The 121,896-nt window shown below is 64.6% G+C and overlaps 7 protein-coding genes and 1 long non-coding RNA gene across 23 annotated transcripts; 5 read left to right on the forward strand and 3 right to left on the reverse strand.

Moving 5' to 3' along the window:
• Nucleotides 1–30,656: 30,656 nt before the first annotated feature.
• On the forward strand, nucleotides 30,657–62,936 carry NUDCD3 (NudC domain containing 3). Its single transcript, XM_075736494.1, has 6 exons — nucleotides 30,657–30,915; nucleotides 34,066–34,364; nucleotides 49,778–49,910; nucleotides 54,605–54,748; nucleotides 61,170–61,358; nucleotides 61,755–62,936. The coding sequence occupies exons 1-6, from the start codon at nucleotides 30,718–30,720 to the stop codon at nucleotides 61,863–61,865; spliced, it is 1,074 nt and encodes a 357-aa protein (XP_075592609.1). The 5' UTR covers nucleotides 30,657–30,717; the 3' UTR covers nucleotides 61,866–62,936.
• A 1,293-nt stretch (nucleotides 62,937–64,229) lies between these two features.
• CAMK2B (calcium/calmodulin dependent protein kinase II beta) lies at nucleotides 64,230–84,839 on the forward strand. Of its 9 annotated transcripts, none has more exons than XM_075736405.1 (21): nucleotides 64,230–64,441; nucleotides 67,314–67,408; nucleotides 70,355–70,414; nucleotides 70,786–70,840; nucleotides 70,936–71,001; nucleotides 72,639–72,711; nucleotides 73,248–73,350; nucleotides 73,871–73,954; nucleotides 74,690–74,784; nucleotides 75,014–75,136; nucleotides 75,236–75,319; nucleotides 75,850–75,892; nucleotides 76,393–76,467; nucleotides 78,156–78,193; nucleotides 78,274–78,345; nucleotides 79,408–79,452; nucleotides 79,795–79,843; nucleotides 82,469–82,544; nucleotides 82,757–82,851; nucleotides 83,594–83,828; nucleotides 83,922–84,839. In XM_075736405.1, the coding sequence occupies exons 1-20, from the start codon at nucleotides 64,377–64,379 to the stop codon at nucleotides 83,824–83,826; spliced, it is 1,629 nt and encodes a 542-aa protein (XP_075592520.1). In that variant the 5' UTR covers nucleotides 64,230–64,376; the 3' UTR covers nucleotides 83,827–83,828; nucleotides 83,922–84,839. The 9 variants fall into 9 exon arrangements, with proteins under 9 accessions (XP_075592520.1, XP_075592519.1, XP_075592521.1 ...); XM_075736404.1 differs by having other exon boundaries at nucleotides 64,269–64,441; nucleotides 78,153–78,193; nucleotides 83,922–84,185; XM_075736412.1 differs by lacking the exon at nucleotides 79,408–79,452 and adding an exon at nucleotides 71,826–71,898 and having other exon boundaries at nucleotides 64,358–64,441; nucleotides 78,153–78,193; nucleotides 83,922–84,184.
• A 984-nt stretch (nucleotides 84,840–85,823) lies between these two features.
• YKT6 (YKT6 vesicular SNARE protein) lies at nucleotides 85,824–93,981 on the reverse strand. The gene is made up of 8 exons (XM_075736414.1): nucleotides 93,848–93,981; nucleotides 92,056–92,178; nucleotides 89,423–89,505; nucleotides 88,698–88,798; nucleotides 88,047–88,151; nucleotides 87,815–87,880; nucleotides 87,286–87,387; nucleotides 85,824–86,880 (listed from the first exon to the last, which is right to left on the reverse strand). Exons 2-8 carry the CDS (start codon nucleotides 92,157–92,159, stop codon nucleotides 86,845–86,847), a joined length of 597 nt encoding a protein of 198 aa, XP_075592529.1. The 5' UTR covers nucleotides 92,160–92,178; nucleotides 93,848–93,981; the 3' UTR covers nucleotides 85,824–86,844.
• On the forward strand, nucleotides 91,158–91,539 carry LOC142598268 (uncharacterized). The gene is made up of 2 exons (XR_012832555.1): nucleotides 91,158–91,225; nucleotides 91,305–91,539. It is a non-coding gene; the product is annotated as an uncharacterized LOC142598268 (long non-coding RNA).
• Nucleotides 93,982–94,386: 405 nt separating the features above from the next.
• On the forward strand, nucleotides 94,387–101,919 carry GCK (glucokinase). 5 transcript variants are annotated; one of them, XM_075736672.1, is made up of 10 exons: nucleotides 94,387–95,780; nucleotides 98,333–98,495; nucleotides 98,619–98,773; nucleotides 99,005–99,124; nucleotides 99,209–99,304; nucleotides 99,558–99,657; nucleotides 100,427–100,610; nucleotides 100,922–101,077; nucleotides 101,298–101,531; nucleotides 101,621–101,919. In XM_075736672.1, the coding sequence occupies exons 1-10, from the start codon at nucleotides 95,736–95,738 to the stop codon at nucleotides 101,763–101,765; spliced, it is 1,398 nt and encodes a 465-aa protein (XP_075592787.1). In that variant the 5' UTR covers nucleotides 94,387–95,735; the 3' UTR covers nucleotides 101,766–101,919. The 5 variants fall into 5 exon arrangements, 4 of the variants coding, with proteins under 4 accessions (XP_075592787.1, XP_075592788.1, XP_075592786.1 ...); XM_075736673.1 differs by lacking the exon at nucleotides 94,387–95,780 and adding an exon at nucleotides 95,988–97,643; XM_075736671.1 differs by lacking the exon at nucleotides 94,387–95,780 and adding an exon at nucleotides 97,664–98,065.
• Nucleotides 101,920–105,469: 3,550 nt separating this feature from the next.
• On the reverse strand, nucleotides 105,470–107,417 carry LOC142598339 (antimicrobial peptide NK-lysin-like). The gene is made up of 5 exons (XM_075736676.1): nucleotides 107,030–107,417; nucleotides 106,522–106,646; nucleotides 106,296–106,406; nucleotides 106,035–106,207; nucleotides 105,470–105,586 (listed from the first exon to the last, which is right to left on the reverse strand). The coding sequence occupies exons 1-4, from the start codon at nucleotides 107,067–107,069 to the stop codon at nucleotides 106,040–106,042; spliced, it is 444 nt and encodes a 147-aa protein (XP_075592791.1). The 5' UTR covers nucleotides 107,070–107,417; the 3' UTR covers nucleotides 105,470–105,586; nucleotides 106,035–106,039.
• A 225-nt stretch (nucleotides 107,418–107,642) lies between these two features.
• Nucleotides 107,643–114,306, forward strand: POLD2 (DNA polymerase delta 2, accessory subunit). Its single transcript, XM_075736757.1, has 11 exons — nucleotides 107,643–107,755; nucleotides 108,519–108,780; nucleotides 110,988–111,109; nucleotides 111,982–112,105; nucleotides 112,182–112,296; nucleotides 112,532–112,730; nucleotides 112,868–112,948; nucleotides 113,307–113,464; nucleotides 113,571–113,698; nucleotides 113,787–113,888; nucleotides 113,996–114,306. Exons 2-11 carry the CDS (start codon nucleotides 108,561–108,563, stop codon nucleotides 114,151–114,153), a joined length of 1,407 nt encoding a protein of 468 aa, XP_075592872.1. The 5' UTR covers nucleotides 107,643–107,755; nucleotides 108,519–108,560; the 3' UTR covers nucleotides 114,154–114,306.
• On the reverse strand, nucleotides 114,296–121,263 carry AEBP1 (AE binding protein 1). 4 transcript variants are annotated; one of them, XM_075736754.1, is made up of 21 exons: nucleotides 120,969–121,263; nucleotides 120,413–120,817; nucleotides 120,082–120,147; nucleotides 119,402–119,473; nucleotides 119,146–119,232; nucleotides 118,782–118,880; nucleotides 118,495–118,620; nucleotides 118,270–118,347; nucleotides 118,113–118,169; nucleotides 117,911–118,020; nucleotides 117,689–117,828; nucleotides 117,502–117,586; nucleotides 117,265–117,409; nucleotides 117,072–117,160; nucleotides 116,853–116,976; nucleotides 116,562–116,758; nucleotides 116,280–116,459; nucleotides 115,859–116,201; nucleotides 115,613–115,752; nucleotides 115,428–115,527; nucleotides 114,296–115,341 (listed from the first exon to the last, which is right to left on the reverse strand). In XM_075736754.1, the coding sequence occupies exons 1-21, from the start codon at nucleotides 121,210–121,212 to the stop codon at nucleotides 114,785–114,787; spliced, it is 3,444 nt and encodes a 1,147-aa protein (XP_075592869.1). In that variant the 5' UTR covers nucleotides 121,213–121,263; the 3' UTR covers nucleotides 114,296–114,784. The 4 variants fall into 4 exon arrangements, with proteins under 4 accessions (XP_075592869.1, XP_075592871.1, XP_075592868.1 ...); XM_075736756.1 differs by having other exon boundaries at nucleotides 118,495–118,584; nucleotides 120,969–121,262; XM_075736753.1 differs by having other exon boundaries at nucleotides 118,113–118,187; nucleotides 120,969–121,262.
• Between the last annotated feature and the right edge of the window lie 633 nt (nucleotides 121,264–121,896).

Below are 121,896 nucleotides of genomic sequence, written 5' to 3' on the forward strand. Positions count from 1 at the left end.
CACGGTGACTGGGAGAGCTCGCCGAGGACGGGAAGAGAGCAAATACCACTCCTATCTTTGAGGAGGACAGGAATGAAGACCTTGACACCATGTGGTTGTATCGGCAGAGGTTTGGTGAGCAAGTCTTTGGGAACAGTGCCATGAGATCAGGGCAGTGCATCACCTCCAGGATGGCATCTCCAAACCCCAGTGACCCCAAGACTTCATTGACTGGTGTCACCTGTGGAAACTGCTGTTTCTGGGGAAACAGGAAAGCTCGTATATGTATCAACATCCCTATCCATAGCTGTATCTACAGGTTATGGGCCAAGGGCTGTGGGACAGTTGTGTCCTGGGCCTGGCTGGTGCAATGGAAGTTACGGGATCTCCCCTGAAAGGCAGGAGCTCTATGCCGAGATCAAGCAACCTGGGCTGGATGACAGCCCAGCAGCCACCACCGCTTCGCTACGCCATTTGTCCCATAGAGTGGCTTGCAGAGGGACACGGGTTTGCTGTGATGGAGGCGTGAATGATGTGGGGAGAGGGGCTACCACGCAAACACAGAGCCAAAGCAGCTCAGCAGCAGCACCACTGGGATACCAAAGCACAATCGAGAAGGACAATCCCTGTGGGTCCAACCAGCACTGAGTGGGGGAACTGGGTGAAGGTGCTGGAGCGTGTCCAGAGAAGGGCAATGAAGTGGTGAAGGGTCTGGAGCACAAGTCTGATGAGGAGCGGCTGAGGGAACTGGGGTTGTTTAGCCTGGCGAAGAGGAGGCTGAGGGGAGACCTGACCGCTGTCTGCAGCTACCTGGAAGGAGGTGGTAGCCAGGTGGGGGGTCGGTCTCTTCTCCCAAGTAACAAGCGATAGGACAAGAGGAAACGGCCTCAAGTTGCACCAGGGGAGGTTTAGATTGGAGATGAGGAGAAATGTCTTCCCCGAAAGGGTTCTCAAGCACTGGGTGGTGGTGGAGTCCCCGTCCCTGGAGGGATTTCAAAGATGTGTCGATGTGGCACTTAGGGACATGGTTTAGTGGTGAACTCGGCAGTGCTGGGTTAACGTTTGGATTCAATGATCTTAAAGGTCTTTTCCAACCAAAACGATTCTGTGATTCTATGATGCCATAACCTCGGACCTGCAGCAGCTCTGCTCTTGCAGCTCCCCTCCCTGAGCAGCGGGAGCACAAGACTTAAGGCAAGCGGAGGAGAGGGAGCTGCTGGGAAACAACCCAGGAACTGCTCCAGCTGTGCCCGTTTCACCTACAAACCCACAACAGGCTGCATCCACCCCTCTGCCCAGTAAAACAATCCAGTCTGTAAATCCTGTGCTCGACGCACTGGCAGCAGTTTGCCTTTCCAAGGCTGCAGTCTCTCTGCTGGGTGCTAAGCCTCCCCCTGAAATCCTCCTGAGCACGGCGCGTTCCCACTTTGCCGTACGTTCCTGGGAGAGGAGCTGTGTGAGTCCTGGAGCCGAGGTGCCCAAATAACACCGGGGAGATGGCACAGCAGAAGGGGAACAGGGTTCTCGGTGCCGCTCAGCTGAGCTGCTTTGCATCGGTGCTCCCAGCCCCGGCGCTGGCTTTGATCTGGAGGTCCCCAAAGGTCCCCCAATGGTCAACAGCATCACGGGGCACTCCAACACCCGCTGGCCCACCCTGGACCCCCAAGTGTCCCAGAACCCCCCAGCACCCCAATGGTCACCACCCCTGCCCACCGTGGCCCCAGACAGCTCCACAGCCCCACTGCTGACCAATCCCCACCGACCCCTCTCCTCACTCAGGTCCCCTCCAGTACCCCCCTGGCCCACAGAATCCCCTGCCAGACCCTCACCATCGCTCAGACCCACCCGAGGGGTCGCTGCCCACTCTCAGACCCATTGGTTCCTCCCCTGCCCTCGTAGCCCCTGCCTTGCCCTTCGGGCGGGCTCACGTCCCCTCCAAGCTTGGGCACATCAGATACCCCAGGGACCACCTGTACTGGGTTTGTGTGGCAAGGTCTTCGTAGAGGGGGGAGCAGATGCCAGAAGCGTCCCCCATGTCCCACAGAGCCTTTTCCAGCCGGCTCAAGACGGACCTAACCCTGGCCAAGGCCGAGCCCATCAGCGATGGTGGCAGTGCCTTTGGGATAACAGAGTTAAGAAGCGGGGAGAAACCCTGCTGTGCAAGAGCAGCCGGAGAGGAGTGGGAACACGTGAGAGGAGCCGCTCTGCAGACACCCAGGGCGGTGCAGAAGGAGGGGCAGGAGGAGCTCCGGGCGCCCCAGCAGATTCCCCGGCAGCCCTGGTGAAGGCCATGGTGAGGCAGGCTGTCTGCTGCAGCCATGGAGGTTAACGGTGCAGCAGCAATGGGGGGTGAAGTTGAGCCTGGGAAGAAGGGAGGGGTGGGGGGAAGGCGTGTTGAGATTTGTTCTTGTTTTTCATTACTCTGCTCTGCTGCATTGGCAAAAAATTAATTTCCCTAAGTTGAGCCTGTTTTGCCCATGATGGTAGTGGGTAAGCGGTCTCCCTGTCCTTAGCTCATCCCACGAGCTTTTCATCGTATCTTCTCACCCTGTCCTGTTGAGGAGGGGAAGTGATCGAGCGGCTTGGTGGGCACCTGGTGTCCAGCCGAGGTCAACCCCCACACCTCGTGTTTGCTCACATCCCTTCCCCCCCCGAGCACCCGGAGCACCTCGCTTCCCCTCCACGGCTCCTCCAGCCTCCCACACGAGCTTGCAGCTCCCCTCCATTCCCCGCAGCGCCTCTTCCCACTGCCCTCCGCGTCTGCTCTCACCCTCCACTTCTCCTTTGTTCACGCTCACATCTCTTTTATTCTCCAGTCTGGAGCACCCGCACCTCCTTCCTTTCCCTCTTGGGATGCTCAAAGTCCATTCCTTCCCTCCACGCATGCTGATGTCTCCTCCGCTGGCCCCTGCCTGACCTCAGATCCTCTCCTCTTGCCCCGCGTCGGATCCCTTCCCCTCCCGGGATGATCGCTCGGGTCTCCTCCCTTCCCCTCCTGTGTGCTCACGCTTCCGCTGCCCGGCGCTCCCCTCTCCTCCGCTGCCCTCGGGGTTGCCCTCCGGGCACACGCTGAGCCCCGCGCCCCAGGTGTCCACCGTGTCCCCTTCTGGGTGCTCCCCTCCCTGCTCAAGTGTCTGGTGGGACAAGCCACGGCCACCCCCGGGGGGCTGCGGTGCCCCTGCGCTGCTGTCCACCACCCCCCCCAGATTTGCAGCATGCCCTCCTGCCCGAACCCCTGCAGATCATCGCCCTGCCGGGCACAGGCCGGTGGCTCCAGCTGGCAGCCGGCCCCAGGGGCTTTATTTGGCACTTCCGAGGGGGCTGAGGGCAGCAAGAGCAGGAGCTCCTGCACCACCACACCTCCGCTCGGCCCTGGCACCGCCAAATGTTTCCCGATGCTCTTGCAGTGCAATCTGCCCCGCAAGCCTAAGGGACAACCCGCAAGGTATCCGTCGAGAGGAGGGCGAGGTGTCCTGCCCACCTCCTGTGGGGTCTGGTTCCTGGAGGAGGAACCACTGTCCCAACGGGCAAAGTGTCTGCGTGTGGATGGTCTGCCAGAGGAAGGACGGGCTCTCTGCGGTGGAAGGGCAGAGCCAGCAGACTCCACGTTCCTCCTCCACCTTTCCCGGTGGCCTTTGTCTCCAACCTTGCCAGAACCTCTCTTGCTTATGGTGACAAGATGCTACAACGGCAGGGAAAAATTCCCTCTTGACCCTGGCTGAGACCCAGTCCCTGCCCAGGAACCAGGAGAGTCACCCCAACAGACCTGCAGGGCATCACTGGGGTGCGAAAGAGGGCAGGGAATGGCTGTGCGGAGAGCAGGAGCTAGGAGGGCAAGAGGTGTCGACACAGGCAAGGCCACCGAAGAGCCCAGGAGCCCTCTAGTGATGGTACAGCCAGGCGCACACCATTCAGCCCCAGGGCCTTTTCCCAACCAAGCCAGAATTTGCATCACCATCTCTCGCCTACTGAAGCCAGTGGACATTTTCATTTCCTCTGTTCATGCCGGTGTGCTTAGGAGACAATCCTAATGCTTCAGATAAAAGAACCCCACAAAACAACAAGCAAAACAAAACCAAACCACAACCCCCCGCCCCGACTTCCAAAACCATACAAGAGAGTGAGTGGTCATGCTAATAGAAGTACGGTAAATAAAAAGACCGCTGGCAGCTCCCTGCTGCAGTGCGGCTGCGACTAACTCCAGCCACCGGACTTGAAGAGCCTGAGTCAAGCTCCAGGGCAAGCACCACAGGCAAGGGCTGTGCAGGAGGTGATCAACCTACGCCCTCCCCACAGCCCATCGCTTCTTCTGTCTTTTGGCTTTTCTTGTCGACTCCCCCCTCATGGTCATATGGGCAGGCGAGCGTGAGGGACAAGTGCAGTGTGGAGAAGGATGGAGTCATCTGCAAGACTGAAAGGAAGAGCCCACAGTAGTTGGACGAGGATGTCTGAAGGGCTCTTTCAAGACTCCATATCGAGAGAGCTGTTTTTCTACACCTGACACCATCATTACACCAATCTGCAACATGTACCGCTTCTGCTCTCATCTGAGGCTCTCTTCTCCTCCAATGAACAGGAAGTCAAGCAAAAATGCTCAGGTTGCAAGGAAAGCCAGAGGTTTCCACCGCATGCATTTCCAGTGGTCTTGCTGGAACAGGTTACCCAGAGAGATAGTGGCATCTCCATCCTTGCAGGTGTTCAAAAGCCCTGGGCAACCAGCTCTAGGTGGCCCTGCTCGAGCAGAGGGCTCGGACCAGATGACCTCCAGAGGTCCCTCCCAACCTCAACTACCCCACGGTTCTGTGGTTCCATGTGCAGCTGGACAGGAGGAAGGCAGGTGACGTTACACAGGTGTAGTGATGCTGATGGGAAGACCATTGTAGACGGAAGAGTCAGCGAGCTGCAGGGCAGGTTTCTTGTTCTGTGCTGTGCTTAGGGATTCCACTTGTTTTCCTTTGATATGTCGGGAAGACACATCCTAGCATGTGCTCAAACACCATGGCAGCTTGGGAGCTGGTTACTTGGTCCCTTCTTTTGGAATTGCTCATAGACTCCTCAGAAACAGCGTCCTTGGGCTGACTGGACCCATGGGAGTACATCTGCAGAGAAAGGCAAAGAACTGGAGGTAAAGGTACCTCCTGCTCTGGGCAGTCACTGAGTCATGGTATAGTTGAGGTTGGAAGGGGCCTCCAGAGGCCATCTGGTCCAAGCCCCTTGCTCAAGCAGGGCCACGTAGAACCAGTTGAGCAGGACCATGTCCAGACAGCTTCTGAGTACCTCCAAGGAGGGAGACACCACAACCTCTCTGGGCAACCTGTGCGAGGCTCAGTCGCTCTAAGACTGAGAAGAGTTTCCTCATGTTCAGAGGGAACATGCTGTCTTACAGTTTGTGCCCACGGCCTCTGGTCCTGTCACTGGGCACCGCTGAGCAGAGACTGGCTCTGTCTTATTTGCACCCTCCCTTCAAGCACTTCTGGACATTGATAAGGTCCCCTTGAACCATCTCATCCGTAGGATAAACAGTCCCAACTCTCTCAGCCTTTTCTCATAGGAGAGATGCTCCAGTCCTTTCACCATCTTGGTGGCCCCTTGCTGGACTTTCTCCAGTAGCTCCATTTCTCATACTGAGGAGCCCAGAATGGGACCATTGTTGAAGGAGGAGGCCCATGCCGGATCTCCCTGCCCACGTAGAGGTCTCAGATGCCCAAAGGCCTCAGCAGTGACCTCAGGAACCTCTGCCCAGGTTACCCTGCCCCACCCCCACCTCGAGAATCTGGCTGTCCCCTCCCCTCACGGTGGATCCCGGTGCCAGGGAAGCTCTTGGTGGGCCACCCAGTCGCACCCCGTGGCTGGGATGTGTGGGGATGGAGACCGGCTTCTGTTCAGGTGCGGCCTCTCGCCTGCTTGTCTGGTGTGGAAGAAGGAACTTGATTTCTGCAGAAGCCTCCAAAGAACAGGAGGAAACGGAACGAAGCTGCGTCAGAGGAAGTTCAGAGCGGGTGTGAAGAAAAGGTTCTTCGCTGAGAGGGTGGCGAGTGACTGGAACAGGCTCTCCAGGGAAGCGGCTGCGGCACCAAGCCTGCCTCTGCAGCACAAGGGCTTTGTGCCGCAGAACTGTGCCGCCGGCTCCTTGCCTTCTCCTATGCGGAGAAAGAGGTGCTGCGGGTGCTCAGGACCCTGATGCTCTTTGCACCGTCGGAAAGGACCGGGCTGGGGGAGCCATGGCTGCTGTCGTGGTTTAGGCCCAGCCGGCAGCAGGGTACCACGCAGCCGCTCGCTCACCCCTCCCCCAGCACGATGGGGAGAAGAAGTATAACAAAAGGCTTGGGTCGAGATAAGGACAGGGAGAGATCACTCACTAATTATCATCACGAGCAAAACAGACTGAACTTAGAAAGGAGATTCATCTAATTTATTACTAAACAAAACAGAGTAGAGCAATGAGAAAATAACATCAAGTCTTAAAACACCTCCCCCCACCCCTCCCATCTTCCCGGGCTCAACTTCACTCCCGGCTTCAACCTCCAATGCCCTCAGCGGCACAGGGGGATGGGGAATGGGGGTTACGGTCAGTTCAGCACACGTTGTTTCTGCCGCTTCTTCATCCTCAGGGGGAGGACTCCTCTCAACATTCCCCTGCTCCAACATGGAGTCCCTCTCACGGGAGACAGTCTTTCACGAACTGCTCTAATGTGAGTCTCTGCCACAGGCTACAGTCCTTCACGAACTGCTCCAGCATGGTCTCTTCCATGGGGTGCAGACCTTCAGGAGCAAACTGCTGCAGCGTGGGTGCCCACAGCGTCACAAGTCTTGCCAGCAAACCTGCCCTGGCGTGGGGTCCTCTCTCCATGGGTCTACCAGTCCGGCCAGGGACTAGCTCGAGCCCGGGCTTCCCATGGGCCACAGCCTCCTTCAGGTGTCTCCACCTGCTCCAGCGTGGGGTCCTCCACGGGCTGCAGGTGGAATCTCTACACCCCCTCATCCTCCCTCCATGGGCTGCAGGGGGACAGCCTGCTTCACCATGGTCTTCACCACAGGCTGCAGGGGGATCTCTGCTCCGGCACCTGGAGCACCTCCTGCCCCTCCTTCTGCACTGACCTGGGTGTCTGCAGAGTTTCTTACATCTTCTCACTCCTCTCTCCAGCTGCAAAAGATTTATCCAACCAGGTTTTTTTTCCCCTTCTTAAATATGTTATCACAGAGGCACTGATTGGCTTGGTACTTGGCCAGGGGCGGGCCCATCTTGGAGCCAGCTGGCATTGGCTCTGTCAGACACAGTGGAAGCTTCTAGAAGCTCCTCACAGGAGCCACCCCTGTAGCCCCCACCCACTACAAAACCTTGCCACGCAAACTCAACACAGCCTGCCACCATCGGCGTAGCACTTGGGCAAGGCAGGGCCTTCCGCAAGGCCGGCCTGCTGTGGAGCTCCTTGCTTGCATGCGGTGGTCTCGGCTACAGAGGAAGCGCGGAGGAGAGGTGTCGTGGCTGAGGCCAAAGACCGCTGTAGCCTGGGTCCCATGGCCAGCGGCTTGGGGAAAAGGCGAAAGGCCAGGGCAAGTCTTGTTGCGCAAGAGCGCAGCTCTTGTTGGTGCTAAGGGAGGGCTGCTGGTGGTGAAAGAGACGCGGAGGAGAGAGTTTCCTTGAGGCAGCTCCGTGGAGCGGTGGGAAGGCTTGCTGCCTTTGTGAGGGAGGAGCTCCTTTCCTTGGCCTCGTCAGCCCCATCTTCTGCAGAAGCCACAGACAAGGATTAACGTGGCAAGGAAGCTGCTGCTCTCCGCGTGCGTCCTGGGGGATCCGCGTGCTGCCCGCGTGAGTCTTTTTGCGTGGCTTCTGAGCTCCTGCTTGGCAGGGCTGTGTTGCCGGAGCTTGCCTGCCTCTGAGGTTATTCGAGAATCCCTTCTGAAAGGAAGGGTTTCCAGCTGCCTGCGTGTGTGTTCCTTCTTATTCCTGGCTCTGCCTGTCCTCGCCTGGATTAACGTGGAAGAGGGCTTGTGCTTTAATCTCCCAACATGATCATAGACCCAGACGGGGAGATGTCAAAAAGAACTTTAAAGGAGAGCTTTGGAGTTGTGCTGTGCCGTGCCTTGTAGCCAAGAAGCCTCTCTTCAAGGCTGGTTCCAAGACCCGACGTGTACAAGTGCTGCTGGGGACCTGTCGCCATCTTTGCTGAGAGTGCAGTCCGTGAGGAGTCTCTGGAATGTCTTCTCCTTGGAGCCAGGGGGAGGAGAGGAGGGACTTGCTGGCGCAAAGGGCTCTGCGGAGCTCGGGGCTGGGAGAAGCCCTGCCGAGCAGGTGCACCGATGAGGCGTGGGCCAGAGGTGGCTCTGTACACATCTAGGCGGTGCATGAGGGAGGGACTGCCAGGGAGCCGGGGGGGCTCTAGACTGTGTCACCAGTTACCTGGCAGAGCCCTCCGAGGTGGTGAGCAGCCTGGACGTGCTGCGTCCGCAAGCTAGAGAGCTGGCAGTGACCGCCGGCCATCTATCTCTGTGGCTGGAAGGCAAGGGAAGGAGGAGCCCTTTCTTCCCGCTTGTGGCTGCTTCTTCCCAGGTTTGAGATTAAGAAACCCCCGGGAAGAAGAGTCCCGCTCTGCGGGGGAAGAGGGATCCGGGGAGAAAGAAGATAAAGACTGACTACTGAGCTGGGACCGAGCAGGTCTGCACCTCGCTTGCCTGGGTGGTGACAAACCGCTGTTGTGAAGAGCTGCCTTCTTGCGGAGTTGCAGGGAGCCCTCTTGAGAGGCGTCTCCACCATCGAAAGAGGGGTTCACCAGGCAACTTGACCAAGGCCAAGGAGGTAGAAGGGGAAGAAGACAGAACAAAGAGGCCTGTGCCCCAGCGAGGCTCCTGGGGAAGTGGATGAGGGCAATGGGATGGTCTTGTGCTCGTGTGAGCAAGAGACTTCCTTTGGGCATGCTGTCTTAATTAGGTCTGAAAGGCAACTAGTGCTTCTCAAAAGGGCTCGTGTGTTCTGGCTAGAGCGCGGGTGTAGAGCAGGGTGTTGTGAGACGCTGCTCTCGGCTTCACACCTTTTCACCTTCTTTCCAGTGAAGAGTTTACCTAGCTGTTATCCAGACCAAGGGCAGAGTTCCAGTCTGAACAAGGGGGAGACCTGAGAGAAGACATGGCTAAGGAGCAAGGGAAAGAAGGTAAAGCAATGGATGAATCCTGACGCAGGTTTGCTGGATGGAAGGCAAGGCTACGCAATGCCTTTCCACTGCTCCAAGGTGCCGTTGATTGGCTGAAGGACACCTCCCTGCTCCCTCCCATTATATCCCTCGTGTGTCTTTTGTTTGAGCCCTGTCAGAGAGAACGTAAGGCCTCCTGGGAAATGTGACTCCAGCACCTCCCATGGGGCTGGTGCTTCTGGGAGCCAGACCCCTGCATTTGCCTGCTGCTTGAGAAGCCTCTCTGGCTTTTCGGAAATCCTACTGCCCCACTCCTCCCGCCTACCTCAGGAGAAGGGAGCAGGACAGAGAGCTCCAGGAGAGACGGGAGGTGTGGGCACGGGAGTGTAGCAGTGAAGATCTGGCTGCAGCAGTAAGTGTGCGCAGTTCCTGCCACATGCTGGCGCAGTTTCGTGGCAGTGAGTCGGCACTGGGTGAAGGATCCCGACCCTGAGCCGTGGGGCTGGATAGAGCATCCTCCACTTTCTCCTGGCCTGGGAATGACCTCGGTCAGCCCCTGCCTCCAGGCACCTCTCCGCAGCTCCAAGCGAGTGCTTAGGGCTTGTCCTGAGCTGAGGACGGTGGGTACCGATGGGCCCACGGGTGTCTGGGGCTGGGGCAGGATGGGTCTCGGGGCACGAGAGCAGCTTTGTCCCTGCTGTTGCAGCCAAGCAGCCCTGCTGGCAATCCAGAGGAGGTGTTAGAGGTGGACAGAGCCTGTCGAGAAGAGCAGGAGGGGGAAGAGCAAAGCCCCCGCAGGGCCGGCAGCCAGGCTGCGTCTGGTTCCTCGGGTGCGTCTCCGAGCAGGGCTGGTGCTGTGCCCTCCTGCGCTGCCCCGCTTTCCCCAGCCAGCAGCGGGGAACGAGATGCACCTCCTGGACTGGGTGGGAAGGTGCCAGGAGCTGCTGCTGCTGCCTGGGGGAGACAAGAGAACCCCCTGCCCCAACAGCCCGGGCAGTCCCAAGGGACACACGGCACGTCGGAGCCCAGCCACGGCTGTTCCCAGTGGAACAGCCTGTGCCTGAAGCGGATTTATCTGCTGGGATCACAAAGGGAGGTGCTGCTGCAAACCCCAGGTGTCATCCCAGAGCGGTTTGTAGGGGCAGGGTCCTGGGACCTACCGGTCCTGGGGGGGGTCGGGCTGACAGTTGTAGCCGGTGTTGTGCTGCGCGGCTGCTCGCCGTTACCAGTCTCAAGTAGGACCTGCCAAGGTCTCTTGTCATCACCCCTTGGCACTTCTCCCTGTTGAACTCCTTAATTTTCAAGAGCTCCCTCCAGCCCAGAGGTTCACCTTCCTCCTTCCGCCCCCATGCTCGGGGTTCTTCCCATCTAAATAGCATCTATGCAGAAGCACGACGGGTGACCAGCCTCTTCACCTGGGGGGGGGTGTCTGTCCCATCTCTGTCTATTACCTGGAGGACTCAGGCCCCACCACTTTTCTGTAGCGCAGGTATTGTCAAAATTCAAAGCCAACCCGTTCCGTTTGTGTCCAGCACGCAGCAGGCTCGTGCCCGAGCTCAGCACTTGGGTCTCAAACATTCACAGGCTGAAATGCTCCCATCAGCTGCCGGAATGCCGACCGGCCGGCTGGATCTCCTTACTCACTCCAGCTCCCTCTCACATGATGACTGATGCTTCCAGGACATGGTTTTTCCAAACCAGGTTGGTCGATGCAGGGAGCCACAAGAGTGGGGCTGCCCCACAAGGGCGGATGAGCCCAGAGCGGAGGGTGGCCACAACAGTGCCCATGCCCTCGCCAGCAGGTATCTGAGCAGGATGGACAGAGCAAGGTTTGGGTCACAGGGTCCACCGAGGGTACCAGAAAGGGGAGGAACCAGCTCCAGGGTCTGTCCAGGGCTCCACTCAGCAGAGACAGGACTGGAGACAAGCCTGAAATCCCGGTCCAAGGCACACGCCAGGGCTGGGCACCCCAGGCTCTGCTCGGGGCTGGAGACAGCTGGAGCTCTCTGCCAGGGAACAGCGCCTTGATGGGGGACGTGCCAGGAGCCAAGGGTGACCCGGCCCGGCTGGAGCAGAGTCCCACCACATTCCAGCGCAGATTCCGAGGGCAGAGCGGGGCCAGAAACCTGGGGAACATTGGCAGCCCCAGGCAAGGCGAGGGTGGCACCTGGGGTCCCCTTGGGAGATGGGTGTGGAGGTGGAGATGGGGCAGAGAAAAGACTGGGGACGACGATTCAGAGCGGCCTCAGGTGGGGCCAGAGCCGGGCACAGATGCCGTGCTGCTCTACGCAGGGACTGGGGGCCCCAGCCCGGCGTTGACGAAAGCTCTGGGCTGTGGGGGAGGCCCCAGGCGAGGCTGGCCGGGGCCACCAAGGTTCAAGCCTCTGGGCTGAACCACCCCTTGAGAGGGACCAGCGACATAAGCTGGACCCCTCCTGCCCCGTGTGTCTCCACCGGGAGTCAGGGGTGGGTCGTGGCCCCTCAAAGGCCCCACACGTGCCTCTGGGCATGTCCCCAGAAATGGGTCCCTTTCGCTGCCAGCGATGGGGAGGGGGTGGGCACCATAGGAGGTGATGTCGCCACGTTTGTGTCTCCCACAGTCTGTCCCTCCTGGACCCCAACACTTGCTGTGGCTGCAGCATCGCTCAGAGACAGGTCAGTGTGTGGACACCAGCAAGGCAGGTGCTGCAACTGAAACTCATCCGAGCGTTTCTCCTCAACCCAGAGGAGGGAGAATTTAAAACGCAGCGCTGCTGAACACGGCAGGTCCCTTCCACAAAGAACTTCAGCCCACAAGACACCACGTTCTCCGCACTGCTTGCTTCCCAAATAGAATAAACTCAACCCAGGCAGATCTTTTCTGGATGAATTCTTTGAATGACTTACATCATTATTTCATAGAATCATACAACATCTCGACTTGGAAGGGACCCATAAAGATCATCAAGTCCAAAGTCCTGCTCCACGCAGGACTAGCTACAATTCAATCATATGATTACGACAGTCGCTCAGATGCTCCTTTCACTCCGACAGCCCTGGTGCAATAACGACTTCCCTGGGAGCCTGTTCCAGTGACCAACCACCCAACAGAACATCAACACCATCAGGACAAGAGCTACTTGTGCAGAGGAGCTCCTCCCTCACAAAGGCAGCAAGCCTTCCCACCGCTCCACGGAGCTGCCTCAAGGAAACTCTCTCCTCCGCGTCTCTTTCACCACCAGCAGCCCTCCCTTAGCACCAACAAGAGCTGCACTCTTGCGCAACAAGACTTGCCCTGGCCTTTCACCTTTTCCCCAAGCCGCTGGCCATGGGACCCAGGCTACAGCGGTCTTTGGCCTCAGCCACGACACCTCTCCTCCGCGCTTCCTCTGTAGCCGAGACCACCGCATGCAAGCAAGGAGCTCCACGGCAGGCCGGCGTTGCGGAAGGCCCTGCCTTGCCCAAGTGCTACGCCGATGGTGGCAGGCCAAGAGCAGCCAGCTCCCGAGTCCTCTGAGAGGATCTCAGAAGGCTGCCAAGGAGCCCTGGGAAAAATGTCAAACTTACCGGCAGCAGGCAGTTTAGTACAACTCCAGTGCCGGCGACGGCGAGGAGAAAGTCCTTGTAGTAGCTCATCGGGAGGATCCTCTTTCGGCTCATAAGGAAACTAATGCCCTTCAAAACAAGGTCGTAATCCTCTCCGAGCCCTGCGCCCCAGCTGAAGAGCACCATGAGGGCACTCAGGAGTTCCTTCACTAGCTTCTCTGCAAGGGTCGTCTTCAGGGACAGCGGAGGATAGTCCGGGCCACAATTTTGAGCTCCCCTGGAAAACGGCACAAGAGGAGCAAGGTCAGGTAGGCAGCAGCTCTGCAGACGGAAATACACTCTGAGGAGCTGCTCAACCATCCCGTGTCGCCCACCAGTCCGTCGCCATTCACAACTAGCAAGTCTAGGAGGGCTCGGTCTTTCCGAGCAGGCCCCCCGATGGCTTGTGACAAAAGAAGTTCTCTCCCACAAACTTCAGGAATTTCCCAGACCGCCTCCTCACAGCAGTACGCTATTCCCAGCTGGTGTCTGGCAAGTCAAAATCTGCACCATCAGGACAAGGGCTGCTCGTGCAGAGATTTCTCCTCACGGCCTATGGAAGAAGTCCGCGGTGCGGGCATCCCGGCCGGGCCATCGGCAGCAGGCACCCACTACAACAGCCCCTTTGTCTTCCATGCCCCTCAGCCTCACCCAGAGGCTCTCCACCACATCCTTGCTGCCCGTAAGGGCCGTACCCTCCAACCTCTCCCTTCCATAGAGTGCGACACCTCCACCTCGCCTGCCCTGCCTACCCCTCCTCAACAGCCTGCAGCCTCCATGCCAGCACTCCAGGCGTGACACTCGTCCCACCAAGTCCCACGAATCCCAAGCACGTGCCAGCTCTGGCAACGCAGCAAGGCCCCCCCCGAACCCTTTCCCTCCCCAGGCAGGAGGGGCTGGGGAGGCTCTTGGGGCGGGGCGGAACACGCGGACACCCCACATTCCCTCCCGGGAGACGCCAGAGAGTCCTTAGCACCCAACAGACAGAACGCAACATGGCACCGCCGCCACTGCGGCTCCCACCGCGCGGCCCCCGGGACCCCCCGGCACCCCCGCTCCTGCAGACGGTTGTCCTTCCCCAAACCTTCTACCCCCGAGGTAGGGACCCACCCCGACCCCTGCAGCCTGGGCACGCTCTTGGGGGCAAGAGCGGAGCTGACCGCCGCCCATCGCTCCTGTCTCTCCTCCAGGCTCAGCCATCCTCTGCCAACTGCCCCTCCAGCAGCAGCCCTTCCCCGCAGCCTGGGCACCCTCACTGTGGGTGGCACCCCACGGCCCCCAGGCACTACCACCAACAGGTACGGCACCCCTGCCTGCTCTGGCACCCCGGCGCCCACACCACCCCGGCCCCCTGGCACTTCTGGCCTGGGTGCTGCGTGCCCACTAAATCCAATGCCCCGACAATTGCCCAAGTACTTGGGGCCATCTCTCCCGGTTCACCTCCTGGGGGCGAGTCTCCTCCCTGCTTTGCATCCCCGGCCCCCCGGCACACCAGCTCACCCCGCGCGGAGCGCCCCGGCCACAAGCTCCCCACGTGCCCGCCACAGAGCCGGGGGACGTCGGCCATCGGGGCCGCCTCGGTGGCTGGCCCGGGAGGGTCCTCCCAGCCCAGCACGCCTCCCTCTCACCCACACAGGTCTGCAGAGGGCTCCCTGCGGCTGCTTCTTCGACCCCCGCGTCTTCCACATCCAGTGGACGGTCGCCAACGTGCCTGCCCCGGACACCTCCGTGCTCAGCCATGGCACCGCTGCTCTGCCGGGAGCTGCCCCGGGGGGCCCCGGGGGCTGCACGACCCTCCCGGCCTGGGCAGCCCCTCTGACCCCCCAGGCACAGCCCCCACACCTCGCACCCTACCACCAGCAGCAGAGAGCGCAGGCCCCAGCCCCCACACTGCTGCCCACCGACAACACTGCCGACCGGCACGTCGAGGGGCAGCCTGCCCCGATTACCACCTCTGGCACGGCCGCCCCTGCGCGGGCACACCCGGGCGCCAACGGCCCCGCGGGCCGCAAAGACCCCCCCAGCCCTTCTGCTGGCCCCCACCACCAAGCCCTTGCAGACACAGACGGAGACTTTGCAGTCTCCGAGGAGGAGCTTCTCAAAGAGGCCCTCAGGCTCTTTGGGTGCTCCCTGGATGCCCTGGGGGCAAGCCACGACGGGCCCGGCAGCAGCCCCATCACTGGGGACTCCGGGGACACCGGCGCAGAGGGGAGCGCGGTGGTCCCAGCCCCCACGGCGTTGCCGACATCCATCCCCGGCAACCACACATCCGTCGAGGGGCAGCCTGCCCAGACCGACAGCTGCGGCACGGCCACCCCTGGCGGGGCACACCCGGGCTGCAACGTCCCCCTGGGCACCCATGGCTCCCCCAGCCCAGCCCTGGGGGACCTGGCAGCACACCTGGAGGTGTCTGACAGGGAGCTTCTCCAAGAGGCCCTGAGTCTCTTGGGTTGCTCCCTGGACACGCTGGAGGCCAGCCAGGAGGATGCCGGCGGCAGCAGCCCCGTGCCTGGGGACCCCGGGGACACCGGCGCAGAGGGGAGCGCGGTGGTCCCAGACCCCACGGCGTTGCCAACGTCCATCCCCGGCAACCGGCATGAGGGACAACCTGCCCAGCTCACCCTCTGCGGCACGGCCACCCCTGCGGAGGCACACCCCAGAAGCAACATCCCCCTGGGCAGTGACGACCCCTCCTGCCCTTCTGCTGCCCCCCACGACCAAACTCTTGGGGACCTGGCAGGCGACCTCACCGGCTCCGAGGACGTGCCTCTCGAAGACACCCTCAGGCTCTTCGGATGCTCCCCGGACACGGTGGGGGTCAGCCAGGACAGCCCCAGCAGCGGCCCCGTGCCTGGGGAGCTTGGTGCCACCGGCACAGCCAGCCCCCCCTGTGACTGTGCCTCGCTCTCGCTGCCCGAGGAGCTGCTCACCCACGACGACAGCGTCCCCGACATCACCCACGCCATCCTGAGCCTCGACGAATTCTACACCGTCGCGATGGAGCCCCAGGAGCCGTGGGGGGCTGCGGGGATGGCCCTGCCACCGTCCCAGCCTGCCGCCTGCGAGAAGCGGGGCAAGAAGCGGGGGCAGAGCCCCTTGCCAAAGCCGGCCAGCAAGCGCAGGGCTCTGGCAGGCAGCACGGGGGTGGCAGGCGGGGAAGTAGAGCCCGACCGGGGATGAGGTGGAGGTGGGGGGAGTGGGGGATGGGGGAGGAGGGCGGGGGGTGTTTGGGGGAGGGGGGGGTGTTAGAGTAGCTTTCATGGGACATTTCAACTTGTCTGTTGTCAATTAAAAGCTGTTTCTCCAGAACGGCTCCCTGCCTGTGTGGGAGGGGGAGGGAGCGCGGGGGGCACCGGGAAACGGCACCCAAGAGGTGCCAAAGCCCCGCTGAGCCCCAGATCAGGGCCCGCGAGCCCCGAAGGGCGCCGAGCCCCCCCCCAGGGCCGACTCACCGCCAGCGGGGCAGGCAATGGTCGGGGGGGACGACTCTCCCCCGTCCCCTTCCCCGGGGGAAGCAGCTCTTTGGCGGGGGAGCCAGGACAGACGGGTCCCTGCAGGACTCCTTGGCCTTGGGCAAGTTGCCTGGTGAACCCCTCTTTCGATGGTGGAGACGCCTCTCAAGAGGGCTCCCTGCAACTCTGCAAGAAGGCAGCTCTTCACAACAGCGGTTTGTCACCACCCAGGCAAGCGAGGTGCAGACCTGCTCGGTCCCAGCTCAGTAGGCAGTCTTTATCTTCTTTCTCCCCGGATCCCTCTTCCCCCGCAGAGCGGGACTCTTCTTCCCGGGAGTTTCTTAATCTCAAACCTGGGAAGAAGCAGCCACAAGCGGGAAGAAAGGGCTCCTCCTTCCCTTGCCTTCCAGCCACAGAGATAGATGGCCGGCGGTCACTGCCAGCTCTCTAGCTTGCGGACGCAGCACGTCCAGGCTGCTCACCACCTCGGAGGGCTCTGCCAGGTAACTGGTGACACAGTCTAGAGCCCCCCCCGGCTCCCTGGCAGTCCCTCCCTCATGCACCGCCTAGATGTGTACAGAGCCACCTCTGGCCCACGCCTCATCGGTGCACCTGCTCGGCAGGGCTTCTCCCAGCCCCGAGCTCCGCAGAGCCCTTTGCGCCAGCAAGTCCCTCCTCTCCTCCCCCTGGCTCCAAGGAGAAGACATTCCAGAGACTCCTCACGGGCTGCACTCTCAGCAAAGATGGCGACAGGTCCCCAACAGCACTCGTACACGTCGGGTCTTGGAACCAGCCTTGAAGAGAGGCTTCTTGGCTACAAGGCACGGCACAGCACAACTCAGAAGCTCTCCTTTAAAGTTCTTTTTGACATCTCCCCGTCTGGGTCTATGATCATGTTGGGAGATTAAAGCACAAGCCCTCTTCCACGTTAATCCAGGCGAGGACAGGCAGAGCCAGGAATAAGAAGGAACACACACGCAGGCAGCTGGAAACCCTTCCTTTAAGAAGGGATTCTCGAATAACCTCAGAGGCAGGCAAGCTCCGGCAACACAGCCCTGCCAAGCAGGAGCTCAGAAGCCACGCAAAAAGACTCACGCGGGCAGCACGCGGATCCCCCAGGACGCACGCGGAGAGCAGCAGCTTCCTTGCCACGTTAATCCTTGTCTGTGGCTTCTGCAGAAGATGGGGCTGACGAGGCCAAGGAAAGGAGCTCCTCCCTCACAAAGGCAGCAAGCCTTCCCACCGCTCCACGGAGCTGCCTCAAGGAAACTCTCTCCTCCGCGTCTCTTTCACCACCAGCAGCCCTCCCTTAGCACCAACAAGAGCTGCGCTCTTGCGCAACAAGACTTGCCCTGGCCTTTCGCCTTTTCCCCAAGCCGCTGGCCATGGGACCCAGGCTACAGCGGTCTTTGGCCTCAGCCACGACACCTCTCCTCCGCGCTTCCTCTGTAGCCGAGACCACCGCATGCAAGCAAGGAGCTCCACGGCAGGCCGGCCTTGCGGAAGGCCCTGCCTTGCCCAAGTGCTACGCCGATGGTGGCAGGCCAAGAGCAGCCAGCTCCCGAGTCCTCTGAGAGGATCTCAGAAGGCTGCCAAGGAGCCCTGGGAAAAATGTCAAACTTACCGGCAGCAGGCAGTTTAGTACAACTCCAGTGCCGGCGACGGCGAGGAGAAAGTCCTTGTAGTAGCTCATCGGGAGGATCCTCTTTCGGCTCATAAGGAAACTAATGCCCTTGAAAACAAGGTCGTAATCCTCTCCGAGCCCTGCGCCCCAGCTGAAGAGCACCATGAGGGCACTCAGGAGTTCCTTCACTAGCTTCTCTGCAAGGGTCGTCTTCAGGGACAGCGGAGAATAGTCCGGGCCACAATTTTGAGCTCCCCTGGAAAACGGCACAAGAGGAGCAAGGTCAGGTAGGCAGCAGCTCTGCAGACGGAAATACACTCTGAGGAGCTGCTCAACCATCCCGTGTCGCCCACCAGTCCGTCGCCATTCACAACTAGCAAGTCTAGGAGGGCTCGGTCTTTCCGAGCAGGCCCCCCGATGGCTTGTGACAAAAGAAGTTCTCTCCCACAAACTTCAGGAATTTCCCAGACCGCCTCCTCACAGCAGTACGCGATTGCCAGCTGGTGTCTGGCAAGTCAAAATCTGCACCATCAGGACAAGGGCTGCTCGTGCAGAGATTTCTCCTCACGGCCTATGGAAGAAGTCCGCGGTGCGGGCATCCCGGCCGGGCCATCGGCAGCAGGCACCCACTACAACAGCCGCTTTGTTTTCCATGCCCCTCAGCCTCACCCAGAGGCTCTCCACCACATCCTTGCTGCCCGTAAGGGCCGTACCCTCCAACCTCTCCCTTCCATAGAGTGCGACACCTCCACCTCGCCTGCCCTGCCTACCCCTCCTCAACAGCCTGCAGCCTCCATGCCAGCACTCCAGGCGTGACACTCGTCCCACCAAGTCCCACGAATCCCAAGCACGTGCCAGCTCTGGCAACGCAGCAAGGCCCCCCCCGAACCCTTTCCCTCCCCAGGCAGGAGGGGCTGGGGAGGCTCTTGGGGCGGGGCGGAACACGCGGACACCCCACATTCCCTCCCGGGAGACGCCAGAGAGTCCTTAGCACCCAACAGACAGAACGCAACATGGCACCGCCGCCGCCGCCACTGCGGCTCCCACCGCGCGGCCCCCGGGACCCCCCGGCACCCCCGCTCCTGCAGACGGTTGTCCTTCCCCAAACCTTCTACCCCCGAGGTAGGGACCCACCCCGACCCCTGCAGCCTGGGCACGCTCTTGGGGGCAAGAGCGGAGCTGACCGCCGCCCATCGCTCCTGTCTCTCCTCCAGGCTCAGCCATCCTCTGCCAACTGCCCCTCCAGCAGCAGCCCTTCCCCGCAGCCTGGGCACCCTCACTCTGGGTGGCACCCCACGGCCCCCAGGCACTACCACCAACAGGTACGGCACCCCTGCCTGCTCTGGCACCCCGGCGCCCACACCCCCCCGGCCCCCTGGCACTTCTGGCCTGGGTGCTGCGTGCCCACTAAATCCAATTCCCCGACAATTGCCCAAGTACTTGGGGCCATCTCTCCCGGTTCACCTCCTGGGGGCGAGTCTCCTCCCTGCTTTGCATCCCCGGCCCCCCGGCACACCAGCTCACCCCGCGCGGAGCGCCCCGGCCACAAGCTCCCCACGTGCCCGCCACAGAGCCGGGGGACGTCGGCCATCGGGGCCGCCTCGGTGGCTGGCCCGGGAGGGTCCTCCCAGCCCAGCACGCCTCCCTCTCACCCACACAGGTCTGCAGAGGGCTCCCTGCGGCTGCTTCTTCGACCCCCGCGTCTTCCACATCCAGTGGACGGTCGCCAACGTGCCTGCCCCGGACACCTCCGTGCTCAGCCATGGCACCGCTGCTCTGCCGGGAGCTGCCCCGTGGGGCCCCGGGGGCTGCACGACCCTCCCGGCCTGGGCAGCCCCTCTGACCCCCCAGGCACAGCCCCCACACCTCGCACCCTACCACCAGCAGCAGAGAGCGCAGGCCCCAGCCCCCACACTGCTGCCCACCGACAACACTGCCGACCGGCACGTCGAGGGGCAGCCTGCCCCGATTACCACCTCTGGCACGGCCGCCCCTGCGCGGGCACACCCGGGCGCCAACGTCCCCGCGGGCCGCAAAGACCCCCCCAGCCCTTCTGCTGGCCCCCACCACCAAGCCCTTGCAGACACAGACGGAGACTTTGCAGTCTCCGAGGAGGAGCTTCTCAAAGAGGCCCTCAGGCTCTTTGGGTGCTCCCTCGATGCCGTGGGGGCAAGCCACGACGGGCCCGGCAGCAGCCCCATCACTGGGGACTCCGGGGACACCGGCGCAGAGGGGAGCGCGGTGGTCCCAGCCCCCACGGCGTTGCCGACATCCATCCCCGGCAACCACACATCCGTCGAGGGGCAGCCTGCCCAGACCGACAGCTGCGGCACGGCCACCCCTGGCGGGGCACACCCGGGCTGCAACGTCCCCCTGGGCACCCATGGCTCCCCCAGCCCAGCCCTGGGGGACCTGGCAGCACACCTGGAGGTGTCTGACAGGGAGCTTCTCCAAGAGGCCCTAAGTCTCTTGGGTTGCTCCCTGGACACGCTGGAGGCCAGCCAGGAGGATGCCGGCAGCGGCAGCAGCCCCGTGCCTGGGGACCCCGGGGACACCGGCGCAGAGGGGAGCGCGGTGGTCCCAGACCCCACGGCGTTGCCAACGTCCATCCCCGGCAACCGGCATGAGGGACAACCTGCCCAGCTCACCCTCTGCGGCACGGCCACCCCTGCGGAGGCACACCCCAGAAGCAACATCCCCCTGGGCAGTGACGACCCCTCCTGCCCTTCTGCTGCCCCCCACGACCAAACTCTTGGGGACCTGGCAGGCGACCTCACCGGCTCCGAGGAGGTGCCTCTCGAAGACACCCTCAGGCTCTTCGGATGCTCCCCGGACACGGTGGGGGTCAGCCAGGACAGCCCCAGCAGCGGCCCCGTGCCTGGGGAGCTTGGTGCCACCGGCACAGCCAGCCCCCCCTGTGACTGTGCCTCGCTCTCGCTGCCCGAGGAGCTGCTCACCCACGACGACAGCGTCCCCGACATCACCCACGCCATCCTGAGCCTCGACGAATTCTACACCGTCGCGATGGAGCCCCAGGAGCCGTGGGGGGCTGCGGGGATGGCCCTGCCACCGTCCCAGCCTGCCGCCTGCGAGAAGCGGGGCAAGAAGCGGGGGCAGAGCCCCTTGCCAAAGCCGGCCAGCAAGCGCAGGGCTCTGGCAGGCAGCACGGGGGTGGCAGGCGGGGAAGTAGAGCCCGACCGGGGATGAGGTGGAGGTGGGGGGAGTGGGGGATGGGGGAGGAGGGGGGGGGTGTTTGGGGAGGGGGGGAGGGGGGGGTTAGAGTAGCTTTCATGGAACATTTCAACTTGTCTGTTGTCAATTAAAAGCTGTTTCTCCAGAACGGCTCCCTGCCTGTGTTGGAGGGGGAGGGAGCGCGGGGGGCACCGGGAAACGGCACCCAAGAGGTGCCAAAGCCCCGCTGAGCCCCAGATCAGGGCCCGCGAGCCCCGAAGGGCGCCGAGCCCCCCCCCAGGGCCGACTCACCGCCAGCGGGGCAGGCAATGGTCGGGGGGGACGACTCTCCCCCGTCCCCTTCCCCGGGGGAAGCAGCTCTTTGGCGGGGGAGCCAGGACAGACGGGTCCCTGCAGGACTCCTTGGCCTTGGGCAAGTTGCCTGGTGAACCCCTCTTTCGATGGCGGAGACGCCTCTCAAGAGGGCTCCCTGCAACTCTGCAAGAAGGCAGCTCTTCACAACAGCGGTTTGTCACCACCCAGGCAAGCGAGGTGCAGACCTGCTCGGTCCCAGCTCAGTAGGCAGTCTTTATCTTCTTTCTCCCCGGATCCCTCTTCCCCCGCAGAGCGGGACTCTTCTTCCCGGGAGTTTCTTAATCTCAAACCTGGGAAGAAGCAGCCACAAGCGGGAAGAAAGGGCTCCTCCTTCCCTTGCCTTCCAGCCACAGAGATAGATGGCCGGCGGTCACTGCCAGCTCTCTAGCTTGCGGACGCAGCACGTCCAGGCTGCTCACCACCTCGGAGGGCTCTGCCAGGTAACTGGTGACACAGTCTAGAGCCCCCCCCGGCTCCCTGGCAGTCCCTCCCTCATGCACCGCCTAGATGTGTACAGAGCCACCTCTGGCCCACGCCTCATCGGTGCACCTGCTCGGCAGGGCTTCTCCCAGCCCCGAGCTCCGCAGAGCCCTTTGCGCCAGCAAGTCCCTCCTCTCCTCCCCCTGGCTCCAAGGAGAAGACATTCCAGAGACTCCTCACGGGCTGCACTCTCAGCAAAGATGGCGACATGTCCCCAACAGCACTCGTACACGTCGGGTCTTGGAACCAGCCTTGAAGAGAGGCTTCTTGGCTACAAGGCACGGCACAGCACAACTCCAAAGCTCTCCTTTAAAGTTCTTTTTGACATCTCCCCGTCTGGGTCTATGATCATGTTGGGAGATTAAAGCACAAGCCCTCTTCCACGTTAATCCAGGCGAGGACAGGCAGAGCCAGGAATAAGAAGGAACACACACGCAGGCAGCTGGAAACCCTTCCTTTCAGAAGGGATTCTCGAATAACCTCAGAGGCAGGCAAGCTCCGGCAACACAGCCCTGCCAAGCAGGAGCTCAGAAGCCACGCAAAAAGACTCACGCGGGCAGCACGCGGATCCCCCAGGACGCACGCGGAGAGCAGCAGCTTCCTTGCCACGTTAATCCTTGTCTGTGGCTTCTGCAGAAGATGGGGCTGACGAGGCCAAGGAAAGGAGCTCCTCCCTCACAAAGGCAGCAAGCCTTCCCACCGCTCCACGGAGCTGCCTCAAGGAAACTCTCTCCTCCGCGTCTCTTTCACCACCAGCAGCCCTCCCTTAGCACCAACAAGAGCTGCACTCTTGCGCAACAAGACTTGCCCTGGCCTTTCACCTTTTCCCCAAGCCGCTGGCCATGGGACCCAGGCTACAGCGGTCTTTGGCCTCAGCCACGACACCTCTCCTCCGCGCTTCCTCTGTAGCCGAGACCACCGCATGCAAGCAAGGAGCTCCACGGCAGGCCGGCGTTGCGGAAGGCCCTGCCTTGCCCAAGTGCTACGCCGATGGTGGCAGGCTGTGTTGAGTTTGCGTGGCAAGGTTTTGTAGTGGGTGGGGGCTACAGGGGTGGCTCCTGTGAGGAGCTTCTAGAAGCTTCCACTGTGTCTGACAGAGCCAATACCAGCCGGCTCCAAGATGGACCCGCCCCTGGCCAAATTCCAAGCCAATCAGCGCCTCTGTGATAACATATTTAAAAAGGGGAAAAAAAACCTGGTTGGATAAATCTTTTGCAGCTGGAGAGAGGAGTGAGAAGATGTAAGAAACTCTGCAGACACCAAGGTCAGTGCAGAAGGAGGGGCAGGAGGTGCTCCAGGTGCCGGAGCAGAGATCCCCCTGCAGCCCGTGGTGAAAACCATGGTGAAGCAGGCTGTCCCCCTGCAGCCCATGGAGGGAGGATGAGGGGGTGTAGAGATTCCACCTGCAGCCCGTGGAGGACCCCACGCCGGAGCAGGTGGAGACACCTGAAGGAGGCTGTGGCCCATGGGAAGCCCAGGCTCGAGCAAGTCCCTGGCTGGACTGGTAGACCCATGGAGAGAGGACCCCATGCCAGAGCAGGTTTGCTGACAGGACTTGTGACCCCGTGGGGGACCTACGCTGGAGCGGTCTGCACCCCGTGGGAGAGACCCACGCTGGAGCAGTTCGTGAAGGACTGTAGCCCATGGGAGAGACTCACATTGGACAAGTTCGTGAAGGACTGTCTCCCGTGAGAGGGACTCCATGTTGGAGCAGGGGAATGTTGAGAGGAGTCCTCCCCCTGAGGATGAAGAAGCGGCAGAAACAACGTGTGCTGAACTGACCGTAACCCCCATTCCCCGTCCCCCTGTGCCACTGAGGGGGGCGGAGGTTGAAGCCGGGAGTGAAGTTGAGCCCAGGAAGATGGGAGGGGTGGGGGGAGGTGTTTTAAGACTTGATGTTATTTTCTCATTGCTCTACTCTGTTTTGTTTAGTAATAAATTTGATGAATCTCCTTTCTAAGTTCAGTCTGTTTTGCTCGTGATGATAATTAGTGAGTGATCTCTCCCTGTCCTTATCTCGACCCAAGCCTTTTGTTATACTTCTTCTCCCCATCGTGCTGGGGGAGGGGTGAGTGAGCGGCTGCGTGGTACCCTGCTGCCGGCTGGGCCTAAACCACGACAGCAGCCATGGCTCCCCCAGCCCGGTCCTTTCCGACGGTGCAAAGAGCATCAGGGTCCTGAGCACCCGCAGCACCTCTTTCTCCGCATAGGAGAAGGCAAGGAGCCGGCGGCACAGTTCTGCGGCACAAAGCCCTTGTGCTGCAGAGGCAGGCTTGGTGCCGCGGCCGCTTCCCTGGAGAGCCTGTTCCAGTCATCCGCCACCCTCTCGGCGAAGAACCTTTTCCTCACGCCCACTCTGAACTTCCTCTGACGCAGCTTCGTTCCGTTTCCTCCTGTTCTTTGGAGGCTTCTGCAGAAATCAAGTTCCTTCTTCCACGCCAGACAAGCAGGCGAGAGGCCGCACCTGAACAGAAGCCGGTCTCCATCCCCACACATCCCAGCCACGGGGTGCGACTGGGTGGCCCACCAAGAGCTTCCCTGGCACCGGGATCCACCGTGAGGGGAGGGGACAGCCAGATTCTCGAGGTGGGGGTGGGGCAGGGTAACCTGGGCAGAGGTTCCTGAGGTCACTGCTGAGGCCTTTGGGCATCTGAGACCTCTACGTGGGCAGGGAGACCCAACACGGGAGTAGCGTTAAGGCCGCCTTTGCAGTGGGAGAAAAGAGCTGGCAGAGGGTGCCCCTGGCAGCGGGAGGCAGGGGAGACGCGGCCCGTGGTGGCTGTGGCCGGTTCACGCTGCGTGGCTGCTCCTGGCTGCTGGGCCCAGGCCACGCTCTCTCCCCTCACCCCCAGCTGCGGGGTGAGCGGGGGGCGGAGCGCTGGTGGAGGGAGCGCACAGCCCCGCGCTGTGGGCTAAGGCCCTGCCCGTCCCGTCAGGGAAGTGGGCAGCAGGGTGGGGAGCAGCGGAGAGGAACCGGGGGGGTGGGGGTGTCCCCAGCCTGCCCCAGGCCCGCAGAGCCACCCCTGCCTGCCGCCATGGCCGGGACCCGCCAGGCGACGCTTCTGCTGGCGGCTTCCCTTGCGCCCGGCTGGGGACAGGGCACCGCCTAGCGGTTCGGAGCGAAGGGACCGCCCCCTCCCCGGAGGTGGGAATCACGTCACTGAAACGTCATGAGGGGCTGTGCGATCGTGGCGGGGAACTATCGGGATAGCGTAGCGAGATCCCACCGGTCGCTATTGCACGGCGGTTAGAGACCGACCCGTCATCGGCACCGTCACCATGGGTTCCCACAGGGAAAGTCCCGTGTCACTGACTCGATCTCTTTCTGTGATGAGGTCACCGCCCAGGCGGTGGGTGTCATTTTTCTAGGTATCCGTGAGGCTTCGGACACCGTCTCTCCCAACGTCCCTCCCAGCATCCCTCCGGAGCGGCTGCCCGGCGGCGGGATGAGCAGCGCAGGGAGCGCTGGGTGCGGGAAGGTCCCGGGGGCTGCGTCTGGCTGGTGACGCTCCCCAGCGCTGTGCCGCGGGGCTCGTCCTGGGGCCAGCGCTGCTCCGGATTCCCATCCACCATCCGGAGTCGAACGCCCCATTAGGACTTTGCTGGCGACCCCAACCTGGGAGGTGCCGTTGACGCTTCTGAGGGACAGGAGGCCGTGCGGGGGGATCTTGACGGACTGGAGCATCGGGCGGTCGTCAACGGCGTGAAGCAGAGCGGGAGGAAACGCCGGATTGTGCGGCAGGAGGGAGTAACGCCGGACACGAGTACGAACTGGAGAGGAGCGGATGGAGAGGACCCTGTGGAACGGGCTGGGGTGCTGGTGGCCGCCAGCGCAGCATGAGCCTGCAGCATGCCCGGAGCAGCCGAGCGCTCGGGGTTGGTCTCATCTGAGGGGTGACCTCATGGCTCTCCGCAGCTCCCTGAGGAGGGGACGTGAGAGGGAGGCGCTGAGCTCTTCTCCCTGGATCCGGGGACAGGACGCCTGGGAACGGCTCGACGCTGCGCCGGGGACGTTCAGACAGGACACGAGGAGACGTTTCCTTACCCAGAGGGTGGTCAGACCCTGGAGCAGGCCGCCTGGAGAGGCGGGCGATGCCCCATGTCTGCCAGGGTTTAGGACGCGTTTGGACAATGCCCTCAATAATACATCTGAATAATACTTTTGGTCAGCCCTGGAGCAGTCAGGCAGTTGGACTAGATGGTCGTTGTAGGCCCCTTCCAGCTGACATATCCTGTCCTGTCCTAAATAGGACGTGTTTGTGGTATGAAAAATCAAACCATCGTGATCATAGAATCATAGAATCTTTAAGGTTGGAAAAGACCTCTAGGATCATCAAGTCCAACTGTCAACCCAACACCACCATGTCTACTAAACCATGTCCCGAAGCGCCACATCTACACGTTTTTTGAACACCTCCAGGGACGGTGACTCCACCACCTCTCTGGGCAGCCTGTTCCAATGCCTGACCACTCTTTTCGTGAAGACATTTCTCCTAATCTCCAATCTAAACCTCCCCTGACACAACTCGAGGCCGTTTCCTCTTGTCCCTTCGCTTGTTACTTGGGAGAAGAGACCGACCCCCCACCTGGCTACCACCTCCTTCCAGGTAGCTGCAGACAGCGGTCAGGTCTCCCCTCAGCCTCCTCTTCCCCAGGCTAAACACCCCCAGTTTCCTCAGCCGCTCCTCATCAGACTTGTGCTCCAGACCCTTCACCACTTCGTTGCCCTTCTCTGGACACGTTCCAGCACCTCAATGCCAAATGCACCGCCCAAAACTGAACCCAGCACTCGAGGTGTGACCTCACCAGTGCTGAGTACAGGGGGATGATCGCTGCCCTGGTCCTGCTGGCCACACTATTCCTGATACAAGCCAGGATGCTGTTGGCTGCCTTGGCCACCTGGGAACACTGCTGGCTCATGTTCAGTCGCTGTTGACCAACACCCCCAGGTCCTTTTTCGCCGGGCAGCTTTCCAGCCACTCTGCCCCAAGCCTGTAGCGTTGCCTGGGGTTGGTGTGACCCAAGTGCAGGACCCGGCACTGAGCCTTGTTGAACCTCATGCAGTTGGCCTTAGCCCATCGATCCAGCCTGTCCAGATCCCACTGTAGAGCCTTCCTACCCTTGAGCAGATCAACACTCCTGCCCAACTTGGTGTCATCTGCGAACTTGTTGAATGTGCACTCGATCCCCTTGTCCAGATCATTGATGAAGACATTAAACAAGACCGGTCCCAAGACAGAGCACTGGGGAACGTCGCTTATGACCGGCCGCCAGCTGGGTTTAACTCCCTTCACCACAACTCTCTGGGCTCAGCCTTCCAGCCAGTTCTTTACCCAGCCAAGAGTGCACCCGGCTAAGCCGTGATGGCCACGGGGACGGAGCCCCTCAAACACCATTTGCCCCAAACCAACCCCACAGTGGCCAACCACCATGGCAGGTACAGCAGCTCCTCCTGCTCCTCCTGGTGCTCCTGCCCCCCCAGGAAACCCCCCAACCGCCTCTGCCCTGGCTCTCACCCCATCACCCCTCTTCTCTTCCCCCAAGAGACGGTCCCTCTCTGGCTGCCCATGGCGTTGGAGGTGCCCGGTGTGACCTTCACCGCCCCGGCCCCCCACGCTCCACAACTGCCCAGCAGCACCCAGAACCCAGCAGAGACTTTCCTGGGCTTACAGGGGACAACCCGCAGCTGTAGGACCAGCAGCTGTTCACCGTGGACATCACCGACATCCATGATACGCTCGCCAGGCGTGACACCACGGATGGCAAGGACGCCGTCCCCACGTCCCCGACGTCTCCAGCAGCACCGCCTTCCTCAACCGCTCCATTCCTCAACCGAATTATGAGTTAGAGAACTTGCAGGTGAGAAACTCGTGACACAAGTGATAAATTAGTGAGTTCACGAGTTCAACGAGTCTGTGCCAAGGGGACGGAGCCCTTGGTTGTGTCTTTGTCTTCTTTCCTAATGAGCTCATAAATTGAAGCTTAATTTACAGAGTACGTTGTCCTGCAACTGTGAGATGCAAACGGACCATGACATGGGGAGATACAGGGGGAGTGGGGAGGGGGTGGCTGGGGACATGGGGGGACATGGGGGGACATGGGGGATGTGGGGAGACACAGGCGTCAGGCCAAAGAGGGGGATGGAGCCTGGGGGGAGGGGGGAGTGGGACCGGGGCGGACACTGGTGCCAGGGCGATGTGCCGGGGTGCGGGGCTCCAGCCGGGGGAGCTGCACACCTGTGAGGGCCTGAAGGAGCCTGGCACCCCCCAGATCGGGGGGGGTAAAGGTGGGTGCTGCCACACACCCCCCCATCCCTGGAAGTCATGGTGGCCCGTACCCCATCGTGGGGCTGGGGTTTCAGATGGAAACCAGATGGAGCGTGGGCTGGTGGGGTGCTGTGCCCCACGGGGACCCAAGAAGTGGCCCCGTGTCCCTCCTGGGGGGGCTGCCGGGGGGCTGAGGGTGCGCAGGGTGCTGCGGTGGGGCAGGGGTCCCACTGCCTCTTCGGGGGGGGCTGGGGGGGTCCTCCGAGTATTGCAGTGGGGGGGGGGGGGGCTGGTGCCCCTGGGGGGCTGGGGGTCCCATTGCCACCTTGGGGGGGCTGGGGGTTCCCAGGGTACTGTGGCATGGCAGAGGGGGGCCCCGGTGCCCCTGGGGTGCTGGGGGTCCCCTGGGTACTGGAGTGGGGGGGGGGGGGAGGCACGGGTGCCGTCAGGGGGCTGGGGGTTCCACTGCCACTCTTTGGGGGGCTGGGGGTGCCCTGGGTACTGCAGTGGGGTGGGGGGGTCCCACTGGTGCCACTGGGGGCCTGGGTGTGGGGGTGGTACTGGAGTGTGACATGGGACGGGGTCAGTGCTACAGGGAGGCTGGGGGTCCCACTGCCACTTCGGGGGGCCTGGGGGTCTCCTGGGTACCACAGCAGGGCCGGGGGGTCCAGTTGGTACTAGTGGGGGGCAGGGGGGTGCCACTGCCACTTTTTGGGGTCTGGGGGGTCCCCTGGGCACTGGAGGGGACAGGGGGTGCCATGGGGGGGTCTGGGGGGTCCCCTGGGCACTGGAGAGGACAGGGGGTGCCATGGGGGATCTGGGGGGTCCCCTGGGCACTGGAGAGGACAGGGGGTGCCATGGGGGGTCTGGGGGATCCCCTGGGCACTGGAGGAGACAGGGGGTGCCATGGGGGGTCTGGGGGGTCCCCTGGGCACTGGAGGAGACAGGGGGTGCCATGGGGGGGTCTGGGGGGTCCCCTGGGCACTGGAGGGGACAGGGGGTGCCATGGGGGATCTGGGGGGTCCCCTGGGCACTGGAGAGGACAGGGGGTGCCATGGGGGGTCTGGGGGATCCCCTGGGCACTGGAGGGGACAGGGGGTGCCATGGGGGATCTGGGGGGTCCCCTGGGCACTGGAGGAGACAGGGGGTGCCATGGGGGGGTCTGGGGGGTCCCCTGGGCACTGGAGAGGACAGGGGGTGCCATGGGGGGTCTGGGGGATCCCCTGGGCACTGGAGGGGACAGGGGGTGCCATGGGGGATCTGGGGGGTCCCCTGGGCACTGGAGGAGACAGGGGGTGCCATGGGGGGTCTGGGGGATCCCCTGGGCACTGGAGGGGACAGGGGGTGCCATGGGGGATCTGGGGGGTCCCCTGGGCACTGGAGGAGACAGGGGGTGCCATGGGGGATCTGGGGGTCCCCTGGGCACTGGAGAGGACAGGGGGTGCCATGGGGAATCTGGGGGGTCCCCTGGGCACTGGAGGAGACAGGGGGTGCCCTGGGGGATCTGGGGGGTCCCCTGGGCACTGGAGGAGACAGGGGGTGCCAGGGGGAGCCTGGGGGGTCCCCTGGGCACTGGAGAGGACAGGGGGTGCCATGGGAGATCTGGGGGATCCCCTATGCACTGGAGGAGACAGGGGGTGCCATGGGGGATCTGGGGGTCCCCTGGGCACTGGAGGGGACAGGGGGTGCCATGGGGGATCTGGGGGTCCCCTGGGCACTGGAGGAGACAGGGGGTGCCATGGGGGGTCTGGGGGATCCCCTAGGCACTGGAGAGGACAGGGGGTGCCATGGGGGATCTGGGGGGTCCCCTGGGCACTGGAGAAGACAGGCGGTGCCATGGGGGGTCTGGGGGGTCCCCTGGGCACTGGAGGAGACAGGGGGTGCCATGGGGGATCTGGGGGGTCCCCTGGGCACTGGAGGAGACAGGGGGTGCCATGGGGGGTCTGGGGGGTCCCCTGGGCACTGGAGAGGACAGGGGGTGCCATGGGGGGTCTGGGGGATCCCCTGGGCACTGGAGGAGACAGGGGGTGCCATGGGGGATCTGGGGGGTCCCCTGGGCACTGGAGAGGACAGGGGGTGCCATGGGGGATCTGGGGGGTCCCCTGGGCACTGGAGGAGACAGGGGGTGCCATGGGGGGTCTGGGGGGTCCCCTGGGCACTGGAGAGGACAGGGGGTGCCATGGGGGATCTGGGGGATCCCCTGGGCACTGGAGGAGACAGGCGGTGCCATGGGGGATCTGGGGGGTCCCCTGGGCACTGGAGGAGACAGGGGGTGCCATGGGGGGGTCTGGGGGGTCCCCTGGGCACTGGAGGAGACAGGCGGTGCCATGGGGGGTCTGGGGGATCCCCTGGGCACTGGAGGAGACAGGGGGTGCCATGGGGGGTCTGGGGGATCCCCTGGGCACTGGAGGAGACAGGGGGTGCCATGGGGGGTCTGGGGGATCCCCTGGGCACTGGAGGAGACAGGGGGTGCCATGGGGAGCCTGGGGGTCCCCTGGGAACCACAGCGGGGGGGGGGGGACCGTCGAGGCGGCCGGAACGTCGGGGCACGGGGCGGTTTCCGGGCGGGCCGAGGCGCGCGGCGGGAGGGCTCCGGGACAGGAAGTGCGGGGGACGGCGCGGGGCGGACCGGAAGCGCGGCCGGGCGCTGTTGCCGTGACAGCGGGCCCGGAGCCACCATGGAGGCCGCGGCCGCGCTCACCGACATGTACGACCAGGCGCTGCTGGGGATCCTGCAGCACGTCGGGAACGTGGAGGAGTTTCTGCGTGTCCTCTTCGGCTTCCTCTACCGCAAGACCGACTTCTACCGCCTTCTTCTGCGGCCCGGGGACCGCCTGGGCTTCCCGCCTGGCGCGGCGCAGGCCATGGCCCTCCAGGTACCGGCGGGGCGTCCGGGCCTGCTGCGCCCTCCCAGCCCTGAGGGCCTCCCGGGGCCGGTGGTCTTCGGCGGGCTGTGGCGGTGACGAGTCCCGGCCGTGCTGGCTGTCGGGTGGGAGGCGGAGGCCCCGGTGGTCGGTGTTGTCCCCGTGGCTGGGCCTCAGCAGCCGTGTTTGTCCCCTTCGAGCCGAGCAGACCGTGTCCCCCGGGGCTGGGCCGGATGTCTGCTAGCGGGGAGAGACCGGGAACGGGGGCCGGGCAGCACAGCAGCCCGCGGGTAGCCGACCGTGCCCGGAGGGGTGGGGAGGAGGCGGGAGAGGTGTCCTGGCAGGTCGGGGAGGCGGGGGGGGGGTGGGAAGTGTCACCCTTGTAAGAGAGCGAGGAGCTGCGGAGGCAGACAAGGACCGCGAGACTCTCATGGAAAGAGCCGCGGTGCGATACCCTGCTCGGAGTTTGGCCCCAGCTGAGGACGGCTGCCAGCGGCACCGGGCCGGGCTCGTGGTGGGGAGCTGCCCCGTGAGCCGTGGGAGCAGGGAGCCTGGAGAGTGGCCGAAGGCAGGCGGGGGTCCTGGGAGCCGTGAGAGGAGGGAGGGGGGCTGGTTTGGGGTCCACTCAGCAGGAGCTCGTGTCCAGCACTGGGCTCGCCTCGATTGTGGGTGAGAGATGGGTGAAGGCCCTGGCCTGCTGTTTTCACTGCCAGGCTGGGCTGGGTGCTGGGGCAGCATTGGAGGTCTTTGACTCAGGGCTGTTCTGGTCTGTCATTAATTTGTATTAGCAGGGAGGAAATGAGCTCATAAAAACAGGGATAAGGCTGGATTTGGGGTGTTCATGTGCTCAGACCGGGCGACTTTCCCTTCACAGGCCTTGCCAGCTGGGGGTGACGTGAGAAGGCTAGCGGGAGATCCCTGCCCCTCTCCCTGCGATGGCCCATGGCACGAGGGGTTCCTCGTCACCCTCCAGCCCCTGTGTCCCAGGGTTAGCCCCCACAGTGGGAGCGCGCTGGGCCCTGTGAACGAACAGGGAGCCCAGGGATGTCTCAGGATGCAGACGGAAGAGCGCAGAGCACAAGGCACTTGGGAGTGGGGCAGTGACAGTGAGACCTGTGGGGCTGTTTTGGGCCTGGGCACAAGGAGGGAGGCGCAGCGCTGTGGCCACAGCATTCGTTCCCCAGAAAAGCGTTGGCCAGGGCGGCCGCGCAGCAGCAGCCGCCGGGACCCGGAGCAAAGGGAGGGTGGGGGGGGGGCAGGTCGGAAGGGGCTCGTCCCCTGTCCCGGCTTGGCTGCAGCCCAGGGGAAGGACGCGGTTTTGAGGTGTCACTCTGCACGATCCGTGCGGGGCTGGCTTGAGCTCAGGCTTTGGCTGGCGGGAAGGAGCCAGGGACAGACGCTGCAGCTTCGTGCAGAGTCAAGGTAATTGCAAAGAAAGAGGCAAACGGAGCGGGGACGATGTCCAGCACTCGTCTCTCCTGCGTCCTTGTCCCACGGGCTGGCCCCCGAGTGAGGAGCGTGAGCACACACCACGGTAAAGCTGCTGCTGTCCTGCTGCGCTGGTGGGAGCCCGCCTCGCACTGCGTCCTTTGCCTTACACGTCCTGTGCCTGGAGAAGATGCAGTCGAGTGGCACCGCAAGCCAGTGAGCGGCTTAGGGTCGGTCTCCTGCTGGAAGCACTGGAGCTGGCTCTGAAATATTCCTGGGAAGCGAGGGAGGGCTGCGTTTCAGGTTTATTCGTTTTCCAGCACATCTTTACAGCGACAAATGTCCTGGCAGTTGGGTGGGAGAAGCTTCAGCTCCTTCAAGGAGCGGACGCAGGTCCTGGGTGGCCGTGCCTCCTTCAGCTGCGTCCCGCAGTTGTGGGTTTAACTTTAACCCAGCCAAAACCAGGACACACAGGCTGGAGGGTAAAAGTTAATTTTCTTCCTAGCAGCTGGTACAGTGCTGTGTTTTGGATTCAGGGTGAGAATAATGTTGATAACACACTGATGTTTTTAGTTGTTGCCAAACAGTCAAAGGCTTTTCAGCTTCTCACGCTGCCCTGCCAACGAGAAGGTGGGGGGTGCTCAGGAAGCCGGGAGGGGACACAGCCAGGACAGCTGACCCAGACCGGCCAAAGGGACATTCCGTACCATATGACGTCATGTTGTGTGTGTAACTGGGGGAGTTGGCCAGGAGGTGGTGCGGCTCAGGAACTAGCTGAGCTTTGGTTCTGGGTGGTGAGAAATTGTGCTGTGCATCACTTGTTTTGTACGTTCTATTATTGTTATTGTCTTCCTTTTCTGTCTTATTAAACTGTCTTTATCTTAACCCACGAGTTTGACCTTTTTCTTTTCGATTCTCTCCCCCATCCCACTGGGGGTGAGGAGCGAGTGAACGGCTGTGCAGTTGTTTTAGCTGCCTCCCAGGTTAAACCACGACACTGCGCTAGATGGGCACAGCTAGAAGCAGACTGCAGGGTGGGATTACACTTTCTGCTGCCGCTGGCTCGGGCAACGACTTTCTCACCTGCCACACCTCTGGGAGCGAGGAGGGATGGCTTCTCACTGAGCAAGTGCATTTTTTTTTTTGGCTTGAACTAGTCAGTTCTGGCTCAAAACTCCACATGAGGTCACTCTGCTCCTTTTCCTCTGCGGGCTAAGAGAGCTCTGAGTCCGTTTGGGCTCAGCCAGCACCAGGTAAGCTGTCGTCCAGCTTTTCCTGGGGCAGCTCGTCCCATTTGCACCACAGAGGTTTGGTCTGAGTTTTGGGCTTCCAAAGGGCCACTCAGTGAGCGCTGGAACGCAAGGCGAGGGGAGGCTGGAGGGGCAACGGCTCCCTCAAAGCCCCTTCCCAGCCTGGAGTGAGCTCATTGCTTTTCCCTGCAGTAACCAGCCCTGTTCCCAGCGGCAAAGGGATTTCAGTGATTTTAAAGTGGCACCCAGGAACTCAGGCTGAGACCTGTTTAACATGGCCATGTGAGTTTGGAAACAGTCGGCGACTGGTTTTGTTGGAGATTGAAGCAACGTGGTGTAGGGAGTGGGGGGTGCGTGCTGTCTGGAGCAGGAGGGCAGCAATCAGTGCCCCAAGCGTGCGATGCTTCTCCTCTCCTTCTCTCCCAGCTTCTCAGGCAGAGCTTGCCAGCTTGACTACCTGCTCGGTTTGCTTTTTATCTTTCAGGCATTCAAAGTCTTTGAGCGGATGGCCCGGCAGGATGACGAGAAGAGGCGCCGAGAACTGGAGGTGAAGCTAAGGAAGAAGGAGGAGGAAGAGGAGGCTGCCGAGAGAGTGAAGCTGTCCCCTGCAGCTCAGGAGGTTGAAGTAGAGACAACAGCAGAGCACGTCGCAGCGCCGGATGCCGAGGGAGCTGCGGGGATGCAGGAATCAGCCGTAGCGCAGGATGCAGCCCCCAGCCCTGTGTCAGCGGAGCCCCCGGGAGCCGCTGCCCCGGCAGAGCCCCAGCCAGCAGAACTGCCCACGTAAGGGTCTCTTGCTTTATACGTGCTCCTGGCAGGGGGGAGGAAAAACCATCGAGGTGGTGTTCGCTGTCCTGCCATCCAGCGCTTTTCGGGAGGGGTGGCCCTCCTCTGCGGGCACTCAGCCCTTTGGGAGGCTGCGAGGATTTCCCTTGCAGGCTCCTGTGACTGGAGATGTCGTGTAATTCCCCGTGGGAGGACAGGGGTGTGTTCTACGGGTGGCTTGGCGTCTCTCCCTCCGCTCTGAGCAGGGAAGGTGGCTCGTCCCTGTACACAGCCCTGCAGAGCTGGGTGGGTCCTCGCGCAGCTGGGCTGATGGTCCTGTCAGACTGTCGCAGCTCTGGGAAACCCTGGTGCCATCCTGTAACCCTTTTCTCACAGAAATTCAGTGTCAGACTCCTCTGGTGTGCTGTGAGACATCCCTGCAGCCAGGAAGGAGCTTGCACAGATATCTGCAATACCCGCGCGTTGGTCCGGGCAGGCCTGGCTGCGTGGCAGGCAGCGAGACCAGGTGCAGCATCAAACACACATGGCAAAAAATGGGTTCGGAGACCTCCGGAGGTCTCTGGCCCAACCCTTTGCTCAGAGCAGGGCCGCCTTTGAAGATCAGTCAAGTGCTGCAGAGTTGTCTCTTTAGCTGTGTTCTTTTGCCAGGCTCAGTCGCTTTCAAGCAGGGCTAAGCAGCCTTGTTTTTCACAAAAATGTCCTTGTTTCAAAGTCCTTCCAGGGTATCTGTGACTCTTCCAGCTCAGCTGTGTCCACTGAGCAGCGGGAGGTGAGCTCCAGTGGGCCGGCGTGGCTTTTGTAAACCACTTACCTGAGCGCGGGGTCCTGTGCAAAGTTTGCTCATCCTTCCCCGGGCGTCACCTTGCCCCCCAAGCCGAGACAAAGCTGCGCAGCCCTCGCTCAGGGCCTCACACGCCCTTGAGTTTCAAGCTCCTGTGTCTCCTCACTGCCTGAGTCAGTGCTTTGCCTTGCCTCGGGGAGGGACGCCACGAGCAGGCCGTGGCAAGCCACCATCTCCTCCTTCCAGATCATATGTGTGGCTTCGCTGTGGTCTGTCCCTGCTGTCCCACTGGTGAGGAGAACAGTGTGGAGCAGTGATCCCTGTCCTCCAGGCCAGGTGGAGACACATCAGCAGTGAGAGCAAGCTGCTGGAGGGAAGCGAGCTCTGCTGGGAGAGCCCCAAGTCCTGGAATGGGTGGGACAGCCGAGCCCCCTGAGGGGCAGAGAGGCTTCGGAGGTCGGACTTCGGGGGCTGTTGGCCCTTGGCATGTGGAAGGGATGGTCTGAGGACCAAAACCTTGGGGGCAGTGGAGCGATAACTGGTAGGACCATGGCAGAGTCAGAGCCTGCAGCCTCGGTTCCAGGCAGCGGTGAGGGGGAGGGCCCGAGCGTGGCAGCCCTTGGGTGGAAGGGGAAGGGTGCCGGCGGCACCTGGGCAAAGTGTCTGGCAAGTAACTTGATTCAGTGGGGAGGAGGAGAAGGACTCGTGATTAACTCGACCGGTCTGACACACATCTCGTAGGATAAAAATAAGCCAGAAGCCAAAAATGAAATCACCTGAAAAGCCATGTTCTGCTGCCTGTGCCGGAGCTGTCCTGCGAAAGAAAGATTGTCCCCAGGGCTGTCAGTCTGACACCTCTCCCAGCGCAAAATTAAGGAGCCAAAAAAAGCCCTGTTAGAGCTGGCAGGTCTCTGCGGCTGGGCTGTGGGGCCACGGCACTGACCTGTGTGTTTCCAGCCCAGCTTTATCCTAAATGGAAAGGAGAGGGAGAGACTCGAGCCTACCGCGAGCAGGAGGGAGCTGCGGCTGGCCTGAGTGCCGGCTGCTTGTGCCCCCTTGCAGTCCGTGTTTGTTGCGTTCTGTCACATGAAATTTCAACTCGGGCCTTTTGTTGTGGGGACAGCAGCTGTTTCAAGTGGTATTTAGCTGTCTGAAAACAGATGTCAAGGCTGCGGGAAGGAAACTGGAGGGATTAGGAAGGAAGCTGAGGACCGGTGTGGGGGCAGGACGTGTCTGATGGGGAGAGTTCCTGCTGTATCTGGGGAGAGCCCAGCCCTTGCATCCTCCAGCCTTTGAGCGTCTGTCCTGGCACTGCTGGAGAATGGTCCCTGGCAGACTTCCGACACTCGGAGGCTGTTTTGCAGCCTGCAGACATGGCATTGAAAGCAAAGCCCTGCGTGGCAGCTCTCCCACCAGTCTAGCCCTGAAAAGAAGGTGCCTTCAGCTGAATACAAGTGCCCCTGCGGCTTCTGCCCTGCCTGGCGGGCTTTTCTCCCTTTCCTTTTCCTGCCTGCGCCTGCTCCAGCTGCCCCAAGCACGTTAGCGCGGTAAAATACTTGCAGCCCCCTTGGCTTCTGCCCAGTTTGGGTACACGGTGGGTGAGACCGGATGCAGGAGGACCTGTCCAGAGAGGCGGTTTCCAGGCCAGAAGAACAGGCTGTCTGCGGGCCCTTAAGTAGGGCAGAACAGCCAACAGGTTTGTCAAATGGCTGTAGTTGGTTTCTGTGCCTCTGGGGGGCACTGGAGCCCCCCAAAAGGCAGCAGGAACCAGGAGCAGGCGTCCTGGGCACCCCCCGACAGGCTATTAATAATTTAACCGGCTGCTTAATTCTGCACAGCCCCTTCTGAGCAAAACCCAGAGCCACCAGCCTGGTTACGAGGGGCGCATGAATAATGCGCGACTCCAGCAGCAAGAATGCAGAAAAAGCTTAAACGAAAATATTTTTCCATCTCCCTTCGTTTCCCCCCACCTCCCCCCACTGCAAGTGAAGAAAACCGCTGCCACCAAAATCTATATAAAAACTCGCTCATTCTGTCAACCTGACTGCTCCATAAATGTAGGGCAGGTACCATCCCAGATCTGCCAGCTCTCATCAGAGCCTCGCTATGCGTGCGGGTGCTGGGGTGCTGTTCGTGAGCATCTAGCGAAGCGCAGCGAGATGGTAGCAGCTTTTTCGGGGTCGATCCGGAAGGGGAGAGCGGAATCAAGCCTGCTTTTGCAGGTGCGGAGGATTGCCTGCCGGCGAGGAGGGTAGCAGGGCTCCAGGACTCGGCCAGGTCTTCCTGCACCCCTCACCTTCCCCACCTGTGAAACGCAGGTGATGCAGTTCCTCTTCCATGCAAAAGCTGCCCTGTCAACATGCTGAGGACTAGGGTGTCTTCGGGGTGACCCACGTGCCAGGAGCTGTGCTGAGGGGGACCAGAGGTGTCCTTCGTGCCGCTGGAGAAGCCAACTCCTCAGCCTGGCTTGCAGCTGCCCTGGCATCTTTGCCATCCTTCCCTGGCCGTCGTGGCTCTCGTGCTCTCCCCACCTCGCCGAGAGGGCAGAGGGGAGCGTGCCCCCCTTGCCTTGCACCCCCCACCACGGGGCTGTGCATCCCAGGAGCGCGCGGCCAGGGCTGGTGTTGCAGCTGCACATCTCACGCAGGCCCCGGCTCTTCCCCCATCTGCTCCCAGAAGCCATCCCCGCCTGAGCTCAGCTCCTAATTTTGAACACCTCCGCCGCCCAGCACCCTCCCCTTCCCCCAGCTTGGATTTCATCCTGCATATATTTGCCACACAGCATTTAAAATAGAGCCCGGCAGCCCACGTGTGGCACTGCGCAGCCCGGCCTGGGCTTGTGCTTTCCGACTGGCTGCCGGCTCCCCTCTGCTCCTTTCTTTCTCTGACTATGAGTGGGGTGAAGCTCTCCTCCGCCTGTCCCGTGAGCCCCATCCCAGGGGTTGCTCTGTGTGCGGGCAAGAGGTGGTGGCAGGAGGTTGGGAGCGGCAGCTCTGGAAGCCTGTGCGTGATGGTGAATGCCTCACCTTCATATATTTCTCCATCCAGCCTTTGCGCCTCTCCTGGGTGCTCCGGCCAGGCGTGCTCAGGACTGGGCTGTTGGGGTGCTCTGTCAGAGACCGTCTTGGATTTTGGGAGAACCACCCCCTGGAAAGACCAGTTTGTCAGGCTGGGGAGGTCTCCTAGAGAAGGATCTTTAGGGGTGGAGAGATGTTGAAGGGTTCCCCTAAAAGATGATGGTTCCCCCCAGGTGACTCCAGCCTGGCTTTTGCCTCCCCCCGGGCAGGGGGGGGGTTGCAGGAGCCGCTGGTCCCTCTGCACCCCCGCCTGTGTAGGGCCACGGCTTGGGTCAGAGCAGGCTGGCATGGAGCTGCAGCACCCACGCGCCCCAGGTCAGGCTGCCTTGCTGTGCACGGTGCACCCAGGGCTTGAAACAGGACCAGCGGGGCATGGAGCACTGGTGAGTGCCGGGTGGGCTGAGGAGGACATGCAGGGCCTCGTCCCTGGGGAAGGTTTGCGGCTGCTGCTGGGGGACCTGGCACAGCAACTCGGGGTGCTGAGCCAGAGCAGAACAAAATCCTGGGGCCTCCATGGCCTGACTGTTCATCTCCTGCGGCATGGAGAGGGAAGAAGAGGGGACTGTGGTGAGCAGGGTCTGTTGGCAGCTCCACCGCCGCCTTGGTCAGGCCACGAAGGAGAGCCTGTCGATCTCTTGCCATGTGTGACCTGGGGAAGAGACTCCCTGTGCATGCAGCGTGGTTGTGCCGGGGAAGAGGACGAACAGGCAGCGGCGTGACCTGCGCCTGGTCCTGGCTCTTGCTGGCAGAGCCCCGGCCACCCTGACCACCCTGTCCAGGTGAGCTCTGCCTTGGGGCCGGCTGCACGCTGTTCTGCTGTCCCCGTAAGTGGGTGGCGGGGCTTGGCAGTGACCTACAAAAATCACGTGTGTACTTTCTGGCTCGCTGTCCCTAGTGAGAGGCAGAACAAAATTGAACTGAAATGTGTTAATCTGGTGAGCTGACTCCTCTGACGCTCCGGCTCTCTCCCAAGAGCTGCTGCTTCCATTCCCGAAGCCCAGCCTGGGGTTAACCCTTTGCGGGGCACGCTCAGGAACATCCTCGAGATGACACAGCAATGGTCTGGGAAATTTCCATGAGGCTCCTGTGTGAATCTAATTCAACTTAGCAACGGCTTGGCTTTGCCGGAAGCCCAGATGGATATTTTTTTTGTTGCGAGGTGCTTGCAGGATGGGCTTTCTGGCGTGGCTTCATTCTCCTCAGGGTGCCAGGGAGGGGAATTTCACTGCTTGTCACCCTCAGCGGAGGAGCAGGGCTGCAGAGAGGAGGTATCGCTGCATGCTGCTGGCTTTGAGGCCAGTTTTCTTTGACTCTGAGGTGGCCTTATCCCAAGCTTTCTTCTCTCAAGCCTTTTCCAGGAGAACAGGCAGGGGAAGGGAGTGGAGCCCATGGATGCTCCTGTTTAGCAGACGCTGTCTGGGACCATCCAGACCAGAAGCCAGTTAAACTGGTTTCCTTCCCCGATGTCCCTGTGGGATTTCCTGGTGATCTCACCACAGGGTCCGTGCTGTTCTTCCAGCCTGACCCAGAAAGACGGAGCTGATCCTGATCCATATTTAAGGGAGAGTCTGTCCTGGTTCTGATTCCTTTCGCGTGCATGAGCTGCGCAGAGGTGCCGCAAGGCACCCGGGGCTGCGTGCGAGGAATTCCCCCGGCACGGCCGAGGCCCGGCACGAGCGGGAGCCAGACAGACCTCTGGAGAACAGCGTGACCTGGTACAGCCGAGCTCCATCTGGCCCCATATCCTGTCTCCAACAGCGGCAGACGCTTGGGGAAGAGGAGAAGAACAGAACGAGCGTGCAGTGATACTTCCTCAGTGTTTTCCCCCTGCCGCCGGCAAACTGTGGCTCAGTGGTTTTCTGAGCCATAGCGAGCACTTGGTCTTTTGTGTCTCTTGATGAATTATTTTTTTTTCCTTTTGTCTCTGAATTTCATCCCTCGCACACCTGGGGTTTCTGTAGTAGCATCCTGCAGCAGGTCCACTGCTGTGTGTGGCTTTCCAACCCCTCCATGCAAGTGGAGAGGCACCAAGCGCTTCCCCATCACCCTTCTCCACGCTGGGTGGGGTTTTCCCATCATGTTCTCTTCCCCCTTCAGCCTGATTTTTAGTCTGAAGGGTCCTCATTTGCTTGGTTGTTTCTCACTTAACCATCCTCATGCTCGTCCTGGTCCTACACGATCCTCCATTGCTCCTTGCTGATGCTGGGGCGGCGAGGGCCGTCCCTGTGCTCTGTGTATGTGTGAACCCATCAGGGTCCTCCACTTCCTACCCCGTGTCTTTGCTCCTGGGCTGTCCCACTCTTCCAGTGAGGCCAAGAAACCTTCTTCCAGCCACATGGTTCCCCCCCACACTCAAGGGGCATCGCTCAAACCCTTTTCTTCCCCTCCCAGCGCTCCCCAGCTGGGAGCTGCAGCCTGTGCTGGCTGGGAGCTTCACGAAAGCCTCATCGCTCCAAAGCCCCGTGTTGGCCAGACCTCCCTCCTCCAATGCGCCCAGGAGAGGAAAGACAGCGTGTCCTCGGCTCGTCGTGTAACGCAAAGGCTGTTTCGCTCTTGGGAGCTGCAGCGCTGGACTGGCGGCGCTGTCGTATTTGGTTTCTAGGAGGGATGTGTCCAGGTTATACTGGGGGAAGCGGGGAAACTTCTCTTTAAGTCCTCCCTGGCAGCTGAGTCTATCTTCTTGCAATGGAGAGAGGCCGTGGCTTCCTGCTGGGAGAATTATTTTAATACATAAGCCTTCTCCCATAGCAGTGGAAACTCAACTGCTCAGGAAGCATCTTTTCAAAGAGCTGATATGCTTGAGCTGAGGATGAGATCCCCCCAGCCCTGTCTGGTGCAGCTCTCAACTGTACTGAGCCTTTTGCAGCTGAGGAGGAATCATTTGGGGCCCAATTTTCCAGCACTTTCATGAGGAATTGGACTCCTCCGGTTGGGTTGCTGAGATCAGCAGCGGAGTGCCAGTTCCCCTGTCACGCACTGAATCGCTTAGGGCTTTGGTTGCCCTACCAGGGTACTGAGCTCCAAAATTAGGTCCTGGGACCAAAAATAACTAAATTAAAACCTATAAATTTTTCTCTTAACAAGCAGAAGATCCCAGGGCTGGAGGCCGAGGGACAGTGTGTGCCTGATTCTTATTTAAAAAAGCAATATCTGTTTGCTTGTTTTAATATTGTGTTGTTCACCAAAAGGAGCGACCCAATGCGGAAAACTACCTCAAGCGTGCAGGTCTGGCATGGCCCCATTGTGCCATCGGGTGTCGGGAGAGATCGGGCCAGGTCATGTCGGTGGTGGGGCGGTCTGAGAGGCCACCTTGTCCCGTGCTCCCGCAGTTTGATCCCATTGGATTTCTTTGGCCTTATCCCCTTTTTCCAAGGGAGCTATAATTGAATCCAGCCTGGTTTGGCTGTGCATAGGTCTCTGGGAGGAGACCTCTGAAACCCAAGGTTGTATAAGCTCTGTGCAAACAATAAAGATCCCAGGGGACTTTTCTGAACAGTGGCGTGTCCTGCTGTCCTTGACCTAAATATCCCAGCAGTGGTGAAATCTAGCCCTCTGGTGACGACGCTCCGAAGCTCTCCTGCGAGCTGGCAGTGGCATTTAAACTCGCCTAATGTCAGTAAGTTGGCTCTGTCGAACAGCTCCGTAAATAACTCGGAAACCGAAAGGGAAGGCTAAAAGCTCCGCTGAAGAGCGCGAGCTTGGAAAAGAGCAAGAATCTCACCTGGCAGGGAGAGGGACAGGGCGTCTTGGTCCTGTGTGGTGGGACTGGTGGGATTCCAGCTGCTGTGGGTTGGGTGGATTCGCCGTTTGGCTGCTGGGCTGGGCAGTAAAGGCATCGTCTTGTGCAGGTGGTTGGGCACCTCGTGCAGCGGAGCCTTGGCCTCCTGTTCCCACAGCATCATCTGCACTTGATGATATGGGGGAAGGTGTCTTGATGCGCTCTGGTTTTGGTCATTGGTCCCATCCTGGTGGTGAGTTGGAGCTCTGAGGCTTCCCAAAGGTGAGGAGACCTTCTGTCGAGCTGATGGTGGGCACCGCAGGCTGGAGCAAGGGCTGCACGGCTCGGCCAGGGCGTGCCTGAGTTTTGGGGGTGAGGGGGAAAGCATTGGCTTCCATTTTTCAGTCTTTTCTTATTGAGAGCAGGACCACCAAGGCTGCGCCTTGCAGCCTTGGAGATGTGTGCTCAGGAGCCCCGAGGCCGGGGTAGAGGGCACCTGGGGAGCCGCCGATGAACTTCTGTCCACCTCAGGGGTGAAGGAGACCGTCCAAAACAGGATTTGGGGGTGTTCTCCCCCAGCAACCCAAACACACCTGGGCTGGAAGAAACCCTGAGGGTCAGGATGGCCCCGGGACCTGCCCTGGGCCACTGCTGTGCTCGGGACTGGAGCTTCCTGAGAGCTGGAGAGCGGTGGGGAGGATGAGAGTGGATCCGAGTGGATCCTGAGGCTTGTTGACTGCAGGTGTGAATTGAGCTGTAAGAGGGAAGGGTTTGGTATTCAGCTGGCTTAACGCTTTGTCAGAGACCTAATTAACTGAAGTGTTCTGTACAAAGGGAGCCTTTATGAAACACTGGGTGCCTCCAGGACCTCAGCGAAGGCGCTGAGAGCCCGCAGTAAGCGTTCCTCCTGCCTCGGCGCTTCTCGCGCAAAACCAAGAGACGAAGTGCAACGGTCCTGATGTTTTGATGCCAAAAGATGTTAAATCTGGAGGTGGGGGGGAGGCTCCTTCGCAGCTTGCTGGCAGAAGGAGCACAAACCTGGTATTTTCCACACACGCAATCCCTGCAGCTTTGGAAATGCAGCTTTCTGAAGAGGTTAAACATTTCGCTTCTCTACCTGTTTCGCGGCTGCTCCAGCACCCACATTGGCACCCCAAGGAGCAGAAGAGACATTTGATCCTCTTCAAATTCATCTTAAAAACTGTGGCTTTTTCCCTCTGGCTGTAATCCAGCTTGAGCTGGGGCTTGATGGAAGCTGTACAGGGTGGACAGACCTTCCCGTGGCTCGAGATGGCTTTGAGTTTTCATCTGGGGGCTGGGAGCCAGGACCTTTGGAAATCGATATTCTGGTGCGTGTGTTGGTGCCGTTGGGCAAACGTGGCCTTTACTTAGCGATGCGGAGAGGGCCCTGCCATCCGCCTGCTGCCTGCCCAGCTTGGCTGGCCCTTGCCCAGCTTCTCCCGCTTCTCTCTCTCTCTTCTCTCTTCTTCCACCCCGGTGGGCTGCGTGCAGCCCCGTCAGCGCTGGGAAGGCTGGATGCAGGTGTGGGCCAGGACGCTTCCCCAGGAGGGAGAGGGGATTTATGATCGTGTGAAGGCCTGGAGGCTGCCAGGGCTCTGATGGGACGAGGAGGCTGCCAGGGCAGGAGGATGAGGGCTGCTTGACACAGCGCTGGTTCCCAGCAGCCCCGTGCTATCCGCAGCAGCAGAGCTGAGCATATTGCAGTGGTTTCAGGGGGGTGGACAGCGAATGCTCCTCTCATCCTCCTCTACATTGTCCTCCCTGCTTGCTGGGAAACCCAGCAAGATGCCAAGCAATGCTGGTCATGAGCTGCAGGAAGATCTGAATGCTGCTGCCTTGGGCAAGGCAGGCGGTGGGGCCGTGGCATGCAGGAGGTAGGGCCCTTCTTCCACCACACCCCGGGTCCTGCCGGCGCTGGCACTAGGAGCTGCGGCAGAGGCTTCTGGCTCGGAGAAGCCCACCTCGGGGCAGGCATTTCCAATGGAGTCAGAGGGGAAAAGCCTTCGGCCACAGCCTCGCTGCAGTGCTGGGTGTCTTGCAGCGCGGCAGTCTGCCTGAGGCACTTGCATGTCAGCAGCAGCTTCTCTTCCTGAATCTGCCAGTGCCTCCTCGAGTCATTGCAGTGCCAGGGACGTGGGATCAATTATGTTGATGGATGCCAACCGCTCTAGGCTGCTGTCACGGAGCAGCAGCCTTGATCCAAACGTCTGATCACTGCAATAAATGCTGGCTGGATTGACGGCGTGCAGTGCATCTCCCTGGAAGGCCCTGCTCGCTGCATGCTTATTTGGGTTAGGCACACGGACACGTTGTGCCTGATTTTCTCTTTTCCTACTTACTCGGAACTTCATTATTACTTAATGAGATCTTTCCATTCTTGGCAACCTCTCAAGCTTGAAGAAGGTTTCATGCATCGCACAGGGCCTCTGACAGTGGTTAAAATACAGAGCTGGGGTGGGTTTTCTCTGCTGTTTGCTGGCAGGGCGACTCTGTACAACATCATTCCCCTCCGTTTTCCCCACTCTAAAGGAGGAGGGTATCGCGGAGGGGAGAGGCTTGTTTTTGCCGCTGGGTTGTGCTTGTGGGACCTGATGGCAGAGCACAGGTAGGGTAGGACTGTTAGAAATACCTCCTGCAGGAGCAGCTTTGCAGAAGGGAGCGGGTCTAGGTCTCCATTTCTGCATATGTAGGATTGGTTGCTTCGCTGCGCCGGCCCAGCTTTCTCCCCACATCATCCTCTTCGGCCTCGGACAGCTTCGGCTGTCACAGTTGTTGCTTTTCTCCACCCGCCTCCACATCTGCATCACTTAACTGGCTTGACACGTTTTCCTTAAAGCTGCCTAAATAATTCACCTTGACTAAGAGCAAACAGCAGCGCCAGCCCCGGAGGAAACTTTCTGTGAATGCCAAGTGACTGGAGGGTCTCTGCGGTACTGGCCCTCGGCAGCGGCGCTGCCAGCAAGGTGCAGACCCTCAGCTTGAGCTCCGCGGTCTGCTTGGCCGAGGAACCAGTGCTGGCTGAGGCAGGTCCCCGGTCCCTCAGCGGTGGACTCTGAGCCATTGAGCAAGCCTGACTCTGCAAAACCGAGGTATCCTGGAATTCTATCGGCTGCTTCCCGAGAGATCCTGTGTCAGAAAGCTGAGGTGCTCCAGGCTGAGAGGATTGTTTTCCTTAAGTAGTTCTGAAAATCCTTGGGATTTTTTTCTTTTCTTCTTTTCATGGAGAAAAAAGAAGTCCATTGGGATTAGGCCCATACTAACTCCTTCCTGTGACGCTTGGCCCCCCCACACCCCCTCAGCCTGCAGCATCAGGCTGTTGGACAGCTGCTCCCATGCTGCCGTATCTATTCCTCAATTTCTTTGCGTTCTCAAAACTCCTCATTGAAGAGGAGCTTGGTCAGCTGCCCTACTTCTCATCGTCTAAAACATTTAACCAAATCCTTCAGCATCTGGTTTCTGCTCTTGGCTTGTGTCTGGCGCTGCTTTTGCAGAGCTGGTGCCGGAGCTGTTGCGCTCTGATGACAGAAATGCATTCAGCCGAGTGTCCGCAGAGGAGAGGATTGCTTTGTCGCTGTTTCCGCATCACTGGGCTTATCATGCATCACCAACCCACGGAGCTGGAAATCCCGGAAAAAGAAATGCCCGGAAGTCTGTATACAGGCCCCGGCGTGCGGCTTGACCCTCGGGCATCCAGCTCTGCCTCGGCCAGCCTCGCTCGAGCGGCACCTCCTGGTGACACCACCACCTCCCCTCGGGTCCCGGCCCCTTCTCGCTGCTATCGGGGGTCTGACCCCGCACAAAGGGAACGGCTCTGATACCAGTGACGGCGCAGCCGTGCAGTGCGGCTTCTAGGAGTGGAAAACAGATCGGCTGCTTCTTGACGGTGCATTGTTAAAGGTTTCACCTCCCCCAAAATGACACATTGCGAGCAAAAATAGAACAAGACAGAACACACAGACCCACCCACACCATCCCCACCACCCGGCAGCCAAGTGCACGCGGTGCCAAAACCTTGGTTTTAAAAGCCGATGCTTTTTCACCCTCCCTCTCCTCAGCCCTGCCACCACCTGCCCCAGCCTGGCGGGCGGTTCGGCATCCCGGCGAGCTGACCGTTGCACCGGAAGCCACTGTGCTGTCACCAGTCTGCTGGGAGGATCACCATCCGACCCACGCCGTGCTGCGGATCTGGCCTCGATCTTCACCTGATGGGTCTGGGGTTGGGGACATCTCCTGGTGATGGTGTTCATGCAGGAAATTCTCTCGCCCGCTGCACGGTGGTGCTGTTGAAGCGACACGAGGGATGGCTTTGGCCCGGAGAGCCACCTCCGGTGTGGCGGCACAGCTCGGCCCAGCTTGCCGTGAGCTGGGGCTGTCTCCTGCGGACGGCGAGGGAAGCTGCTTCCCAACCGAGGAGCTGGGTCCAATTTCTTGAGTGCCGCCAGCGTGAAGGGTGGCATGTGCTAAGCACAGTTGGACCAGGCAAGGATCTGGCTGGAAAACCTCCAGGAAAGGAAGAGTTGCTCCAGGAGATGGTAGAGCTGTCAGCCATTCGTCAGAAGCGCCTAACAAGGCTGAGGCCGGTGTTCACCACCCTGAATCCTCATTTGCTCAAGAGCCAGCAGTTAAACTTGCAGGGGAATTTACTGAGGCCTTTGTGAATTCCCCCTGTGATCGTGTTCTGGGGCACAAAGTCCCCCCATTAGTTTCACATCCAAGGATTTTGAATGTTGAGAGCAGAGCTGGAGCAGAGATCGATGGTGGTGACTTGCGGGTGGAGGGGTTCGGGCTGGCTGTTAGGGAGGAGTGGAGAAGCGACGGTGCCAGTCCCTGCACCCCCAGGACGAGCAGCCATGGCTGGAGAGAGGTTTAGGCACAAGGTGAAACTTCTTCCCACTGAAGCCGGCTGAGCACGGGGATGGTTTGGCTGGGGCACACGTCACCTGGCCAGCCCAGGAGGGCTGTGAGGACAAGGCAGCAGGGCAGGGCTCATCCTGGCAAGCTGCGCGTGGAGGCAGAGATGGCGGTGAAACGTCCCTCTGTCACCTGGTGCGCTGCTCTAGTTATGGCACGGAGGGAGTGAGGACAGAGCCTTCCCACGGGGGACAGCCGGGGCTGGGAGGAAGACTGTTTTTGCTTGTTCAGTAGCAATGCTGTGCAAAGAGAAGTTTGACAGCATCATTGAGGAGCAAGTCCTGCCTCAGTTTCCCTGTGGAAGTAACCCAATTAGCACTGACTTCTCCCAGGGCCGCTGTGAAGCCACTCGTGCCCTCATGGGGCACTGAAATCATGCTTGGCGAGCTGTCAGGAGGGCTAAAACATCCAGAATGCGCCTGGCCGGGGTCTGCTCAGCCCCAACGCTTCCCTCCTGAGGACGAGGAGACATGTCAAGGACAGACCTGGTGGCTGGGTGGCAGCAAGCGGCAGGATCATACTTATCCGTGCTGCGGCTGTCCTACCCACGCTTGCCTTTGCAAACTAATGGGTTTTCTCCCATCTTTGATGCTCTGCATTGCTCTAACAAGCCTTGGCCTGAGCACAGGCTTGCTGCCTCCCCCTTTAGCCTTCCGGCTTTTCCCAGGAAAGGCCGGGAGGGGAACGGCCTGAAGAAAATAGCCATTTGCTGGTTCTTTGCTCGCTCTCAGGGACGCTTGGGATGGCGACTCCGAGACGACATGCCTTCCCTCCGGTGTGTCACTGGCAGGTTTGGCAGGAGCATGGTGAGCTCTGCCTCACAGCTCAGGTCCACGCTGATTAGAAGGAAACACTCACTTAGGAGGAAAAAACCCAGCAGATTTTAAACCCCAATCAGGTTTGTCCTCTGGTTCACTGTGCGGCCATGTACACGCTTGCCCAAGGGAGTCGTGGCAGAGGGCAGGAGCCTCACGGACCTGGGCTGTGCCTGTGCAGACCCTGCCGTGCAGGGACACGTCCTGCGAGGACACTTAACCAGCCGGGCTGCCCCGGGCAGCACCCAGATCCTCACCCTGGAGAGAAACGTCCCTCCTCTCTGCCCGTGGCTTGTGCAGGATGGTCTCTGGGACGATTGTGCCCTGAGACCGGGGCACCGGCTCTAGGTGAGGACCTGGGGACATACAAGACGATGCTCGGGGCCGCGCCACCTCGTTTGAACCCGTTTGCTTCCCGCGGGGTGAGAGCAGGACCCTGCAGACCCCAGTCGCCCGCAGTGTTCCCCCTCTCGCCCTCCTACAATCCGGGGGTGGTTGGGAACCGACAGCTGGAGCCAACCCGCGCCAGCGCCGGTTCGGCGCTGCCATGCCAACCCCGTTTCCATGGCAATGGGCACCCAATGGGCAACCGCCAGGCAAGGCCAAGATGCCCAAAGAAAGTGATGCAGTACACCCAAAATCGCCGGCCCGAGGCTGGGAGCCCGCGGCTGTTGCCAGTCCCTGGTGCTGCCCAGAGAACTGAATCAAAACCACCCCGGGGTGCGGGTGGTTGTAACGGGGCAGGTAAAACCCTATGAAACCATCAAGAAAAAAAAAAAGAAGAGTGTGTGTCTGTACACACAGCCCCTTCAACAACACCCTCCGACCGTCTTAGAGCCTAATTTAATTAAAATCGATGGATCTTACGTAATCCTCAGGGCGCCGCGCTGCTGGAAGCCACCCCCGCCTGGTGCTGGCGAGGGGCCCTCGGTGTGGGGGTGTCGGGAAGACAACGGGGCGTGGGGAGCCACGGTCCCCTGGGGCCGGCTGCCCCCCGGGGCCACTTGTCACCGGCCCCCCCTTACGTAATTCACTGCAGCCCCGTGTTTATACAGCTCCAGATCGAGGACTAGGTGCGTATCAAAACATTTTAAAATAACTCTGCCTTTTGTTAGCACCACAGCTATCTTTAGAAAAGATTTTATTTTATTTGAAAGCCCTCTCCGGGAGGTTTCGATGGAATAGATCCTCAGCCTTCCAGCAGTTTAAAGGGACATGGGTGTGACGGAGATCTCCTTTCTTGGCTGGAAACGCTGTATTGATTATTGCTTACCAATCTGATAAATCCCATCCTACCCTCACAACGGCCTCCCCATCCATCTCAAGATTTCTGCAGCTGGAAGTGGCTGTGCTTTGCTCAAAGTGTTGCTCGTGATCCACTTGTCCAGTTGTGCTCTCCCAGTGTGGTGCTGGGCCGGCTCTTCAGGTGTCCTGCTCCGCAGCTCCACCACCTCTGTGTCGGCAGCTGCCCTGGTCACAACAGTGGATTGTTTTCCCAAACACACTAAAACTGGGAGGAAGACAACCAGCTGTTTTTTCATGGTGAACCCAGGTCGCAGTGATGTGCCGCCACCTCTGCAGCCACGGCAGTGGCTCAGGAGACAGCACACACCCTCCGGCGCGTGATGGTGTCCCCTGCTCCAGCTGCAACGGGTGCGGTGGGTGCAGCAGGGAGGCAGAGGGGAAGAGGAGCTCTGTGCTCGAGCAGAGTTAGCCGGGGAAGTCCCTCGAGCCAGCCGGGTGCCAGCTCTGCACCTTTTGGGCAGCCAAATTATCGTGTCTCACCAGTTGTCCCATTAGCAGCCTGACTTCCGTTGCGGCACACTGGGGAGAGGGGCGTGCGAGTCTCCTGCAGCGGGCAGGGTGGCCGGGGTCTCTCTGCGTCCCAGGGCTGCCGACCTGAACCTTCTCCCTTCCTAGACAGGGCCAGCAGTGAGGGAGAGGCTGGGCAGCAGCCTGAAGTGTTAGGGATGCTCACAGGATGGCCAAGCAGAGGCTCTGCCCTCCCTTTCTGCTTCTCATACCCTGCTCTCTCCAGGCCCTGATCTCTCCGGCACTTAGCGTGTTGCCCTTTTCTTGTCCTCCAGGAGACAGGAGCAGTTCCAGACAAACCCCGACAGCTACAACGGAGCTGTGCGAGAGAATTATGCCTGGTCCCAAGACTACAGTGACCTGGAGATTAAAGTCCCCGTGCCCAAGCACATTGTAAAAGGCAAACAGGTAAAGTGGTGTTAATGGTGGGTCTTTCAGCATTTCCCTTTCCCCCAGGGTGCCCAGCTTTTCTGGGAAGCTGTGTTTGGAGCGGGAAGGCTCCTTGTCCTTCGTACTCGAGGAACAGGATGCAGTTGTGCCCTTTTCTCCGGTGCTGGGTGTGTGGCTGATGGGGACCAATGGTCCCAGCCTGGCCACGTCCCTGATGTGACTCAGTGTCCTGTTGCTCCAGCCCCAGCGAGGTTCCCTGGCACCGCATGGTGCACTTTCTGCGCTTTTGCTCTCTGTTTCCACAGACTGCAAACTCGCACGTGGGTTTGTGAGCCTGGCTGGGGATGGACACTCTCTCCCCGGTCACTCCCTCTGGGCTGGAGCGTCTCCTGCCTTTCATTTGCAAGTGGGAGCTGCTGGAACGGCTCCTCTGGCTCTCGGGAACTGGAGCAGGCACAGCCCATGTGGGACTTGATCTGCTCTGGGCGGAAGGGAGCTGGGGCGAGGGTGCAGGCTGAGCGCCAAGACCCTCTCCCTGGCTGCCTGTGTGGGCAAGGAGGTCTCACGTCCCCTCTCGGTTCAGGCAGGAATTTTCCTTCACTGCTTGTGGCCACAAGCAATCACGTCTGTTTTCCTTCACCATTTCTGTTTCCTCCCGGCGAGGGACTCGAGAGGCGCATGCACATGGCTGGGCTTAGTTGGACCCAGACGTTTGAACTCTCTTGTCTTTCCTGAGTGCTGCCCTCCCCATGGCTTATTCTGTATTTTTCCATTTGGGAACTCCACGCTCCCCCACCTCCCATTCTCCTCTGCTTCCAGGGCGGCTGAAATGAGCACACTTGGGTTTGTTCACCGGCTCCAGCCTACACAGCTCCTGATCATGCCAAAAGAGTGTAATTGGCAGCAGCAACCTGGACCGGAGGGGTGAGGGAGCAAACGGCTGCCACAGGGACAGCAGGGGGGCCGGGAGATGCATCTCTCCCAGTGGCTCTCTAAAACAAACCCAGGCTGTTTCTTGGAAGGATTCGGGGGCATCCAGACGGATGTTCCATCCCTCTGCATCGTATTGCGATCATGATGCCTCTCCCTGCCCAGGGAAGTGCCCTTTGTGCCAGGGGAGTTGTGTCCTTGCCAAAAAAAAAAAAGAGCATCAGGCCTTCTCTACCCCATCCTTTGCCGCCCACAGGTGCAGGGGCCTTGCAGGTGCTCAGAGGAGCTGGGATGGGACTTTTCCTCGACTCAAGACTGTGCCATCACTGCGGAAGAGCCCCTGCGTGTCAGTGGGGGTGATTATCGGGGCAGCCCCTTCCCACGCTGTTACCTGTGGCATGGCTCTGCCTGCCCTGGCCCAGGTTTCTGCCTGCGCTGCCCTCTCAGGGCAATCGATTGTTCAGATGTCAGATTTTCCTTATCTTTGTGAGGCGTCTCTTGGTATTTGGTTCGCACATCCCTCTTGGGGATCCTCTTGGCAGCTGACTTTTCATTTTAAAGCGATTATTTACATCTCTTCCAGCCTCAGGGGACTGGAAGCAGATAGGCTGGGTGACGGGCCAAAGCAGGATGGTTCAGAGCCATTTTAAAGCTCGATGGACTTCGGATGCATTGCTGATGGGTTCCTGCAAAACAGAAGCGTTCCCCTGCTTTCACCACACAGCTCCATCTTTTTAAAAAATTATCAGGTTTTTGGCTTCTGCCTGCCAAAGCAAGATTAAAAATCTCCCCTGTTTGGTCCCTGGGCTCAGAGCGCGCCCAGCTCTAATGCTGCTCAAAATCTTCCTTATGACACTTTTTTGGATTCAGGCTGTTGCTATGGCACATTTTCGCTCAGGCAAGCTTAAGGTTTCCTTGTATGGAGCTCCAAAAAAGTGTCCGTGGAGCAGGAATGGGCGATGGGGTAGGTGGGAGCATCTTCCTCTGCGGTCTCCACCTCTCTGATCTACTTACAGGCGCAACAGGGGCCCATGGATCCGAGCGCTTCCCGAGCACTTAAATAGAGATAATGACAACGAGCCTCTCTTTTTGCCTGGCTCGGAGGAGACAAGCTAGATTCCTTCATAGGTTTGTGTTTGCTTGTTTGATTTGCGTGGGCGGGTGTGGGCGTTTTAGTGTGCACAGAAATTACTGTGGTGGAAAGCCACGGCAGAGAGCCGAGATCTGGGTTTCCTCGCGAGCGCTGGGAAAGCCAGGTGGTTTAGGGGGCAGAGGTGCTCGTGGGGAGCGCGTGGTGGGGGACGGGCAGCCTCGGAGCCACCGGGGTGCCCCTGCTCACGGCTGTGCTGCCGGGACAGCGTGTTTCCCACGGGATCGCCCGTGGTTTTCCCCCAGCAGCTGCCTGGGGTCAGGTGTGGGCTGTCTGTGCCTGGTTCTGGCAAACCCCGGCTTTGCTGGCCGTGCGTGCCCCGAGCACAGCACGGCGGGATGGTTCGGGGGGTGGGGGGAGGAAGGGCAGCCCCTCAGAGAGCCCAGCCACCCTCCTCGGTGGAGTGGGGATGCCGAGCAGAGGCGATTTTTCCACCAAGGCACCCCAGAAGGAGCTGCTGCCCACATGAGCCAAACCCCACGTTCACTGGGCACCACCACATGCACACGTGAGTCCTCTCGGGCATTTCTCTCCATGCGGGGGGGGTCAGGGCTCTCTGGCGGTGCGTGCTTTGCTTCTGTCCCCTGTCACTGCTCCTGGTGGGCTGGTGTGCCAAGAGCGGCCTTTTTTGCTGGCTGCAGGTAGAAGCGGGCGTTGCGATCACTTCTCACACCGGCTGGTTGCACAGCAGAGTGGCTGGATTTAGGCTGCCCGGACTGGATCTCTTCTTTCATCTGGGTTTCTCCACTCCCTCTCCTAACACCCTGCTTGTCCCAGAGCCACCTCAAAGATGTCCCTCAGCCCCACCGGCTGTCTTGTGAGGCACCTTGGAATAAAACCCCTCTCACATTCGATTGCTCCTGTCCCCGTGGATCCCACAGCCATGATGTTGCATCTGTGCCTTCCATATCTCCAGCCTCCCTGGTCCTCCATGCCCAAAGTAGCCCCCTCAGAAGGCAACTTGGGGGTCACTTTGCTTTTTTCCCCTTGACCCCTTCTGGGCAGGCCCTGTGCTGTGCTGAGAGCCCGGCATCAGCCACCCTGTCCTTGCACCCAGGGACCAGGGCAGTCGGTGGCGGCAGAGAGCAGAGCCTCAGCCCCGCACCTCGTCCCTGCGACGAGGCCTCAGCCCTGGGCTGGAGGAAGCTGCTCCATGCTGCAGCCTCTCCAGAGATGTTTCCCATCCAGGAGGAGCTGCTTTCCCAGGGGCTGTCCCCAGCCACGTGCTGGGCGAAAGCCAGGTGTCCTCTCTGGTCTGGCAGAGCCGGAGCTCTTGTCCCTTTCCAAATCCCCTGAGACCGCGGTCCTGCTCCCAGCCGTGGGCATTGGAGCTCAGTCCCGGTGTCACCCTGCACTGTGTGTGCTGGGCCTCCTCTGCTCCTGTCGAAGCCCTGGCAGCTCCCTGTCGCACACAGCGGGTTTGGGGGCTTTATCTGGGCGCATCAATCAGATGCAGCCGTGGTGCCCTCCCTGGCTGGAGCAGCTTTGCCTGTCTCTTGCCTGCGTGGAGCTAGTGAGCCGCTGGAAATCTCCTAGGTAATGGATAATGTAATAACATTTCAAATGAGATCTGCAGAGCGGGAGGAAGATCTGGGGGAACTCTGGGAGAGAATGCAGGCAAATCTCACCGCAGTCTCCTCCTCTCAGGCCAGAGATGGGGCAGCGCCGGGGGCCATAAACCTGCCCCTTCCCAGCCAGGTCCTCCCTTAGTCCCCCTGCCTGGCTCGGGCTCTCTGCTGGCGGCAGCTCAGGGCCGAAGGGGAAAGGAGAGAGAGCATATGGTCTCTCCGGAGACTGAGGGTACTGCGTGCCGTGCAGCAAAGTCACAGTCTGCCTCTGTCTCCCCGGGGGAGAACCATGTCACCTCCGCGGCAGGTCAGAGCAGGGTTCCCCATATGGCTGCTGCGGGCGGGAGCTGGCCCCCTTCCTGGGGACGGAGCTGCCTCGTCCCCTCGCCCCCGCGGCAGGGAGAAGGGGAGCCGTGCCGCAGCATCCCTCCCGCACGCGGCCCCTCCTCGCATGCCCGACGGGAGGCCTGGGCTGAGCCCAGCACTGGCTGTGGCGGCGGAAAGAGAGCCAAGGAGCATGCTTTCAGTGCGGTGCAGCAGAAGGGGGGATGAGCCACTGCAGCCCTTCCCGGTGTAGAAATCCCCGAATTGCTCCCACTCGGTAGGGAAGCGCTCAGCCCTCAGGAAGACGCACTGCCATGCCCAGCTCATCATGGTGACAGCCGGACACCCGCTGTGCTCCTAACAGTTCGGTCGCAGCAAGTGGGTGTCCAACCTTTGAGCCCGCTATGGAGGAGGTCTGTAGCATTGCTGGTTCTCTCTGTGGGGAAACTGAGGCACAGGGCAGTCATGGTGGCAGAATCAGGTTCCTCAAATCCTTCTAGGGCTCCGTGTGCTGGGCCCTGCTGCCTTTCGTTCCCTGGAGGGATTTCCTTTCTCCTCGGAGCTGTTGCTATTTGCTCTGAAATGACAGCGGGATTCCCACCCTCCTGCTACATGCAGGTCTGAAAGCTCTTCTCTGTCTCTCATCCCCAGCAAGTGCTCTTGACCCCACACCCCAACTAGCACAGCAAAAGGGCAAGCAGGAACCTTCCTGATTATTTTCTCTCTCTCTGTGTTTCCAGGTGTCTGTGGATATCAGCAGCAGCACAATTCGTGTGGCGGTGCTGGAGGGGAGTGGCCAGCGCGTCCTCATGGAAGGGAAGCTCACCCACAAGATCAACACGGAGAGTTCCCTCTGGAGCCTGGAGCCAGGGAAGTGCGTTTTGGTAAGGCCAGTCTGCGCCAGCCGCGTCTCCGCACCTTGGTTTGCAGCTCTGCTGGGCTTCACCTGGAAAACCGGAGCAGCTGGAAGTTTGAGGCAGATCTGGACATGTCTGGCTGTCCCCATCCAATGTCCAGCTCCCTCTGCCTTTGCCTGTGTGCCGTGCCCTGCCTCCAGCTCCCGAGCTGCCCCTCTGGGTGAGCGGCAACAGGGTGCCGGCAGAGCAACACGCCCATCGGGTTGGGTGACGAGGATCCCCGAGCTCCAGGTGGAGCACAGCTGTTATCTAGAGGTGGTCACTGTCCCCTGATTCCAGCACGCAGGGCCTGCCAGCAGAGAGTGGCCGTGGCACCGCACCACAGTGCTTGTGCTGCGCACCTCTCCTTGCTGGCTTTGCCCTCCGACTTGCCTCGTCCTACCCAGCATCCCGGCAGATGCCTGTTCCCTGCCGTTCCTTTCTGTATTGCTTGGGATTTCTTGTCCTGTTTGAAGCGGTCGCTGTGGCTAACTTCTCCATTTGCCTTCAGCAGGCCCCGTGGCTTGCTGTGTGCCTGCCAGCCGAGCACCGCAAATCTTCCCTGCCGAGGTGGTTCGGCGGCTGTGGCCACCCAGCAGTGCGTCACTGGTGGGTTCCCAGCCTCGTGACTCATCTCTGCTGTGATCCAGACGCCGAGGCTGAGGGCGTGAGTTCTGCTGTCCCAGGGCTGCGTCCACAGCTGAAGCTGTCCTGGGGGTTGCATTGCCCCCCATGAGCCCGAGATCTCGAGTTTCCAAACTCCCGGGCACATTTTGGGGCCAGGATTGTGCTGGGATGGGGTTTTCCCACCTGCGGCCACCTTTGCCCTCTCCTTTTCCACCCAGAGGCTTTCCCAGACGCGTTTCAGGAGCTCTTGGAGCTGTCGTGAGCCCCACGAGGGGATGCCGGCTGCCTGGGTCAGGCAGGTGAGGCGGTTCCTGACCCTCTGCAGGCAGCACTGTCCCTGCGACGTGCTTCGAGCCTTCCGCCCTGGGTGCAGCAAACGGGCACCAAATGCCAAGCCCCTGCAGTGGGAAATCAAGTGGGACTGTGCTGCCGGAGGCAGGACGGTGCGTGGGGAGGCTGCGCGGACGGTGCGTGGGGAGGCTGCGCGGGCGCTGCCTGGCCACTGCGGATCCGTATGGACGTACCCCAGGATGACGGACCTGGTGCCAAAAGGATGAGGTCCCTGCCAGAGAAAGGAGCTTCTCCGACTCTGTTACACCATTGAAAGGATGTGAAAAAGGAGGCGGCGACATCATTAACCTGCATTTTTTAAATGTTCTTAAGCGTCTTGAAAATTAGCTGATCTGGGAAGAGAAACAATCTTAGGAAGGAGTGAACCCATTCAAGAGGAGGTGGCCCAACTGGTGGCTGCTCTGCGGCACGGATGGGAGTCCCTGGTGGGTGTTCCCAGGATCAGCAAGGGAGGCAATGTTTGTCAAATACCCGTGCGCCGAAGGAGGATGGGAACAGCGCGCGGGTGGAGCGAGACTCGGGGCCTTCTGGAGCGGCCGCAGGCGGCGCGGGGAGCGGTCCCATTACCTCCAACCCCAGTGCTGGGTCTTGCCTCGAATTAGCACGAGCGCAGGGTTGTGAGGATCTCCAGCTGGCTGCCAACATATTGGTGGTGGGATGAAATTTCGCTTGAAGAATTGTAAGGTAACTGGAGCAGAGTGAGTAACTCTCACCCAAGAGCATCTCCTTTTTCCGTGCGCAGAGTAGCCAAAAGTGGTTTGCGACTCCTCCCGATTCATTCATCAGGAGACACCCAGCCGTGTTAATGAATTGCTTTCCCGGCCGCCTTGGTTACTGCTTTGGGGCACCTCGGTGGTTCTGTCCAGAGGAAAACCTGTGCTGGCTCGTGTTTTTGTGGTCTGTGAGTCAAGGCAATCCCTGCAGGCAGAGCTCAATCCGTGCGCCGAGGAGGTGAAACCTCTCCTGCTTGGTCTCATCCCTCATGAAAGTCCCAGTTCTGTGCAGAGGGGCCGTTGAGTCCCGTGCGCTCTTGCAGGACACATCAAGGATCATCGAGATCCCTGCGCTCCCTGGGCTGCTGTTACAGCCGCCTTCCACGTCCTCAGCTTCCCCTGCCCAGCTCCCTTCTGGGACGGCCCTTCCCAGGCTCTCATTACCTGGCCTCCCTTCTCCCCCCAGCTCTTACTGTGGAAGGTTAATTTGCCTTACAACCCCTGCCAGCTCTGCTTTCCCCATCCAATCTGGTGTTCTTATCCATTTACCCTCTTCATCACACATCTGCTCACTCTCCAGCAGCCCCAGCGCTCCCCTCTTCCCAGTGCTCTGCCTTTCCCCTCCTGCTCCGCGAGTTTCTCCCTGCCGGAGCCTGGGCTGAGCACCGACGTGGTTCCCATCTCATCCTTTGGCACGCTCACGGTTTGCACAACAGCCCCGCCGCAGCAGAAACCAAGCGGGCGTCATTTCAAAGCGGAGTGCTCGGCTGATGCCCGCGATGAGTGGTGGGGGCTCTGTCCACACCTCCTCCCACTCGAGATTGTGTCCCAGGCTCATGCCCCTGCCTGCGGCGCCACGCCGAAGCCCCGGTCCCGGGTGTAATCCCTGTGCTCTCCCCTCTCTGTCGCACCCGCTCGCTTGTCAAAAGTGAGATTAAAATAACTTCGCACGAGCTGTTTTTAGAAATCTCCACTGCGTGCTGTGCACAACACGTTTTGGGATTATTTTCGTTGTTTTTTCCCCCTGTTCCCTTTCTTTTTCTCCTCCTCTCCAGCATTTGTTAGCCACACTTGTGCTTTTGTCACCAAGTCTTGCCTTGAACATCTATTACCATCTTCGGCTTGTCATCTCGTGAGCCATGAGGCCAAGTTAATCACAATCTGCGGTGCCCTCCCTCCGCACACTGCTGGAAACATCGCCTGCTGCCTCCTCCGTACCCCCTAAACATCTCCCGCTGACTTTTGGGGCAACGGCTGCTGCTGTTCCAGAAGGAAAGCAGGTGGCGAGAGGTTGTTTTTCCAAGACCTACTTATATCCCTTGGCAGCATCTCTCCAGCTCTGACAAGGTATTTAGGATCGGGGAAGAAACCTCATGCTATGACGAAGCCCAGCACCGGCAACGAAGGGTTGTGGCCTTCCTGGCAGGGTGTGGATACATGACATGACACCGTGTCCGTGCTGATGACGCCTGTCACCCTCTTCACATGTCGTGAGATGATCCCTCCTGGCTGCAGTGTCCCGTCCCTCCTGCAAGCCCATCTCCGTCTGCAGCGATCCTCTTTGCAATCCATCCTCGTGCTTTGCAGAGTGCGCCGGCGCGGGAACAGCCCCTTTCCCTCATGGCTGACGGTTCATGTTTCGGACACCGGCTTTGGGAACATGAGCATTGCGGCACGAGGATGCTGCCGGCTTTGGATTCAGCGGCAGGGGTGTCCCCATGCAAGCTTCCCTCTCCTCGGGCCGTTGTTGCAGAGGCTGTTCCTGCCCCAAAAGCCTCAAATGGGCTTTTGCCCTTTCGGCTGTGGGTGAAGGATCTCCCTAAAGCCCAGGAGGCCCTTTGGGACCCACCAGCCTAAAAAGCAAAGCCAAAGCCTGACCAAGAGCCTGGACACGCTGCAGGGACCCAGTCCTTCCTCTGGCAAATGGCCATCAGCATTTCTGGGACCCTGGAGGATCGGGCTGAGCTGTCGGCTGGGAAACTTGGAACAGCAGCTTCAAGTGGAGGCAAAGCTTTCACCTTGTCTCGAAGTGAGTAGCGTAATCAGGTCAAGATTTGTCCTTGAAAAAAAAAAAAGCCCTGTTCCCCCCCACGGAGCCCCCCTGGGTTTCCAGAGCGCTCCCCGAGGGAGCGTGCAGCCTTGCGTAGTGCTGTCGGTCAAGTGCCAGAGCCTTCCTCCGCTGGTGGGTGAGGGCTGGTGCTCACAGGGCATCACCCTGCCTGGGCTGAGCCCAGAGATCTGCCACGGTCCCTCAGCTCTCCCTTACCTCGGCCTTCCTGCACCCAGGCGCTCGGTGAGACTCCAGCCTGCGGCTCCATCACCGCAAGCTCTCGTAGCCCATGCACCCAGCTGAGTGACGGGCTGAATCAGCAGAGACCATCGGCAGAAACGTGTCTGGGAATCAACCTGAGCCCGTGCTCCCCATCCTGGAGGTTGGACCTGTCTGCGACGAGCACTCCAGCACCGCTTCGAACCGCAAAACCCCAAACTCGAGGTGATAGAGCTTTGCCCTGGCCCTTGGGCATTTTGGAGGCTCACATTGGAAAGTGGGGCTTCCACCTCGGAGCAAGTCCCAATTTTTGCGTCTCTGCCCCTGGAATAAAGGGGGTGAGCAAATTCCCCCGTGCGCACAAGGCGGGCTGCAGAGGTTAATTAATTATTGTTTGCAAAGCACTCAGCGCTGTAGCGATGCGCACCGCAGAAAAGCTGGCGAGGAAATGAATAATTCTGTCTTCCCAGCAGGGTGGGAAACAGTATGCGGTAAATAAAGCGAGGGCCACGCGTGGGGCGGGGAGGAGGAAAGGATCCCCGGGCTGGCGCTCACGGCGGCAGCTCCCCTGTCTTTCGCCGGGGGTGGCCTGCGGACAAGGCGGATTTGGGTCTTGTGGGCGTTTCCCACCTGGTCTGTGGCTCTGTGGGGGTTCCCTGGGGTCTGCTGGGGGCGGAGGGAAGGGGATTTGGTAGGGAAGGGAGAGAAGGGGTGGGTGTTCCTTCCCCTGGTGCTCTGGGGTGCAGTGGGGTGATGCCTGATAAGCCACGCAGTCCCCCGGTGCCCGTTCATCCCTCCGCTGCCAGCCTGGCTCTGGTGGGGACGTACCAGGGGGGCCTGGCTGCGTGCGCTTGGCGGCGATGTCGTGAGAGCATGGCTCACGCCAAAGCCATCGCTGGAGAAGCTCACACCTCACTGGCAGCACCGCGGGGACATTCCTCTTGTTTCAAGCCCAGAGGAGCAGCAGCGAGCCCGGAGGGTGCTCCCGCCGCAGGCTTGGGCTGGCCGGGCCTGCTGACCCACGGCTCATCTTGCCCGCCGAGGGGACGACGTTCCCCGGGGAGCTTGCCGTTCCCCCGCCTGCCCACCCAGGGTTGGGAAGCCCACGAGCAAACCCTCAGCAGCTCTTCCTCCCCTGGAAAGTGGAACTGTGCAATTAAGAGGAGAACAAGCATGCCTGTCTAGCTGGAAAAACTAACGCCTTCCCCGAGCTGGAATATTTTACCGGCTCTGCACTCCCACAAGGATTAAGCCCCAGCCACCCCCTCCCGCATTAATTGGTTCCTTTTCTTTGCACCGGAGAGAGACGCCCGGCTCCGTAACTTTAATGGCTGCCCGTGTTTTCCCCTCCAGAGCTGTTGAGCTTCCAGGGAGGTTTGAGTAAATTGTATTGTCTGCCTTTATTGATGATTTTGCAGAGAGGCCGACGAACACCATAAATCTTCCTTGCTGCTGGGATTATTGTTAAAACAATACAGGAGAAAGAAGCCCACCCCTCCTGGCAAAAAAAAAAAAAAAAAGCAAGTTGGGGTTCCCAGTGTGGGGTGCCCCACGGTCATGCCAGCGCTCGCTGGCACCCGGCACAGCCCCTCCGGCCGGCCGGCTCCGTGCAAGGCACTGCCCGTGCTCGTGGGTTGGGGAGGTCTGCGGCCACGGCCAGCAGCTTTTGCCAGCGAGGATGTCGACTGGAGGCGAGGGCATGTCCCCTCCCCTCGGGACACGGCCAACCAGCCACGGTGTCAGGGAGGCAGGTGCCGGCGGCGAGCGTGGACGGCACGGAGCAGTGGGTGACATTTTCACCTCCTTTGCCACCCATGCTCCTGCCTGCGGACTGAGCCCCGGGGGAAGCTGAGGCGAGGGCTCCTTCTGGGCTAGCGAAACACAGAATCACAGCGCTGCGATGCTGGGAGCCCCTGGCCCCGCTCTGCCCGGCAGAGCCTCTCCCTCTGGCAGGTCTCCGGGCTCTCAGCTCCTGGGTGGCTGCTGACGAGCCGGCCCAGCTCTCCAGGCCCCGTACCTGTTGCTGCTGCTGCATCAGCTCTGCGGCCTCAGGCTGGCGTTACCCACGGGCAGACCCCCACGGAGGACGCCTGTCCAGGCCTCGAGCCACGGCATGGGATGAGATTTTGGCCGTGCCAACCAGCCCAGAGGCTCGAGCTGGGTCTGCGAAGGGCCGCGGCGGGGTCATGCAAAGCCCTTGGACCACCAAGAAAGGGAGGGATGAGCCTTTCTCCCCCTCTGCGAGCCGTGGAGGGAGACCTGGGGCTCAGTCGGTGCTGAGCGGGACCTCCGCTCGTGGGCAAGCCCCAGCCGCGCTGCAGAGCGATGGCGCGGGCACAGCCAAGCTCACAGCATCACTGCCGTGGAGGTGTGGGGCGGGCAGGGTAAGACATGCTGGGGCAGGACGGGAGCTCCTCTCCCCACTCTCTGACCCGCACCTCGTCCCCAGATCAACCTGAACAAAGGAGACGAGTACTGGTGGAATGCCATCCTGGAGGGCGAGGAGCAGATCGACATCGACAAGATCAACAAGGAGCGTTCCATGGCCACGGTGGACGAGGAGGAGCACGCCGTGCTGGACCGCCTGACCTTTGACTACCACCAGAAGCTGCAGGGCAAGCCCCAGAGTCACGAGCTGGTAGGTGCCGGCCGCCCCGCGCCGCCAGCCCAGCCCTGCCCTGCCCTGCCCTGCCACGCACCCTCCGGCTCCTCCGTGGGTCCCATCTCTGGTGAAAGGAGCCGACCAAGGAGCTGCCTTCCTCTGCCCATCGCTCCGTCCCGGCCCCATGTGCCTTCCTGGGCAGACGGGAGGGTGGGTGAAGCACAGAGGGGGTTGTGTGCCCTCGGGAATCGGTGCTGCCGTCGCCCGGGGCGGAGGGGTGCTTTTGCTGAGCCCCACAACCCCCTTCGATGCGTCGGGCGGCTGCGCAGCCCTGAGGCCTGCGGGGTGAGCTCGTACCCTCGGCTGGGGTGGCGGGGAGGGCAAAGGTGTGGGGGCAGCCCCGTTCTGACGGAGCCCATGGCCTCTTCGCAGAAGGTGCACGAGATGCTGAAGAAGGGCTGGGACACCGAGGGCTCCCCCTTCCGCGGCCAGAAGTTCGACCCCTCCATGTTCAACATCTCTCCTGGTGCCGTGCAGTTTTGACGGCGGCGAAAAACAGCCGAGAAACGAAGTGGGGAGAGGAGAAACCCACCGGATGCCCGCCCGGGACCCTCGCACCCAACTCGCCGATGATACACGCTGCCAGCACCCGTCCACTGCCTTCGCCACCCAGCACCGGCACCCGGCTGGGCGGTTTGATGTGCATGCAGGGAAACCTGGCGAATGCAGATTTACATCCCGTCACCAAGGCAACCCGAGCGGCTGGGACCCTTCTCCTCTCCTCGCCTCGCGCTGGCGACGGTTCTGTTGTTTTTCAGGAATAGACGGAGCTCGTTGGGTGACATAATTATTATTTCTGGTGGCTGAGGATGCTTCTTTTCGGATTGCTGGGGGTGCAGATCCCTCCCCGCCCTGGCACAGGGCAGCTTTACCCCTCGCAGGCGGAGCTGTGCTCTCTGTAGCTCTGGGTACAGGCAGTGGGGATGGCGGGGGGCACGTGGGGAGAGAGCCTGCCCCTGCCTGCCCCTGCCTGCCCCTGCCTGCTACCCTGCCTGCTTGGCAGCCCCAGCTCCCCTCGCCGGGGTCTCCCATGGGTGCTGCGCTGCCCCAGCGCCCTGCCTGGCCGAAGGGCCCTGTCCAGTGCCAGTGGGGGGGTTTCTCCCGGGCTCACCCCCCTTCAGCTCACTGGCAGGGGGGGTCTGGGGCGTGCCGGAGCGGGCGCACCCCCTCGCTCCGGCAGAGACCCCAGCCAGCCCCGTGGTTTGCTTCCCGTTCCTCGGGGGGTTGGCGGGGAGCAGCGGGGCTGTCACCCATAGGAAGGTGGCGGGGGGGAGTCCAGGCTGCACTCGGGTCCCTGGCAGGGGGCTACAAGCGCAGCCCTTGTGGCCACCAGCCCCCTGTAACCGTGGGCAGTAGCACCAGAAACATGTGGGCTTCCCTGGAGCGGCACTTTGGGGTGTGGGAGGGGGAATGTGGGATTCTTGGGCCCCCCCAGGCGCAGCTCGGCTCTTGCAGCTTCCCACCGGCCCCCACCCTGGGACGCGTGCATTGGGGGTCCCCGGCCATCACCTTGCCCCCCCCTTCCCCTCGGTTTGCAATAAACACCTCTCTGGAGCGGGGCCTGCGGGTGATTCGGTGTCGTCCCGGGGGGGACACGTGTGCCTTGGCCCCCCAACACCCCCGCTTTAAGGTCGGAGATGGGGATGCCTGGAGACGTCCACAAGCGTCCCTCGTGTCCTCCGCCATGGGCTGCGGGGATGGGGTGCCGCCCACGTGGTGGGGGGGCTGGATTTGGGGGTCCTTTGGGGGCGGATATGGGGTCCCTGGGGGGCTGGATTTGGTGGGGTGGGCACGGGGTGCCTGGCGGCTTTGGGGGTGCCGACCTCAGGGTCTCGCCCTGCTGCTCCTCGCCCCCCTGTCCCCGTCCCCCCCATCTCCCCCGCGCCGGGCGCCGAAATTTCTCCGTGGCGATGCACAAATAGAAGCGGGCTCAGCGCAGGCCCCCACGGCCGCCCACGGTCCCCATGGCAACGGCAGCGCCAGCCGCCAGCCGCCCACCCGCGCCCCGGTGGGCACCCGCCTGCCCGCGCCCCCCGCACGCCCACCCGCTCGCCCCCGGCCCCACGGGTGACGTGTTGGGGGGGGGGACACACACCCGTGTCCAGGCCCTGGGGCTGCCGCTGGCCTTCAGGGTGGCCGCTTGTGTGTCCCCCGAAAAAGACTGTCGTCCCCCCCCCCAGGAAGCCTCTGGCATTGGGGGGCTTCAAGGTGCCCTTGGGGGAGGCGGGGGGGAGATTTTTGCCCCCCCCCCAGACCCCTCCCGGGTGTTTTGCTTGGAGGGGGGTTGGAGCCTGGAGGGGTTGTTTGGGGTGACACTGGTGGGGGGGGCATTGGTATGGGGGGCACAAGGGGGGGATGCAGTGAGGATGGCAGAGGGGGCGGCTGTGGGGTGCTTGGGGTGGGGGGTGTCCGGATGTTGGGGTCTTTTGCGGGGGAGGTGAGATTCCTGGGGGGGTGGATTTGGGGTCTGTGGGGGGGATGGATATGGGGGTGTCTGGGAGGGGGGCTGGGTATGGGGATATTGGGGGGGGACCCCGGGGAAGGGGCCTTTTGGGGGGGCGGATGTGAGTCCCCCCGACCTGGGGAGGATTTGGAACAAGGGGCTCCCGGGGGGGGGTGTCTGCTCATGGGGCCCTTGGGGAGACTCAGCGTCGGGGAAAGGGGGATCCCCGCGGGGTCCTGGGGGGTCCAGCCCGGCGAAGGGGCGGGGGGAAGGGTTGCGGATGGGGACCGGCGTGCGGGGGCGATCCGGGGGGGGTCCCCGGCGCGGGGGCAGGTCCGAGGCGGGGGGGTGCTCCGGGGAGGGGGGAGATCCCAGCCGGGGAAGGGGGGGGGGGGCGGCGGGGGCTGTCCCGGGCTGGTGCCTCCCCCGGCCGGTGCCTCCCCCGGCCCGGCAGCGCCTCCTCCCGCCCCCCCGCGCCAGGCGGAGCCGGAGCCGGAGCCGGAGCGGAGCCGGTGCCGGGGCGGCTCATTGCGGCGCGGCGCGGCGGCAGCATGGCCACCACCGTGCCCTGCACCCGCTTCACCGACGAGTACCAGCTCTACGAGGAGATCGGCAAGTAAGGGCCGCCGGCACCGGCACCGGGCACCGGGCACCGGGCACCGGGCACGGCCCCGGCCGCGGGCGGAGCGCGGGGGGCGGCGGGGGGCGGGGGGCGCTGCCCGGGGCTCCGGCCGCCGCTCGGTGCAGACGTGACGCATCCCCCCCCCGCGGGACGGGGCACCCGGGACCGGCCCCCCCACCCCCCCCCGCCGGCCCCCCCCCCGCCCGGGACCGGCCCTGCCCCGCCCCCCCCCCCCCGCTCCGGCCGCCCCCCCCCCCCCGTACTGCCCTCCCCCCGGTACTGGCCCTGCCCCCCCACAAACTACCCCCCCTTATACAGCTCCCCCCACCCCGGTCCGGTACCTGCCCCTTCCCCCCCAGCATCCCCCCCCCGGCCGCGGCCGCAGGGACCCCCGGGCCTTATAGCCCCCCCCCGGACCCCCACTTCCTCCGGGTCCCCCCCATCCCCATATACCCCCCAGTCCCTGCAGCCCCCTTGTTCCCCAAGGACCCCCCCATCCTTATGGACCCCCATCCCCTTACAGACCCCCTCGATCTTTCCTGACCCCCCCCCAGTCGTCATCCATGCCCCAGTCACCCCAGACCCCCCAGTCCCTCCAGTCCCCAGTCACCCATCCCTGTAGTCCCCCCCAGTCCTTATAGCTGCCCTTGACCCTATGGACCGCCCGTCCTTATAGACTCCCCCCGCATCTCTCCTAACCCCCCAGTCCTCATAGATCCCCTGGCACTCCCGATCCTGCCCCTGGCTCCTACAGACCCCCCCAGTCCTTATAGCCCCCCTTCCTCCTATAGACCCCCCCATCCTCACAGACCCCCCCCATCTCTCCATATCCCCTGGTCCTTATAGACCCCCATCCCTCCAGACCCCCCCAAACTCCTTACCGACACCCCCCAGCCATTATAGCCACACTGGTCCTTATAGACCTCCCAACACCCCCAGACCCCCTCAATCCTGATAGACACCCCCCCCCCGGGGCCTTGTAGCCCCCCCGGTCCCTATAGACATCCCGCACCCTCCAGACCGTCCTTGAGTCCCTACAGGCACCTGCTCCTTTTGGACCCCCCCATCCTCCGGGCCCCCCTCACCCCCCACCCCCATAGCTCCCCCAATCTCTCCAGCCCCCCCCCCATCTCTGTAGACCCCCCCATCCATATCTCCTCTCTGGTCCTTATAGACCCTCCTCATCCTCCAGCCCCCCCAACCCCTGTTCGACTCCTCTGGGCCTTATATAATTCCCCAAATCCACTACCCCCCCCTCCGGTCCTTATAGACACCAGCCCTTCTGGACCCCCCTAGTCCTTAAAGACCCTAAAGGTCCCTCCTGCCCCCCCCGGGTCCTTCCACCTCCCCAGCCCCCCCCCTGCATCCATGACCCCCCCCCGGGGCAGGTGTTGGGGGGAGCTGTGGAGGAGTTTGGTTTGGGGGGGGGCTCATTTGCCCCTAAGGCCAGGGGCAGGGGGGCAGATCCTCCCCCGATCTGCATGCAGGGTTGGGGGGGGGCTAAAACTGGGGGGGGAGGGGGAAAAGGTGGGGGCAGACCTTGTTAGGGGAGAGGGGGACCCCCCTCGTAGCAGGGGGACATTTTGGGACATTTTGCAGGGGGAGCCGTGGTCCCTTTGGGGGTACGGGGGGGACGACGTGGTGTCATCGGGGGCTATTCCCTCACCCTCCCCAATATCCAGCCCATCCTGGTTGCCATGGCAACGTGGTTCCCCCTCCCATCCCTCTCTGTCACCCACCAGCCACCGCGCGTGTCACCCCCCCCATGCTGGCATTGTCGGGGACATCTGCCCCCAGCCGGTGGGGAAACTGAGGCACAGCCGGGGGGGGGGTCCATGACAGTCGTCCCTGCCGCAGGAGCCGGCACCCACCATGTCCCCTGTCCCTGGGGCCGCGTGGGGAGGGGACGGGAGGGACAGGGGGTGCCGGGCCCTGGGGGGTTCCCCTTGTGCCCCGGCGGTGGCAGGGTCCCCACCGTTCTGGCCAGCGCGGGGCCCTCGGTGTCCCAGGCCACGGGGACCCGGTGTGATGGCAGGGGACGGCCTGGCCCCCATCCCCCCTGGCCCCACGTGTCCCCCGCGGGACCCCCGGCATGGCAGGGCCGCGGTGCTGCCACGTCCCCAGCCCAGCTCGGGGGGCCGTGCCCTGCGAGGGTCCCCTCTGTGCCCCCCCCCAGACACTGCCCTGCTCCCCCAGGCGCGGGTGCTGCTGAGCACAGGCAGAGCGGGGGCACCCACTGCCCCCGGGGACCCCGGCAGGCAGGAGACGGGCAGGGGACGGGCAGGGGACGGGCAGGAACGTTGGAGGGGGACAGGTGGTGGTGGCACTTGGAGGGGCTGCGGGTGAGCGGGTGGGCACGGCCACACTGTCCCCATCCCCCGGGGGGCCGGTGGCTGCTGGCCCCCCCTGCTCCACCGTGACCACCATCACCACCACCATCACCGCCACCACCACCGCCATCACCGTCACCACCATCACCACCGCCACCACCACCGCTGCCACCATCACCACCGCCACCACGGCCACCGCTGCCATCCGGGCCACCCGCCGTCCCCATGGCAACAGGCTGCCGGGTGCCGGATCCTTCCCACGACCCCCCCTGTGATGCCGGCCACTGGCCCCCCACTACGTGCTCGCCGCGCCCAGCACCCCCCCAGCACCCCCATCCGCAGGCCCATGGCACGGCCGGGGCGGGGGCCAAGCGGCGTCGGGACCCCCCCAGTGTCGGGGTTCACCCCCCGGGTGCTGAGTCACGGCCGGCGCAGCCCCTGGCCGCGGGGTGCTGAGTCACAGGTGGGAGCCCACCCGTGCCTGGTCGGGGGGTGCTGAGGCAGGCGGGGGGTGCTGAGCCTCTCCCCCTCCCCAGGGGGGCTTTCTCGGTGGTCCGGCGCTGCGTCAAGCTCTGCACCGGCCATGAGTACGCCGCCAAGATCATCAACACCAAAAAGCTCTCCGCCAGAGGTAGGACCCCCCCGGAACCCCCCCCCCGCACCCACAGGGTGGGTGTCCCCGGGGCCACCCCCCACCCGGCCACCCTGGTGCCCGTGGTGACGCCCGTGGTGCTCGTGGCGAAGGGACGGGGGGGGTTCAGGGGGGGCCGGATCCGGCCTGTGTCCCCCCCCCGCCCCTGGCTGCTCCCGGTGCCCCCCAGCCCCCGCCGTGTCCCCGAGGGGTGTGCACATGTGTGAGCAGGCTGAGCGTGTGGCTGCGCACGGTGTGCATGTGCATACGCTCCGTGCAAAGGGGGGGAGTGTGTGCGCACGGGTGTGAGCAGTGTGTGTGTGTGTGCGTGTGTGTGCGCACGGGTGTGAGCAGTGCGTGTGTGCGCACGGGTGTGAGCAGTGTGTGTGCATGCACAGGTGTGAGCAGTGTGTGTGTGTGCACAGGTGTGTGCAGTGTGTGTATGCGTGGGTGCACGTTCTTGCACAGGTGTGAATTGTCTGCGTGTGCAAAGTGTACATGGGGGGTGTGCAGTGTGTGTGTGAGCATGAGGGGGTGTGCACCGGTGTGAGCTCTGCGTGTGCACACTGGTGGGTGGGTGTGATGTGTACATGGGGTTGTGCACACACAGGTGTGTGCATGAGTGTGTGTTTGTGTGTGTGCACGTGTGCGTGTTCATGGGGGATGTGCACACACGTGTGTGTGTTTGTGGGTGTGTGCACATGTGGGCAGTGGGGGGTACATAGGGGTGTGCACACAGGTGTGAGCAGGCAGCGTGTGTGCGCTGTGTCAGTGCATTTGTGGGTGTGCAATGTGCACGCGGGTGTGTGCACTGTGTGTGGGGGGGGTGGGTGTCCACATGTGTGAGCAGGACGTGTGCATGTCCTGTGTCGTGGGGTGTGTGCACGCCTCAGCAGTGTGTGTGTACGTTGTGTGCAAGGGATGTGTGTGCGCATACCTGAGTAGTGTGCACTGTGTGCAGGTGGGGGGGTGTGCACAGCGGTTCAGGTGTGTGGGGGTGTGCACACGTGTGAGCAGGCAGCGTACGGTTGCACTGATTGGGGGGGTGCCTGAACACACACGTGTGTGTGTGTGTGTGTGTGTGTACCTTGGCCATGGATGTGTGTGTGTGCGCACAGGTGTGAGCAGCGTCTGTTTGCTCTTTGTGAGTACAGCGTGCACGGGGGGCTGGGTGCACACATGTGCACGCTCTCTGGGCACGCTGTACGTGGGGGTGTGAGCAGGCGGGGGGTGGACACGTGAGCTCTGTGTGTATGACGACGGTCACACACGTGTGTACGCACGCACACGTGTGCAGCTGTCTGTGAGCCGGTGCACGCCCCGGCCCTGTCCCTGTGTGCCCCCCCCTGCCCAGCACAGCGGGGGCTGCCCGCACCCTGCCCACACCCTGCCTGCCCCTGCCCGCACCCTGCCCGGCCCCCAGACCCCCCCGAGCCCCCCCCAGGCAGCAGTGTGGCACCAGCCTGTGCACACGGGTACAGCCGCACACCCCGGTACACACACACACCCCCCCGGTACACACACACACACCCCCGGTGTACACACACACACTCACACACACACGCACAGGTACAGCCGCACACCCTGGTACACACACACACAGGTACACACACACACACACAGGTACAGCCGCACACCCCGGTACACACACACACAGAGGTACACACACACACACAGGTACACACACACACAGAGAGGTGTACACACACACACACACACACACAGAGGTACACACACACACAGGTACAGCCGCACACCCCGGTACACACACACACACACAGGTACACACACACACAGAGGTACACACACACACAGAGGTGTACACACACACACACACACACAGAGGTACACACACACACACAGAGGTGTACACACACACACACACACACGCAGAGAGGTACAGCCGCACACCCCGGTACACACACACAGGTACAGCCAGGCGCTCGTACAGCGCCAGTCCCAGGTACACACACGTACAGCCGCACAGAGCTACAGCCGCACGCCACACACGTAGGTGCACCTGCACACACAGGTACCGCCACACACACAGGTACAGCCACACACTCGTACGGTGGCAGACGCGGGTAGACGTGTGCACATGTACAGCCGCACACAGGTACACCCGCGCACATGAGTACAGCTGCAGTCACAGGTAAGGGCTCACACACGTGTACAGCCACACGCGTGTACAGCCACACGCAGGTACAGCGGCACACGTGGGTGCAGCCCCGCACAGAGGTACACCCGCGCGCACAGGTACAACCAGATGGGCGTCCGGCTGCACCCAGGTGTACTGCCACACACAGGTACACCGGCACACACAGATGCACATGTGCACACATGTACAGCCGCACACAGGCACACCTGCACACACAGGTGCACCTACACACGTGCACAACTACATGTACTACCCCACACACGTACAAGAACAACAACACGTACATCCACACCTGCAACGTGTACACACCCCCCCACGTGCACACCCACACACACGTGCACACCCACACGTGCACACCCCCCCCCAGATGCACAACCATAGCGATGTACAACCGTACACACGTGCACAGCTGCATAAACATGCACAACCACACCTAGGCACACCCGCACACGTGTGTGCACACCTGTGCACGCCTGCACACACGTGCACACCTGCACACGCGCAAACGTACGCTCACTTGCACATGTGCACACCCAGACACACCAACACACATGTGCACAGTGGTACACGCATGTGCAATCCCCACACGTGCCCACCAGCACCCACACACACACCCACACACGTGTGCACACCCACACACATGTGCACACCCGCACCCACCCCTGGGCACCTGCGGCTCCTCCGGCCGGGGATGGGGACGGGGACCCCTGGGGCGGGATGGGGTGGGTGCCCCGGGGGGGTGGGTGCCCCGGGGGGGTGGGTGCCCCGGCTGACCCCCGTGCCCACAGACCACCAGAAGCTGGAGCGGGAGGCGCGCATCTGCCGGCTGCTGAAGCACTCCAACATCGGTGAGCGGGGCGGGACGCACCCTGGGGACACCGGGGGGGTGGGGGGGGACACCCTGGGGATGGGGGGGGACACTGGGGGGGTGGGGGGGGGACACCCTGGGGATGGGGGGGACACCCTGGGGACAGTGGGGGACACCGGGGGGATGGGGGGGGACACCCGGGGGGGGGGTCCCATGCCAGTGCCACCATGGGGGTGTGCTGGGTGCCGCCTTGGGACATGCCGGGTGCCACCCCCCCCCCGGGGCCGTGTGGGGTCCCACCCCTGGGGTCCCACTGGGTGCCCCCCCCGGGGGGTGCAGGTGCGAGGGCCGCGTGTGACGGACACGGCCCCCGAGGCTGAGCCCGTCCCCGTCCCCGTCCCGTCCCCGCAGTGCGGCTCCACGACAGCATCTCGGAGGAAGGCTTCCACTACCTCGTCTTCGACCTGTGAGTGTGTCTGGGGGGGTCGGGGGGGCCCGGCAGGGTTGGGGGTGCCCGGGCGCCGGGGTCGCAGGGTGACGCGGTGCCCCGGCGTGTTGCAGGGTGACGGGTGGCGAGCTCTTCGAGGACATCGTGGCGCGGGAGTACTACAGCGAAGCCGATGCCAGGTGAGCCCCCGTGCCCCCCCCCCCAGGCCCCCCCAAACCCCCCTGGACACCCCCAGCCCTCCCAGTGCCCCCCCACCCCCGGGGGGCTGCAGGGATGGGGCAGCTCCAGCAAGGCAGGCAGGGGGGGCACCCAGTGTTGGGGGGGGGGTGCTCCCCCCCCCATTATCGTAACCCCCCACCGGCTCCATCCTGCTGCCGGGTGCTCAGCGGGGTCCCCCCACGTCCCACCCCATGGTCCGTGTCCCGTCCCCGTCCCCCTCCGCCACTGAGGCCTGGCGCTGTCATGACATGTGCTGGCTGGGGGCCCCCAGGGCCCCCCCGTGCCGGTGCCGAGCCCCCAGCGCCCTGTGTGCCCACCGTGTGCCCGTCCCCGTGGTCTCTGGGCTTTCACAACATTGTTTCTTCCCCTCTCTCGTTCCCCCCATCTCCGCCCCCCCACCCCGTCCCCATCCCCACCCGCCTGTACCCCCCACCCCCCCCATCTGTCCCCCCCCCTTTCCCGCTTCCCGCCCCCCTCCCGTCTCCCATCACGCGTCGCTCGGGCTCTGTGCGTGTCCGTGTGTCCGTCCGTGTGTCCGTCCGTGTGTCCGTCCCACCGCTGCCCCTCTGCTCGCTGCCCCCCCCCCCCGCCTCCCCCTTCCCTGTGTTTTGCCCCCCTGCCCCCCCCCCCAACCTGCCTTCTTGCCCCCCCCCACCCCTCTATCCTGCTCCCTCCTGCCCCTGGACCCCCCCCATCCCCATCTCCTGCCCCCCCTTACCCCATCCTGCCCCCCCATCCTGCCCCCCCTTTGCCCCCCGCCCCCGCCCCCCGTTTTGTTTTGCAGTCACTGTGTCCATGAGCTATTAGCCCGCGTTTCTCCCACCCATCACTTTGCCCCTGTGCAGAGGGAGCCGCAGGTCAGTATAACGGGGGGGGGGCCGGGGGGCCGTGCCCCCCGCGCTGCCCCCACCCGCCGGAGCATCCCGCTTCCCGGCCCCCCGCTCCCCTCACCGGAACCCCGCTTTGGGGCTCTCTCCTCCCTCCTTTTTCTGCCCCCCTCTCCAACTTTTTTTGCACACACCGCCCACCTTGCAGGGAGGTTGCCCCCCCACCCCCCCCCATGCCCCAGCACCCCCAGCCAGGCGGGGGCCCCCCCCGTTCACCCCCATTTCAGCCTCTCATCCCCCGCTCCTTCCCTCTTTCTTTCTTGTCTCGTCTCCATCCGCCCTCCCCGCACCCCCTCGTCCCCGTTCCCCCCCCCGTGAGTCCCGTCTGGGGGACCCCAGCATCCGGGCAGCAGCAGAGCTGGGGGGGGTCCCCATGGGGGGGGGGGGGGCACAGCAGCACCATTAGGGTGGCCCCCATGGCTCTGTGCCAAGATGGGGGCACCCCCTGATGGGCACCCGGGGGTGATCCCCCCCAGCAGTCACCCCCCAGGGGTGACCCCCCCCAGGCAGGGGCACAGGGTGGGGTGCCAAGCTCTGCACCCCCCCCCCCCCAGTATGAGATCACTGCTTGGTTTCGGAGGGTCCCCCCCAGGGGTGCCGGCAGCGGGGCGGTGAGGGGGGGGGGTGCAGGTCCCGGGTGCCCCCAGGCAGGGGGGTGCGGGAGGTGGCGGGGGGGCAGCGTGCCCCTGACCCCCCCCGTTTGCACGCAGCCACTGCATCCAGCAGATCCTGGAGGCCGTCCTCCACTGCCACCAAATGGGGGTCGTCCACAGGGACCTCAAGGTGAGTGTGTGTGTGTCCCCCCCGCCTGCCCGTCCCTCCACAGGTTTTGGGGTTCCTGGGTCCCCACAGCCTTGGGGGGGGGGTGTCACTGAGTTCCCCCTGGGGCTGGGTGCTCCCCTCTGCTCTGGGGGCCCCCGGCTGCCATCTCCCCTTTCTGGGGGGGCATGGCACACTCCTGCGCCGAGTTGGGTGTTCGCTGTGACCCCCCCACTCACTCCGTGTGCCCCCCTTTTGGGGGGGATGCACAGGCTGGGTGGGATGTGGGGATGGGCCACAGGGGGTGGGGGGGGCTGGAGTTTGGAAACGGGGGGGGGGGCTGGGACACGGGGTGACCCCGAGCTGGGGCTGGGGCTTGGGCCGGGCCCCCCCCACACCCCCCGGGCAGGGGGCACAGCCCACGGACCCCCCCCCCGCCTGCGCACGGGGGCTGGCAGACAGGCAGGGCCTGCTCCATGGCGGCTGCAAAGCCCCCCCTGCCCCTCCCCGCCCCCCTCTGCCCCCCCGGCCCCCCCCTCACCCGGCGCTGCCCGCGGCAGCCGGAGAACCTGCTCCTGGCCAGCAAGTGCAAAGGGGCGGCCGTGAAGCTGGCCGACTTCGGCCTCGCCATCGAGGTGCAAGGGGATCAGCAGGCCTGGTTCGGTGAGTGCCACCTCCCCATGTGTGTCCCCCCGTGTGTGTCCCCCCCCGTGTGTGTCCCCCCGTGTCCCCCCATGTCCCATGCCCGCTGCCTCCTGCCCCGTGTCCCTGTCGCTGTCCTGTGCCCCCCGCGTCCCCCCCACGCCCCCCACGTCCCTGTGTGCGCCCAGCACGTCCCTGCCCCGCACTGGGCCCCAGTGCCACAGCCACCATGTCCCATCCCCATCCCCATCCCTGTCCTGTCCCGTCCCCATCCCTGTCCTGTCCCATCCTCATCCCTGTCCTGTACCGTCCCCATCCCCGTCCCTGTCCTGTCCCATCCCCATCCCTGTCCTGTCCCATCCCCATCCCCGTCCCTGTCCTGTCCCATCCCCGTCCCCATCCCTGTCCTGTCCCATCCCCATCCCCGTCCCTGTCCCATCCCCATCCCCGTCCCTGTCCCGTCCCCATCCCCATCCCTGTCCTGTCCCATCCCCGTCCCCGTCCCGCAGCTCAGCGCGGCTCCTGCCCGTCTCCATCCCAGGCTTCGCGGGCACGCCCGGCTACCTCTCCCCCGAAGTCCTGCGCAAAGAGGCCTACGGCAAACCCGTGGACATCTGGGCATGCGGTAAGAGCCCGGTCCCTGCCCGATCCCTGCCCAGTCCCTGCCCAATCCCTGCCCGATCGCTGCCCAGTCCCTGCCCGATCCCTGCCCGATCCCTGCCCAATCCCTGCCCGATCGCTGCCCAGTCCCTGCCCGATCCCTGCCCAGTCCCTGCCCGATCCCTGCCCGATCGCTGCCCAGTCCCTGCCCGATCCCTGCCCAGTCCCTGCCCAGTCCCTGCCCGATCGCTGCCCAGTCCCTGCCCGATCGCTGCCCAGTCCCTGCCCGATCCCTGCCCAGTCCCTGCCCAATCCCTGCCCGATCCCTGCCTGGTCCCTGCCCGATCGCTGCCCAGTCCCTGACCCCTGCCCGGTCCCATCCAGAGCCCCCCGGCCCCTTCCCGCCCCCATCCTGATCCCTGTCCCACTCTCACCTGTCCTGGCTCCATCCTAGTCCCAGCCCAGTTCCGTGCTGGTCCCATCCCAGTTCCTGTCCCAGCTCTGGTGCTGTCCCCTTCATCCCGCCCCCCCGCCCCGCAGCCCCCCCCACTGCGGCCCCCCCCGGCTGCCTTGCCACGCTCTGCCGGGGGGTGGGTGCCACCGCGGGGGGACGGTGCCATCCCGGCAGCAGCGGGGAGCCTGACGCAGTGCCAGGCCATCTCAGGGACACCGCTGTCCCGGGGCAGGGCTGACGGAGCCACCGGGACGCTGGGGGTCCCCGTGTCCCCCCCCGGCCCTGACCCCAGTCTCCCTCTCCCAGGCGTCATCCTGTACATCTTGCTGGTGGGCTACCCGCCGTTTTGGGACGAGGACCAGCACAAACTCTACCAACAGATCAAGGCCGGTGCCTACGACGTAAGTCCCCAGTGACAGGCACCCGCCCCACTGCGGCCGGCCGGCCTGTTAACACTGGAACCTACTGAGGGACACTACAGCCAACCACCAGCAGGCAGAGCCTGGGGGATGGCTTTGGGCCATGTCTCCTGGCTGGGGATGCGTGGGGAGGAGGAGGGGTGCAGGTGCCGTGGGGCTGCCTCTCCCCAGCCGTCACCCCGCCACGTCGTCCCGTCCGTCCCCTCCACAGTTCCCTTCGCCCGAGTGGGACACGGTCACCCCCGAAGCGAAAAACCTCATCAACCAGATGCTGACCATCAACCCCGCCAAGCGCATCACAGCCCACGAAGCCCTCAAGCACCCGTGGGTCTGCGTAAGTGCCGGTGTCCCCCGCCCCGGTGTGTCCCCCCGGTGCGTGTCCCCCGGCCCGGTGGCCACCGGTGCCTGGCACTGACCCCCCGTCCCCCCACAGCAACGCTCCACCGTGGCCTCCATGATGCACAGGCAGGAGACAGTAGAGTGTCTGAAAAAGTTCAACGCCCGGAGGAAGCTCAAGGTGAGGTCGTCCCGAGGGAGAACGTGGGCTGGATCCGGCCCTGCCCGTGCCCCGGGGTTTCCCCACCCGGCACAGCACCACCCTGCCCCTCCCCGCGGCACAGTCCCACCCTGCCCCTGCCCCGTGCCGTACAGTCGCATCCTGGCAGCGCCCGGTGCAGCACGGTTCTGTCCCAGCCACCGCATGGTCCCATCCTGGCCATGGCCGGTGCTGTGCCGTGGCCCACAGTCCCATCCCAGTGGTACTCAGTGCAGCACAGCCCAATCCTGTCCCCATCCCACGGCCCCATCCTGCCCCCCCAGCCCCATCGTCCCGGCCCCATCCTGCCCCCCCAGCCCCATCGCCCCGGCCCCATCCTGCCCCCCAGCCCCATCGCTCTGGTCCCTGGTCCCATCCTGCCCCCCCAGCCCCATCGCCCCGGTCCCTGGTCCCATCCTGCCCCCCCAGCCCCATCGCCCCGGTCCCTGGTCCCATCCTGCCCCCCCAGCCCCATCGCTCTGGTCCCATCCTGCCCCCTCCCTCCCTTGCAGGGCGCCATCCTCACCACCATGTTGGCCACCAGGAACTTCTCAGGTAAGGGGGGGCTCCCGCTGGCCGGGGGGGCCGGGGGCCGCAGCCCCCCCACCCGCAGCCCCCGCCGAGGCCGGTGCCCCCCTCCCCCTTCTCTCTGTCGCTGTCTTTCTCTCTTTCTCCCCCCCCCCCCCCCCCACCTCCCCCCCATTTTTTCCCCGTCGGCGAGGACGGGGGGCGTGCGTGTCCCCCCCTGCCCCACGCACACAGCAGCAGGTAGTGCCCGGTTCCCGTGTCCCCCCCCTCTCCGCTCCGGTGGCTGGCCGGTGGGGGGGGGACACGGGGAGGGGGGACGACGGAGCAGCACCAGCCACCCCCAGGCCCGAGGCCGGGGTGATGGGCACCCCAGGACTTGTTGTTGGGGTGGATGGGTGGGAAGGTGGGGGTCCCGGCTGCAGCCCCCCCCCCCCACCTGCCCCCCCTCCCCTAACAGGAGCTCTGCTCCCTTTCTCTCCTCTCTCTCTCTCTCTCCTGCCCGCCCTCTGCCCGTCTCCTGCCCGCAGTGGGCAGACAGACCACCGCTCCTCCGACCATGTCGGCGGCCGCCGCCGGGGCCCCCCTGGGGCTGGTGGAACAAGGTAGACGCGTCCGCAAAGGGCCCCCCCGGCCCCCCCCCACCCCCCGGCCCCGCTTGGTTTCTGTGTGTGTCCCCTTGCCCAGACCCTTCGTCCCCATGTCCCCCCCCCCATCCTCTTCCTCACACCTCCCCCCCCCCCCAACGGGTTTCGGGTGCCCTCCTCGGAAATCGGAGCGCATGCATGGCCCCCCCGCATTGCCCCCCCCCCCGCACATCCCCCCCTGACCCCCTCCCAGCCTCTCCCCCTCCCCACGGGGACCGAGAGATGCCACTGGCCCCCCCCGCTGACCCCCCGGCTGGCCCCAGGGGGGGTCTCTGCACCCCCCCCCCCCCAGCTCCCCGTGGGGGCTGCTTGGGTGCTTGTGCCTGCTCCAGGCCGGTGGTCCCTGAGGTGGGGGGACACTGTGGTGGCACCCCCAAGGGACCCCCGCCTGCATCAGCAATGGGGGGAGCCTGGGGGGGGGGGGGGAATAATTTTAGGGTGCCCCCCCATTGCTCCCACCCCATGGCACTGCCCCCCCCCACGCACACAAGGGGGGGCACACCGGTGCATGGGGGGGGGGGGCAAACTGGCCGCATGCCCCGTGTCCCCCCCTGTGTCCCCTCCCTGCTCAGCCCCCCGCATGCCCCCCCGCACGCCCCCCCCGCCCCGCACGGCTTCCCAAGAGCTGCAGCCGGTGTTCGTGGCGCCGCGAAACACTCGGCGGGTCTTAAACCGTGCCCCCCCCCCCCCCAGGGCTACAGCTGCCCCACCCCCGCGGGGGATCCCCCCCCCCCCGGGCCCCCCCAATTCGGCTCTGGTTTAAACCCTCACCGCCCCCCCCAGCGCCCGCCTGCTTTCGGAGGAGGGACCGGGACCCTTGGGGACACCCCAGAGGGACCCCCGTGGGGACATGGGTCCGCCGGGGAGGGGGGGCAGGGGTGTCCCCTCCCCCCCCCCAGCCCCCCCCCCCGCATTGGGTGCTGCTCAATGCCACCCTGCTGTCACCAGACTCGTCACCACGCAGCCCCTCCCACCCTGTGATGCTGGCGGGGGGGGCCCTGAGCTTGGAGGAGCGACGAGGATGCTTGAGGTGACACCACACCCCCCCCCACCACTTGTGTCCCCCCCAGCCCCCCCCACTGCCAGAGATCGCGATAGCAGTGACAGATTCCCCCCCCCGTCCTTGTCCCCCACCAGGGTGACAGCGGGGGGGCACAGGGGGCCAACCCCCCCCCCCCCCGGACTCAACTCATCTTTGTTATGTTTTTTTTTTTTATGTTTTTCCCTTTTTCCTCCTCCTCCCCCCCCGTTTCTCTCTCGCCCCCCCCCCTCCTCTCTCTCTCGCTTTCCTCTCTGCATTTCTCCAAGGTAAGCCAGCTCTGCGCCCCGCCACGGGGGCCACCAGGATGGGGGGACCCCCCCCCAGCTCGTGTGTGTCCCCCTCAGGTTGGGGACACCCCCCCCTCAGGTTGGGGACACCCCCAGGATGGGGACACCCCCCCTCAGGTTGGGGACGCCCCCCCTCCCAGCATGGCTCACCCCCCCCCCGACACCGGGGTGCTGGGTGCTGCTGGTACCTGGGGAGCATCGGGGGGGGGGCCGGGGTGGGGGTTTCGGGGGGGGGGAACAACACGACAGGACACACCGTGTCCCTTGTCCCCAAGGGAGGGGACAGCCGCTGACGCTGTCTCCCCCCCCCGCAGCAGCTAAGAGCTTACTGAACAAGAAGGCGGACGGCGTGAAGGTGAGGGGCCGCGGGGGGGCCGGGGGGGGCCGCTCCCCCCTCCCCGTGCCGCTGAGCCCCCCGCTCTCGCCCCCCCCCAGCCGCAGACCAACAGCACCAAAGGCAGCGCCGGCGTCACCAGCCCCAAGGGGACCCTCCCGCCCGCAGCGCTGGTAGGTGCCCCCCCCCCCCCCGCACCCCCCCCGGATCCATCCCGCCAGCCCATCCCATCCATCGCCATGCGCCCCCCCCTCTGCCTCCTCCGTCCGTCCGTCCGTCCGTCCGTCCCCGGTGTCACTGGGGATGGGGGGGAGCGTCATGGGGAGGGGGGGCGGGGGGGGCAGGATACGGGCACGGGGTGCCCCGCCGTGGGGACAAGGTGGGTGCAGGATACGGGCACGGGGTGCCCGTGACATGGACGACGAGGTGGGTGCAGGATGCGGCACGGGGTGCCCCCGCCACGGGCACAGCGAGGGGGGTGCAGGATACGGGCACGGGGTGCCGCCCCACGCAGGTAAGATGGGTGCAGGGTACGGGCGCAGGGATGGGGACCGGGACCGGGACCGTGGCCGTGGCCGTGGCCGTGGCCCTGCCGGTGAGGTAAGTGCAGGACACGGGACGGGGCTGCACGGCAGGCGCAGGATGGGCGCAGGACGCGGGCACGGGGGTGCCCAGCACGAGCAGGCCGGCACGGTGGGTGCAGGATACGGGCACGAGCGTGTCCGGCCGGTACGGCGAGCACAGGATGCGGCCGTGGGGATGCGCAGCCGGCACAGCAGGTACAGCACCCGGCCGTGGGGACGCGCCGCTGGTTCCGTGAGCGCAGGATACAGGCGAAGGGCCGCGCGGCCCACGCGGCGATGCGGCCGTGGGGACGCCTGGCTGGCGCGGTGACGTGGGCCGAGGGACGCCCAGCAAGCGAGCGCAGGACACGGGGCTGCCCCCCACCTCCTCGGCTGTCCGCGGGGTCCTGCTGGTCTCCCCCCTCCCCGGCTCTCTCTTCCCGCCCCCCCCCCCCCACCTCTGTCTTTCTGTTAATTAAACCATTTGGCTTTCGCTGGACTAATGACTCTCTGCTTCTCTCCCCCCCCTCTGCCCCTCCCCGAATCCGGTCTGGGTCTCTCTTCGTCCCCGTCCGCGTGCCGCTCGCTCCGTCGTCCCCCCCCTCCGTTATCCCCCCTGGGCTCTCGCTTCCCCCCCCCCCCCCGCCTCTGTCTCTCTCCCTTCTCCCGTAGGAGCCTCAAACTACCGTAATTCATAACCCCGCGGACGGCATCAAGGTATTGCTGCCTCTCTTCCCTTCTCGCCTCGCCCGCGTTCGTTAGCCCCCCCCGGGGTCGTTTGCGGCCCCGCTTTCCGCCTCCATCCTCTCCCCAGCATCAGCCATGGCGCGGGGCGGGGAGGGGGCCGACGCGGCGCTGGAGCGGCCGAGGAGCGCGCACGGGGCGCGGCGACGGCGAGGGCTCCGTCCCCCCGCGGCAGCCGGCGTCGCCGGGGTCCTGCCGAGCCCCAGCTGGGGTTCGTGTCCCCGTCCCCCTCCCCTCCCCGGCCCCGGCCGCATCCTGACCCTTCTCTGTTTGTGTCTCTCCCCCCCCCCCGCCCCGCCGCCGTCCCGCTGGCAGGAGTCGTCCGACAGCACCAACACCACCATCGAGGACGAGGACACAAAAGGTGACGGGGGCACGGCAGCGCTGCGGGGCGGGGCTGGCACTGGGATGCACTGGGATGGAGCTGGGATGTGCTGGGATGGAGCTGGGCTGGCACTGGGATGCACTGGGATGGAGCTGGGATGTGCTGCAATGGAGCTGGGATGAACTGGGAGGGTGTTGGAATGCACTGGGCTGGCACTCATGCACTGAGATGGCACTGGGATGGCACTGGGATGCACTGGGATGGCACTGGGATGCACTGGGAGGGTACTGGAATGGATGCATTGGGGTGCACTGGGATGCACTGAGATGGCACTGGGATGCAATGTGACGGCACTGGGGTGGAGCTGGGATGCACTGGGATGGCACCGGGATGCATTGGGGTGCACTGGGATGGCACTGGGATGCACTGGGACAAAGCTGGGATGCTGCTAGGGTGGCACTAGGATGCATTGGGGTGCACTGGAATGGTGCTGGGATGCACTGGGAGGGTGCTGGGATGCTCTGGGATGGCACTGGGATGCATTAGAGTGAACTGGGATGGAACTGGGATGGATTGGGATGCACTACAATGGCATGGGGGCAGACTAGGACCCCACTGGGAGGCACTGGGATGGACTAGGGTGTCACTGGGACGCACTGGAACAATGCTGGGACACAGCTGGATGGTACCAAGATTAATTCAGATGCACTGGATAGAACTGGGCTGTACTGGGATGTATTGGGATGCACTGGAATGGCACTGGGACACACTAGCTGGGCACTGAGATGCAGTGGGATGTCACTGGGATGCACTGGGACAAACTGGAGTGTAACGATGCGCTCTGGAGTAGCACTGGGACATGCTGGTATGGAACTGGGCTGTGTTGGAATGCACTGGAGTGGCACTAGGATGCCACTGGGACATACTGGGATAGAACTGGGCTGTGCTGGGATGCACTGGGATGCGCTAGGATGCCACTGGGACATACTGGGATAGAACTGGGCTATGCTGGGATGCGCTGGGATGCCACTGGGACATACTGGGATAGAACTGGACTGTGCTGGGATGCACTGGGACACACTGGGATATAGCAGAGCGGCACCGAGATGCATCGGAATGGCACTGGGATGTCACATTAGGGTGACACAGGAATGGACTGGGATGCACTGGGATGGTACCAGGGTGAATTGAGATGCACTGGAATGGCAGCGGGATGCACTGGATGGAACTGGGGTGTACTGGAATGCACTAGAATGGTACTGGGATGCACCGGGAAGCAGTAGAGTGGTACTGCAGCGCACTGGAATGGAACTGGGATGTATTGGGATGCACTGGAACAGCACTGGGACACAGTAGCTGGGCACTGAGATGCAGTGGGATGTCACTGGGATGCACTGGGGCAAACTGGAGTGTAACGATACGCTCTGGAGTAGCACTGGGACATGCTGGGATGGAACTGGGCTGTGTTGGAACGCACTGGAGTGGCACTGGGATGCAGCAGGATGGCACTGGGATGGACTGGGATGCACTGGGGTGGCATCAGGATGAAATGAGGCATTTGGGTGTAGTGGGTGGGCTGCACTGGGATGGCACTGGAACACACTGGGATTGCACTGAGGTGCACTGGGACACACTGGTATTCAACAGCATGATACTGGGATGGAACTGGGGTGAACTGGAATGTGCTGGGACACAGTAGGTTGGCACTGGGTTGCACTGCAATGCACTGGGATGGCCCTGAGATGTACTGGTGTAAACTGGGGTGTATCAGGATGCCCTGGAACGGTACTGGAACAGTCTGGGATGTAGTGGGATGCACTGGAATGTCCTGGGGTGTCACTGGGATGTGGTAGGATTGCACTGGGATGGAACTGGGCTGTGTTGGAATGCACTGGAATGGCAGCGGGAAGAGATAGGATGGCACTGGGATGTGCTGGGATGTATCGGCGTGCACTGGAGTGGCACTGGGATGTACCGGGGTGCACTGGGATGCACTGGGTTTGCGCTGGGATGTGTTGCGATGCACTTGCATGGAACTGGGATCTGCTGTAATACACTGGGGGGTACTGGGATGGACTGGGATGGCACTGAGGCACAGGGGGGGTGGCACTGGGAAGCACTGGTTTGGAACTGGGTGTATTGGGATGCACTGGTGTGGCACTGGGATATACTGGGCTGTGCAGGGGTAACACTGGGCTGCACTGGGATGTGCTGGGGGGGCACTGGGAGGGCTCGGGGGGGGGGGCACTGGGACATACTGGGAGGGCAGAGCCCCCCTGTGCCATGGGGATGCTGACACTGGGGGGGGGGGGGGGGGGCTGTCCCCGTGGGCCCTGGGCCCCGTCCCCTCCCCTGGCACCGGGGGGGGGGGGGGGTGTGTGTGTGTGTCCCCCGTGTGTGTCCGTGTGTGTGTGTGTGTCCCCCGTGTCCCCCCCGTCCCCCTCCCGTATGTCCCCCCGTGTGTGTGTCTGTCTCCCCCCCCGCCCCCCCATCTGTCCTCCCCTGTGTGTCCCCCCCCGTGTCCCCCCCCGTGTCCCCCCCATGTCCCCCCCCCCCCCCCCCCCCGTGTCCCCCCGTGTGTCCCCCCCGTGTCCCCCCGTGTCCCCCCGTGCCGCGGGCGGTGCCGGTGCGGGTGCGGGTGCCGGAGCGGTGCCCCCCCCCCAGCCCGCAAGCAGGAGATCATCAAGATCACGGAGCAGCTCATCGAGGCCGTCAACAACGGAGACTTCGAGGCCTACGCGTGAGTGGGCGGGGCCGGGAGGGGCGGGGCCGGGAGGGGGCGGGGCCAGATGGGGTGGGGCCGGGAGGGGCGGGGCCAGGTGGGATGGGGCCGGGAGGGGCGGGGCCGGGTGGGGCGGGGCCGGGAGGGGGCGGGGCCAGGTGGGGCGGGGCGGGGCCAGGTAAGGGCGTGGCCGGGGCGGGGCCGTGGCCGCTGCTGACGCTGCCCCGCAGGAAGATCTGTGACCCCGGACTCACGTCCTTCGAGCCCGAGGCCCTGGGCAACCTGGTGGAGGGCATGGACTTCCACCGCTTCTACTTCGAGAACTGTGAGTGCCCGGCCCTGCCTGCGCCCTGCCTGCGCCCTGCCTGCGCCCTGCCTGCGCCCTGCCTGCGTCCTGCCTGCGTCCTGCCTGCGCCCGTCCAGCCTGCCCGGCCCCTGCCTGTCCTGCCCAGCCCGCTCAGCCGTCCACCCTCCCGTCCCGCCTGCCCCTCTGTCCTGCCTGTCCCTGCCCACCTGCCTGGTCCCCTGCCTGTCTGCCTCACCTGACCCTGCCTGCCCCCCCCCACTTGCCAGGCGATCCTGCCCCTGCCCCTTTGCTGCCCGTCCATCCGGCCGGCCACACCGCCCAGCCCTGCCCTCAGCCCTGCCTGTCTGTCCCCTGCTTGGGCCCTCTGTCCATCCATCCTGCCTGTCCCCTGCCTGTCCTCCCTAGTCCTCTGCCCACCCTCTGCCTGCTGCCCTGCTTATCCTGCCTGTCCCCCATCTGTTTCTCTTCTGCCTGCCCATCCATCCTGTCCGCATGTCCATCCTGCCTGCCCTGCCTGCCCATCCACCCCTCCCTGCCTGTGTCCCTCTCTGCCTGCCTGCCCATCCACCCCTGCCTGTACCTTTCCCTGCCTGTACCTTTCTCTGCCTGCGCATCCTGCCTGCCTCCTTGTACCCCACCCTGCCTACCCATCACCGTGCCTGCTGGACTGTCCCTCTGCCCGCCCTGCCTGTACCCCTGCCTGTACCCCTGCCTGCCTCCCCCCGCCCCGGCTGACGTCCCCCCCCTCCCGCCCTCGCAGTGCTCTCCAAGAACAACAAGCCGATCCACACGACCATCCTGAACCCCCACGTTCACGTCATCGGGGAGGACGCCGCCTGCATCGCCTACATCCGCCTCACCCAGTACATCGACGCCCAGGGCCGGCCCCGCACCAGCCAGTCGGAGGAGACCCGCGTCTGGCACCGCCGCGACGGCAAGTGGCAGAACGTCCACTTCCACGGCTCGGGGGCCCCCGTCGCCCCGCTCCAGTGAAGGTGAGCGCGGGATCGGGGGGGGGGTCTGGGGGTGGATCGGGGTGCCCCGGTTCTGGCTGACCTGGCGGTGGGGGGGGTCCCCCATCCCCGCAGAGCTCGCGGTGGCTGTCCTGGTTCCAGCCCGACGGAGACGGCGATTGGGAGCCGAGCCGGCAGCCGGAGCTGCGGCCCCGAAGCACGCGTCCGCATGCCTGTCCCCCCCGTGTCGTCGTCCCCCCCGCCATCTCCGCCCCGGCCCCTGCTCCTCCCCCCCTCCAGTGCCTGTGTTTGCAGAAAACAAAAAGAAAAAAAAAGAAAAAAAAAAAAAAGCCAAAACAACAATGATGACAAAAAAAAAAATGAGTTAAAAAAAAAAAGGGGAAAAAAAAAAAGGGGGAAAAAAAAAAAAACAAACCCAACTTGACAAACCCCAACCCAACCAACCTCCCACCCAAAAACCAACCCAGCCGCTCGGCCACAGGCAGGGGGGGCTGGGGGGGACACCCCCCGTGGGCAGACACCCCCCCCCACCCGTCTCCGCCTGGGGGGTGCCTCCCGGCTGGCGGGGGGGTGGCGGGGGGGGGGGGGGTGTCCCAGCCCCCCTCCCCGGCTGTGCTTGTGGCGTTTCGCTGTTGCTGGTGGTGGATGTTGTTCTTTGGACTCCGCTTTCGCTCTTTCCCGCCCCTCCCTGTACATAGACAGAGCTCTTTATTTTTTAATTCCCACGGGGGGTCCCCGGCCGCGGGGTGCTGCGGGCTGGGGGGGCTGCCGGGGGGGGGTAAGCAAGGGGGGGGGGGGCACTGACACCCCCCCCCCAAGGTCCAGCGCTGCCCCCGGGGCACCGAGGCCGATCCCGGGCGCTGCCGGGGCGGGAGGCGCAGTGGGTGCCTTTGGGGGGGGTCCCCAGCGGGCACCCCCCCCGTGTCCCCATCCCGGTGACGGAGGCCCGGCCCCCAGCACCCCGTGTGTCCCCGTCCCGGCGGGTGGCCGGGTGCCAGCCCCGGGTGCTGGTGGGTTTTGGCAGGGGTGAGGGGGCTGGGGGGGGGACACACGACACGGGTGCCACGTTAAGGGGGGGGCGGCCGGGGGGGGCTGCGGCACAAGGCGGCGGGGCGGGGGGCTCGGGGCGATCCAGCCAGCACTGACGCAGCATCGAAAGCACTTTAGACTAAGAGAACGGGTCTCTTAGGGGGCACAGGCTGCTCTGCCGGGGGGGGGGGGCCCCCTCCGCCGCTCCCCCCACGGCACAGGGGTACCGGGCAGCGCTCCCGGCTCCGGCCGAGGGTGTTCGCTCCCCTCCCGCCCCCCCCTTCCCCCCACCAGCGCTGGGGGGACCCCGACTCCCCCCGACACCCCCAAGGAGGCATCACCCCACGTTCCCCGGGGTTCCCCCTTCCTCCATCTCCGTGCCCGGAGGCGCCGTGTGTTGCTGGGGGCTGGTTTTGGCTGGGGGGGGGGGGGGGGGGTATGTGCGGGGTGGGAGGGCCGGGGGATATTTTATTTTGGTTTTTTTTTAATTGTTATGATTTCTTTCTGCATGCCCTTTGCGCGGGAGCAAACCTCGGGCGCTAACGCTGTATGTCGAGGAGCTGAGCTGAGCTGTTACTGTCCCATGAATGCTGGTGGATCGTTGCCAAATTTTTCTCTTCTTCCTCCCCTTTTCTCTCATTCTTTTTCCGTCCCCAACCCCCGGCATATCCCCCCTCCCTTCCCCCCCCCCCCCCCAACCCCTTCGTCTTTTCTTTCTGAGCCTTGTAAGTGTAAAAGATGACTCTGATTTCGTTTTTGTCTCGGGAAAACTGCAAATAAATTATGAGGAAAAACAACTGACCACCCACTCCCCCCAAAAAAAAGGAAAAAAAAAACCCCAAAACCAAAAAAAAAAGGTAGAGGGAGCAGGCCGAGTGCATCCGTACCCGCCGGTTCACCCCGGAGCCCACAGGGATGCCCCGTGGTCGTGCTGGCCCCGGGCCCGATTCCCACCCCAGGAAGGCGCAAACAGTCGGAACCGGGTACAACCGTCAAAGACAACTTTATCCCCGCCCGGCCGGTGCGGCCAGCGGCACAGAAACGAAAGGCAACACCGATCACGATACAATCTCGAGCGAAAGCTTTTGCCCTTCTGAAGGAGGAGGAAAAGGAGGCAGCGAGGGCTGCGGGGTGCCCGGCGGGTGCTGAGCCCCCCCAGGCTGACGGGAGCAGGGGAGGGGGGGCTCCAAGCCACGGGGAAGCCAGGCGAGCCCCCCCCCCCCCCCAGCACTGGGGTCCAGCCGCCCCCCGCGCCGCCCCAGCTTCCCTCTCCCCCCCAGGCAGCTGGGAAGGGGGGGGGGGGCTCAGACACATCCCCAGCAGCGGGGAACAGACACCCCCCCCAGCCAGCCGGGGGGCACCCGAGCCCACCCTGTCCCAGCTCGGCTCTTGCCCACACCACTGCCAAAGGGGTCCGGGGGTGACACCCCCCCCCCCCCATCGCCCTTCCCCAGGCGGGGGATCCCAGCTCACCGCAGGGAAAAGCTGCCCGGGGAGGCACCGGGCCCCAACGCGGCAACCAGCATCCCCCCCGCCGTGCCCAAGGCGCCTCTCCCTCCCTTCCCGGCCCTCTCCTGTCCCCCCCGCCCCGGGCTCGCTCTCAGGACACAAATACATAAAGACCCCCCCAGCTCCCCCACGCAGCCCCGGTTCCTCTCCGGCCAGGCGGCAGCGCCGGCGTGCTGAGGCGTTGGCTAGTGTTACGGCTGGCAAGGCAGGGGAGGGTGCGCGGCCGGGCGCCCCGTGGTCCCAGCCGCCCTCGGGAAAAGCGAGGGCAGGGGGGGCTCCGACACTCCCCCCCCACCACCACCCCGTGGGGTGCCGGCAGCCCCTCAAGATGAAAAAAAAAAAGTCAGGTAAACCCACGGCACCGAGGACACCCAGCCGCGGCCGCCGCAGCGCAGCCCAGGCCCGGGAACCCCCCCTGGGCTTCTGCTCTCTGTCCTGGCTGAGGTCCGAAGGGGAGCGAAGGCCTGGTGGTCCGGAGCAGGAGACCCCGGGCTCCGCGTCACATGATTTCACAGCAGGAATTCTGCTTTCGGGCCTGGGAAGAGAAGGAAAAGCGGCGGCAGTGACGTCGGCTGCAGCTCCCCGGGGGTGCCCAGAGCCGCCCAAGGGGTCTGCACAGCCCTCCTCCCGCCGGAGGCGGCCACGAAGGCGGCTGCCCCGCGCCGAAGGCTCACGGCACAGATCCGACCCCCTGAGCCGGAGCCCACACCAGGAACCGCCGTAGCCGGGATCGGCGTCACCCTCGGCCAGGCGCAGGGCACAGGATGGCCCGGGCAAGGGACCGCGGAGCTCCGGGCAACCGAAGCAGCCCCACCGGCGGACAGCGATCCTCGCCCGGCCCCCACATCACCGCCCCGGGGGTTCGTTCTGCCCTTCCCCAGCCCGTCCCCGGCTCCGTGGGTGGGGGTGACCCCCCGCCGGGGCGAAAAGCCGCACTCACGGTTTTGTAGAAGGCCTTGGACTGCGCCCCCAACACCTCCGATTTGGAGACCAAGTCGTCCAGCTTCTCCCCTCGCTCCAGCAGTGACTCCATGGTGTTGTGCTGCCAAAAGAATCCGGCACTGACTCGCGGTGCCGGCACCCCAGGGCCCTCCCCGGGCAGAAGATGGGGGTGCCACCGCGTCCCCAACCAGGGGAGGAGCCTCTGCCTTCCCACGGCCACCCTGGCTCCGCCGCAGGGAAGGGAGCAATCCCAGCCCCGGTGCCGACGGGAAAGTCGAGAAGAGCCCCCGGGGAAGGCGGCAGCACACGTGGGTCACTCGAAGGGGACGACGTGACACCGCGCAGGGAAGGGAGCGTGGTCCGGAGGGGGGGCGACGTCCCCGTGCCTGCGCTGGGCCAGCCTGGAGGGGCCGGGAGGGAAGGGGGAGGAAGGTCCCACAGCACCGGGAACGCCACCGGGGAATGGAGAAGGCAGAACGGACGCCCCGCACCCCGGCCCCCCGAAAGGCCCCCGGCGTCCTCCTCACCAGGATGATTTTGGTCTCGTCCAGCTCCGCCTGCACTCTGGTCATCGGGTCGGCATCGCGGGGGTTCTCGGAGAGAAACAACACGGCGTCGGCGTCCCCCGGGCCACGGCACTGCAGCACCGGCGTCCCGGCAAGCACCGGGGCGTCACCCGCGCTCCCACCTGCAGACGCGGGGCCGCGGGGAACGTTTCCTGGCCTCTGCGCGAGACCCGCGGGGTGCCGGGGGCCATACCTGGTATTTACTGAGGTAACCGTCCAAGGCCGCGTAGCCGATGGTCGCTGGGGAGCCCGAGGGCCAGTCTATTTTGCTGACCTGCCTGGAGAATTCATCCAGCACCTGTGACACGAGGACACGGGCACTTACTGCCTGGCAGCTCCGCGGCGGCCGGAAGGGATTTGATTTTCTCCTTGGAAAAGGAGATTTTTCTCCTCCTCCTCGTCCCCTTTTGAACAAACTTGAGTGAAGAGACAGAACTCCACTTCCTCGGGCAGTGCCCATGCCGGGTAGGGGTGACTGTCCCCAACCAACCCCAGCACCCTGTGCCCTGCCAGGGCGGCCAGACAAGTCATCACCGGTTTTCGGCAACGCCGGGAGCGCGGCTGCACCTGGTTTTCCCGCATAAAACCCAAGACGGGGCGTTTGCCTGGGCTGGCAGCACGGTGGAGCTGGCGCTAAGTCTGAGCAGGCGAAGCCGAGTCGCTGCACGGCCTGGAAGTTTTGGGTTGGCCGGATCCTGCTCAGCTCAGCGCTGACGTCCCCCCAGCTAACGAGCAGGAGGGTCGTTTCCTCGTCAGAGGGCGAGCAGCGGATCTGGAGGAGCTCCCCAGAGAGGCCTCGCCGCAGACCGTCGCCTCCGGAGCCGCTCCCAGCCCTTGCGCTCACCTTGTCCAGCAAGGTGAAGCAAACCCGCTGCGGATACTCGTTATCTGCAATCACCACTCCGGCCAGCCCGTCGTTCCGCACGTAGACGTGGCAGAGGTACTCTGGGCAGAGAATTCGCGTCAGAGAGGCAGCGGGAAGGTCCGGAGCTTCCCCCAGTGCTCCCCGCCTCCCACCCGGCCCCAGCAGTTCCTTCCCGACCCACGAATTGCCCCGGAAGGTTTCATTCAGCGACCGTATTTCACGTGATGTCATCAGGAGAGCGGGAAGGGCTCAAATCGGCCCCAAATTGGGCCGCAGCAGGTTACCGCAGCCCGGCCACGCGGTGCGGGAGAGGACGCCAACCTTCCAGGGCAGCAGGTACGGCCAGAGTTAAACAAAACACAGAGGGGGAAGCGCTCAGCCTGATTTTAATAATAACAACCCGCCGCAAGCCAGCAGCGTCATCACCGAGGCCGCACCCTGCGCGTCCCAGGGCTCGGGAGACACGTGGGGGCTGGAGACGAGGCCAGAGATCGGGGTACGGAGCCCCAACTCGCACGGCAGAGCTCGAGGGAGAGGGGAAGGCACCGTAGCTGACCCTTCTCACGGGGCGGGCTGGGCTCTCGGCCCGCTCAGCCGCCTCGCGCCTTCAGCGTTACTCGTGAGATCTCGTCTTTTTTAACCACAAACCGACAGGGACCGAAGGCCGCGCGGCCGCGCTCGCTGCCCCCGCGTTATCCTCTTACCTTGCTCCTTGACAGAGGCTCTGCTGCCCAGCTCCGAGCGCTCCACGATCAGCTGGCTCGTGAAGGTCATGAATTCCTGCACGCTGCAAACACGAAGCGATGGCGCTCGAGTCCGCGTGCGGCACAGAGAGCTACCGGAGGCGCCGGCGCGGTGACCACGGGGGAAAATCATCCGTCCCGCAGGTCCCCGGCGTTTCGGGTGGACTGAAATCAGGGGAGGGACTCGCGTCCGTGGGGTGAACTTGGTTTTTTGGTGACTGAGCAGCAAGTAAAGCTCTGTCGAACCGCAGATCTCAAACACACCTCAGCTACCGACCGCTCTGAGGCAAAATTAAGGAACATCCTTAAGCCAGACTCGCTCTAAGTCTGGAAAACATTCCCGAGCCCAGACTCGAGTCCTGCCAAACAGGCTTCTCGCGTAAACCCTCCTCTTCACCCCACAGTAAAAAAAAAACAAAACCCAACAGGTCAAAAATCACAAGCAAGCGCAAAATAAATCTGTTCCCAACACACACTGTCCTGGCCATGCCGGGATTAACGGACGCGTGAGGCGACAAATTCTGCAGTTCAGCTGGAAAGTTCCAGGCAGGGAACCCCGTCAGAGCTCAGGCTGCAGAGTTTGCTCCAACACCCCCCACCGACAGCTCCCGCTCGGGAGCTTCACGTGACGCGGCACCGACAAAACACCAACGAGCACCGGCGCGGCACAGGCCGCGGTTTCCTCACTGGAAGTAACTCCAGAACGGGGATTTGTCTCTCACAGTTTACTTATTCTTTAGGATTGGGGTTTTGGGGGGTTTTTTGGTGGGGGGGGTTCTGCATTTCTCCCAGACCGGACAACACGCGATCAGACGCCGGCTCGGCCGAGACTCCGCACCGTCGGGTTTCCAGGCGCTGCGGAGAAAAGACCGGCTCAAAGTTTTCTTAACATCCGACTTCAGCAGAAACAGCGGAGCGACACGTTCCTCCTGATCCGGGGGTCTGCCGGCAGCTGCAGCCCCCGCCGTCGCAATTCCAGTATTTCACAGTATTCCCGGAGGAATCAGCCACCGAAGACCTCATTCCCTCCCGAATTACTTGGCGGAGATTTGGCAGCAAACACCGCGCATCGGCACGGCCAGGCCGGCCCCGTCCTCCTGCCCGGCAGGTTCTCACGGCTCCCGGGAACCAGAATAAAATCTGGTTTATCCCAGCTTCAAACCCCAAACTCAACTCTCTGGTAACTCTGCAGCCTCCAAAAACGTACACGCGGCGTTTCGAACCCAAACTTAGGTTAATCGAACCTCAAATACCGCCCTCTCGCAGGCGCCGAGGCGCAAGCCGTCCCTCCGAGCAGGAACCAGCTCAGGACAAGGAGGAGCCACCAGAGCAAAGCGGCGAGACTAACGAGCACCGACACCCCCTCATCACCCACAAAAGGCACCGCTGTTCCCAGAAAGCCAAGACTTTTTTTTTTTTTAAGCAAAGAAACAGCCCGCTGCCGGGGAAGCGGCTCTTTCAGCCGTAGCCGACGGCAAAACCACGCAGGGAATTTTCTGTGGATCTGGAAAACAGAGCTGCGACTACGAAGCGATTCGGGTTTTTAAGAGATTACTTCACCCGCCGGAATCCGTCCTGGAGCGCGTGCGTTGGCTCTGCTGGCACAGCTCCTTTATCCCTCTCACATATTTGGCTAAGAAAGCATTATTTGAGACGATCTTACTCGGGCATTTTCCCTTTATCACTGGAACTGCAGAACCAAACGTGCTCCAGGCTCCATAAAATCGTGGCAGGGACGGAGCACGGAAAATTCGAGTCCCGTAGGTGAGTATTTCCTAAAACCTTTATCGTCTGGGACCGGGAAACGAGCCGTTTCCCAACAGGCACCCGCTGTATTTTCCAGCTTTGAGAGGCTTTTGGGAGCTCCCCTCAGCTCCAAGCCCAAGGGCAGCTGCCGAGAGCTCCGTGATCCCTGTGCGAGGCACGGGGCGGGCAGCGGGACAGCCGGGAGCCCGGCTCAGTGCTTAGGGCTAACCCGGCTCACCCGGAGCCGTCCGAATAACCCGAGCGGAGGTTTACGGGCTGGGAAACGTTCGAGATTAGACCAAACGAACTAAATAAAAGACACCAGAGGGTGACGCAAGCCTCGTTAGCCTGACACGGAGACAAACCTCCTCCCACTCGCGCCTCACGCCCCAGGAGCTGCCGTGACTACCGGGGTTAGGCACTCGCTGGAGCCGACCCGAGCGCTCGGGGTGTTTCCCTGCACCCAGATTTTATTGCTTGGCTACGGCGGAAGATTTACCAACCCAAATCTAACGTCCTGTTGCCAGCCCCGACTGGTTTCGCCCTGGTCCTGAGGCCGACAGATCGCTCCAAGGGGATTTTGCAGTGTTGAATCACACACGCAGGGTGACGGCTCCCCACGGGAGGGGATCTCCGGGGGGTTTATCCCTTAGGAGGAGCCTATTACCGCCGCCACCGCGTACCCAGCGACGCAGGAGCAGAACAGGGAAGAAATCCCCCCCCCAAAAGCTTCTACTTCCTCTCCCCGAGGTCCTGCCTGAGCCACGGCCCAGCCCTGCAGCGCAGAGGGGAGATTCCCCCCCTGCCCTGGATCTCCCTCGGGAGGATCCGCAGCTCCAGGCACCCACCTGGACCTCTGGAAGAAGTTGAAGGTGGAGACGTCGTAGGCGGCTTTCAGCAAACGCACTTTGGGGTCACCTTTGTAAAGGACACTTAGGCTGTACAGCCTCATCGTGGCGTCTCCCGCTGCCCTGGGCGGAGGAAGGAAACCCGGGGGGTGAGACGGGGGCCGGGGGGGCTCGGAGCCCCTCCCCACAGCGCCCGGGCCTCACCGGGCCCCCTCCTCCCACCCCTGTGGCCGGGGGTCCCCCCGCCTCCCCCAAACCTCCGTCCTTCAGACGCCGGCCCCAGGCAGCCTGCGCTCGCCTGCCCGACACCCCCAGAGCCCACCCCGACCCCCCATCCCCCGCCTCCCCCACGTCCTGGTGCCCTCAGCCGGGACCCGGCACCGACCCCCCGCCCGGGTCTGAACCCCCCTGCCCTCCGCTGGCCCAGCCCCCATCCCAGTACGACCCGGCCCCCATCGCAGTATAACCCAGCCCCCGGTATAACCCGGACCCCGGTATAACCCGGACCCCACCCCAGTACAACCCGGCCCCCACCCCAGTACAACCCGGACCCCACCCCAGTACAACCCGGACCCCACCCCAGTATAACCCGGACCCCACCCCAGTACAACCCGGACCCCATCCCAGTATAACCCGGACCCCAGTATAACCCGGACCCCAGTATAACCCGGACCCCAGTATAACCCGGACCCCATCCCAGTATAACCCCGACCCCAGTATAACCCCGACCCCAGTATAACCCGGACCCCAGTATAACCCGGACCCCAGTATAACCCGGACCCCAGTATAACCCGGACCCCAGTACAACCCGGACCCCATCCCAGTATAACCCGGACCCCAGTATAACCCGGACCCCAGTATAACCCGGACCCCAGTATAACCCGGACCCCATCCCAGTATAACCCCGACCCCAGTATAACCCCGACCCCAGTATAACCCGGACCCCAGTATAACCCGGACCCCAGTATAACCCGGACCCCAGTATAACCCGGACCCCACCCCAGTACAACCCGGACCCCAGTATAACCCGGACCCCAGTACAACCCGGACCCCAGTACAACCCGGACCCCATCCCAGTATAACCCGGACCCCAGTATAACCCGGACCCCAGTATAACCCGGACCCCATCCCAGTATAACCCCGACCCCAGTATAACCCCGACCCCAGTATAACCCGGACCCCACCCCAGTACAACCCGGACCCCACCCCAGTACAACCCGGACCCCAGTATAACCCGGACCCCAGTACAACCCGGACCCCAGTACAACCCGGACCCCACCCCAGTATAACCCGGACCCCAGTATAACCCGGACCCCAGTATAACCCGGACCCCAGTATAACCCGGACCCCATCCCAGTATAACCCCGACCCCAGTATAACCCCGACCCCAGTATAACCCCGACCCCAGTATAACCCGGACCCCAGTATAACCCGGACCCCAGTACAACCCGGACCCCAGTACAACCCGGACCCCAGTATAACCCAGCCCCCAGTATAACCCGGACCCCAGTACAACCCGGACCCCAGTATAACCCGGACCCCACCCCAGTATAACCCGGACCCCAGTATAACCCGGACCCCAGTACAACCCGGACCCCACCCCAGTACAACCCGGACCCCATCCCAGTATAACCCGGACCCCAGTATAACCCGGACCCCAGTATAACCCGGACCCCAGTACAACCCGGACCCCAGTACAACCCGGACCCAGTACAACCCGGACCCAGTACAACCCGGACCCAGTAGAGCCCCGATCTCCCCCGGCCCGGCCCGGCCCGGCCCCCCGCGGTACCGGCGGCTCCCGAAGCGGCTGGAGGAGGCGGCGGCCGACGGGGGAAGGAACGACCCGGAAGCAGAACCCGAGCGGCCGGAAGTGACACCGACCCCAGGCAACTGCCACGGGGCCTCGCCCGCTCTGCGCACGCGCCGACTCCGCCCCGCCCCCTCGGCCTCTTGACCAATAAGCGCCTGTCTCTCCTTCCGGCCTCGCCCACCGCCGCTCGCGGGCCACCTCCCAGCTGGACGGCCAATCAGCGCCGTGCTGGCGCCATGGGGCGGGGCTTTTTCCGCAGCACCTCCAGCGGGGGGCGCTCTATCCCGGCGTCCTTTGCGGGGGGCGGGGCCTGTCCGTGGGGGCGGGGCCTGTCCCTGGGGGCGGGGCCTGTCCGTGGGGCTGGGCCTGTCTGCTGTGGGGCAGGGCCCATCCGTGGGGCTGGGCCGGTCGCCTGTGGGGCTGCGTGGGCCTCTCCATGGGGCTGGGCCCGTCCGTGGGGCTGGGCCTCTCCGTGGGGCTGGCCTGTCCCCTGTGGGGCTGTTCTGCCCACAGGTGGGACCCTTCTGTGGGGCTGGCCTCTCCCCATAGGGTGGGGGCCCGCTCACCGGGTGTCCCCCCGAGTTTCAGCCCCCCCTGTGGGGTGAGGACCCCTCGCTAGGGGTGGGCACCCATCACGGGGGCAGGGATGAGCCCTCCCCTGCCCCACGGGTGCCCCCAGGGCCAGGAGCAGGGTGGGGACGAAGCGCTGTGGGGTGCCCCTGTGCCCCCCCCCCGGGCCCTGCTGTGACACCCCAAACCCTCTGCCCTCCCCGGGCCCTCGTTGCCCCATGGGGCTGCCAGCCCCCCCCGGCGCCCGTCCAGGCTCTGCGGGGACCCTTCCTTCTCCCTCCCGGCTCCGTGTCCGAGGGGACACAGCCGCGGGCCGACACCGGGAGGTTTTGGGGTCCGCCCATGGCCGGGAGCATCCCCATGCCCATCGGGACCCCCGTGAGCCGGCGTTTCCCCAGGTGCCCCCAACGCTTGGCTGACGGCACCAATCCGGTGACAAGGAGGGGATCGCCACGTCCCCGTCCCCCAAAAACCGGCGGCCGGCCACGGTCTGCCGCAGCGCCCGGCGTCCATCCCGGCATCGCCGGAGCTTTTCCCATCCTGGGGGCACGGAGCACTTCCCAGTCGCCTTCGCCCCTCGCCGGGCGGCCGTAACCTTTGTCATCGAGCCACCGGCTCCTCCGGCCCGGCACGGTCTCCATGGGAGCGTGCCAGGTTGCTAAGCCGTCCGGTGGAGTGCTTGCCACCGCCGCCAGGACATCGAGCCGTTGATATGACAACTGGAGCGGGGACACGGGTGGCCCGGGGCGTGGTGCTTCGCGTGACGGGGCCAGCGGCCCCCGGCGGGGAGGGGTCCCGGCCGAGTCTCGCCGCTACGCCGGGACTTCCCCGCTGGCTGTAGGAACCCGCCGGGGTGGGCTCGCGACCCCTGAAAACCATCCGGCGCGCCGGGAAATAAATTTACTGGTGAAAGGAAGCGATCGAGAAGAGCGGGAGCCGCGTCCCCCCCGGCACGAAGGATGCGGGGCGAGAGGGCTGAACCCACCGGGGCGCCGGGCCCCTCTCCCTGCCCCTCTGCTTGAGGGTCTGGAGGCCGGGGGGGGGGGGAAGGTCGAGACCCCCCCCCTCAGCGGGCGCTGGAGAGGAGGCGGCCGCCGCCGGGCGTCGGATGAGATAAAGTGGCGAAAGTGGAGCATCCCCCGGCGCAGCGAGGGACGGAGCAGCCCAGCGCCGGCCGGACCACTGCCGGGACGGGGAAGGGGGCTCGCTGCCCGGGCCAGGCACGGCGGCGGGGTGCCCGGGGGTCTGGGGGGGGACGGCTCGGCCCGCAGCCCACCCCGCCCCGACGGCTGCCCCCATGCTGGATCACCGAGCCAGGATGGAGAGCGGCAGGAAGGAGAAGGTGAGGCCGCCGACGGGGCGATCCCTGGGGGGCTGGCAGGGAGACGGGGTGGGGGGCACCCGGCGAGCGTGGGGGGTGGCGCGGATCCCCCCCCGGGCCATCCCTGCAGCGAGCAGCCGGGCGCCGCGGGCATCTCCCCGCTGCGTGGGGACGGAGGTAGCCAGGAGGGGAGGACGGCTGGTGGGGAGGACGCCAGCTGGCGGCCCGGAGCCCGCCCCAACATGCCCAGGGGGGTCCCAGTCCCCAAGGTCACCCCCCGGCGCGCTCTGGCGAGGGCACCCGGCGCCGTAAGCCGGGGCTCTGTGTTTTGGCACACCGCGTCTCAGCACGGTGCGGATCTGAGCCCGGGGGTCCCCATGCCGCCGAGGACTCGGGGTGGAGCGGGGGGCGTGTGTGGGACCGCACCGCCATCGGGACGTCGCCCTCGGCATCTTGCCGCCAGCCAAGAGCCCGCCGTCCCCGGGATGAGATGGGGCCCGTCCCCTTCGGCTGGTCGTCACCGTGGTCACCGGAGCACCCGGAGGTCGGCACCCGGCTCGTCCCCGGCCAAACGTCGCTGGGGGCAGCTGCTCCCGTCTCCTCTCCCGGATGGATTGAGCTCCCGGCGCCGTGACGTGGGCTAGGACAGCGAGGCGCTTCCCCGCTCCGGACTGGGATTTACCAGCCTGACACGGCATGTGTCAGGGGCAGGAGCGCGTGGCTGGCAGAGTCGGGCATCGCCGGCCACCGCAGCCTTCGGCCACGCGGTTTCCAGCTTCGTCCCCTTTGTGGGATGCGTCAGAGCGAGCGGTTTCCTTGGGAAGCCGAGAGCCGGTTTCGGTCACGTGGGAAGAGCCGAATCCCACCGAGGAAGAGCCAAACCTGCCGTTTTGGAGGCAAGAAAAGGGATGAGCCAGGGCACACGGAGCCTGAGACGGAAAATGTGTTGGAGAAATAAAACTCGGCCCCTCTGCTGCCATCCTCGGCTGCCAGCCCCAGGGACGGAGACCCCCCGGCCACGGCGAATTTGGCCTTCGCGTGCCGAACAGTGCTGCAGGATGGCTTCTGCATCGCAGAGCACCGAATGCCTCGAGCCGCCGGCTCCGGCAAGATGGTTGAATCCAGCTCTGCACTTCTCCTGGCAGGATTCTTCCAGCCGGCCCGGGCTGAACACCCTCAGGGTCACGGCAAACCTCGCTGCGGTGCTGCCCTGGGCTGCCCCGGCCCCTTTCTGGGGTGGCCGGTAGCGTCCCCCGGCACAGCCATGTCCACCGTGGTGCAGCCACGTCTTGTCTAACGGCACCGTGGGCGTTCCGGGTTAACGGAGCCCCCGGGCTTCGGCGCCGGGGCGGATGGCAAGGGAGGTGCCGGGATCCCCCCTGGCTGGTCGCTGAGGCCCCCCCCGGCGCGAGGGCTCCGTGGGGCAGGAGCTTTCGGGACAAGGAGATATTTGGGATGAGGCCCCGCTCAGGGGATGGAGGCCGAGGGACGGCGCTCGGGGCCGGGCCATTTATGGGGATGCACTGGGGGGGTCAGGGCGAGCGGCCGAGCCGAGGCGGTGGGCGCTCTCCCGATGCCGGGATTATCCGAACCACATCCCAAAGCCTTTTACAGAGCCCCCCCCACCCTGAAACCCATCGGGAAACGGCAGCAGCCTCGAGGAAAACATCCGTCTGCCGGCAAAAGTGCAAGCGGGAGCGTTTTAAGCTTGCCCGGATCCCGGTGACTAATGAGCCTCTAATGCCGCCGGCTACATCTGGCCGAGCGTGGAGCGCTCTCTCCCCCCCGGCTCCATCTGACAGCCCGGGGCTGCCTGCCCCCGATTACGTGCCGTGGCTAATGGAGGCTGCGCCGGCGGCGGAGCCCGGGGTTGCTACGTAAAGGGTAAATACAGGTCCTGCCTGCCAGGCGCTTCCCTCGAGTGGGCCCTGCGATTCTCCCTGGTAGCGAGGCGAGGGAGCAGTTCCTGATAATACTCTTTATATCCTGCCCTCGGACCCGCTCGTACAAAGTCGGATGAGTGGAAAATGTTACCCGCGGTTCCCAGGGGGATACAGGGAGAGGGATGCTCCCGGCTCCCAGGGAACCGAGGAGGACGCAGCATCCTCACGGCAGACACGGAGGGGTCCCACACCCTCGGTGGGAGCTGCCGAGCTCCTGAATGGCATCGCTGGAAGCGCTCCTCACTGGGAAAGACCCTGGGATTCGGCGGGAGGGGATGTGCCGGGTCACTGGTCCAAGCCCTGCCGGAACGGCGCCGGCTTCAAAGCAACCGGACGAGCTCATGGAAAATGAACCGGCGGAAGGTGATGGCACGGGGACCCCTGTGCCGACGGCGGACGTCTGGCATGCAGTGCCGGGAGAGGATTTGGGACCAGCAGCGGCTCGTGCCGGCCCTGCAGGTTCCCCAGCGTGTCCATTAGGTTGGAGGCAGGACGGCAGAGAGATGGGATAAAGTGTTCAGGGTCTCTGCGTGCTGGTGGGGAAAACCAGGGCTAGGGGAAGGAAAATTTGGATTATTTATTGCGGTTCAGGACAGCCGGGTCCCGTATCCCCCGTCCGTCCCGCCGCAGGTGGAGCAGATCCTGTCGGAGTTCCGGCTGAAGGAGGAGGACCTGAAGAAGGTGATGTACCGGATGCAAAAAGAGATGGACCGAGGGCTAAAGCTGGAGACGCACGAGGAAGCCTCCGTCAAAATGCTGCCCACCTACGTCCGCTCCACACCCGAGGGCTCAGGTACGGCGCCGCCGGGCCGGACGGGCACCGCTCCCGGTCCTTCGCTGTGTCACCTCTTCCCCGCCGAGCCCGAGACCCCCCTGCCGAGCCCGTCACCTTTTGTGTCCCCCCTCGGCTCTGCAGAGGTCGGAGATTTCCTGTCGCTGGACCTCGGCGGCACCAATTTCCGAGTGATGCTGGTGAAAGTGGGCGAGGGGGAGGAAGGGCAGTGGAAGGTGAAGACGAAGCACCAGATGTACTCCATCCCCGAGGATGCCATGACGGGGACGGCCGAGATGGTGAGCTGGGCGCGCGCGGCGTCCCGTCCCCTCCCGCGCAGCCCCCGTCGCCGGGCAGGGGCACGCAGCACCGCGTTTCGGTGGGGACGCCGGCGGGTTCGTCCCTCGTCCCTCCAGCCAGCAGAGGCCGGGGGGTGGCGGGGGGGTGGCACGGGATCCGCGGTGGGGACGGCGGCTGGCCGGGAGGGTGGGGGGCAGCACCTGGCGAAGGCTCGACCTCCTCTCTTCCAGCTCTTCGACTACATCTCTGAGTGCATCTCCGATTTCCTGGACAAGCACCAGATGAAGCACAAAAAGCTGCCCCTGGGCTTCACCTTCTCCTTCCCCGTGCGGCACGAGGACATCGACAAGGTGAGGGGGCAGCCGGGCGGCACCAGGACTCGGGGGTCCCCAGGCCCGGCTACACCCACAGCCCCCATCTCACCCTCGCTCCAGGGCATCCTCCTGAACTGGACCAAGGGCTTCAAAGCCTCCGGCGCGGAAGGGAACAACGTGGTCGGGCTCCTGAGAGACGCCATCAAACGGCGAGGGGTGAGATGATCCCACGGTTTGCGCCGGTACCGCGGCCGGGGGGGGAGACCCCGGCACCCCTGGCCGTCCCCACGACGGGGCCGCCGGAGCCCGGCATGTCCCTGGGAGAAGTCGTTCCGTGCGTGCGCACACACGTGTGCGTAACGCGTGCGTGCGTCCTTGTCCTCGGGGATCCCCCCCACCCCTGACCCGCCTGCAGTGGGACGGCCCAGACCCCCGGCAAAGACCCCGACGGTCCCTCTCCCCCCTCCAGGACTTCGAGATGGATGTGGTGGCGATGGTGAACGACACGGTGGCCACGATGATCTCCTGCTACTACGAAGATCACCGGTGCGAGGTTGGGATGATTGTGGGTAAGACGGCCCCTTCCCGCAGGGACACGCGGCAGGCGAGGGGGGGGGACACCGTTCCCACGGCCCCGCTCACGCTCCCCCGCTGCGAACAGGGGCTTGTCCTTTCGGGGAGGGGGGGACACACCACACGCCGAGGACAGGGGAGTGGCAGCCGCACCCTGCCGAGGTCTCCTGAGGGTGGGACGCTGGACGGCATCGCCCGGCCCCGGCGCGGTGGCAGGGACACCTTTGGGGTGGAAAGAGGCTGATCCGCAGCATGGGTCTGTCCCCAAGGGACACCCGCTCTCCAGGCTGCCGGTGGCTCCGGCATCTCACCGTCTGGGTGGGCACCCACCGAAGGTGGCCGGTGCCGGCTGTGCCGGGAAGCCCGGGAGGTGGTTTGAACCCCGTGGGCTCCTTCAGGAGCAGCCCAGACCCCCGCTATCTTTAGTGCCATCGACCACGCGGCCATCTGGGCTTTCCGCACCGGCTCGCACCGTCCCCTCGGCCTGGGTAAACACCGCGCCGCCGGCGCCAGGCTGTTTATCGGCTCCCGGGCTGCCCTCATCACGCGGCAGCCAGAGCCCCTGGGACCCCACGGTGGCTGCGGGGAAGGACCGGGGGGCTCCGGAGGGCTGAGCTGCCCCGTACGCTGGGACGGGGACAGGCGGCTCCCAGCGCAGCCCCCCACAGCCAGCGGGGAGGGACGTTGGGGTTCGGCGCTGTCCCGTGCGTGTTCCCCCCCCCAACGCCGCCACCGCCCGGTCCCATCCCCGGTTCCCGCTGGCAGGGACGGGCTGCAACGCCTGCTACATGGAGGAGATGCAGAACGTGGAGCTGGTGGAGGGCGACGAGGGGCGGATGTGCGTCAACACGGAGTGGGGGGCCTTCGGCGCCTCGGGGGAGCTGGACGAGTTCCTCCTGGAGTACGACCGCGTGGTGGACGAGACCTCACTTAACCCCGGTCAGCAACTGTAAGGAATAGGACAGAGCCAGTTCCTCTGGGCATTCCCCGTCCCCGTCCCCGGCTGCGTCCCCTGCGCCCGCCCTTCTCCTTCCCCCCGCCCGCCCGCGCCACGCTGGGCTCAGCTGAGGCCGGAGCAGCTCGTCACAGGTACCCCCGACGCGGGGGGGTCCTTCGCCCCGGCCGCCGTGCCCGCACGCAGGGACGCGTCCGGCGAGGAGGAGGGGGGGAAGGAAAGAGGGGGTGCTGTGGGACGCGTGTCCCCCTCCGCCCCCAAGTCCCGGCCCTGACGGCCGCCCCCTCGCCGTGTTCCCCACCCAGCTACGAGAAGATCATCGGGGGGAAATACATGGGGGAGATTGTCCGGCTGGTGCTGCTGAAGCTGGTGGACGAGAACCTGCTCTTCAACGGGGAGGCCTCCGAGAAGCTCAAGACCCGCGGGACCTTCGAGACCCGCTTCGTGTCGCAGATCGAGAGGTACGGTGCTGGCAGGGCCGCGACGGGGGGGCCGGCGCCCCCAAACTAGCCCGCTCCGTCGCCCCACAGCGGGGTCTTCCGTCCCGTCACCCCACAGCGGTCCAGGCGCGCCGGGCTGTGCCACAGCGGCGTCCCCCGTCCCCCCCTCCGCAACCGCCCCGCACGGGGTCCCCGCATCCCCCTGTCCCCCGACCGACGCGCCCCTCTCTCCCCGTCCCAGCGACTCCGGCGACCGCAAACAGATCTACAACATCCTGACGGCCTTCGAGCTGCTGCCCTCGGGGACGGACTGTGACATCGTGCGGATGGTCTGCGAGAGCGTCTCCACCCGCGCCGCCCAGATGTGCTCGGCCGGGCTGGCCGGCGTCATCAACCGCATGCGGGAAAGCCGGAGCCAGGAGACCCTCAAAATCACCGTGGGGGTCGACGGCTCCGTCTACAAGCTCCATCCCAGGTGCGGATCCCCGGGAGCCTTCCTCCCGCCGCCATCCCCTTCCTCCTCCTCCTCCCCAAGCCTTGACCCCGTTTTTTCCTCTCCGGCAGCTTCAAGGACCGCTTCCACGCCACGGTTCGGCAGCTGACGCCCGGCTGCGACATCACCTTCATCCAGTCGGAGGAAGGCAGCGGGCGCGGGGCCGCGCTCGTCTCGGCCGTCGCCTGCAAAATGGCCTGCATGATGGGGCAGTGAGAGAGGACTCGGGGGGAGGATGAGGGTGATGATGGGGGGGTGGGAGGACGGTGGTCCCGCTCAGAGCTCTGCGAGGAGCAGAGACGGACGCGGGAAGGGATTTGGCGCCGGCGGAGGCGGCTCCCGGCTCCCCAATAAACGGGGTTTGTGTGGACTTCTCCTCCGGGGCCGCTTGGGCGAGAGCTCCTCGTCTTCCTCGCGTTCGTGGGGAGACTCCCCCCCCACGGGGCTGCCCCACGCGTGTGGGGCACCCCAGGGTCATCCTGCACCTCCCCCGGTCCCCGGTGTCCTCCCCGCACAGGGAGCGGGACCCCCCCTGCACCCCCCCGGCCCCTTTTCTGGGGGTGACCCCCCGCCCAGGGGGGGTTGGGGGGTACGTGGGGGTCGGGGAGAACCCCAGGGGTGCAGAGACCGACTGGGATGCGCCGGAGCTGTGCCGGATGCGGCGGGGCACCAATTCTCGGGGATCCCCTTCAGCTTTGTCCCCGCAATGGGGGGACGGGGTGGGGGGGGCAGAACCTGGGGGCACCCCAGCCTCCCCCTCCCAGCACTGACCCCCCCAAAAGGAGGCACCGACCCCCCGCCGAGGGCTAAATCCCCTCCTGCCAGCAGCAGCACCCCGACACCCAGCGGGTCCCAGCGCACCCCAGAAGTGCTGTGGCTCGGCCTCCATCCCAGGCAGCCGAAAATAAGTGTCCCCGTCCCCCCTCCGGTGACCCCCGGGGCACCCAGCCCGGCTTGTGTCCGGCACAGCCCGGCGGCGTTGGCACCCGCTGGCAGCGCCAGGTTTAGCTCGGGGCGATAAGGGGGGGGATAAAAGCCGGGGACCCCCCCAGGTGCCAGGGATGGGGGGTGGCCCCGGGTGTAGGGGTGCTGTGGGGGGGGGGACTTGGGGCACTCCAGGGTGTTGGGGTCCCTCTGGGGTTCTGGGGTACCCCAGGGTGTTTGGGTTCCTCAGAGGGTCCAGGGCAGGTTTTTGGGGTCCCTCTGGGAGTTGGGGGCACCCCAGGGTGCCGGGGTCCTCTGGGGTCTGGGAAATCCCCAGGGTGTTGGGGTCCTCCTGGGGCACCCCAAGGTGTTGGGGTCTGTCTGGGGGCACCCCGAGGTGTTGGGGTCCTCCTGGGGCACCCCAGGGAATTGGGGTCCCTTTGGGGGCCTGGGGACACCCCAGGGTCTGGGACCCACTCGGGCTGTTGGAGTCAGCCGGGGGCTGTGGGGCCACCGGGGTGCGGGGCCACCCCATGGTACGGGGCACCCTGGGGGTCTGGGGTCACCCTGGGGTCTGGGGTCACCCTGGGGGTTTGGGGTCACCCTGGGGTCTGGGGCCACCCCATGGTACGGGGCACCCTGGGGGTCTGGGGTCACCCTGGGGTCTGGGGTCACCCTGGGGGTTTGGGGTCACCCTGGGGTCTGGGGTCACCCTGGGGGTGCAGGGTCACCCTGGGGGCGCAGGGTCACCCTGGGGTCTGGGGTCACTCTGGGGGTCTGGGGTCACCCTGGGGTCTGGGGTCACCCTGGGGGTCTGGGGTCACTCCGGGTGTTGGGGTCACCCTGGGGGTCTGGGGTCACCCTGGGGGTCTGGGGTCACTCCGGGTGTTGGGGTCACCCTGGGGGTCTGGGGTCACCCTGGGGGCGCAGGGTCACCCTGGGGGTTTGGGGTCACTCCGGGTGTCGGGGTCACCCCATGGCCCTGGGGGACACTGGGGGGGTCTGGCCTTCCGGGGGGGGGGGGTGGTGTAGCCCTGGGATCCCCCCAGCTCATTGGAGGAGGGGAAGGGGATCCCTTCTGCTCTGATTGGCTGCAGCCCCCAGCCAGCAGGATTCCCCGTGTTCTGATTGGTTGCCACTAGAAAGACATCCCTGAGCTCTGATTGGTGGCAACCCTCAGCCAGCAGGATTCTCTCTGTTCCAATTGGCCGGGGCCCAACAAAAGGGATTCCCTGCACTCTGATTGGCCAGGGCCAAACAAAAGCAATTCCCTGTGATCTGATTGGCTGTGGTCAAAAAGGGATTCCCTGCAAAATGATTGGCCAGGGCCAAACAAAAAGGGATTCCCCGCGTCCTGATTGGCTGAGGCTGAACCCCGCTCCCGCAGGGCAGCCGGGGGGGGGGCCATGCACGGCCCGGGGGGGCGAACGGGGGGGTGAGGGGGGGTCCCAGGGTGGGGGGGTCCCGGGGGGGGGGGTCCCAGGGTCCCAGGGTGGGGGTCCCAGTGCTCAGCCCCCCCCCCCGGCTCTGCTCCAGGCCTTCAGCTGTGTCGACCAGAACCAGGACGGGACCATCCCCGAGGGGACCTGGAGGACGCCGACTCGCAGCTGGGTCGGCAGGCGCCGCGTGGGGACAGGACGGGGACAGCTGCGGCACCGAGTCGGGGTGGTGACAGCGCCGGGGGACAGCGCTGAGCGTGGGCCGGTGGCGGTGCCGAGCATGGGGCAGCGGTGATGCCGACGGCGGGGACGGCGATGCGTGGGACAGCGACGGTGCCAAGGGTGGGGGCAGCGACGGTGCCTGTGGCGGTGACGGTGCCCAGCGGGTGACAGTGACGGTGCCCAGCCCGGGGCAGCGACAGCCGGGGGCCACCCGGGTGTGCCGAGGGAACCGCTCCGTCTCCTGAGGGAGCTGCGGTGGCACCGCCGCCCTGCCGGGGCCAGGCTGTGCCCTGTGCCCGGTGTCACGCAGCCCCGTCACCGTGTGTCCCCCCAGGGAAGATGACCATGAGCGAGGCAGAGCTGGAGGAGATGCCCCCGACACCCCCGGCGCCCCCAGGGGTCACCCCCAAACCCCCCCTAACACCCCCCAGGCACCGACCCCGAGGAGCCCGTCCTCAGCACCTCCAGGCTCTTCCACCCCGCTGGCACCGGCACCGTGAACAAGGATGAGTGGGGGGGCAGGGGGGACCCCTCGGGGGGCGGTGGGGACCCCTCAGGGCACCTGGCCAGGCGTTGTGTCCCCCAGGATGGGGACGGGAGCAGACTCCGGGCCCGGCCGGTCCCTCTTCCCGCAGGTTTAAGCGGCTCCTCCTGACCCAGGCGGGTGAATTCTCCCCCGAGGAGGTGAGGCGGCTCTCCCGGCCGTCACCGTCACCGTGCCCCTGCCCACGCCGTCCCCTCGCGTGTCCCTGCAGGAGGGGGGGACAACCGGACCCTCAGGGGGACGTGGGTGCCCAGGACGTCTGGCTCTGCCTGGCCACGGGGAGACGTGGGGAGGGGGGCACAGCCCCCACGTGTCCCCCAGAGACCCTGTCCCCAAGGTCCCCAAGTGCCCGGCCCCATCCCTGAGACCCCGCGTGCCCCACAGGGACCCCATCCCCAAGGCCCCCGCGTGTCCCCCATAGACCCCGTCCCCGCGGTCCGGCGTGGCACCTCGCAGGGACCCGTCCCAGCCCCTGGGTGCGTGTCCCCACGCAGCTGGAGCGGACGTTCACGGTGACGCCCACCGACGTCTCGGGGAACATCGACTACAAATCCCGGTGCTGCGCCATCACCCGCGGGGACGGGAAGGAGGACTGAGGGGACAGCGGGTCCCCTGCCGCGCGCTCCAGCCAAATACACCCCCACAGGAGGGGACCTTGCCCGTCCGTCGGTCCGCAGCGGCCCTGGGGAGGGAGGCGGCTCCATCCAGCCTGGGCTTCGCACCCCCGCGCAGCTCCCTGGAGCTGGCACGTCCCCAACACGAGGGACAGCCCCCCCCAGAGACACGGGGGCCTGAGGCGAGATGCTTTATTGCGCGGGGAGGGGGCTGGGGGCCGGGCTGGCAGGTGGGGCTGGGGGGGGGTTCGGGGTTCCGGGGGCGGCACTCGGGGCCGGCCGTGGTGCTGAGCGCTGTGGAGACAAGGAAGGAGCGGTGGGTCGGGGGCCACCGTCACCCCATCACCCCAACTCGGGTGCCAGCGAAAGCGTCTCTTCCAACCTCCCCCCCTCTCCAGGCTGCAGTTTGGGGTCTCACCCCCACCCACAGCTGCAGGGATGTTCCCTCCTGGGGGCACAGGACCCCCAAGTGCCCTCCCACTCCTGGGGCAGACGTGGAGTGCGGGACGCGGGGTGCAAAATGTGGGGTGGGGGTGCAGAACACAGGGAAGAGGGTGCAGGACGCAGGGCGCGGGGTGCAGGATGTGGGGTGGGGGGTGCAGGACATGGGGCGCGGGGTGCAGGACACGGGACATGGGGTGCAGGATGCGGGGCGGGGCGCAGGACGCGGGGTGCGGGGTGCAGGATGCAGGGGTGCGGGGTGCAGGATGCGGGGTGCGGGGTGCAGGATGCGGGTGCTGACCAGACTCAGGCCTTGCAGAAGCCGATGGTGGCGCAGATGTCCCGGGGCTGGTCGCGGTTCTGCAGCGCCTCGCTGATCTGGTCCCGGTACTTAGCCAGCAGCTGCTTGCAGACGCGGCCCAGCATCTTCCCCAGGGCCCGGCAGGCCTTGCCCAGCGCCGCGTCCACCGCCGCCTGCCAGGACCGGCCCGCGTCAGCGGGGCCGCGTGTGGGGTGCCGACCCCCGCCCCGCTCCCCCGAGCCCCCCCAGCCGCCCCCTCACCTCGTCGGGGTCGTCGCCCGCCATCGCCTGGATCTTCTTCAGGATCTTGGTGCACAGGCCGCACTTAATCCCCTTGCCCGGCGCCTCCGCGTCGCCTTCGGCCGCGTCCTGCTGCGGGGGGAACGACGCAGACCCTCAGGGCTGTGCCGGGGTCCCCCGATGCGAGCAGGGGGGGGCTGCCCCACGGCTGGTGTTGAGGCCGTGGGGCAGCGGGGCTGGTGCTCACCGCGGCCAGGCTGTCCCAGAGGTCGTGGCAGTACTGCTCCCTGCGGCACTCCACCGCCGTCGCCACGTCCTGGCACCAGGACGCGGGGCCGCCCTGGCAGGGCTCGGGGACCGCGGCCCACGCCGCTGAGCGGGGACGGTGAGCGCGGGGACGGTGAGCGCGGGGACGGTGAGCGCCTGCCCGTCACCGAGGTCCCCGTGTGCCCCAGGGGTGCCCAGACGCCCTCCCCACTGCCCCGGGTGCTCGACCCTGCTCAGCCCCCGTCCCTGCCGTCCCTCCTGCCTGTCCCCGTGTCCTCCCGTCCCCACCATCCCCCTGTCCCCACGCGTCCCCTGTCCCTGCCGCCCCCAGCTGCCTGTCCCCACGAGGACCCCCTCCCCGCCATCGCCCGGTCCCCACACAGACCCCGTCCCCAAGCAGGCTGCCACCCCGGCTGCCGTCCCCGCTGTCCCCTCCACCCTGGGGTCCCGTCCCCCCACCGCTGCGGGACGCGAGGGACCCCCGTTACCCCTCACGGCCACCAGCACCAAGAGGAAGGCGGCAGCCATGGCGAGCCCGCTCGGGAGGGTGACAGCGGGTGACGGCGGGCGCGTCCCACCCTGACGGCTTTTATAGCCCGGTGCGCGGGCTGCGGGGACGGCCGCGCCACTCAGCGCCTCCGAAACCCCAACACCCCTTAAAATGGAGCGGCGCCGTCCCGCCAGCCCCCTTCCGCCCTCGCACCTCCGCCCTCCGCCCCCGCGGCAGGAAGGGGAGCCGGGGGGGGGGGCGGCGGCCCGGGCCCCAGGAACCCCCCCGAGCCCCCGGGGTGCTGCCGGAGGCCCCGAGCCCTCGGCCCGGCCGGGCCCTGTGCGGGGGCACCGTGAGGGGGGCGCGGGGCCGGGCGCTCCCGGGCTGCGGGGGGTGCCGGTGCCGCCTCCATCCCCTCCCGGGCTCCGGGGGGTGCCGGTGCCGCCTCCATCCCCTCCCGGGGGTGCCGCTCGGTCCCGCTGGGCCCCGGTTCCCGCCGTGGCCGTGGCCGTGCTCCCCCCTCCCCCCCCCTCGCCGTTTCCACGGCAACGGCCTCGCCGCCATCCGCGGTTGCCATGGCGACCCGCCGCCTTGTACGCCACTTCCGTTCCGCGGCCACGCGACTTCCGGGCTTTGCGGCGTTCGCGCCTTTTCCCGCCCCCTCCCCATGGCGGCTCCGCGGTACGGGCCTGCGACCCCCCCGCGACCTCTGACCTCTGACCCCGTACGTGACCCGCGGCCTTGGGGGGGGGCCCGGTTCGGGGAGGCCCTGGTACCCGGGGGGGGGGGGTTGGGGAGGGGGGGGTGTCCTCGGGGGGTCCCGCTGCCCCGGCGGGGTCTTTATGCCAGGGGGGTGTTCGGGGGGGCTGGGGGTGTCTGGGGGGGGTGGTGTCGGGGGGGGGGGCTGGGGGTGTCCGAGGGGGGCTGGTGCCGGGGGGGGGCTGGGGGTGTCCGAGGGGGGCTGGTGCCGGGGGGGGCTGGGGGTGTCTGGGGGGATGGGGTGCCGGGGGGGGCTGGGGGTGTCCGAGGGGGGCTGGTGCCGGGGGGGGCTGGGGGGGGTGTGTTCAGGGGGTGCCCGTGGGGCTGTGCAGGGCACTTGGTGCCAGGGTGGGTTTGTGGGGGGCCCCGGGGGGGGCCATGGCCAGGGTGTATTCTTGGGGGGCGGGGGGGGGCCCTTCAGGTGTCCTGCTGCCGGGGTGTGATTTCGGGGGGGGTCCTGGGATTTTCCTGGCACCAGGATGAGTTTGGGGTGCCCTGGTGTGGGAGCGGATGCCGGAGGGGTGCGGTGTTCAGGGGGGGCAGGTTAGACCTTGGCCTGGTTTGTGTTTGGGGGGCGAGGGCGTCAGTTTGGGGGTGGGGGCCGCCTCCTGGGAGGGATTTGCGGCATCTTGGGGTGACGCTGATGGCCGGGGTGCGCCCGGCTTGGGGCTGTGCCGCCGACCGCCCTTGATTTACCGGGATCCTTAATTTACCCGTTTGCTTTCCAGACCCGCCGTTAAATCCCTCCCGTGTCCGGCCCGGCGCCCGCCATGTTTTCGGAGCAGGCGGCCCCCACGGCGCAGGGTTTGCTGGCCCCCCCCTCCGCCGAGGCCTCCACCTTCGCCAGGGTGCCGGTTTCGGCGTATGCCGACCGCTCTCAGCCCTTCCGGCTGGGCGAGCGCAGCTTCAGCCGCCAGTACGCTCACATCTACGCCGCGCGCCTCATCGAGATGCGGCACATCCTGGAGGAGCGGGCGCGACAGAAGTGGGGTGAGTGGGATTGGGGGAGCGACCCCCCCTCTTTGGGGAAGGAAGGCGAAGCTGCGCGGCCAGCGGGGCGCCGGCTGGGAGCTCTTCGGTGATGTCTCGGTGCGTGTTGGCCGTCGGTACACGTTAAAGGGCTGAATAACCCACGGGTGGTGTTTTGGGGATGGTTCCTCTGCTGAACGGCGTCTGACCCAGCCAGGAACGTCCCTTCAACATTTCTAAAACCACCTTGAAACGTCAGCTCTGCACAGAAAACCTTTTTTCTTGCTCACCAGTCCAGGTCAAAGCTTCCGCTCGCTGTCGGCAGCACGAGTGAAGCGCGAGGTTTGTCGGGGCGAGGGGCGGGCGCGCGCCCCGGCCAGGAAGCGGGGTGTGGGAGAGGCGACGCTTGCGCCGAGGCGGGGGGGGGCCGTTTCCTCACCCGGCGGGGCCGCGTTAGCGGGTGGGATCCTCACGCTAGAGAGTTTCCATCCAAAGGCGTAACGGCGGCGGTGGGTGAAGCAACCGCCTCGCCGCTGCCAGAGCGCGGTGGCTGAGCTTCCTGGCAGGCCTCGGCGCGGCGCATGGCTCCCCGAGTGTGGTAAAAGCCTGTTATCGGATTTCACCCTCTCGGCCAGCCAAGCTTTCGTCTTTGCCCTTCTATGGAGGTTTTTCGGGCCGATCGCTTGTTTTTCTTTTTCTCCTTGGCCGCGTGGGCTGCGTGGAGCCGAGGGGAAGCAAAGCCTGCGCCGGGCTGTGCCGGTTCTACAGCGGATGTCATTCCTTGGCCGGCCACCCTGCACCGTGACCCTGGGTTTTGCCAAGGGTGACGGGAACCAACGGTTTTGTAAAGCTCCGCTTCTCCGAGTCATGCGATGGGACGAGATTTCTGGGGTTTGTCTCACAGCGAGAAGCGCCTGCAGGCAAAATCTGGAGAAAGCAGCTCCCCCCCCCTCCCCCTAAACACACAGGTCTGGGGGGTTAGAGCCAAGAATAAGAAGCTAAAACTGGATTGTTTTTTCTGACTCCGAGCGTTGCATTCCTGGGACTGCTGAACCCGTGTTGCCAGCTCCGCTGAGCCCGGGGTGCCTGTGATCGCAGCGGGGTGCTTTCCACCGGACGGGAGTCACGTTCAGCGGGCGCGTGATCGGCAAAGGGAGAGTTTGGGGAGGCGAAAACATCACCCCACCGCCCGCGGCCAGAAAGGACGCGCTGACGGAGGAGCTGGCGTGGCAGCGGGTTTTGGCAGTGTTGTTCTGGGAGAGGAGCCCGGCAGCTCTCGCAGCGCCAGCGCAGCCCCGCAGCCAGTCCTCCTCCTTCCAGGGCTTGAGGCCCGGGGATGGATGGGCTTCACGGGTCGATTTAAAGAGAGGGAAATAAGAGTGGTACAGACACGTAAAAGATGGGGCTGAAGCATCTCTGGGTCCTCGTGGGTGAGGTGAGAAATCTTGGGCTCAGCTTGTGGTGAGGGAGATGCATTTTTCACTGTCTGCAAATGTTCCCCAGCCACAAAGCCGATGAAGCGCTGGAGCTGCAATGCTCTTTGCACCTCCTGAGGCGCGCGTTGGTTCCCCCGGCCCGTATCTCCCTGCGGATCCCTGGCTAAAGCCCGGCGACCTGTTTGTGCCTTTCAGGCGGAGGAAACCCTGCCGCTCCCCAGCAGCCTGTCGGGATCTTCCCGAATGCCCGGCTGCGATGGGGATCCTGGCTTCCAGCGGGGATCCTGGGCAGAGGATCTGGCCCCGGCAGAGGTCAGACGATCTCTCCTGCCTGTCAAACCCGAGTGGGACGTTCAGGTCGTCTCCTGGGTGGGGAGCTGGAACGCCAGCCCCTTGTGCCCAAGGGCCAGAGCACCCAGAGCTGTGCGCCCTCCCTTCCCGGGCAGAGCTGAGCCCCTGAGCCCAGGGGGAGCTCTGCACACCGGGCTGGGTGGCGGCTGGGAGCTGCGGGTCCCCCAGACCCCGGCATGACCCAGCTTTGCCCCCCCTCAACGCAGAGGAAATGCCTGCAGGCAGCGCTGCCTCTCTGGTACGCTCCGTTGGCCCCATCTGGCCTACACATGTGAATTCGGCTCCGTGCCTCGAGGAAAAGCGAGAGGCTTTGCAGCATTCCCCCGCCGCCTTTCGCTGGCCTCGACGTTCAGGCCCTTTCAGCCGGTCCTGGCCAGCCTTGAGTCTTGCCTGCCCTTGCAGCCGTCCCCGAGGCCGGCTGAGCCCCGTTTCTCTCTGCAGGGAACAACGTGGTGCTGAGGAAGCTCTGTGAGCTGCGGGCGGGCGAGAAGTGCTGTGTGGTGGGGACGCTCTTCAAAGCGATGCAGCTGCAGCCCTCCATCCTGCAGGAGATCAGCGAGGAGGTAACGGCGGGGACGTTCCCTCCCGTGGGCCCCCTCTCCTCCTCCTCCGCACGGGTGACGTGCCAACACACATCGGGACCTCGGCCGGCTTCCCATCGCTTCCCTCGCACTCGCAAGCGGGAACTGCCAGGGCTGTGGCCTGGGGAGCCAGCCTAGAATCTTCTCTGTGCCTACCCCGTCCCTAGATGCCACTGCTCTTGATGCCAGCCCCTTCTGCCAGCGTGCACCTTGCATGTGCCTGCTCGGCGTTGCTTTTCCTGCCCTTGGAGGGTTTGGATCCGGCGGGGTTGGCAGAGCAAACCCACTTTCCCTGCTGCAGGGGAGGAGGATGAGGGGGGCATCCAGGGAAGCTCTGTCATCCCCACGCGGTGCTGGGGGCCCGTCTGCTCCCAGCCGGCTCGCGGGGAGCACGTTGGGAAGTTTGGAGCCTGCTCGTCACGGCATGAGGTTAGCGCCGTGCCTGCCGGGCAGGGTTCAAAGGGAGCCGAGCGCTTGCCCGGCCGGTGATTGCAAACACGTTTCCCGAGGTGAGCCAGAGCGCCGTCTCCCGCCGCCTGGCTGAGCCGCTTCCCCCTTGGCCAGGGAGCCGTGCTCGTGTTCGCTTCGCCGGGGCGCTGCAGGGAAGCGTTAAGCAAAACCAGCTTATCCGGGTGGCGTGCAGCTGGCGAGCAGCGCCGAGAGCTGCCGGGGCCTCCAAAGCGGCAGCGGGGGCGTTGGCCGGGCCGGCGGTGGGGGGCCGCGGCGGCGGCTCTTGTGAGTCACGCGCCCGCGCTCTGGTTTCCACGAGCGGGGTTTGGCTGGGGGAGGGGAAGGGCCGTTTGAGGCAGCTCGGCCTCGCCGAGGCCGTCAGAGCCTGCCCTGTGCCCCCCCAGCACAACCTGGTGCCTCAGCCGCCCCTGCCCAAGTACATCCACCCCTCCGACGAGCTGATCCTGGAGGACGAGCTGCAGCGGATCAAGCTGGAAGGAGCCGTCGATGTGCAGAGGCTGGTGACAGGTAGGGGACGACGGCTCATCGGCGGGAGCCGCCTCACGGGCCGTGGCCGGGGGCTGACCGCCGCTGTCTGCCGTAGGGACCGTCTTTGCCGTGTACGGCTCCGAGCAGGATGACGGCAAGTTCCTGGTGGAGGATCACTGCTTTGCCAACCTGCCCCAGCCGCTGCCCTGGAAAGGCCCCAGCTCGGACCGGTGAGTCTCCGCGGTGACGGGAGCGGGGCCGGCACCGTGTCCCCTGCCATAATCCCCGAGCCCTGGTCACCATGTGCCCGTCGGAGCGGGCGCCTCGTGCCGAAAGAGATCGTGCGGACGGGGGGCACACCCGGCTCTCTGGAACCCCTTGGTGTGGGCAGCGCTGGCATTGCCGCGCAGGCAGGGGTTGGCGCAGGCAGGGAGCGCGGCGCGCTGCCCGAGCCTCTCCGCCTAGGTTCGTCCTGCTGGTGTCGGGGCTGGGGCTGGGCAGCGGGAGCGGCGAGTCCCTGCTGAGCACGCAGCTGCTGGTGGACGTGGTGACGGGGCAGCTGGGCGCCGAGGGCGAGCAGAGCTGTGCCGCGCAGATCTCCCGCGTCATCCTGGCGGGGAACCTGCTGAGCCAGAACACGCAGAGCCGGGACACCATCAACAAGGTACGGCGGGGAAGGGGTCTTCAGCCTTGGCCGTGCTCTTCGGGGCCCGGGCTGGCACAGGGAGTCCCGTGGAAGCAGGGAAGGAGGAATGGGAGAGGGTGTGGACTGGTTCCCTCACTGTCTCCCCGCTGACCCAGGCCAAGTACTTGACCAAGAAGACCCAGGCAGCGAGCGTGGAGGCCGTGAAGATGCTGGATGAGATCCTGCTGCAGCTTTGTGTGAGTGCTTGGAGCAGGGTGGGGTTGGCCAGGGACCTTCTGCGGAAGGCAACAGTCTGCCAGCGGCCCGGGGGTGCGGGGTGACAGACGCCCCTTCCCCAGCCCCCCTTTGAGCACTGTGTACGGCGCCGCACGGGAACGCTGCGAGAGGGGAGGCAGCCCACAGCCCGGCTTCGGATCCTTCTCCTGGCACCTGGTCGCTGCGGTGAAGCCGAGCAGGGCTTCCTGCGGGGAAGTGGCAGGAGCCAAATCGGGGAGCGAGGCAGAGCCGGCAGCAAGCTCCAGCCGGGGCCTTGCTCTGAGCCCCTTTGAAGGGAGGTGCTTTGGCCATCCCCGGCAATCCCCGCTCTGCCCGCAGACCTCCGTGCCCGTGGACGTGATGCCTGGTGAGTTTGACCCTACCAACTATACGCTGCCCCAGCAGCCGCTGCATCACTGCATGCTGCCCCTCGCCAGCGCCTACTCCACGCTCCGGCTGGTCACCAACCCCTACCAGGCCGACGTGGATGGAATCAGGTAAAAAATCCTGGTGTGGCAAACTGCTGCCGGCGTGGGATCGTGGGGCGAGTCACAACACGTACAGCGATCCGAATCTCTCCTTCCTTCCCCCAAAATGTTGCAGGTTTTTGGGAACGTCGGGGCAGAATGTTAGCGACATCTTCAAATACAGCAGCATGGACGACTACCTGGAGATCCTGGAGTGGACGCTGCTGGCGGGACACATCAGCCCCACAGCCCCGGACACCCTGGGTAAGGCGAGGGCTGGGGGGCTGCCGAGGCTGGGGGACGATGCCCTCGAAGGGGTGCAGGTTCCCTGACTAATTTCCATCCCTCCCAGGCTGCTACCCCTTTTACAAATCGGACCCTTTCATCCTCACCGACTGCCCTCACGTCTACTTCTGCGGCAACGCTCCCCGCTTCCAGTCCAAGGTGCTCAAAGGTGAGCCCCACAGCCTGCCGGCCCCCCCAGTCCTCGCTCGGGGCTGGGACCCCACGCCAGGGTGCCGACCGGGGACTCATCTGCCTGACGCCCGCCTGTCTTTGCAGGGGAGGACGGGCAGCAGGTCCTGCTGGTGACGGTGCCCGACTTCAGCGCCACGCAGACCGCCTGTCTCGTCAACCTGCGGAACCTCAGCTGCCAGCCCATCAGCTTCTCCGGCTTCGGGGCCGAGGACGATGACGGGGACATGGAGGTCGGGCACTGACTGAGCAGGCAGGGCACGAACTCGATAAACCTCCGGCCCCTTGGAGGGTCCCAGTGCCCACCGCCTTTGCGTCATCCCCCTCTGCCCTCCCGGGAGGGCTGGCGTGGAGCTGCCGGGCCATGGGAGAGAGAAGAGATGCTCGTACCAATATAACTTGATTTATTTGTGTAACAAAAAAAAAAAACCTGTGTGGAGGTGACAGGGGCTGCGCCTGCCTCCGTACGGGCCCTGCCCTGGAGAGCGGGACCACCCCTGCCAACCCCCCTGTGCCGGGAGACGGGGATGGGGCGAGGGCTGGGTCCTGCTTCGCCCCCTCCCTTGCCGGGCAAGGGCTGACACTGCCCAGCCCCGAGGGACGAGGCAGCGAGTGCTTTCCTGCCTGGCTCTGGAGCCCGGCGAGGGGGACGGGGGACGCTCCGCAGCCACCCAGCCTTCGGGGCGAGCAGCGGCACGGCGTGCCCTGCAGTCCTAGGAAGCAGCGCGGGTGAGGAGCTGGAGCCCACCCGGAGCGGGCTGCCTGGGGCTCGAGGAAGCCTTCAGAAGCAGATGTCAGAGCCCGCGGCAGGTGAAACCAAACCAGCCGCGAGCGTCTGGCCTTGGTTCAAGGCAGGAGCAAGGGGATGAGCATCTCCTAGTCACCAAAGTTCACGGTGTAGGTCTCGGCCGTGGTGAAGGGCTGCGCTGTCCCCGTGCCCAGCTCCCAGGCCTCCGTCTCTGTCACCAGCTCGGTCACCACCTCCGTTTCGGTCTCCGTCTCCGTCTCCCAGGTGCCGGCTGTGGGTGGCTCTTGGCTCCAGGGTGCGTAAGCAGTGCTGCTGAAGGGGAAGGGCAGGGCCGTGGTGGGCGGCGGGGCCGTGGGGCCGCTGGCGGCCGTGGTGGCGTTGAGACGCCGCAGCCTCATCTGCTGCCGGAGCCGCATGCGGTGCCGGAGGCGCATACGCAGGCGCATGCGTTCGCGGGGCGTCATGGGGCGGCCGGGCACGATGCGGCGGATGGGCCGGTTCCCGTTCATGGCCATGATCTCCCGAATGCGTTTCCAGTTGGAACGCGACAGGACGAAGTTGCACTGGGTGGCCCCGATGTCATAGAAAACGCTGCAGGTCTTGACGCTGGGGTTGTAGCCCTCGGCCCGAGCCGAGACGCGGTACTCGCCCGGGTTCAGGATGCGCCAGTAGTCCCCGCCGCTGGCTGTGGAGCGAGGGGAGGCAGCGGGGTGTGGAGGAGGCAGCACGGTGCCGCCGGCACCCTGCCTGTCACCCCACACTGCGCCCTACCTGTCTTGATGTTGTGGTTGATGCCCCCCACGATGATGGTGGCGTTGGCGATGGGTTCTCCTTGCTGGTCCGTCACCAAGCCCTTGATGCCCCGATGGACCTATGCGAGGAAAGGGGACGAGAGGAGCGGCGTGGGGCAGGCAGGGCGGCTGCCGGCACCCTGCCCGGCGTGTGCGAGCACCTACCTGCTCCATGAAGGTGAGCAGCGACTCCTTGTTGTTCTCCCACTCCTGCTGCAGCTCGCTCTCGTGGGGGAACTTGTCGCAGCCCAGGTAGATGGAGAGCTCCAGGCAGTTGGTGTGCAGGTAGCTGAAGTCGTTCATGCCTGTAAAACAAAAAACCAAGTGCCCACCCAGCCGCTCACTCGCACCGTCACGTGGAGGGAGCGTGGGGCAGGCAAGCCGACGCCGTACGGCGTGGCGCCCACTTACTGCCGGCCCGGGGGTGCCATTTGGCCCCCTGCACGATGCCCATGGCGTTGGTCATGTCCTGCGTGTGGCAGCCCCCACGGAAGGTCTCGGTCATGGTGAGGTGGGCCGAGGCGTAGGAGATGGCGAGCCAGCGGAAGATGGCGTGGTCGGGCGTCTCCTCCAGCTCGGGGTGATCGTCCTCGTAGTCGTCTGGTGGGCGAGGGGCGGCCGCCGGCGTCTCACTGACGGGACGGGCCGTGTCGAAGGGGTAGGACACCAGCTTCTCCCCGCCCTGCAGGTTGGCTCCCAGCACGAAGGGGTTCTTGTCCATCCACGCCATGACGGCTCGCGTCTCCACCGCCACCTGCCGAGGTGGGCGCAGAGGCGTGAGATACCCCCTCCTCATCACCGCCCCGCCGCCGTGCCCCGTGCTGTGGCTCACCGTGGCCTCCTCGGCCAGGTAGTGCTCTGGGATGGGGATGTGGTGGTTGGCGAACTTGTGGGGCACCAGCTTCCTCTCCTCGGCCGCCCACAGCGCCGAAGCCAAGTCGGGGAAGTTCTCAAAGAGGTCGTAGCCCTCCTCCGTCCAGTGGCCCAGCGCCCAGTTGCCCAGCTCAGAGCCCTGCGGGCAGCCCGGGGCAGCCGTGAGCCCTGGGGCTGCATCCCGCCGTCCCCTCCCGCTGTCCCATCACCGCCCCGCCGTCCCCTCCCGCTGTCCCCTTACCGCCTCGCGGGCCAGCTCGTAGCCGTCGGGGTTGAGGGATGGCACGAGGTGGATGCGGGTTTCGGTCACCAGGCTCCGCACGCGGGGGTTGCCGTCGTGGTACTCCTTGCACAGGAACTGCATGAGCAGGAGCAGCAGCTCCCGGCCCAGCACCTCGTTCCCATGCAGCCCTGCCGTGTACCGGAACTCAGGCTCGCCTGCGGGCAGGGTACGGGCAGGGTCAGCGTGCTACCCGCACCCCTGCCTGCGCCAGGGGATCGTGGCCGGGCCCCCCCCACGCCCCCTTCTCACCCGTCTCGTGCTCGCCCGGGTTGTCGGAGATCTCCATGGCGTAGATCTTCAGCCCCCGCGAGCTCTTGCCGATGTTGTAGATGCGGGTGATGGTGGGACACTCCTCGTTCACCACCTTCATCAGCTGCGGGCATGGGGGGGGAGAGGGTGAAGGGGGGGCAGCGCTCAGGGGGCCGAGCCCACCCCCACGGAGGTGCCCACCCCCACGGAGGTGCTCACCTGCCTCATGTCCTTGTAGGTGTGGTGGCGGAAGTCCAGGTTGTCGGTGGAGGTCACCTCATTCTGCTGGGCGTAGTAGCTGCTGATGGCTGCGGAGGGCACAAAGACACGGTGGGGAGGGGGGCAGGGAGCTGTACCCCCCCCCATAGCCCCCCCATAACCCCCCCAGCCTCTGCTTTGGGGTGGCTCTTACTGGAGAGGGGGCAGCCCAGGACCTCGAGGCGCAGGCAGAGGCTCCCGTTCCATGTCTGGGGGTAGATGCGGATGTAACGGGCCACCATGGGCTCGGGGAACTCGGTCAGCACCGGCGTGTCCTTGTCCACGTTGCCATAAAACATCTGCCGAGGGGGAAGGAGATGTAGCCGATGGGGGGGGGGAGAGTCCCTATTGTCCCTGTCCCCCCCAACCAGCCCGTTTTGGGGTCCCGCACCATCTCCTCGTAGCCGTTGGTGTACATCACCCAGTTCTGGCTGTCGTTGCTGAAGCCCACGTAGAAGCTGGTGACAAAGTCCTCACTGCGGGAGGAAGTGGACAGGTTGGGGGGGGGGTGTCCCCGAGCCGCTCCCCCACCCCTATGTCCCCGATCCGTCCCCTCCCGCTCGCCCCCGGCCCCGTACTGGATCTGGGAGTCGCGGCCCTGGGTGATGACGCCCGTGAACTTGGTGGTGCGGCGGGTGTCCACCTCGATCCAGTGCGCCCGGCTGTCGTCCTCGGCACACCAAGCCCCGTCAAAGAAATCGTCCTCGTTGGTGCCCGCCTGGGGTGGGGACAGCGATGGGGACGTGGGTGGGGGGTGGTCCGCTGGCACAGGGGGTGGGCGCAGGGTGGGTGATCCTCACCTGCATGTTGAGGCGCCCGCGCTGGGCACCCAGCCCGTGGCGCAGCATGGAGGAGGCCAGGATCTGGTCGTCCTCGATGCGGTGGGACTCCAGGCCGATGGGGGGACATCCTGGGGACAGGGGGGTGGGGGGGGGGAAGGTGATGGGCATCCCCCCCAGCCAGCGAGGTGCCCGCTTCTCCCCCGGGAATGGGGACACTCACTTGTCTTCTCCTCCGGAGGGGCCCACTCGTCCTCGTCCGGCTCCCACTTCTTCCCCCCTGGTTTTTTGGGTTTTCCTGGAAAAGGGGTGCATGAGGGGGGGGAGCAGAGCCTGGGGTGACAGGGATGGGGGCGAGGGGACAGGAGGCTGGCACCCACCTTTGCGGTCCCGGCCCTTCTCCTCCGCCCAGGGGTCCTCCTCCTCCTCCTTGCTGCTGCCACCTTTCTTGGGCTTCCCTGGGGTGGGAGAGCGGCTGTTGGGGCTGTGCCACCCCCCCAAGGACGTGCCACCCACCCTGGGGACGTGCCACCCGCCCCGGGGATGTGCCACCCACCCCAGGGACATGCCACCCGCCCAGCACCCAGCCCCTGCCCGTCTCTCACAGGGTTTGAGCTTCTCCTCGTCCGTCTCCATCTCGTCCTCTTTGTCCGGGTGTTTCCTGGGCTTCGGCGGGGGGGGCAGCCCGTACGCCACTGGGGGTGCAAAGGGGGAGGGGGGCTGGGACACCCCTTTAGGGCCGGGGGAGGGCAGGGGTGGGTGCCGTCGGTCGGAGCCCAGCCGGGCGCGGGGGGGGGACACACCACTACCCGCGGGGCCAGGCAGAGCCACCCAGAGATGGGGGTCCTGGGGTGCCCCAGTCGTCCCCCCCCGGCCCCGGCTCGTCACTCACGGTCATCGTAGTCGGGTGGCTCGAAGCCCTCCTCGTAGTCCCCTTCAGTCACGGGGGGGGGCTGTGGGGGGGGCTGTGGGGGTGGCACCTCTGGCTTCGCTGGGGAGGGAGAAAGGGGCTGTGCTGGAGGAGGGGGGTGGGGGTACCCCCATGTCCCTGTGGGAACCCCCGTGCCCCTGTGGGGTCCCCACACCCCCACGGGATCCCCCGCACCCCCCATGCCTCTTCGGTGTCCCAGGCCCACCCAAAATGATGGCTACCCCAAAATGATGCTCCCCTGGGTCCCCGAGGCTGGGGACTGTGTGTGTGTGTGTCCCCCCCGAGCAGTGCCAGCCCCCCCTTGCCCCCCCGTCACCCCACTTACACGGCTCCTCGGGCTGGGGCCAGACTCTCTCGGGTTTCTTCCTGCTCGGGGGTTTGCGGGGTTTCTGCTGCCGCCGGATGTACTCGACTGGGGACAGAAAGAGGGGGTGGCACTGACTTTGGGGGTGTGAGGCAGGGGGGGGGCACCGGGTGGCACTGACTTTGGGGGTGTGAGGCGGGGGGGGGCACCCCCTCTCTCCCTCCCTGCAGAGCAGGGGACCCCAGCAGTCCCCCCCACCCGCGCCCCGGAACCGTACAGTCCTCGTAGTCCTCCCGCTCCAGCTGCTCGTTGTAGTCCAGCGTTGGTGGCTCCGGCTCCTCGGGGACCTCTGTGGGGAGGGGGTGTGTGGGGCAGGGGCACCGGCGGTGGCCCCGGGGTGCAGGGGGGTGGCCGCGGGGTGCAGGGGGGTGGCCCCGAGGTGCAGGGGGGTGGCCCAGGGGTGCAGGGGGGTGGTCCCAGGGTGCAGGGGGTGGCCCCGGGGTGCAGGGAGGTGGCCCAGGGGTGCAGGGGGGTGGTCCCAGGGTGCAGGGAGGTAGCCCTGGGGTGCAGGGGGTGGCCCAGGGGTGCAGGGGGTGGCCCCGGGGTGCAGGGAGGTGGCCCTGGGGTGCAGGGGGGTGGCCCCGAGGTGCAGGGGGGGTGGCCCCGGGGTGCAGGGGGGTGGTCCCAGGGTGCAGGGGGGTGGCCCCGGGGTGCAGGGGGGTGGTCCCAGGGTGCAGGGAGGTGGCCCCGGGGTGCAGGGAGGTGGCCCTGGGGTGCAGGGGGGTGGCCCCGAGGTGCAGGGGGGTGGCCCCGGGGTGCAGGGGGGTGGTCCCAGGGTGCAGGGAGGTGGCCCAGGGGTGCAGGGGGGTGGCCCTGGGGTGCAGGGGGGTGGTCCCAGGGGTGCAGGGGGTGGCCCCGGGGTGTGTGGGGGGGTGGCCCTGGTGACAGGGCACTCACCAGTCTCGGGGCGCCAGTCCTCCCGGCCCAGGTCCCAGGGCTCGCTCGGCGGCTCCTCCAGCTCCCCTGGGGACAGGGACACAGAGCGAGGGGCTGGCGGGGCCCCCCCCAGCCCGGCCTGCGGCACCCCCACCCCAAAAGAAAAATCCCTCTGGGGAAGAAGGCTGGGGGGGGGGTTGGGGGGGGGAATCCCAGTGGGGACCCCCACAGGGGACAAAGCCATGGGGTGCCACCAGGGAGCCGAGCGGGACGCAGGGTGACACTGTGGGGTGCCAAGACACCCCCACCCCAACCGGGCTGCTGGCGAGAGGGGGGGAGCCCCAAGACTCACCTCGGCCACCTCCATCCTCATCCTCCTCGTGGGGCGAAGGCTGCTCTGGGAACCGGGGTGTCCCCACGTCGTCCTCGCCCCGCGGGGGCTGCGGAGTGGCAAGGGGCTTCGGGGGGGTGGTTGGTGGCTCCGGTGGCTTCTTGCCAACGGGGGTTTTGGTGGCCTTGGGCGGCTTCTCCTTGGGCTTTTTGGAGCCTTTTGGGGGTTTTCCGGAGCCTTTTGGGGGCTTCTCCTTGGGCTTCTTGGGGGGCTTGTCCTTGCCCCTGTCCCTGTCCCTGTCCCTGTCCTTCTCCTTGTCCTTCTTGGAGCCCCGGGGTCTCTCCTTGGGCTTCTTGGTGGGTTTCGGAGGTTTTTCCTTCTTCCCCTTCTTGGGTTTCTCGGGCTCCGTCAGCCGCCCCGGGGAGCCTGGGGAGGGGGCGCAGCCGCCCCGCCGCGGGGTGAGGGGCGGCCAGGGCCGGGCTGGGGGGGTCCCCACCTCCCGCTACACCCCCGCCCCCCCCGCCGGTGCCCGGTACCGGGGCAGCCCCCACCCGCGGTGCCGGTGCCGCTCGCTCACCGGTGCCGGTGCCGGTGCCCGGGTCGGTGCCGAAGCCCAGGTCGGTGCCATCCCCGTCGCCGTCCCCGTCCTCCTCGCCGTCCCCGCGCTCCCCGGGGCCGAGGAAGCCGCGCAGAAACGCTTCGATCTCGGCGTCGGTGAGCGCGGGCGGCGCGGCGGGGCTCGGGGCGGCCCCGGGCGGCAGCAGCGGCAGCAGCGCGGCCGCCAGCAGGAGGCAGGAGCGGGGCGGCCCCGCCAGCACCATCGCCGCGTCCGCCGCACCGGCCCCGGCCCCGGCCCCGGCCCCGGCCCCGGCCAGCCCGGGCGGGCGGGTTGGGGGCGGGCGCAGGAGGCGGGGGCGGCACCGAGCTGCGGCGGCGCTGTGCGGGACCCGCTCGGCACCGGCACCGGGACCGGGGCTGGCACGGCACGGCACGGCACGGGAACGACACCGGCGCTGGCACTGCACGGAACCGGGACCGGCACTGCGCCGGCACGGAACCGGAACCGGGACCGGAACGGCACCGGCACCGGGACCGGGGCTGGCACGGCACGGCACGGCACGGGAACGACACCGGCGCTGGCACTGCACGGAACCGGGACCGGCACTGCACCGGCACGGAACCGGAACCGGGACCGGAACGGCACGGCACCGGCACAGCACCGGGACCGGGACTGGCACGGCACGGGAACGACACTGGCGCTGGCACTGCACCGGCACGGCACGGCACTGCACGGAACCGGGACCGGGACCGAGACTGGCACAGCACGGCACTGGCACCGGCACTGCACGGAACCAACACTGCATGGCACCGGCACTGGCACCGGCACCGGCACTGGCACTGCACCGGCACTGGCACTGCACCAGGACTGGCACTGCACCGGGACTGCACCGGCACTGGCACTGCACGGGAACGACACCGGCACTGGCACTGCACCAGGACTGGCA

The sequence above is a fragment of the Balearica regulorum genome, chromosome 27 (genome assembly GCF_011004875.1).
Source record: "Balearica regulorum gibbericeps isolate bBalReg1 chromosome 27, bBalReg1.pri, whole genome shotgun sequence".
NCBI classification, from domain to species: domain Eukaryota; kingdom Metazoa; phylum Chordata; class Aves; order Gruiformes; family Gruidae; genus Balearica; species Balearica regulorum.

What these genes read in the sequence shown, in the direction of transcription:
- LOC142598339 (XM_075736676.1), bottom strand. Translation starts at nt 107,069, where the DNA reads ATGGCTGCCGCCTTCCTCTTGGTGCTGGTGGCCGTGAGGG. An exon ending in GGTGCTGGTGGCCGTGAGGG is followed by an intron (nt 106,647 to 107,029) that starts GTAACGGGGGTC and finishes GTCCCCGCTCAG; the next exon opens with CGGCGTGGGCCGCGGTCCCC. An exon ending in CGGGCGACGACCCCGACGAG is followed by an intron (nt 106,208 to 106,295) that starts GTGAGGGGGCGG and finishes CGGTCCTGGCAG; the next exon opens with GCGGCGGTGGACGCGGCGCT.
- YKT6 (XM_075736414.1), bottom strand. Translation starts at nt 92,159, where the DNA reads ATGAGGCTGTACAGCCTAAGTGTCCTTTACAAAGGTGACCCCAAAGTG. An exon ending in AGCCTCTGTCAAGGAGCAAG is followed by an intron (nt 88,799 to 89,422) that starts GTAAGAGGATAA and finishes TTCTCTGCCCAG; the next exon opens with AGTACCTCTGCCACGTCTAC. An exon ending in ACGAGACCAAAATCATCCTG is followed by an intron (nt 87,388 to 87,814) that starts GTGAGGAGGACG and finishes TTCTTTTGGCAG; the next exon opens with CACAACACCATGGAGTCACT.
- POLD2 (XM_075736757.1), top strand. Translation starts at nt 108,561, where the DNA reads ATGTTTTCGGAGCAGGCGGCCCCCACGGCGCAGGGTTTGCTGGCCCCC. An exon ending in AAAGGCCCCAGCTCGGACCG is followed by an intron (nt 112,297 to 112,531) that starts GTGAGTCTCCGC and finishes CTCTCCGCCTAG; the next exon opens with GTTCGTCCTGCTGGTGTCGG. An exon ending in CACAGCCCCGGACACCCTGG is followed by an intron (nt 113,699 to 113,786) that starts GTAAGGCGAGGG and finishes CATCCCTCCCAG; the next exon opens with GCTGCTACCCCTTTTACAAA.
- CAMK2B (XM_075736404.1), top strand. Translation starts at nt 64,377, where the DNA reads ATGGCCACCACCGTGCCCTGCACCCGCTTCACCGACGAGTACCAGCTC. An exon ending in TACAGCGAAGCCGATGCCAG is followed by an intron (nt 71,002 to 72,638) that starts GTGAGCCCCCGT and finishes GTTTGCACGCAG; the next exon opens with CCACTGCATCCAGCAGATCC. An exon ending in CCCTCCCGCCCGCAGCGCTG is followed by an intron (nt 78,346 to 79,407) that starts GTAGGTGCCCCC and finishes CTTCTCCCGTAG; the next exon opens with GAGCCTCAAACTACCGTAAT.
- AEBP1 (XM_075736753.1), bottom strand. Translation starts at nt 121,212, where the DNA reads ATGGTGCTGGCGGGGCCGCCCCGCTCCTGCCTCCTGCTGGCGGCCGCG. An exon ending in GAAGGGCCGGGACCGCAAAG is followed by an intron (nt 118,188 to 118,269) that starts GTGGGTGCCAGC and finishes CCCCTTTTCCAG; the next exon opens with GAAAACCCAAAAAACCAGGG. An exon ending in CCTACAAGGACATGAGGCAG is followed by an intron (nt 116,977 to 117,071) that starts GTGAGCACCTCC and finishes CCATGCCCGCAG; the next exon opens with CTGATGAAGGTGGTGAACGA.
- NUDCD3 (XM_075736494.1), top strand. Translation starts at nt 30,718, where the DNA reads ATGGAGGCCGCGGCCGCGCTCACCGACATGTACGACCAGGCGCTGCTG. An exon ending in ACATTGTAAAAGGCAAACAG is followed by an intron (nt 49,911 to 54,604) that starts GTAAAGTGGTGT and finishes CTGTGTTTCCAG; the next exon opens with GTGTCTGTGGATATCAGCAG. An exon ending in AGCCAGGGAAGTGCGTTTTG is followed by an intron (nt 54,749 to 61,169) that starts GTAAGGCCAGTC and finishes CCTCGTCCCCAG; the next exon opens with ATCAACCTGAACAAAGGAGA.
- GCK (XM_075736671.1), top strand. Translation starts at nt 97,787, where the DNA reads ATGTTACCCGCGGTTCCCAGGGGGATACAGGGAGAGGGATGCTCCCGG. An exon ending in TGACGGGGACGGCCGAGATG is followed by an intron (nt 98,774 to 99,004) that starts GTGAGCTGGGCG and finishes CCTCTCTTCCAG; the next exon opens with CTCTTCGACTACATCTCTGA. An exon ending in TTCGTGTCGCAGATCGAGAG is followed by an intron (nt 101,078 to 101,297) that starts GTACGGTGCTGG and finishes TCCCCGTCCCAG; the next exon opens with CGACTCCGGCGACCGCAAAC.